General features: G+C 37.7%; 1 non-coding gene across 1 annotated transcript; it reads right to left on the reverse strand.

Moving 5' to 3' along the window:
* Positions 1-64,701: 64,701 nt before the first annotated feature.
* LOC129014961 (U6 spliceosomal RNA) lies at positions 64,702-64,808 on the reverse strand. Its single transcript, XR_008494473.1, has one exon. It is a non-coding gene; the product is annotated as a U6 spliceosomal RNA (small nuclear RNA).
* Positions 64,809-144,179: the final 79,371 nt, after the last annotated feature.

A 144,179-nucleotide genomic window follows, 5' to 3' on the forward strand; every position in this document is an offset into this window, starting at 1 on the left:
CACCCTGATTACCAGACATTGGCCTAATTATAAAAGTTGCTTCCATCTATATAGGGCTTAGTAGTCCTGCTGTGTTTTGGGCTTGTCTTTATCTTTAGCCAACGGAACACTGGGACTTTTGACCTTTAATGCTACACCTAGAAAGGTAGTTCCTTAGCACTTGCTGACTCTTGTACTCTCATTCAGGGCATACTAATGAGAATTCTCTTGGAGAAAAATCATAGTAATAACTCTGTCTTCAAGGATCCAACATTAAGATTTTGACATGACCACAATGATTGTGACTATGTTTCAAAATGTCCCCCAGGGCTACTTGGTTGGTCTCATCTAAATGACATCTCTTTGCCTTTCCTTCTTGTTTTCTCTTTGGAGGCGTGTGTGCGCACACACACACACACAAATATGACTGTTATGCAAACAGTATATTGCATTAAAACATCCTCTTCCTACAGATTTCATAAGCTTCTCTGATTGGCCTTTCCAACTCAAGGAACATCTACTCCTTCATTTGTTCAACATCTATTATTGATGCAGAAATAAATGAAGACCAACCAAATGGGAAAAGCAAAGTCTATTTATTCTGAGCTTACCAGGGCAAGGAAGTCAGCCACTGTCACTTGTGTTTTGGCAGAGACTCAAAGGCAGACAGAAAAATAGGAAGCTTTATGGTGGAAAAAAAGGAAAGGCTTCAGCTATGCCCCGATTGGAGGCTGTTGGCACAGGGAAGCTGTAGGCTAGCTAACTGGACACAGAATGCTATGTGATTGGTTAGGGGAATATATTTGGCTTTCTCTAGTGGATCCTAAGTTGGGGACAAAAATGAGGGAAGCTTTCAGGTATTAATCAAGTCCTGTTCATTTTAGGCAAATTGTTACAGCAGTTGTTCAGCTTCCTAGAATGTCACTGGAAATAGCAATCTAACTTCCAGAAAAGTCTGACTTACAGCAGGCTGGCTTCCTGGTTTGCTTATTGTAGATAAGGGGTTGATTTCCTGGACAGGTTGCTGCAGGTTGTGGGTCAAAGTTCTGTTTTTATATCTGGTGAGGCCATTGTCTGTGTGTACACTGAATCTCTCATTGAGTATCTACTATGTGCCAGACATTGTTATAGGTACTGGATGTACAGATGAAACCAACAAGTCTTTGCCTTCATGAAGCCTATGTTCCAACGGGGAAAATATTTCCAAAAAATAGACAAACTAATATATAATATCATGTCAAGTTCTGTGAGGAACTATGAAAGACAAATCAGGTTAGGTAATTGTGAAAGATAGGGTCATTTTTATTTTAGAGAGAGTGGCCAGAGAAGGCACTTCTGAGTAGCCGATATTTGAGAATCCCTTCTCATATCTGGCTTGTTCTTTTTTCTCAGCCTGTGCTTGTTCCCAAAATACACTGTTGGTGCTAGTAACTTACAGACAATGCCTCATTCCCAGGCTCAAAACCCTCCATATGTCAGAGAAGTCACATGGTATTATGGAAGACCATGGGAACACAATCTATTTTTCCATTTCAGATGGTTGGATGCCATTGCACACATAATACTTCTCTTTAGCTTCAGTTTGTTCATCTGCAAAATGGAAATAAAAATACCTACCTCATTGGTTTGTTGTAAAAATTAAAAAATCATCAATAATCCACTTGGCATACAGGATAGCATCTTATTAATCTTGAGATATTCTACCTGACATATCTAATATATTGCAATCCCTTCTGTGTTCCAGTAACATGGTAAAAAGACTTCATGATCCAAGGCAGACATTTAGTGCAGGACCCATCATGTATCCTTTTTATTAATTGCAACATAAACAACTGTCCACCTTCTGCTGAGGGGCAGGCCACTTGAGTAGAATTCATGCCTTTGGGGAGAAAAAAAAATAAGGTGGCTGGCCAGGGATCTATCCCTTCTAGATCTCCATTGTCTTGGGCATATGTCACAGGCAGTAAGAACTGCAAGAGTCATTAACCCCTCTGGGAAGACTGGTAACTAATCTTTACCCAGTGGGCACCTCCTGCCAGGGTCCAGGCATTCACAGAAGTGTATAGAGTCACAGTGATTTATGGGCTGCAAAGGCCATCTTGGGACTTCATAAATACCACTTTGCTGAAGAAGCAGCACTGTTGAGAAAGCCTGTAATTACCATCTAAATGACCTCATAAATTCTGAATTGCATTTTTGGAGTCATATTGGCTGCTGGGACTCCCATGCTATGTCCAATGGTTTTGTATGCTTGTCTACTGCCTCAAAAATTGGTAATTATGGAATCTACACCCTAGACAAGTACTTCTCATTCTACATCATGAAAAAGAATTACCCGGAGAGACCGTTAAAATAGAGTCCAGAGCTGGGGCTGGAGAATCAGCATTGTTAACATATTCCCCTATGATGTTGCTGCCAGCCTGTGGACCACACTTTGAGTAGCACTGCCTTACAGGCCAGTATGTAGAACACTCATTCTCAAACCAAAAAGCACCTAAAAAAACCCCCTTGTTTTGTAAAAAAAAAAAAAAAAAAGGCAACATGGAAGATGTAGTTGGGTCCCCTGAACATTAAATTTTCAGCACATGTCATAGATTTACAGAAATGTTAAGAACATATATTTGAAACTGGCACTGTCCTAGAAAATTCAGGATGTCTGTTTCCCTGAACTACATGTCACTTTCCCAAATGGGCTAATTAGTTCCAATTTGCAAAGACGTTACAGAGAAATGATTCCTTTTTTTTTTTTTTTTTAAATCAGCATAGCAAAGTCTCAAAGAGAAAGCAAAGACAATACAAAACATCAGTGCAGACCACATTAATCAACAGATAACATCTTCCCCCAAGCCCCGGCCCTGGTTCTGGCAGTGACTTTACAGGACTGTGGTGTATTGAAGAGGAAAGGAGGCTCCTGGCCCCATCCTGAAAAAGGTTGCAATCTAAATTTAGGAAATAAAGCCACTGGAAAGTAGGCAAGGGACTTTGTCTTTGGTGATACAGTGCCTGCCCCTGAGACAGGCTCATAGTACCTCGCATTAATATTTTTAAGGAAAGAGAAGGATATCAACTAATCCACACAGTTGGGCCAAATGGACACTTTTTTAAGGGTTACAAACAGCAGTTAATGAGCCTGGCGTGATCCTGTTAGCTGCAGTGTTTCCTTTGAGGACTCCGGATTATCCCTCCATTTATCTTAATTACTCAACAGTGTTAAATCAATGAAATTAACACCATTCAAATTAGGGAGACACTATTGAGATGAAATTAATAGATATATTTGTAACTCTTCTTTCTCCTGCATATATATAATAAATGTCCAAAAAAATCTTTTTGTTTTGTTGTGTTTCTCATGCCATTGCTGAATTTGTTGGTGTCCCTACCCTGCAGGCAGCATATTGGGGGCTGGAATGTCAAAGTCATCATTTCTTGCCTCTGTTTTTGCCTCAGCAAAAGCAGAGGTATAACGTTGATTTCCTCCTGTTCCCCATTTCTGCCTTGTTAGGATTTTTCTTAGTGATCATGTTTTGCTTGAAGTTATGAAAAAAAGAAAAAAAGAAAATGAAAGAAAGAGAGAGAGAGATAAAAGGAAAGAAAAAGAAACAGAAAAAAAAACCCTTACTTTTTTTGGTAGAAAGAATAGTAAATTGGAAGGCAGGACACCTGGGTTTTCATCCCAAGTCTTCAACTAACTGGGGGCATGACCTTATACAACATACTTGACTTCTGAGATTCTTTTCTAATCCATAAAAAGGGATACTTGGCCAGGCGTGGTGGCTTACACCTGTAATCCCAGCACTTTGAGAGGCTGAGGTGGGTGGATTATTTGAGGTCAGGTGTTCAAGACCAGCCTGGCCAACATGGTGAAAACTCCTCTCTACTAAAAATACAAAAATTAGCCAGGTGTGGTGGCGCAAGCCTGTAATCCCAGCTATTCAGATGGCTGAAGCAGGAGAATCACTTGAACCTGGGAGGAGGAGGTTGCAGTGAGCCCGGATCACGCCACTGCACTCCCGCCAGGGCGACAGAGCAAGACTCCATCTCAAAAAAAAAAAAAAAAAAGATACTTGGTACCCTTCAGCTCTGAAAATGTTTGTTGGACATTTTTATTGAACTGATAGGAAAGGAGACAACATTCATTAGGTTTTTAATCTTGTAGAAACTTTCTCTATTGATCTGTGTTGTCTCTAGGTGATATCCATCATCACTTTGTGATGAAGATAACTTTTCTTGTCTCTGAAAACATTATTCACATGGTCTCATAAACTGAGTGCTGTATACAGTCATGCATTCCTTCATTTACCTCACAAAATCCAAGATGTCCTTCTCCCCCAGTTAGTTGTATGCTCAGCTACATCCCATTTCTGATTTCCAAATTTCTCATGATACAGCTTCCTGACCTTCTGGTTGAGATGCAATTAACAGATTAAAAATATGGTAGGGTTTGACATTGCCCCACTAAGGCTTGGCCCATTTTGGTGAGCTCTGTGCTTTCTGCCCCTTGCTTGCTTTCATGTATCTGTGCTGCTGAGAAAGATATCACCCACCTGGAGATTCACCCACCTGTTCTGGACTTTCACCTTCTGGTATAAATGCAGTGGTGCTTCCATAAACTTCAAAGAAAGTGGTTTAGGCATGGCAATCTGGCTAGAAGTGATGAGTCAGAGATTTATGATGAGAATGTCATCAACATAAACCAGGTCAATAAAAACAGCTGTTTATTAAGGATACTTTAATTCCCATTTTATAACATTGTTAAACCCCATAGATCTTCTTAGGGGAGAGTGAGCAAAGTAGCAAGGTGGTACTGGGTGATCAAAAGTTATACATAGTGTGTTGAAGATGGGCAATGCATGCCTGCAATGTGTATCAAATAATACCAGTGATAGAATATTAATCTGTTGAAAAGACAGGCTCTTTTTGAGTCTCCTGGTTATGATTTCTGAGGGATGATTTAATAAAACCAAGGAGCTTAGCTTAAGAGTAGAAAGATTTGGAAAGAACAAAATAAACTTGATCAAATATGTAAATGGATCTCCTAGAGAAGGAAGATTTAAGGTGAAATAGGAGGAATGGATAAAAATCGGGCTTATTTTGTCTCAAAACAAACAAAGAAATTTCCAACAATTAGAACTGTCCTCCAAAGAAATAAGCTACCATGTGAAGTAATAAGTTTCTTGTCACTGGAGATGTTCAAGACAAGACCATGTGTCAATTTTAGGAAGAGAATCATGAATAATTACAAGAGTTTGGTCCTGGATTATTTCTTATTTCTCTGAATCGTATCTTTTTATTAAAGTTCAGTGACATTTCATTTTTTGAAAACTTTTTTATTTCAACTCACTTTGCTTTCTGTCTTTCACAGTCCTCAAACATCCTCTCAATACAGCTTTCCCATTTCTGTTCTCCTTTTTCCCCATGGACAGCAGTAATCTCCTTCTTATCACTGTATGTAAATTTCATTCAATTTAATTTATTTCCTGGAACACTGGCTGAGGTCCTATTGTACTTAAGTTCTGTGATAGGTATAATGGAGGACGCAAAGATGAATAACTTAAAGGCTGGGCTTCAGAGAATTTGCAAGATTCTAACAAAAGGAAGAAGACAAGCCCCAAAATAGCTTTTACATAATACTGAAGATAACCACTGCAACCGTAAAAAGTTTGTAGAGATTACATCTACTGGAATCGCTTTAGAGGGGAGACACTATTTGAGAAGGATCTTAAAGATTATGGAAGATGGATTTTAACATTGAAAGATAGAGAAAGAAGAGCATTTCTGACATAGAGACCTGGAAGCAGAAAAAAGACTGGAAGTATTCGAGACCAGCTAATAACACATTTGTCAGGGAAGATGTCATTGGCATGATGAAATGAACAAAGTAGGTTTTGAGTATCAAGTGAAAAACTTTGAAGTTCAAGGAAAGAAAATTTTATTTATTTTAATTCAATAAGCAATTGCAGAGTATTTATGGTTTAACAGAAATAGTATGGTAAGAGTTGTTCTTATAGGGAAATTGATGTGTTAATTTTATTTAGAAATGATTAGTGTGGAAACAGTCAAAAGTGGAAGAAGGAGCAAATACTGTGATAGTTTGAGAAATAGCAAGATTTTAAAGAAAGGTGTATCTGTGGCAGTGCAAAGTAGGTGTAGAATCCTGGTGTGTGATTTTTTTAAAAATATATATTTATAGTCATTGGTGACAAATTCAGAAATTACAAAGTACAAAGAAGAAAATTAAAATTGCCAATAATTCCACCAATCAATAGAGATTATCATTTTAATGTATATCTATTCTGACTTTTATTTATTTAGACTTTTTCTTACAACATGAATGATAGTAGCCATGCCACTTTGTAAACTGCTTTTCAAATGGTAACACATCGCAATTACTTTTTCATTTCAAGAAATTCAGTTATATACCATGTTTGTTTGGTTTGGGTTTGTTTTAGAGACAAGGTCTAGCTCTGTCACCCAGGCTGGAGTGCAGTAGCACAATCATGGCTCACTGCAGCCTTCATCTCCTGGGCTCAAATGATCCTCTTGCCTCAACCTCCCCAGTAGTTAGGACTATACACTTGGCTTTTTTTTTTTTTTTAAACTTTTGGTAGAGTCTGGGTCTCACTATGTTGCCCAGGCTGGTCCTGAACTCCTGTTAGCAAGTGATCCTGCTTTCGCCTCCCATAGCCCTGAGATTATAGGTGTAAGCCACAGCTCCTGGTCCTTTTATATACCACGTTAATGGCTATAGAGTATCCTATATATGCGTGTATTATAATTTGTATTATAAGTTATTGAACTACTTCTTTTTTGGGGTCTTAAGTGATTTCTATTTTTTTGTATTATGATAGTGCTGCAATAAATGTGTGTATACCCATTTTTGAATTGTTTTCTGAGTACTTCCTTAAATAAATAAAAGTGGAATAGGTCAGAGGCTGCTGCTACACTGTCTCAGTCATTGTTCCTTGCTTTTCTTTTATTATTTGATCACCAAAATTTTGCTGAGCACATGGATGCCTACATAAAGGCTACATTTTTTTCCAGCCACCTTTTCAACCAGAAGCTCTAGGCATTGAGCTAGAAGTAAAAGTGTAGTAAAGCACAACTTTTGAAAGTGTTATTTAAAGGTAAAGTCTTCTTTTGGTCTTCCTCAGGTAGAGTTCTAACAGGATGGTTGGAGCCAAAGCAGACACCGAGGATATGAGAAGTCTTTGCAGACACTGAGGATATGAGAAGTCTTTGCTGGGGCGATCGAAAAATAAGATACAGGTCTCTGGGTCCATGACACCTTCTATGGCGTGCCAACCCAGCCCTGGACTGCCCACCTCCAGAGAGAAAGAGAAACATACTTTTATCTTGTTTCGGTAAGTTCAGAAGTTGGTTTTCTATCACACGCAGCTGAACCAATCCTAACTAAAACAATGGCTTTGAAAGTACACATTATTTAAGGCTTTCTGCACACATTGACAAATTTGAGTCCAGAAAGTCTGTGCTGATGAATATTCCCACTAGTAACGTATAAATTAGAGTCCCATTCTCCATTTATCCTAGAAAATGCTGGATACTGCAATTCTTTTCAAGTCTTCACCAATTTGGTAGTTGATAAATGACATCTCTGTTTTAATTTTCATTTCCAGGCTCATTCTTCTGAATCTTTTCTCCATTCCTTTCCAATCCTCCTGATGTAACCCTCTCCTTGACTAGTAATTCATCTATGTTAAAAACGTAGCCCTTAGGATGAACCAGTTGGCTTTGCTATTCTTTCAATATCTGTCTGTCTTGCATTTCAGAAAGCAGAGGTTCTTATCTAACGACAATGCACCCGGGGTTCTTCCCTGGCCTTTCACTGATGATTTTCATTCCTTGCCTGCCTGATCTCCAGCACAGTGCACTCAGCTGTGCCTTTAAAGTGCTCAGGCGATTTTATAGCTGCAAGAAGAATATGAAGGTACAAGTATCAAGCAAATAGGGCAAATTAGAAGTATACAAAGGGTTTCAGCATTCATGGCCACGTTTATTTCTCCTTCCTGCATTCTCACCTCTCTCTTCTCTTTCTCTTGCCTGCTTAACTGACCAGCTCAAGGCTTCTTTTTCTATATATCCTTCATCTTTGGGGAAGCAAGTTATTTTCTAACTGGCTTAAGTATATCCTTCAGTGATCAGCCAAAATTGTTCTTTTTGCATCCAAAGGAAGAAACTTTATTCTATAGCCACCCTAGATTTTTCTCTTAGACTCTCAAATGTAGTAAACTCCTTTCTCCTCCTATAAGAATCAGGTCCCTTCAAAAACCCTGCTTAACAGACAACAACAAAACAACAATAACAGCTTCCAGAACAAATAATACTATATATTTTTTAATTATAATGAAAGTTTCAACTCCGGCTTTAAAATCTTCATGTTGTATGTCAATCATCTGGTCTCACTTATTTTTTCTCCAACCTAGTCTTTCCCCAGTATCTATTATTATCAATGCTGCTTTCCTCTACAGTGTCATGTTAAAGGTACCAACCCTCCAGACAAGACTCTACCTTATCCCCAACAGGCCACTTCTAAATGCATATCTGCACACTGATAGTCACTTCTTGTTATTTACATTACTATAACTATTTACATCCAGAAAATCCAATTGGAGTTTAAATACAATGTTCCTGACCAACATGAACTTCTCCCAAATCCAGTCATGAGTTTAAGAAAGCGGGTAGTACAAATGGTGTTATACTATTTTCTCCATTCTCATGCTCATTTCAGAATTAGGCCACTTAGAAATTCCTATTCCATCGTTTCTCCTGCTGACTTCGGGGATTATTCACGAGTCCATCTTGAAACTTACATTCTACTGCTCTGTACATTATCTGGGGTCCTTCTCTGACTGCATTACTTTGACACTTCTTAATATAGACCTTTATTAAGTATGTACTACATATCAAGAACTTTTCATGCATCTTCTGATTTAATTCTCAAGATAATCTTATGAGCCAAGTGTGATTATTGGCCCCATTTTAAAAATGAGGACACTAAGTCTCAAAGACCCAGTTAGTAAATGGTGGAAACAGAATTTCTAAAATTGATCCTGAAAGCCTAAAATTCATCCCATCAATGACACTCTGCTGTCTCTTCCTAAATCCTCTAGCTTTTTCTCTGTTAGCCCATTATTCTGCATTTTCATACAGCTTTTTGCACTCCGATAACTCTGCCTGGAGGTCTTTCTGCCATCTGCATATCAGCTTGGATTAGACTGAACTATTGACTTGCCGGGGCCTGTAAGTTTAATAATAACAAAGTGGCTATACCACAGACTCTTCATTTTGGCCATCTCATCCCTTACGGCTGGGAAGGCTAAATGGAATTATAAATAATATCAGCTGTGATGAAAGTCAAACTGTAGCTCTAGGTTCTCCACAGTCTGCTTTTTTGATGACAATAACTAACAATAAGTAAAGGTTAATAATGTATCAGACATTATGCTAAGCTTTTGCATTAGATCATTTGATCCTTACATCTACCCTAAGAGGACGACACCATTATTATTCCCATCGTATTATACAAACAAGAAAACAGATTAGAAGACTTCCAGTAAACAGTCCACGTCATACAGTGAACACATGGCAGACCCATATTTTGAATCCATGTCTGCCCAAATTCAGAACCTCCTTTCTTAACCACTGTATTAGTCCATTCTTGCATTGCTATAAAGAACTGAGGCTGGGTAATTGGTAAAGAAAAGAGGTTTAATTGATTCAAAGTTCCATAGGCTGTACAGGAAGCATGACTGGGGAGGCCTCAGGAGACTTACAATTATGGCGGAAAGCAAAGGGGAAGCAGGCATATCTTCACATGATGGAGCAGGAAAGAGAGAGGGCAAAAGGGAAAGTGCTACACATTTTTAAACAACCAGATCTCCTGAGAACTTAGTCACCATCACAAGAACAGCAAGGGGGAAGTGGTGTGCCCCCATGATTCAATCACCGTCAACCAGGGCCCTCCTCCAACATTGGGGATTACAACTGGACATGAGATTTGGGTGGGGACACAGAACCAAACTCTATCAACAACTAATGTACAATGCTTTGTTTTAAAAATAATATTGCTGATATCATATTATAATAGCAGAAACCCATGGGGAAAATAATATCCTCAAATTCAATATTTTCATTTATATTATCCAATACATGACCATGTACATATTCAATTTTACCTGTTTACATTAAGTAACATTACGGATAGAATTATACTTTTTCTATATTTTCTATTAACATTTCATCCAGCATGTAACTCTCTGGCAATAAATGTGAAAACCTGAACAAAATAGGTGATTTCCTAGCAACATATCAATTACCAAAATTGACCCAATAAGAAGGGAAAATTTGAATAGGCTAATTATCATAGAAGGGATAACAAAAGGCACTAGGATTAGGTGGATTTCCAGCTGAGTTTATCCAATCTTTAAATAATAGATAATTCCAATGTTATTTTAAACTAGCCATAGATAATAAGATGGGCATTTATCTAATTCATTTATGTGTACAGTTTAGTACCAAAACATAATAAAGATGCAACAGAAAACTACTATACAATCTCAGTTCAAATGCAATATTAGAAAATTGATCCTGCACAGTTATAAGAAGAAGAATACATTATGACCAAGTAGGCTTATTCCAGGAAAAGCTGGGTGGTTAATATCAGGAAATTTATTTACATAATACATTATGTTAAGAAAATAAAGAAGAATAAAACATGCAAATGCTAAAGTGATGTTAGATTAAATTTATTATTCTTTTAAATACATTTTAAGTAAAAAATGAAGGAGGTAAACAAATAAAATGACCAAAGATAACAGAAAATATTATCCTAAATGGGCAATATTTAACACTCAAAATAAAAAGTCAGATGAATATCCTCAATAACCCTTATAATTTAACATTAACTTGGAGGTTCTAAAAATGCAAAGACTCAAGTACGTAATACTGAAAAAGAAGAGCTTAAATTATTTTATAATAATAACATTTTTTGCCCAAAAATTCCAGGACTGAAAAAATTAGAATTTATAATAGGATTTATAAGTTAGGGATAACCACCTTTACATATAAATGAGAAGAAAATATTCAACATAGTAGAAAAAATAAATTATAAAGAACTTAAAAATAAATATATAGAAGTGGTATAGGATGTTGATGATAAAGATATAGAAAATGAAAAGGCATGCCATTTATTTATTTATTTATTTTTTTCTTTTTTGAGATGGAGTCTCGCTCTGTCGCCCAGCCTCCATTGCAATGGTGCGATCTGGGCTCACTGCAACCTCTGCCTCCCGGGTTCAAGTGATTCTCCTGCCTCAGCCTCCCAAGTAGCTGGGATTACAGGCACCCACCACCACACCCAGCTAATTTTTGTATTTTTAGAAGAGATGAGGTTTCACCAGGTTGGCCAGGCTGGTCTTGAACTCCTGACCTCAATTGATCCACCCACGTTGACCTCCCAAAGTGCTGGGATTACAGGTATGAGCCAAAGTGCTGGGATTACAGCATGAGCCACCACTCCCAGCCAAAGGCATGCCATTTTTTTGGATAGCAGACTTAAGATCACAAAATATAAAATCTTTCTAAATTAATAAATATAATAACATTTTGGTTAAAGCCCAAGACAGTGCTTTTTATGATTACATAAAGTGGCATTTAAAGTTTTCATAAAAAGAAATAACTTTTAGATAATAGCCAAACAGTATTTAGTAAATAGAAAGAAAGAATGGCAAGACATTGGTCATGCCAGGATTCAAACTATTCTAAAACTATTGTAACTAAACCAATATGTCATTAGCCAGAAGAGACAATGAGATTAAGAGAACTGAATAGAAAATCCACAAATATATACTGATACATATAAAAATTTGTTTGGTATTTCAGTTCAGCTACAAGAGAATACACTTTTTGTTGTTGTTGTTGATATGGAGTCTCGCTCTGTCACCCAGGCCGGAGTGCAGTGGTGCAATCTCCGCTCACTGCAACCTCCACCTCCCAGGGTCAAGCAATTCTCCTGCCTCAGCCTCCCAAGTATCTGAGATTACAGGTGCCCACCACCGAACCCAACTAATTTTTGTATTTTTTTTTAATAGAGATGGGGTTTCACCATGTTAGTCAGGCTGGTCTCAAATTCCTGACATCAAGGGATCCGCCTGCTTCGGCCTCCCAAAGTAAGAGAATACACTTTTCAATATATGATGTCGGGGCACTGGCTACCCATATGGAAAATAATTATATTGGACATGATTTTCTACAATATATGAAATTATTTCCCAAGTAGACTAAAGATTTACATGTAAAATAATGAAGCAATGAAACATTTAGAGACTATCCTGAAGACAATATGTATAAGCCAAGGGCAGAAAAATGTTCTAATCCAGAATAGAAAATCTAAAGCTACAAAATAAAACATAGATACATTTTACTATTGTCTTAGTCCATTTGGGCTGCTATACCAAAATTCCTCAGACTGGTAATTTATAAATAACAGAAATTTATTGCTCACAGTTCTGGAGACTGAGAAGTCCAAGATCAAGTTGCCATCAAATTGTCTGGTGAGGGCTCTTACCTCATAGACAACATCTTCTTGCTGCATCCTCACATAATAGAAAGGGGTGAGTTGAACTCCCTCAGGCTTCTTTCATAAGGGTACTGGTCCTGTTCACGACGGCTCCACCCTCACGATCTAGTCACCTTCCAAAGTTTCCATCTCTTAATACCTACATACTGGGGATTAGATTTCAAAATACGTATTTTTAAGGTACACAAACATTCAGACCACAGCAACTATGTAAAAATTGATTATTTTGAGTGACAATCATATCATAAAATAAACAGGTAACTATGAGATTTGGGGGAAAAGTCAAGACTCTTTTCTAACTGACACAAATGAGTAAAACAACTTGTGAATATTCATTAAAATTTTACCAAAGAGCAAAACCCCAAAAGCCAATAAACTTATGAAGATATGTGAAAACTCATTGGTAGCCAGGAAAACATAAATGTAAGCTACTAGCTTATTTTATAAGGATAAGACAAAAAATAAAGAAATAAACTGTTATAATTTGGTTTATTTACCCCTCCAAATCTTATGTTGAAATTTGATCCCCAATATTGGAGATGGGACTTAATGGGAGGTTTTTGGGTCATGGGGGGGGCAAATCCCTTATGAATAGATTAATGCCCTCCCTAGGATGGCGGACGGCGAGTGAGTTCTCACTCTATTAGCTCCCACCAGAGCTGGTTGTTAAAAAGCACCTGGCACCTCTCCTTTCCTGCTTCCTCTCTCACCACATGATCTCTGCACAGCCAGTTTTCCTTTGCCTTCCACCATGAGTGGAAGCAGCTGGAGGCCCTCACCCAAAGCAGACGCTGGTGCCATGCTTCCTGCACAACCTGCAGGACCATAAGCCAAATAAACCTTTTTCAAAACAAATTACTGGGCCTTCCTCAGGTATTCGTTTAAAGCAACAGATATAAACTAAGACATAACCATTTGGGGGCACGATCTAGGAAAAGGATAAAAATGGGAAATCCTGTAAACCAAAATGAATGTTTTTGTATACAGGAATAGTTGATTACTGTACAGTCACACCATGCAGCATTTTAAAAAATAATAATAAATTAATGTTAGTCCAGTTGACTAGGATTTTATTTCATTATCTGAGGAACCAAAGATTCAAAAAAGCAAATATAAAATAATTTTTTAAAAGAACAAAGGCCAAAAATCTCTATATATGTATAAAATCATGACATGATAATCATGGAGAAATATATAAAAACATTTCCAGAATGCTTTTAACAAGCACTGAGAGAGTATGTGAAGCAGGGAATCTTATTGGCTGAGGTGCAGAAAGAAGATATGTGAAAAAGAGAATAAAAGACTGTACTAAAAATGGTATGTATGCTAAGTTCAGGATTTATATTTTTGTAAAAACTATGCTTGTGGGCATATGTATAAAAAATTATTTTTAAATGCTAAAATGTAAAAAGAAGATTATTTTCTAAATAAATTTTGCTATCATTTCCATGCAGTATATGTGTCTTATCTCATTTCCTTTCTTCTTTTAGATTTCTCCTCCTAAAAATGTTTAAAATATTGACAGCCTTGTATGTGTCTTTACTCTTCTTTACCAGATTGTTATTACAGTAAAAGTAGAAGAAAATAAAAACTATAATTTTACAGGTTATCATCACTTACATTATGGAATTGCTCGTGTCCTTGGGCCATGTTGATTTAGGGCTATTACTCTTCCTAGCACTAGAAATCTTTCCTACTACAATCTCAGGGGTTCTCAGTTTTCAGAGATGGCACTACAACGTATGTGGATGAGTCATTAAGAATGAGTTACATATCAGTATCAAAACTCACAATTTGCCAATCCTCAGTCTTGGGCTGATTCCTGCCTAAGTAAAGAGGAGGGTTTTGTCTATTAAAAGCCAGTGGGCCAGTCCTGGAGTCACACCAAGAGAGATTCTTTACACACCATCCTCTTTGTGAGTGGAAGGGCATCAGGCCCCCAAAATAACTGTTGACCAATGAGATGACTTGTGACAGGCCAGTGGTGGTACTAACACCCTGTCTATCTTCTGAAAATGAAGTAAGAAGATAGTAAACACACTGTGCTTCCCCTGCACCAGCAACTGGATTAAGCCTTTTACTTACATTGATTCACTGGGTCCTCTTGTCAGGTAAGGATGATTTTAATCTGCATCTACAGATGAAGTAAGGAGAGGTTATTTCATCCTTCCCTGGATCATGGGAATCATACATTGCAGAGCTGAGCTTCAAACTGTCTTAAAACTTAGGTATTCGGGCACTTAACCACTAACCCATGCCACTGCTCAATCCAAAGAAACAATGAAATGAGGCAATTCAAGTTAAAAAGATATTTAATTTCAGATATGTGAACTTCTTAATGTCCAGCAGCAACATCACCTGAACAGCTAAACACTGTGATGCAGGTACACATTTACTTACCTGAGCAGATTCAGAAAGATGAGAAATTTGCTTTGTTTGAGGGAATGGAGGCTTTGTACAATTTTTATTTATTTTTGACACTCATGCGTTCAATGCCAATTTTTATTTATTTTTGACACTCATACATTCAATGCCACTTTCATTGTTTTCCCCTTAATCCTATATTTGATATGAAATTTATTTTATCAGTTGCAGTTTTGCCAGCCACGGTGTTTCTTAAGATTTGGCTAGAGATTCCTGCACTGAGGTTTCCCCAAAGTTAATGTGTAAGTACTGATAGGGAAGGAAGTAATTCACTTGGCTGATGACAGGCTGTGAGGGGCTCCAGGGGAGACTGCTGGAAATTGAAGGGAGAACTGAAGGTATACAACCCCCATCTGGTGATCACTACCTTGGGCCCAGCACAGAAATGCAACATAACTTTCTCCTGGGAAGTATCCCTTGCGGTCGTCACACCCAACCCTCAGAAAAGCCCTTAGCACACACACCAACATGGCACATGTATACATATGTAACAAACCTGCACGTTGTGCACATGTACCCTAAAACTTAAAGCATAATAATAATAATAATAAATGAAACTGAGTTTTCACTGAGGATTTCATAAGGGACATAGGATAGATTTTTTTTTTTTTTATAATACCTAACAGCATTTTACTTTTAAATAAATCACCCCTCCAATGTGTCTCTTCTTTACCAATTTTTTCTCTTACCTGTTGCTGGTTCTCTCATGTGTCTGGGAACCTTCTCCCACTAGCCAGCCTCCAGCCTCTTCCATCCTTCAGAAACTTATTTCCACTGTGCTTCTCATCACTTTCACAGACCCAACATTTCAGCTCTGAGGAAAAGAAGTCATTACACAAAGGTTGGCTTTGAGCTCAAAACAAAACAAAGGATTCCCACACTATCCAATTCCATTCTCCTTAAAAAATGGCAGGGCAAAATCTAATTTTTCTCTACTACAAATTTATTTATTGGCACATATTTTTATATCTAAGAAATATTCCTTTATATACGCTCAATTGATTGAAAAATGAATTCTGTGTACAAGTCTTCCGCTGTTAGTGAAATTTCTTTTAAAAAGCCCCAAGTTTTACAAAGTGGAATTGTCTCAAGGATGGGATTTAATTATGCCAGGGCCCTTGTGAGGTCTAGTCCTGATTACTATGCAAAAACTGTGTCTTAAATACGTCAATCACATTTGGCACCACCAAGCTAATCATAGTACAGGCTTTCACTTCCCTTTATCCCAGGAAACGTGACCTGATCTCAAAGAAAAGTTCTCGGTATGTTTTAAGTAATAACTACATTATTGCAATGAGTGTGGAGCATCAGGTAAAAGTCTTGGCACATACACGCAAATTTGGATATATAGCTTCTTTGTGTTTCGTAATAACACAATCAGTCCTTCTAAATTATGGTCAAGTTGCATACATTGCACATTCCCTATGAGCAGTGAAATTAAAGAAGAGGTGAAATACATGGTCATTTGCTGTTAGGAATTTATAACAGAGCAGAATAAAGAGTATAAAAGCATGCATAATTACTCCAAGGAACAGAAAAAAAAATCATAAAAAAATTCGCAACCAATTAGAGGTCTGCATACATGCTAATTGCCGTCTGCTAGAGGTGTCCCATCAAGAATGGCAGGCTTGTCCCTGTGAATGGGAGAAGTGTGAATGAGTAAGCATGTTGGTTCTGAAGGAAAAAAAATTCTTATCTCACAGGTTCAAATTCTCCAGGCTCATGAATATGACACATTAATATTCATTAAGTGGAACACATTATCATTTTAGAAGGAGATTACTGGGGACTCACTATTTTCATTCCATCACATTTTCCAATTAGGAGTCCCACTTTTGCAAATAATCAGCTTTCTGTTGCCAAGGGCTTTTCAGTCGCTTTCTGGCAAGGGGGTTTGGAGCTAAGTTAAACATTCATTTAAGAAACAGGAAAAACCTGAAGTACAATTATCTTTTTTAATGACAGGTTAATCTTGCTGTAGTGAACCTGATCAGAGAAGAGCCAAACTCTAAAGGGAGGAGGCACAGAGTCCTTCCGGGGGAGGGGAACTCAGACAATAAAGTTTGAGAAAGAGTTCACAGTTTTCTTGGTTGCCTGCAATTATTGAGAAATAAATGCACTCTGCAAAAGATCTTGAAACTGAGCAAGGAGAAGGGGCCACATAAGGGGAAACCCTAGTGAAGTGGAAGTCAGCACAAGGGCAAGGTAATAGCCATCCCTGAAGGCTACCAACAGGGCAGAGAAGGAAATAATCAAAACATATCTGCATTTCCTCTAGGTTAACAATTTAGTTCTAAAGTCAGACACCTTTGCTAATGTTTATAATATCATTAATGACTTAACCAGATAAAACAGTAGACAAAGACTGGTTTGATTTTGAAAACTATCAAATAAGTTTGATAAATTCAAGTTCACTCACCATTAATCTCTAATCAAAGCAGAATTTCTAAATAAAGTCATTTAATGTTTATTTAAATTATATATTCATGATTTATTAACAGATTGCTAAGATTCTTATTCTAATGAAAATAAAAAAAATCACTTGTTCTGCCCTTGTATATTTATGAAGAATCACATACCTGGCAAAACAAAACATATGGTAAAAAAAAAAGATATAAGGAAAGATGAGTTTCTCTTCATAATAGCCCACTAGTTCTTTATTCTCCTTCCCAGAAGTAGCTACTTCACTAGTTTCTTGGCTCTTTTTTCAGAAATCGTCTATGCTGAGATGTTCTTGTTTCTGCCTCCATAGTTAGAAGCATGCTCTATGCACGCCACTTTTGCAATTTTACTAAAAATCTATTCTGGATACAACTTTATATGAACATCTGTAATTTAACTCACTGCAGAGGAAACAAACTTCGCAAAAATAATACAGTCAGTCACTAAACAAATAAATAACTCAATAACAATAACAAGCCCCAAAGGGGATTGGGAGCAAGGACCTGAAGTTTCTATATTATCCAAAATGTCAATTTTTTTGTTTTTTGCAGATCATATTGGGGCAGAAAATAAAAATAAAGTATATAAAATGTCTAGTTTCTAACAAAAAATTATAAGCAGGCAAAGAAGCATGAAATTCTGACCCAATGACAGGAAAATATAAGCAGGTAACAAAAGCAGAGTAAGTAGATGTCAGACATAGCAGACAAAGACTTCAAAGTAGCCATTATAAATATGTTCAAAGAACTAAAGGAAACCATGATTAAAGAAGTTAAAGAAGGTATGATGACAACGTATCATGAAGAATATAAATAAAAAGAAATTATTTAAAAAAAATGGAAATTCTGGAATTAAAAATACAATAACTAAAAAGATAAATTCACTACAGATGCTCAAAAGCATACTTGAATTGCCAGAAGGAAAAAATTAGTGAACTTGAAGATAAATCTGTAGATATTAAACACCCTGAAGAACAGAGAGAAAAAAGAATGAAGAAAAATAAACACAGCCTCAGAGAAATGCTGAAAAATCTTATGTGCAGCAACATACACCTACTGGGAGGATATCTTTCGTAAATGAAGTAAAAATAAGACATTCTCAGACAAACAAAAACTGAGAGAATTTGTTGCTTAAAAGACTAAACTTACAAGGAAAACTAAAAAAGTTCTTTAAGATGAAATGACAGAAATAAATTGGGAAACTCACAAATATGTGGAAATTAAACAACACACTCCTAACATAACCACTGATTAAAAGAATAAGCCACAAAAGAAATGAGAAATATTTTTAGATGAATGAAACACAAAACAACATACCAAAAATTATGAGATGCAGCAAAAGTAGTGTTCAGAAGGAAATTTATAGCTATAAACACCTATATTAAAGAAGATCACAAATCAATAACCCAATCTTCTACCTTAAGATACTAGAAAAAGAAAAATGAACTATATCTCAAAGCCAAAATAAGAAAGAAAACAGTAAAAATAAGAGTGGATATAAATAAAATAGAGAATTAAAGAAGAGTGGATAAGATTAATGAAACTAAGTTTCTTCTCTGAAAAGATCAACTAAATTGGTAAATCTTTAAGGAGATTTACAGAGAGAGAGAGAGAAGGATTCAAATCACTAAAAGCAGAAATAATAGAGGGAGCGTTATTACCAACCTTATAGAAATAAAAAGTATTTAAGAGAATACTATGAACAACTATACATCAACAAATTAGATAACCTGGATGAAATAGACCAAATCCTAGAAAGACACAAGCTATTCAAATTATTTCAAGAATAATTAGAAAATATGAATACACCTATAAAAAGTAAAAAAGATTGAATGTGTAATCAAAAACTACGCTGAGGCTGGGTGTGGTGGCTCACACTTGTAATCCCAGCACTTTGGAAGGCTGAGGTAGGAGGATCGCTTGAAGCCAGGAGTTTGAGATCTGCCTAGGCAACATAGTAAAAACCCATATTACAAAAATAAAAATAAAAATTAGGCATGAATGGTGGTGTGGGCACCTGTAGTCTCAGCTACACAGGAGGCTAAGGCAGGAGAATTCCTTTAGCCCAGGAGATTGAGACTACAGTGAGCTATGATCATGTCCCTTCACTTTAGTCTGGGTAACAGAGAAAGACCCTGTAAAAAAAAAAAAAAAAAGAAAGAAAAGAAAAGAAAAGAAAGGAAAGAAAGAAAAGGAAAGAAAGAAAGGAAAGAATGAAAGGAAATAAAGAAAGGAAATAAAGGAAAGAAAGACAACTCACAAAGAGAGGCCCTGGTTCAGGTGGTTGCTCTGGTGAATTCTACCTAAATTTCTTAGAAGAATTAATATCAATTCTTCAAACTCTTTTTTTAAAAATATTAGAAGAGGAGAAACAGTTTCCAACTATTTCTAAGGTCAGTATTACAGTGATACTAAAATCAGGCAAAGACATTACAAGAAAACTACAGACTGATACATATTATTAATATAGAGATAAAAATTCTCAAGAAAATACTAACAAATAAAATCCAGCAAAATTAAAAAAAGATTATAGAGCATGCACAAGTGCAATGTGTCCCAAAAATGCAAGATTGGTTTAAAACCCAGAAATTAATATAATACACAATAGCAATATAATAAAATATTTTTTAAAACATATGATTATCTCTATAGATGCAGAAAAGAAATTTGACCAAATCCAACAGCCTTTCATAATAAAACACTCAATGAACTAGAAGGGAACTTCCTCAGCCTGAGAAAGTATATCTATGAAAATCCATAAATAATATCATGCATAATGGTAAAAGAATGAATGTTTTCACTCTAAGATTAGGAAGAAGAAAAAGATATGTACTCTCACCCTTCTATCTAACATTTCAGTAAAAATTCTAGCCAGGCAATGAAACAGGAAGATGAAATACTAGACATCTAAATTTGAAAGGAAAAAGTAACATTATCTCTACTTGCACATAACATTCATTATTTATCTATATATATACATTTTTCATAAACAAGTATGTGAAAACCCAATGAATCAACTAAAATCTATTAGAACTAATAGAAGAGTTTGGCAAGATGGTAGAATATAAAATCAGTGAATCAAAATCAATTGTTAATACACAATAAACAATCCTAAAATTAAAATTAATAATTCTATTTGTAATAGCATAAAAAACTAAACTGTAATAAATTTATTAAACTGTAAAAATTATACTCTGACAAAATCAAACATTAATCAGAAAAAGTAAAAAGATCTAAATAAATGGAAAGACATTCATGTTCATAAAGCACAAGACAATTATTGAAATAGTAATATTTCCAAATTAATTTGCATATTGTACACAACTTCTATCTGGATTCCAGTTCATTTCCATGTAGAAATTTACAAGATGACCCCCAAATTCATATAGAAACTCAAGACCTCAGATTAATCAAAACAATCTTAACGAAGAAAAAAAATGGAGGATTCACACTTTCTAATTTCAAAATACACTACAAAGTGACAGTAATCAACACAGTATGGTTCTAGCATAAGGATAAACATATGGATCAATGGAACAGAATTGAGAGTTCAGAAGTAAACCCATATTATCCAAGGTCAATTGATTTTCAACAATGGTGCCAAGACCATTCAATGAAAAATGAATAGCGTGTTTAATAAACAGCTCTGAGCCAACTGGATTGCATATGGAAAATAATAATTTTCATCCTTACTGCACTTTGTATACAAAAATGGACTCAAAATGGATCAAAGACCTAAACAGAAAAGCTAAAGTTATAAAACGTTAGAAGGAAGCATAGAAGTAAGTTCTCATGACCTTTAATTTGGCAATGGATTCTTAGACATGACACCAAAGCATAAGCAAAAAGAGAAAAAATAAATAAATAAATTGGATTTCTTCAAACTTAAAGAAAAAACTTTTTGCTTCAAAGGACACTATTAAGAAAGTGACTAACAACCCACAGAACAGGAAAATAGTATTTTCAAATCAAATCATATATCTGATAAGGAACTAGTGTTAGAATATGTAAAGAACTCCTGTAAATTAATTATTAAAAAGACAAACAACCCAAATAAATTGAGCAAAAGGTCTCCATAGACATTTCTCTAAAGAAAATATACAAATGATGAATAAATACATGAAAACGTGCTCAACATCATCAGTCATCAAGTAAATACAAATCAAAATCACAACGAGATTCCACTTCATACCCACTAGGATGGCTCTAATAAAAGAGATGGATAATAACCAGTGTTGGCTAGTATGCGGAGAAGTTAGATCCCTCATTAATTGCTGGTGGAATTGTAAAATTGTGTAGACATTCTGGAAGAGACTGACAGTGCCTCAAAAAGTTAAACATAAAGATTCCACTTGACTCAGCAATTCCACCCCCAGGTATACACCCAAGAGAAATTAAGACATACAACTACACAAAACCTTGTAAATAAATGTTTCTATCAGCATTATTTATAATAACCAAAAGATGGAAACAACCCACAGGTCCCTAAATCCATGAATGGATAAAATAAAATGGTATATCCATGAAATTAAATATTCTTCAGCCATAAAAAGGAAGAAAGTCCTGATAAATACTACAACATTCATGAACCTTTAAAAATGTATACTAAGTGAAAGAAGCCAATTATGCCAATAAATTAACACAAAGAAGCCAATGTGTGAAAAAAGACGACACATTGTTTGATTCCATTTATACAAAACGTCTTGAATAGGCAAATCTATAGAAACAAAGTATATTAATGGTTGCCTAGGACTGGCACAGTTGGGGGAGGAGGAAGAAGAGGATGGAAACTCACTACAAATGGGTGTGGGGTTTCTTTTTGGGGTGACAAAAATGTCCTAAAATTGATTAATGTGATGGTTTCAGAATTTTGCGAACATACTAAAAAAAAATGAATTATATATTTAAATCTCTGAATTGTATGGTATATAAATTATATCCCAGTAAATATTTTATTAAAATATACATGACAACTTTTCACCAAGACTTTTCTTCTTTGATCTATATTTGAATTTCTAGGAAAGACATAAAATTATCAATTTCTTAAAAGAGAAAAATTTTATTATTTTCACCTAGACATGGAACCAGTTGTAGTTCTCACCAAAAGATTTAAAATAAAATTTAAGAGATTTTTCTGTTGGTTTTTAAGTTCAATATTGTGAACAAAGTTCACATTTGTGAATAAAGTATTCCCCCCCACACTTTTTTGTCTCTCAATGAGACCTACACATAAATACTAAGCAGACTGAGGATACAATTTTAAATTAGATAGCTGACTATTTATTTTAGGCAGAGCCTAAATGAATACAACACAGAGAAAGAATTACAACTATTTACACAGAATCTATCAAAGTTTCATTGGATAATTAAGAGTTTGCCTACACCACTGTGGGGAAAGCTGATTAATAGAATCATGGAAAATTAGAGTATGGAGAAACTCTAGGGATCATCTAGTCCAAATGATTAACTGTAGAAAATGAGGATACTGAAACCTAGAAAGGGGAAATGTTCCGCTCAAGGTCATGTGAGCAAAGCAAGGCCACATTTTCAGACTTATTTTTTTCTGAGCTAGTTACATAGCTACAGACAAGAGGAGTTCAAAATTATGTTGATTGGCAGGGAACATCACACACTGGGGCCTGTCGTGTGTGAGGGGAGTGGGGAGGGATAGCATTAGGAGAAATACCTAATGTAAATGAGGAGTTAATGGGTGCAGCACACCAACAAGGCACATGTATACATATGTAACAAACCTGCATGTTGTGCACATGTACCCTAGAACTTAAAGTATAACCAAAAAAAAACAAACAAAAAAAACAAAAAAGCAGGCTTTTGTGAAGGGACTGTAGACGATTTCAAGATGCAGAAAATCTAACTTCAAATAAAAATCATTTGTACCTTTAAAGTATTGATCCAGTATTAACAGCGGTTAAGCAATTAAGATGTGATTATGCTCTACATAGAATATTTCCATTAATGTCCACGCAGAGGAAATAGAAAGGAAAAGAAACCTTGTATGAGTGACTTTGGCACAGGAGACAGTTGAAAAGGAACCTGGAATGTTCAAAAAAACTATGAATTCAGAAAGGAGGAAGAGGAGAAACTCAAGGAAGCTGACCAGAACTTGATTCTAAATGATTCTAATTATTAAAAAGGTCACCCTTATATTGATTAAAAGAGCTGGTTTCCTGAAATTTTAGACCATTAATCCTAGTCTTTTCTCTGGATCAGCTGAGAATAAGTTTGCTTCTTCTTCCACAGAGCAGCCTTTCATATCTAAATAAAATGTTCATATATTCCTTTAATGATCTTTTCTCCGAATCAATCATCCTCAGGTCTGTCAGTAAATTTTATATAACAATGCTCTCAGAACATCCAAGCCTCAGCCATGTTTCTGTGATGTTCTCATCTGATATCATGATTTATAGATGTTCAGAGTAAATTTTAGCCAAAATATTCCACCCTCTAATCTAGTTAAATTTTACCTTCAGGTTTTTCACCATCTCTGTAATATTAAGTAATTGTAATACCTGTATAAATACTTAATATTTTAAATTCATTTCACTTTTTCTACTAAGTAGTGATATACATAAATTCAATCATGATTTTGATGGGCTTATGATGGTTTTTCTCTAGTAAATAAAGTAAAATATGTAGGAAGACTAAATGTATTGTTGGTGCACAATCTAAAGTCAATTTATATATCACCAGTTTATTTCATTCTGTGCTTTTGGAAGCTCTAGTCAACTGAAAGTTCCTCTGAGATTATTCTCCATCCTCCCATCTTTATATAAGCTTATTAAAATGAATTAGAATAAATTGCTCATATTTATTAACTGGATTATTGGCAGTAACAATAACCCATTAAGTCTGAATTATCTTTGGATTAAAATAGTATGTATCTGGAGGTTGTGTGCTGGAGCCTACATGTCAGAAATGACACACAAAAAAAAAATGGGGAAAAAGAGCATCTAGAGACAGTGAGTTCATGAGGGCAGGACCTTACCTCTGTGATGTTATTCACAGTACCCTAAACGCTGACCATTGCTCTTGGCATAGAATCCATGCCCACTTTACATTTAGTTTAACCATTAACTCTCATTCCATTAAGTTAAATATCATTGTTTTTTTAGAGACTTTATTTATTTGTTCAAAGATACATAAGGAAGAGCTCCGGTCTACAGCTCCCAGCGAGAGCAAGGCAGAAGACGGGTGATTTCTGCATTTCCATCTGAGGTACCGTGTTCATCTCAATAGGGAGTGCCAGACAGTGGGCGCAGGTCAGTGGGTGAGCGCACCGTGCGCCAGCCGAAGCAGGGGCGAGGCATTGCCTCACTCGGGAAGCGCAAGAGGTCAGGAGTTCCCTTTCCAGGGGTGACAGACAGCACCTGGAAAATCGGGCCACTCCCACCGGAATACCATGCTTTTCCCACGGGCTTAGGAAACGGTGCCCCAGGAGATTATAGCCCACACCTGGCTCAGAGGGTCCTACGCCCACGGAGTCTCGCTGATTGCTAGCACAGCAGTCTGAGATCAAACAGCAAGTCGGCAGCGAGGCTGGGGGAGGGTCGCCCGCCATTGCCCAGGCTCGCTTAGGTAAACAAAGCAGCCTGGAAGCTTGAACTGGGTGGAGCCCAACACAGCTCAAGGAGGCCTGCCTGCCTCTGTAGGCTCCACCTCTGGGGGCAGGACACAGACAAACAAAAAGACAGCAGTAACCTCTGCAGACTTAAATGTCCGTGTCTGACAGCTTTGAGGAGAGCAGTGGTTCTCCCAGCACGCAGCTGGAGATCTCAGAACGGGCAGACTGCCTCTTCAAGTGGGTCCCTGACCCCTGACCCCCGAGCAGCCTAACTGGGAGGCACCCCCCAGCAGGGGCAGACTGACATCTCACACGGCCTGCCAGGTACTCCAACAGACCTGCAGCTGAAGGTCCTGTCTGTTAGAAGGAAAACTAACAGAAAGGACATCCACACCAAAAACCCATCTGTACATCACCATCATCAAAGACCAAAAGTAGATAAAACCACAAAGATGGGGAAAAAACAGAGCAGAAAAACTGGAAGCTCTAAAAAGCAGAATACCTCTCCTCCTCCAAAGGAAGGCAGTTCCTCACCAGCAACGGAACAAAGCTGGACGGAGAATGACTTTGACGAGCTGAGAGAAGAAGGCTTCAGACGATCAAATTACTCCGAGCTACGGGAGGATATTCAAACCAAAGGCAAAGAAGTTGAAAACTTTGAAAAAAATTTAGAAGAATGTATAACTAGAATAACCAATACAGAGAAGTGCTTAAAGGAGCTGATGGAGCTGAAAACCAAGGCTCGAGAACTTCGTGAAAAATGCAGAAGCCTCAGGAGCCGATGTGATCAAATGGAAGAAAGGGTGTCAGCCCTGGAAGATGAAATGAATGAAATGAAGCGAGAAGGGAAGTTTAGAGACAAAAGAATAAAAAGAAACAAGCAAAGCCTCCAAGAAATGTGGGACTATGTGAAAAGACCAAATCTACGTCTGATTGGTGTACCTGAAAGTGACGGGGAGAATGGAAACAAGTTGGAAAACACTCTGCAGGATATTATCCAGGAGAACTTCCCCGATCTAGGAAGGCAGGCCAACATTCAGATTCAGAAAATACAGAGAACACCACAAAGATACTCCTCGAGAAGAGCAACTCCAAGACACATAATTGTCAGATTCACCAAAGTTGAAATGAAGGAAAAAATGTTAAGGGCAGCCGGAGAGAAAGGTCGGGTTACCATCAAAGGGAAGCCCATCAGACTAACAGTGGATCTCTTGGCAGAAACCCTACAAGCCAGAAGAGAGTGGGGGCCAATATTCAACATTCTTAAAGAAAAGAATTTTCAACCCAGAATTTCATATCCAGCCAAACTAAGCTTCATAAGTGAAGGAGAAATAAAATACTTTACAGACAAGCAAATGCTGAGAGATTTTGTCACCACCAGGCCTGCCCTAAAAGAGCTCCTGAAGGAAGCGCTAAACATGGAAAGGCACAACCGGTACCAGCCACTGCAAAATCATGCCAAAATGTAAAGACCATCGAGACTAGGAAGAGACTGCATCAACTAACGAGCAAAATAACCAGCTAACATCATAATGACAGGATCAAATTCACACATAACAATATTAACTTTAAATGTAAATGGACTAAATGCTGCAATTAAAAGACACAGACTGGCAAATTGGATAAAGAGTCAAGACCCATCAGTGTGCTGTATTCAGGAAACCCATCTCACGTGCAGAGACACACACAGGCTCAAAATAAAAGGATGGAGGAAGATCTACCAAGCAAATGGAAAACAAAAAAAGGCAGGTGTTGCAATCCTAGTCTCTGATAAAACAGACTTGAAACCAACAAAGATCAAAAGAGACAAAGAAGGCCATTACATAATGGTAAAGGGATCAATTCAACGAGAAGAGCTAACTATCCTAAATATATATGCACCCAATACAGGAGCACCCAGATTCATAAAGCAAGTCCTGAGTGACCTACAAAGAGACTTAGACTCCCACACATTAATAATGGGAGACTTTAACACCCCACTGTCAACATTAGACAGATCAACGAGACAGAAAGTCAACAAGGATACCCAGGAATTGAACTCAGCTCTGCACCAAGCAGACCTAATAGACATCTACAGAACTCTCCACCCCAAATCAACAGAATATACATTTTTTTCAGCACCACACCACACCTATTCCAAAATTGACCATATACTTGGAAGTAAAGCTCTCCTCAATAAATGTAAAAGAACAGAAATTATAACAAACTATCTCTCAGATCCCAGTGCAATCAAGCTAGAACTCAGGATTAAGAATCTCACTCAAAATCGCTCAACTACATGGAAACTGAACAACCTGCTCCTGAATGACTACTGGGTACATTATGAAATGAAGGCAGAAATAAAGATGTTCTTTGAAACCAACGAGAACCAAGACACAACATACCAGAATCTCTGGGATGCATTCAAAGCAGTGTGTAGAGGGAAATTTATAGCACTAAATGCCCACAAGAGAAAGCAGGAAAGATCCAAAATTGACACCCTAACATCACAATTAAAAGAACTAGAAAAGCAAGAGCAAACACATTCAAAAGCTAGCAGAAGGCAAGAAATAACTAAAATCAGAGCAGAACTGAAGGAAATAGAGACACAAAAAACCCTTCAAAAAATTAATGAATCCAGGAGCTGGTTTTCTGAAAGGATCAACAAAATTGATAGACTGCTAGCAAGATTAATAAAGAAAAAAAGAGAGAAGAATCAAATAGATGCAATAAAAAATGATAATGGGGATATCACCACCGATCCCACAGAAATACAAACTACCATCAGAGAATACTACAAACACTTCTACGCAAATAAACTAGAAAATCTGGAAGAAATGGATAAATTCCTCAACACATACACCCTCCCAAGACTAAACCAGGAAGAAGTTGAATCTCTGAATAGACCAATAACAGGAGCTGAAATTGTGGCAATAATCAATAGCTTACCAACCAAAAAGAGTCCAGGACCAGATGGGTTCACAGCTGAATTCTACCAGAGGTACAAGGAGGAGCTGGTACCATTCCTTCTGAAACTATTCCAATCAATAGAAAAAGAGGGAATCCTCCCTAACTCATTTTATGAGGCCAGCATCATCATGATACCAAAGCCGGGCAGAGACACAACAAAAAAAGACAATTTTAGACCAATATCCTTGATGAACATTGATGCAAAAATCCTCAATAAAATACTGGCAAACCGAATCCAGCAGCACATCAAAAAGCTTATCCACCATGATCAAGTGGGCTTCATCCCTGGGATGCACGGCTGGTTCAATATACGCAAATCAATAAATGTAATCCAGCATATAAACAGAACCAAAGACAAAAACCACATGATTATCTCCACAGATGCAGAAAAGGCCTTTGACAAAATTCAACAACCCTTCATGCTAAAAACTCTCAATAAATTAGGTATTGATGGGACGTATCTCAAAATAATAAGAGCTATCTATGACAAACCCACAGCCAATATCATACTGAATGGGCAAAAACTGGAAGCATTCCCTTTGAAAACTGGCACAAGACAGGGATGCCCTCTCTCACCACTTCTATTCAACATAGTGTTGGAAGTTCTGGCCAGGGCAATTAGGCAGGAGAAGGAAATAAAGGGTATTCAATTAGGAAAAGAGGAAGTCAAATTGTCCCTGTTTGCAGATGACATGATTGTATATCTAGAAAACCCCATTGTCTCAGCCCAAAATCTCCTTAAGCTGATAAGCAACTTCAGCAAAGTCTCAGGATACAAAATCAATGTACAAAAATCACAAGCATTCTTATACATCAATAACAGACAAACAGAGAGCCAAATCATGAGTGAACTCCCATTCACAGTTGCTTCAAAGAGAATAAAATGCCTAGGAATCCAACTTACAAGGGATGTGAAGAACCTCTTCAAGGAGAACTACAAACCACTGCTCAAGGAAATAAAAGAGGATACAAACAAATGGAAGAACATTCCATGCTCATGGGTAGGAAAAATCAATATCATGAAAATGGCCATCCTTCCCAAGGTAATTTACAGATTCAATGCCATCCCCATCAAGTTACCAATGACTTTCTTCACAGAATTGGAAAAAACTACTTTAAAGTTCATATGGAACCAAAAAAGAGCCCGCATCACCAAGTCAATCCTAAGCCAAAAGAACAAAGCTGGAGGCATCACACTACCTGACTTCAAACTATACTACAAGGCTACAGTAACCAAAACAGCATGGTACTGGTACCAAAACAGAGATATAGATCAGTGGAACAGAACAGAGCCCTCAGAAATAATGCCACATATCTACAACTATCTGATCTTTGACAAACCTGAGAAAAACAAGAAATGGGGAAAGGATTCCCTATTTAATAAATGGTGCTGGGAAAACTGGCTAGCCATATGGAGAAAGCTGAAACTGGATCCCTTCCTTACACCTTATACAAAAATCAATTCAAGATGGATTAAAGACTTAAATGTTAGACCTAAAACCATAAAAACCCTAGAAGAAAACCTAGGCATTACCATTCAGGACATAGGCATGGGCAAGGACTTCATGTCTAAAACACCAAAAGCAATGGCAACAAAAGCCAAAATTGACAAATGGGATCTAATTAAACTAAAGAGCTTCTGCACAGCAAAGGAAACTACCATCAGAGTGAACAGGCAACCTACAAAATGGGAGAAAATTTTCGCAACCTACTCATCTGACAAAGGGCTAATATCCAGAATCTACAATGAACTCCAACAAATTTACAAGAAAAAAACAAACAACCCCATCAAAAAGTGGGCGAAGGACATGAACAGACACTTCTCAAAAGAAGACATTTATGCAGCCAAAAAACACATGAAAAAATGCTCACCATCACTGGCCATCAGAGAAATGCAAATCAAAACCACAATGAGATACCATCTCACACCAGTTAGAATGGCAATCATTAAAAAGTCAGGAAACAACAGGTGCTGGAGAGGATGTGGAGAAATAGGAACACTTTTACACTGTTGGTGGGACTGTAAACTAGTTCAACCCTTGTGGAAGTCAGTGTGGCGATTCCTCAGGGATCTAGAACTAGAAATTCCATTCGACCCAGCCATCCCATTACTGGGTATATACCCAAAGGATTATAAATCATGCTGCTATAAAGACACATGCACACGTATGTTTATTGCGGCATTATTCACAATAGCAAAGACTTGGAACCAACCCAAATGTCCAACAATGATAGACTGGATTAAGAAAATGTGGCACATATACAGTATGGAGTACTATGCAGCCATAAAAAATGATGAGTTCATGTCCTTTGTAGGGACATGGATGAAATTGGAAATCATCATTCTCAGTAAACTATCGCAAGAACAAAAAACCAAACACTGCATATTCTCACTCATAGGTCGGAATTGAACAATGAGAACACATGGACACAGGAAGGGGAACATCACACTTCGAGGACTGTTGTGGAGTGGGGGGAGGGGGGAGGGATAGCATTGGTAGATATACCTAATGCTAGATGACGAGTTAGTGGGTGCAGCGCACCAGCGTGGCACATGTATACATATGTAACTTACCTGCACATTGCGCACATGTACCATAAAACCTAAAGTATAATAATAAAAAAATAGGAAAAATTAAAAAAAAATAAAACAAAGATGCATAACTAACAAGTGCCAAACTTAACTCAACATCAGCTCTGTCTGACTCCAAAGCTCTGAGTCTTTCCCCAGCTACACAGAGTGTCCAAGTCCAACCTTTGTCTATGTGGATTAAGAACAGCCCTAATCCTTTTTCCTATTGGCAACAGAGAGACACCGGTAGATTCAAAGTTGTAGCCTGGAGAGGCTTTGAGTCCAGGCGTCAATATGCTCATCCACCATTTCTGTTGCATGAGAAAGACTATGATTCTACCTAAAATAGTGATTACTTGCAGTTACGCCAAACTCAAGTTTTGACTAGAAATAGACTGGTTCAGGCCAGGCACGGTGGCTCATGCCTGTAATCCCAGCACTTTGGGAGGCCGAGGCAGGAGGATCACGAGGTCAGGAGATCAAGACCATCCTGGCTAACACAGTGAAAACCTGTCTTTACTAAAAATGCAAAAAAAATTAGCTGGGCGTGGTGGCGGGTGCCTGCAGTCCCAGCTTGGGAGGCTGAGGCAGGAGAATGGCGTGAACCCGGGAGGCAGAGCTTGCAGTGAGCCAAGATCGTGCCACTGCACTCCAGCCTGGACGACAGAGTGAGACTCCATCTCAAAAAAAAAAAGAAAAAAAGAAAAAAAGAAAAAAGAAAAAGAAATAGACTGGTTCAGCACAGCGAAATAGAAAAGTGTTTTTCATCTTCATTGAATGAACTTAAAAAAAAATTCAACTCCTAACTCACCTTAACAGTATAAATTTGTAATTGGCATAAACTGCTAATTAATTTAATTTAAGCAGAGTGTTATGTTGTTGTTTGAACAAATTAAAGTATGCATACTAGTGAGAAGGGAAGAGGGAAAGGAAGAATGAAAAGATAGAGGGAAGGAGTTGGAGGGAGGCTAAAAGCAGGAGACTCGACAAGAAAACACTTCAGAAGGACCCCTCAGCCACCAAGGCCTCATTGTCTTCCTCCTGGCAGCTCTGCACATTTATGGTGCTACCCAGACACCACAAGTTATTTATTCCTGAGTTTATGATCACATTATAGTGTGACTATAATTGATGCTTGTATAGCATTTTAGGGTTCTCAAGATGTTTTCACAACATATGATCCTCATGGAAATCCTGTGACACAGGGTAGAACAAGAATTATGTCCTTGCTTTTAGACATGAAACCGGAGTCTTAGACCAAGTCACTTACACACACATTCACGCACGCACGCACATACACACACATGCACACACATAAAAGTGGTAAGCCCAGAAGAAAAATAACTCAAACAGGCTCAGACTCCAGATTCACTATTCTTACCACTTCACCACAAAAACTTCTCTGCTTTAAGGAATTATTTTGGTACTAGTAGTTCACTCAGACTTCAACAAATATGAATAAGGAAGTACAATGTTCCAAGGTTACTATAGCAAAAAGGACAAAATTATTGTTCTATTACATGCTAGTGTGAATAGAGAAACAATAAACAAAGATCAAATAAATAATAAGTCAGAAATTATTATTATGAAGGAAAAGGAAAGAAAAAGCCCAGGTAAGAGTGATAAGGAAAGCAGGGGGCTGGAGGAAGGTGCCATTTTACATATTTAGAATATATTTTATACATTGATGGAATTCCATCCATTTAATATCAGTTGAGGAAAGGATATAGAAATGTCATCTTTAAGTATTACTTGCTTAGTGAAACAAATTCACACCGACTGCGTAGAGTCAGGGATTGTTAAGATTCTTATGTCCTGGTATATGCAAAAAGGGTGTATATTCAGAGTGAATCATAGTTCAGATTCTGAACAAATCCTAACTCAGTCCTCCAGAAAAATCCATTTCCTAACTCAGTCCTCCAGAAAAATCCATTTCCTACCCTGTACTTTGTTCATCAAGCCTGGAAGAGTGCATTAAAGATATGGGATATCCCTGGAAACTAAGACTATGTCTAGACAGAGCTTTCCAGAGAAAAATAAATTATACATAAAAGACGTGCTTGTCATAAGAACAGTAGATATGGGATTCTAGAATACACTGAGGTTTACATTACCACCAGGGCTCAATGTATCATTTGTCACTTTTCAGGGGAAACCAGGTGTCAAGGGGGTGACAGATTAAGGGCCTGGTGAAAGCCCTCCAGCTGACCAACCTCATTACCTTCAGCCCACATGTAGCTATCCATCAGTGTTCTGAAGCAGGCACCTTGGAGCCTCTGAGATGGCTCATTCAGACCCCCTTCCTTTGGTCATCCTAGAGCAAGTCATGTTGAAGTCTTCATATTCTCAAAAAAGAAGTAGAGGGGCTATTTATAAGTCCTCCTGATGTATCACAAAAATTCAACAAATTAAATAATGTGGACAAAAGAAATGAAAGAAAAAGATCTCTCTTTAGTTGCATTCAGCATATATTTATCAAGAGCCTACTTAACTCACAAGTCCCTACGATGTACTAAATCTTCATCTAGCTATTTTTCATGGGCCTTCTCTATCTTACCTTGCTTTAATATTGTGTCTTCCTCCTAAATTTGTATTAACCAGGGTAGTTTACCTTTTAGAGCAGAGATGGCAAGCAAATGTGTTTATTGCTTGTGTTTATTTTCACTGTTGATGTTGATCAATTAATCATGCCTACCTGAGGTACCAAATGAAAGAGCACTGGGACCCATTCTGCTCATTTGAAACTAGTGCTGTGATTGATTAGCAATGTCTGCCATGGCCTCAGGAGATAAAAACTTCAGAGCTAGTGCTGTCATTTAGAAAAGCATTAGAGGAACAACAAAAAATTGCAGATACCTAGGTAGTTTTTAAAGGTCTCAGAAGTATATCAGCAATCATGTCATTTTGAATCTCAAGTCTGGTTAAAGATTTAGCATAAGACTAAAACTTAAGTATCATGCATTTGAGGCATTAAAATAACTCATGAGTCTTCTGGGTCAGAGAGTCAGGAGTTCACATTCCAATTTTGTGACTTATCTTTGGATAACTTATTTATCCTTTATACTACTTAATATATTCATACACTATAATAATAATGAAAATATTCACCTTGTACTGATGTTAAGATTAATGAGGTCATGGAAATAAAAGTGAAGTGTACAGACAGCACCAGGCAGAGGGTAGGAGGCTCAATAAATGGTAGCTATTATTATGCTTAATCATAATTTAAGGCAAAATAAACCATTCTATTTTCTTGATTTTAAGGCAATATTTACAACTTTACTGAGGAATTATTGCACTGTATTATAGTTTTACTTTTCTTTTCTTTTCTTTTTTTTTTTTTTTTTTACCATTTGTCTTTCTTTTAGTGTGAGCTCTATGGGAAAAGGAACCATGTGTATTCATCACTGACTCCCAGATATAATTCAATGCCTGGTATATAGTAGGTGGAAAAAGGTGTTGCTGAATGGATGACAGAAGGAAACAAAAACAACAAAAAACACTTGAGCACATCTATATTCAAGTGTTCCTCATTTGCTAGAAAGTTTAATTAAAAAAATCGTAACTCAGAAATCTAAAGAATTTTTTACTGGGTTTCTTGCTTTTCTTTGTGCCTATTCTAGCTTTGGCTAGGCAATCAAAGAATCATGCCTCAGAGGAGAAAACTGAAGCAGAGAGACAAATGTTTGGTAGACCCTGTTTCTACATCCCATTTTTTGTCACATTGAACGGTAAGCCATACCCTAATTATGGATACCATATGCTCCTCATTTTCTTTGCCAGGCCCACTTTCAATGTCCTGTCACAATGTTTTATAAGTACATCTATAATTGCCACATTATAAGTTTCAGTTTTTAATTTTGAAAACATGGTCATCATAGACATATGGCAAAGAGCAGGGCCCAGGCCATCCAGTACTCTCTAGAATCTGAAGCAGAGCATATTCTTCCTGAAGACTCTGGGTCACGAGTCCCAAACATTTGTAAGCATCTTCTATATATTTTATGTCTATAAAGGCATCTTTTTCCTCTTCTGATAAATTTTTATTTTTTATTTTTTTTTGCTTCTAGGTTCACGTTATTTGGCTGGGTCACCTTCATGCCTCCTCATCAGTATAATCCTCTTTATTTTTGTAAGACATTGACTCATCTTACTTTATTATTTCACCTTATACTCATGTAATTATCTTGGATTATTTAAATGTCCATTTGGGTGGCCCATTCAATTCCCTGATGTCTCAATTCCTTGACCTCTTCATCTCCCGTGTATTTCTTTTCCATATCCTGCCAGTTACCAATTCTCATGTGCACATCTTAGACATTGTCAATCCCTTAAAGTGCTGCCATTTCTTGATAATTAAATTCAGACACTTAAATTTGTTCAGTCATCTTTCATTTAGTTTCTTCCAATTATTTCTAAAACATTTTCTGTTTGTAATTTATTGGGTCTCCAGTTATTTGATTTTTTCTTATTATGTAAGCCTCTTTGTTTCTTCACTCTGCTTCTTATTTTGCTAATAGCTCAAGGTCTGATGCTTCCCCATTTTTACCAGTTCCCTAAGATTTTGTGTTAGTGACTTTCCATCACAGAAGTCTGGCCAAAGCCCATATCTGAATGAACATAGCTGGTTTATGTGTTCGCTTTTGCACATGGGTAGCTGCATACTGCTGGATAAAATTCCATAATTAAACAGATAGGCATTTATAAATGTATAGTCCCCAGTAATAGCTGGAATGTGTCAATTTGCTCTTCTATTTCCTATAAAATGATTTTAAAACATCCCATTTTCCTCAAGACTCCCATTTTCTTCTCCCTCTTACTCAACAGATAGCTTTGGGTTTTATTTCATGGAGAAAGAGAAAAAATATTCCATTGGAAGAGATAATTTAACTTCTCAACTCTAGTACCAACATTTACTTTTCCTCCTTTATTTCTCTGACAAAGAGAAGAGCTAAAGTCAATAAATTCAGCTGTATTCTGGATCCTGTCAACTCCAATAACCCACAGAATTTTATTCCTTTAGTTATCCTTTCTCCTGTCTTCAATTTATCAACCATTACTAGATTTTTCTCACCTGCTGCAATCTCTTCTATCTTATAACAAAAACAAAAACACCCAAAAACCTTTTGATATCCATCTCCTCCTCTCATGTTGCCATTTTACTTTTCTCCTCTCCTTTATATAACTGTATTAAAAGAATTGTCTATACTTTTTGCCCACCATTTCTTCGCCTTACACTCACTCCTTAAACAGTTATATTTTAGTCCTCACCCTCACATTTCCAATGATAATGCCTTCAACAAGTTCACTGATGACTCATGCTTAGAAAAGCCTGATGCTTGAAGTCTTAAGTGTGTTTATTTCACAACAGCAATGTATACTTTTCATAGCTACTTACCTATTGAAATATTCTTTTGTTCCTTCTCTCTAATGATGCAAGATTTTATTTCTTTTTACTGCTCTGAGCATGCCTATTCTATCTCTTTTGTGAGATTCACTTTCTCAATCAATATTGATATGTTAATGTTTGTTGATGTTTTAGTCCTGATCCTCCAAGAAGCAGAAGCCAAGACAATATTAAACATGCAAATAAAAAATGTATTATGGGATGGTCTATGAATGAAATTGAGGAGAGAGTCATGGGACACACATCCATGAATTCATCCCTGAGTAAAGAAAAGAGGAAGAGAAGAAAATAAGGAAGAAAGGTTGAGTAGAAGTGCCCTAGATTGTAGTACAATTCCAAGAAAAGTTTAAGGCCATTTGAGAGTCCTCAAATGAAAGTTCCCTATCAACAGAGCCCCATATTTCCCAAGAAAAGGCCTGCCTTACTATTCCTGCCATTATCAGTCATTGTCTGGAGCAGCCCAAGGGAAGTGTGGGCTTGGTATAAATGAAGCCATAGATATTAGAGCACACCAGCTGGATCCCCCACCCACCACTCCAACTCCCTGCAGTTAGAGATCTGAGAGATTTTTTCCCATGGCTGCCACACTCGAGGCTCATAGTCAGTCCATGTTCATTTTTGACTTTACAATGCTATGTAGACAATTCACATAGGGTGACAATTTATAGAATGTGACTGTGTGGCTACTTTACATTAACTAGTCATAAAATCTGAAGAAGCTGGTCACATAAAAGTTGGGGAGAACAGCATGCCAGGAAGAGTATAGAGTTGCAAAACCTGTGAAGCAAGCAGATCTTGATATAGCAACGAAAGAGAAAGAAGCTAACTTGGTTAGACCATTGTGAGCTAGCAAAAAAGGAGTATAGGATACAGTCAAGGGAGAAGGCAGACACCAGATAACAACAGCTTTGTGAGCTAGGGTGAAAAGTTTGTATTTTACTCTGAATATCATATGAGAAGCTACTTAGGACTTTTTTTTTTTTTTTGAGACAGAGTCTCGCTCTGTTGCCCAGGCTGGAGTGCAGTGGCACGATCTCAGCTCACTGCAAGCTCTGCCTCCTGGGTTCGCACCATTCTCCTGCCACAGCCTCCGGAGTAGCTGGGACTACAGGCGCCCGCCACCACGCTCGGCTAATTTTTTGTATTTTTAGTAGAGATGGGGTTTCACCATGTTGGCCATGATGGTCTCGATCTCTTGACCTCGTGATCCGCCCTCCTCAGCCTCCCAAAGTGCTGGGATTACAGGCGTGAGCCTTCACGCCCGGCCTACTTAGGACTTTTAATTAGGAAGATATATACCTGAGATTTACATTTTAAAAGTATCATTTAAGATGAGAAACAATATCTACAACTGTGGGACTAATTGATACACATAATAGAATAATACATAATTGTCCAAAAATAAAAACAGATAAGGAAGCTCCATATGGACTGATATAAAATTATCATCAGAATATAATGCTAAGTCAAAATGCAAGATGCAGAAAGGTTTGAATAATATGATATGATATGTGTGAAATATGAACATGGATATGCTACTCTCTAGAAAGATGCACTAGAAACTTGTAGCAATGGCTGTCTTTGGGAGGGTACTTGGATATTTGGGTGACAGAGGTTGAAGGAAGACTCACTTTTTATTGTGCAGACTTCAGTATATTTTGGATTTTTAAACATTATTCATGGATAGCATATAAACGGAAATAAAATTAAACATGATAGATGAATAAATTACCATTCAACTGGAGGACCAAATCAATATCTCCATTCCGGAATTGCCACCTAAGCTCCAGACATGTTTATTCAACTGACTACTGGGTATCCACACTTGAAAGGATTTCACTAAGCTTGACGTGACCAAAACTGAAATCATCATCTCCTTTTCATCTTTCACATTTTGGCTTAAAAATTATTTGTTCTGAGACTTCTTCTCTGGCCTGCTATGTATTCCCTGTCCCCTGAGATTTTCATGCTATTGACTCTCACTACACTGCATTTTTCACATGACATCAACCCTACCTAGCTGTTAACCACAGCATCCTCACTGCCCAACACAGAATATTGCTCAAAGTACATTTGTGATTTAATAAAGACAGTCCTTCATATGAATTACCTCCTAAGATGCCTAACACATCATTAACTGAACTAAAATACCACTTAGAGAAGCACTTTTGTAGGTTTGCTATCTGTTGTGGAAAGTAGTAATATTTCCTTTCATTTATTTTTAAACTGCTTCTTTCGATTTCATAATCTGCTTTCTAAATCCAGTCTTCTGAGATTTTATGAACAAGCTATAATTACTGTTTCCATAATATCAATTATTTTATGGATTGCAAAGTGAAAGATTAATATTGAGAAGTGATGTGATTTAAGACACAGGTGATAGATACCAATTTAATATGGCTAAGAAGAAACTTCCTTTCCTGGTTTAAACCGTAAACAATTGACTAACTTAATGAATAGATAGACAGATGGATGGATGGACGGACAGATAGATGATAGATAGATAGATAGATAGATAGATAGATAGATAGATAGATAGATAGACATAATCAATAAACAGAAACAGCTGAACCAGTAATCAAGAAAGGAAAATTCTCAAGTACATAGTGAAAGAAACCAAGAGGAAACAGAGAGGTGGGGCAATGAGCAATAGCTGAAGCTGAGGCTCCTGATGAACTTCCTGCTAATTTGGGGGATAAAAACCACAGATTCCTGCATAAAGGGAGCTGGAACTACTAGGTAGCAAGCACTAAGCTGGCCTTTACAAAAGATTATTCCATACCTGAAACATGACTTTAAAGAAAACCCCAGAAACAAAACTACTCAGTCAGGGGCATAGGTAAGAGGTAAAGAAATTTAACGTCTTACAGGAGTTATGTGTGTAAAAGGAATTACCTGCAAACAACAAAGAGTCGAGGGTTACATCATATGTGTTTTTGAAATCCAAATTTATACTTCCCAAATTTATACTTGCAATAAGAGACATTTGTTTAATTTCAACTCAGCATTTTGCAAACTAGTTGACTATTGATTCTTTTATTTGGCTTCTATAAAACACTCATTTAACATCTTCACAGGATCCTCTTATCATACCTAAGCAGATATCATCCATAAGCAGATAAAATAGTACAAAACTTAGCCTACGATTTGAAAATCCGTAAGTTCCTTTCTATTCTCCCTAACCTCCCACCCAAGAGATGAGAGAATGCCACAGAAACACATGAAGGTGGAATTGCATTTACATTACAAACTTTCATAGCCATGAGTTAAACAACTACCATGAGCGAGAGTCACAGAGAAAGAGATGAGAACGTGCATGCCAAAACTAAGAGGAAAGAACAACATGAAACGGCTTTTAAACAGGCATGATTAAAACATTCAAATTGATTTTATAAAACAGGGAAAGGAAGGGGAAAAACAAAGCAAAAACAAGCCATTAATTTTAAGAATTAAATCACATTTCAAGGTTAAAAAAAAAAGAGATGTTTAAAAAATAGAACAAAACTTCTGTGGTCAATTTGAATGGTAGACTGGATATAGCTGAAGGGTGAATTGACGAATTGTTAAATTGATCTGTGAAAGTCACCTAGAACGTAAAACATTTTCCTTACAAAATTTACCACAAGTAAAATCTATTTTCAATTTTAATGATCTCATTTGATAGAATTATAAACTTGAGCATATAATCTCTTATGGTTTCTTCTTTTTTAAAACAAAATCTCTAAAATTGGAACTAATAATAGATAAATCCCAGTGAATCATTGTGGTAATTAAATGAGATTAGGGTTATGAATGTAATATTCAAAGTGCACATATATAAAGCAATATTATTATCAATATTGTTGCTAATAAATATCAAAACCTTGACTTAGTTCCTTACGCTTCTCTAGGTCTCCTCTAGAACTAATATCTTTTTAGTGTTTAGTCTTTGGAGATAATGCCTAGAATTGATGTCTTTAGTTTTTGAAGAATACAGATACACTAGATTTTGTTTTTGAAAAATTATTTGTCTAATTCCAATATATATTTTGGACCTTTTAGGGAATATTTACAGAAAATTCTAAAATGGTTATCACAATTTCTGTTCCCAGAGTAGTTCACTGCTTTCAAATGACCCAAGTTTAGGAGGAGGAGAGAGAAAGTGCAATGTCAAATCAGCTTTAGAGAGACAGGGGAACATGCATTGAAGCAGGCAGAAAGAATACGAAAGCATTTTCCACTTTTCATTTTTTGAAAATGCAGTATTCATGTACAAAATGTTCAACCATTTTGTATATTAATATTGGCTATACAATATTGTACAAAATTGGTTGTACAAAACCAAATTTTCTGAATTTAAATATATTTAAATTAATGTTAATGCTCAATGTATATCAGCATATTAAATTTTCTGGGAAAACTTGCAATAAGAGACATTTGTTTAATTTCAACTCAGCATTTTGGAAACTAGTTGACCACTGATTCTTTTATTTGGCTTTCTATAAAACACTCATTTAACATCTTCACAGGATCCTCTTAGAAAACACTAAGTTAAAGCTTCTTTCTGCAAGTACTGACATTCTGTCTACATGTCTTGCTCTGTCTCACTTACACATTTTGTTGCTTCTGTCTTTTGGCTTTCAGACATGTGGAAATACTGTTCTTTATGCTCTGAAATGCAGCGCTCAGTGCCACACCCTGAGCTGCCCTGTTGGTTTTAGATAATATTCTAAGTAGACATAAGCCAAAAGGCTGCTTAGGCATGGGTTGGGGACCACCTGTCCTGTATGGCAAGCAACTTTAGTCTTGAGGGCTTGTAGCAGTTTTTCAGATAATCGAACCATGGACAATCCAGATATTTTGCCTGTTTGGACTGCCAATGGGATGAGTGAAAAGCACTTACATACACACACAAAACAAAGGGACTTTTGAGTTGGACATCCGGGGTTCTAACCTCCACTTGGCCAAATACCAGCTACCTGACCTCCTGTGAGGTAACTTCCAAGTCTCAGGTTCCTCTCTTGTGAGATGGAAGTGATATTATTTCACATAGGTTTTTCATTAGGCTTTGATAGAATATAAATGGAGTTTTTAGAGGGTTGTTGGTTTTCAATAAATAGTAGCTGTGCTTAATTTTTCTAACACATATATGATTTTATATAAATGGCTAAATGATATACTAGCTATCTAGTACAGCATATACATATACCACAAATTTAGCAGCTTAGAACAATATTTATGTCTTATCTTATATTTTCTGTGAGTCAAGAGTACACACAGGCACAGCTTAGCTAAGCTACATCCTCTGTAAGCCTGCAATCAAGGTGTTAGCCAGGCTGGGGTCTCATTTGAAGGTTCAACTGAGGACGGATTGACTTCCAAGCTCCTGTGGTTGTTGGCAGGAGTCAGTTCCTTGCTCTCTGTCTGCTGGAAGCTGCCCTCAGTTCTTGCCACGTGGACCTTTTTACGTGGCAGCTTATGTCATTAAAGTCAACAAAGGAAAAAGTCAATAAAGAGTCTTTTAGCAAAATGGAAGCTATAAGTTAGAAGTAACATAATTGTGAAAGTGACATCCCATGAACTCTGCTACATTCTGTTGGTTAGAAACACATCACAGGCCTACCCATATTCAAGAGGAAGAGATTATGCAAGGTATGTATACTAGAAAAAAGCAGTAATGTGGGGCCATGTTAGAATCTGTCTGTCACAGATGAGGTCAAATCATGCATGCTGGATTTTAGTTTATTTTCCCCATGTTTTGCTGTGATTCCCTCATTCCCCTTTGCATACCCCTTTACCTGGATCATCCTCCATTGCTATTCACAGGAGATACATTTTAACATGCCAGCATGTATAATCTCATATTTTTCTTCAGTCAGATACAGATATATGAAAACATATATATGTACATATATATGCATGTATGTGTGTGTGTGTATTTCATTTAACAAATGAGATATTACATGCTTGTTTGTGATTTTTTTTTACTTTAATTTCTGGAATACACATGCAGAACATGCAGGTTTGTTACAAAGGTATATGTGTGCCAGAGTGGATTGCTGCACCTATTAACCCATCATCCAGGTTCCCTCCCCTTGCTTCCCATGCTGCAAACAGGCCCCAGTGTGTGTTGTTCCCCCCCTGTGTCCATGTGTTCTCATTGTTCAACTCCCACTTATGAGGTAGAACATGCGGTGTTTGGTTTTCTGTTCCTGTGTTAATTTGCTGAGGATGATAGCTTCCAGCCTCACCCATGTCCCTGCAAAGCACATGATCTCATTGCTTTTTATGGCTGCATAGTATTCCACGGTGTATATGTACCACATTTTCTTTATCCAGTCTACTATTGATTAGCATTTGGGTTGTTTCCATGTCTTTGCTATTGTAAACAGTGCTACAATAACATACAGGTGCATGTGTCTTTACAGAAGAATGCTTCACATTCCTTTGGGTATATACCCAGTAATAGGATTGCTGGGTCAAATGGTATTTCTGGTTCTAGATCCTTGAGGAATCTCCACACTGTCTTTCACAGTAGTTGAACTAATTTACATTCCCACCAACAGTGTAAAGCCCTTCCTATTTCTCCACAGCCTCACCAGCATCTATTGTTTCTTGACTTTTTAATAATTGCCCTTCTGACTGGCATGAGATGGTATCTCATTGTGGTTTTGATTTGCATTTCTCTAATGATCAGTAATGTTGAGCTTTTTTTCATGTTTGTCGGCTGTGTAAATGTCTTCTTTTGAGAAGTATCTGTTCATATCCTTTGTCCACTTTTTGATGGGGTTGTTTTTTCTTGTAAATTTGTTTAAGTTCCTTGTAGATTCTGGATATATTAGGCCTTTGTCAGATGGGTAAATTGCAAAATTTTTCTCCCATTCTGTAGGTTGCCTGTTCACTCTGATGATAGTTTTTTTTGCTTTGCAGAAGTTCTTTAATTAGATCCCATTTGTCAATTTTGGCTTTTGCTGCAATTGCTTTTGACATTTTTGTGATGAAATCTTTGCCCATGCCTATGTGTTGAATGGTATTGCCTAGGTTTTCTTCTAGGGTTTTTATGGTTTTGGATTTTATACTTAAATCTTTAATCCATCTTAAGTTAATTTTTATATAAGGTGTAAGGAAGAGGTCTAGTTTCAGTTTTCTGCATATGGCCAGCCAGTTTTCCCAGCACCCATTTATTAAATAGGGAATCTTTCCCCCAATGCTTGTTTTTGTCACATTTGTTGAAGATCAGATAGTTGTAGATGTGTGGTGTTATTTCTGAGGTCTCTGTTCTGTCCCATTGGTCTGTATGTCTGTTTTGGTACCAACGTCATGCTGTTTTGATTACTACAGCCTTGTAGTATAGTTTGAAGTTAGGTAGCATGATGCCTCGAGCTTTGTTCTTTTTGTTTATGATTGTCTTGGCTATACGGGCTCTTTTTTGGTTCCAAATGAAATTTAAAGTAGTTTTTTTTCCTAAGTCTGTGAAGAATGTCAATGGTAGTTTGATGGGAATAGCATTGAATCTATTAATTGCTTTGGTCAGTATGGCCATTTTCATAATATTGATTCTTCCTATCCATGAGGATGGAATGTTTTTCCATTGGTTTATGTCGTCTCTTATTTAACAGTGGTTCGTAGTTCTCCTTGAAGAGGTGCTTCACACCCCTTGTTAGCTGTATCACTAGATATTTTATTCTCTTTGTAGTAGTTGTGAATGGGAGTTTATTCATGATTTGGCTTTCTGCTTGTCTATTGTTTACACCCTTTTTTTTTTTTCTGCATTCTGCTTTTCTTGAATACATCATGGAAATGTTTCCAACTCAAGCAATATAGTACTACACTGTATAATGTTCTCTAACATTCACAATATACCGTCATTCTACTACCAATAGGAACTCACCAAGCTACCAGTCTTTTGGCACAAGAAATAATGATGCAATAAATATTCTTGTTCATGTATCTTTACCTCCTGCTGCATATTTTCCTCTGGGTTAGGTTCCTATAATTAACTTTCTGGGTCAAAGAATATTTTTAATAGATATTGCTAGATTGTTTTCAAAAAGAGCTATAATAATGCACTTTTTTTGCCAGCAGTATATTCAAGTATCCCTTTTTCCCGCCAGCAATAGGCGTTATTGCTCTGTTCAATGCCTGCTAGTATCATGGGCATAAAGGGATATCTCATTATTTTATTTTGCATTCACTAACAATTGGTGAGGTAGAGTATCTTAATGTTTGTTGGCCATTTGGAATTGCTTTTTTGTGCATTGCTTCTTTGCTAATCTTTCTATTGGAATGTTTGAAAGGGTTCTTTACATAAAATAAATATTAACTCATATCATTTATATTAAAAATTTTCCCAGATACATTATTGTTTTCTATTCTCCTTTTTTTTCTGGAATCTTTCTACATACAAAGGTTCTTAAATTTCGTATGGTCGTTTTTGCTATGTGCAAATGCTAAACAATATTGGAGTTGTCTTAAATATTACATTTATAATTTTTATTGTCTTATTAATTTTTAGCTCAATCTTTAATCTTTATAGCATTATTTTATGCTTTGGGTAAAACAAGGATTAACTGTGTTTTCTTCTGGAGGGATAGCCAGTTATGCCTGTACCATTTTTTTTTTTAATTATTATAGTTTAGGTTTTAGGGTACATGTGCACAATGTGCAGGTTAGTTACATATGTATACATGTGCCATGCCGGTGCAGTGCACCCACTAACTCGTCATCTAGCACTAGGTATATCTCCCAATGCTATCCCTCCCCGCTACCCCCACCCCACAACAGTCCCCAGAGTGTCATGTTCCCCTTCCTGTGTCCATGTGTTCTCACTGTTCAATTCCCACCTATGAGTGAGAATATGCGGTGTTTGGTTTTTTGTTCTTGCGATAGTTTACCGAGAATGATGATTTCCAATTTCATCCATGTCCCTACAAAGGACATGAACTCATCATTTTTTATGGTTGCATAGTATTCCATGGTGTATATGTGTCACATTTTCTTAATCCAGTCTATCATTGTTGGACATTTGGGTTGGTTCCAAGTCTTTGCTATTGTGAATAATGCCACAATAAACATATGTGTGCATGTGTCTTTATAGCAGCATGATTTATAGTCCTTTGGGTATATACCCAGTAATGGGATGGCTGGGTCGAATGGAATTTCTAGTTCTAGATCCCTGAGGAATCGCCACACTGACTTCCACAAGGGTTGAACTAGTTTACAGTCCCACCAACAGTGTAAAAGTGTTCCTATTTCTCCACATCCTCTCCAGCACATGTTGTTTCCTGACTTTTTAATGATTGCCATTCTAACTGGTGTGAGATGGTATCTCATTGTGGTTTTGATTTGCATTTCTCTGATGGCCAGTGATGATGAGCATTTTTTCATGTGTTTTTTGGCTGCATAAATGTCTTCTTTTGAGAAGTGTCTGTTCATGTCCTTCGCCCACTTTTTGATGCGGTTGTTTGTTTTTTTCTTGTAAATTTGTTGCAGTTCATTGTAGATTCTGGATATTAGCCCTTTGTCAGATAAGTAGGTTGCAAAAATTTTCTCCCATTTTGTAGATTGCCTGTTCACTCTGATGGTAGTCTCTTTTGCTGTGCAGAAGCTCTTTAGTTTAATTAGATCCCATTTGTCAATTTTGGCTTTTGTTGCCATTGCTTTTGGTGTTTTAGACATGAAGTTCTTGCCCATGCCTATGTCCTGAATGGTAATGCCTAGGTTTTTTCTAGGGTTTTTATGGTTTTAGGTCTAACGTTTAAGTCTTTAATCCATCTTGAATTGATTTTTGTATAAGGTGTAAGGAAGGGATCCAGTTTCAGCTTTCTACATATGGCTAGCCAGTTTTCCCAGCACCATTTATTGAATAGCGAATCTTTCCCCATTGCTTGTTTTTCTCAGGTTTGTCAAAGATCAGATAGTTGTAGATATGTGACGTTATTTCTGATGGCTCTGTTCTGTTCCATTGATCTATATCTCTGTTTTGGTACCAGTACCATGCTGTTTTGGTTACTGTAGCCTTGTAGTATAGTTTGAAGTCAGGTAGTGTGATGCCTCCAGCTTTGTTCTTTTGGCTTAGGATTGACTTGGCCATGCGGGCTCTTTTTTGGTTCCATATGAACTTTAAAGTAGTTTTTTCCAATTCTGTGAAGAAAGTCATTGGTAGCTTGATGGGGATGGCATTGAATCTGTAAATTACCTTGGGAAGGATGGCCATTTTCACAATATTGATTTTTCCTACCCATGAGCCTGGAATGTTCTTTCATTTGTTTGTATCCTCTTTTATTTCCTTGAGCAGTGGTTTGTAGTTCTCCTTGAAGAGGTCCTTCACATCCCTTGTAAGTTGGATTCCTAGGTATTTTATTCTCTTTGAAACAATTGTGAATGGGAGTTCACTCATGATTTGACTCTCTGTTGGTCTGTTATTGGTGAATAAGAATGCTTGTGATTTTTGTACATTGATTTTGTATCCTGAGACTTTGCTGAAGTTGCTTATCAGCTTAAGGAGATTTTGGGCTGAGACAATGGGGTTTTCTAGATATACAATCATGTCGTCTGCAAACAGGGACAATTTGACTTCCTCTTTTCCTAATTGAATACCCTTTATTTCCTTCTCCTGCCTAACTGCCCTGGCCAGAACTTCCAACACTATGTTGAATAGCAGTGGTGAGAGAGGGCATTCCTGTCTTGTGCCAGTTTTCAAAGGGAATGCTTCCAGTTTTTGCCCATTCAGTATGATATTGGCTGTGGGTTTGTCATAGATAGCTCTTATTATTTTGAGATACGTCCCATCAATACCTAATTTATTGAGAGTTTTTAGCATGAAGGGTTGTTGAATTTTGTCAAAGGCCTTTTCTGCATCTATGGAGATAATCATATGGTTTTTGTCTTTGGTTGTGTTTATATGCTGGATTACATTTATTGATTTGCGTATATTGAACCAGCCTTGCATCCCAGGGATGAAGCCCACTTGATCATGGTGGATAAGCTTTTTGATGTGCTGCTGGATTCGGTTTGCCAGTATTTTATTGAAGATTTTTGCATCAATGTTCATCAAGGATACTGGTCTAAAATTCTCTTTTTTGGTTGTGTCTCTGCCCGGCTTTGGTATCAGGATGATGCTGGCCTCATAAAATGAGTTAGGGAGGATTCCCTCTTTTTCTATTGATTGGAATAGTTTCAGAAGGAATGGTACCAGTTCCTCCTTGTACCTCTGGTAGAATTCGGCTGTGAACCCATCTGGTCCTGGACTCTTTTTGGTTGGTAAGCTATTAATTATTGCCACAATTTCAGCTCCTGTTATTGGTCTATTCAGAGATTCAACTTCTTCCTGGTTTAGTCTTGGAAGAGTGTATGTGTCAAGGAATTTTTGCATTTCTTCTAGATTTTCTAGTTTATTTGCGTAGAGGTGTTTGTAGTATTCTCTGATGGTAGTTTGTATTTCTGTGGGATAGGTGGTGATATCCCCTTTATCATTTTTTATTGCATCTATTTGATTCTTCTTTTTTTATTAGTCTTGCTAGCGGTCTATCAATTTTGTTGATCCTTTCAAAAAACCAGCTCCTGGATTCATTAATTTTTTGAAGGGTTTTTTGTGTCTCTATTTCCTTCAATTCTGCTCTGATCTTAGTTATTTCTTGCCTTCTGCTAGCTGTTGAATGTGTTTGCTCTTGCTTTTCTAGATCTTTTAATTGTGATGTTAGGGTGTCAATTTTGGATCTTTCCTGCTTTCTCTCGTGGGCATTTAGTGCTATAAATTTCCCTCTACACACTGCTTTGAATGCATCCCAGAGATTCTGGTACGTTGTGTCTTGGTTCTCGTTGGTTTCAAAGAACATCTTTATTTCTGCCTTCATTTCATAATGTACCCAGTAGTCATTCAGGAGCAGGTTGTTCAGTTTCCATGTAGTTGAGCGGTTTTGAGTGAGATTCTTAATCCTGAGTTCTAGCTTCATTGCACTGGGATCTGAGAGATAGTTTGTTATAATTTCTGTTCTTTTAGATTTGCTGAGGAGAGCTTTACTTCCAAGTATGTGGTCAATTTTGGAATAGGTGTGGTGTGGTGCTGAAAAAAATGTATACTTTGTTGATTTGGGGTGGAGAGTTCTGTAGATGTCTATTAGGTCTGCTTGGTGCAGAGCTGAGTTCAATTCCTGGGTATCCTTGTTGACTTTCTCGTTGATCTGTCTAATGTTGACAGTGGGGTGTTAAAGTCTCCCATTATTAATGTGTGGGAGTCTAAGTCTCTTTGTAGGTCACTCAGGACTTGCTTTATGAATCTGGGTGCTCCTGTATTGGGTGCATATATATTTAGGACAGTTAGCTCTTCTCATTGAATTGATCCCTTTACCATTATGTAATGGCCTTCTTTGTCTCTTTTGATCTTTGTTGGTTTCAAGTCTGTTTTATCAGAGACTAGGATTGCAACCCCTGCCTTTTTTTGTTTTCCATTTGCTTGGTAGATCTTCCTCCATCCTTTTATTTTGAGCCTATGTGTGTCTCTGCATGTGAGATGGGTTTCCTGAATACAGCACACTGATGGGTCTTGAGTCTTTATCCAATTTGCCAGTCTGTGTCTTTTAATTGGAGCATTTAGTCTATTTACATTTAAAGTTAATATTGTTATGTGTGAATTTGATCCTGTCATTATGATGTTAGTTGGTTATTTTGCTCGTTAGTTGATGCAGTCTCTTCCTAGTCTCGATGGTCTTTACATTTTGGCATGATTTTGCAGTGGCTGGTACCGGTTGTTCCTTTCCATTTTTAGCGCTTCCTTCAGGAGCTCTTGTAGGGCAGGCCTGGTGGTGACAAAATCTCTCAGCATTTGCTTGTCTGTAAAGTATTTTATTTCTCCTTCACTGATGAAGCTTAGTTTGGCTGGATATGAAATTCTGGGTTGAAAATTCTTTTCTTTAAGAATGTTGAATATTGGCCCCCACTCTCTTCTGGCTTGTAGAGTTTCTGCCGAGAGATCTGCTGTTAGTCTGATGGGCTTCCCTTTGTGGGTAACCCGAACTTTCTCTCTGGCTGCCCTTAATATTTTTGCCTTCATTTCAACTTTGGTGAATCTGACAATTATGTGTCTTGGAGTTGCTCTTCTCGAGGAGTGTGTTTGTGGCGTTCTCTCTATTTCCTGAATGTGAATATTGGCCTGCCTTCCTAGATTGCGGAAGTTCTCCTGGATAATATCCTGCAGAGTGTTTTCCAACTTGGTTCCATTCTCCCTGTCACTTTTTGGTTCACCAATCATACATAGATTTGGTCTTTTCACATAGTCCCATATTTCTTGGAGGCTTTGTTCATTGCTTTTTATTCTTTTTTCTCTAAACTTCCCTTCTCGCTTCATTTCATTCATTTCATCTTCCATCGCTGATACCCTTTCTTCCAGTTGATCGCATCGGCTCCTGAGGCTTCTGCATTCTTCACGTAGTTCTCGAGCCTTGGTTTTCAGCTCCATCAGCTCCTTTAAGCACTTCTCTGTATTGATTATTCTAGTTATACATTCTTCTAAATTTTTTTCAAGTTTTCAACTTCTTTGCCTTTGGTTTGAATGTCCTCCTGTAGCTCAGAGTAATTTGATCGTCTGAAGCCTTCTTCTCTCAGCTCGTCAAAGTCATTCTCCGTGCAGCTTTGTTCCATTGCTGGTGAGGAACTGCGTTCCTTTGGAGGAGGAGAGGCGCTCTGCTTTTTAGAGTTTCTAGTTTTTCTGCTCTGTTTTTTCCCCATCTTTGTGGTTTTATCTACTTTTGGTCTTTGATGATGGTGATGTACAGATGGTTTTTGGTGTGGATGTCTTTTCTGTTTGTTAGTTTCCTTCTAACAGACAGGACCCTCAGCTGCAGGTCTGTTGGAGTACCCGGCCATGTGAGGTGTCAGTCTACCCCTGCTGGGGGGTGCCTCCCAGTTAGGCTGCTCGGGGGTCAGGGATCAGGGACCCACTTGAAGAGACAGTCTGCCAGTTCTCAGATCTCCAGCTGTGTGCTGGGAGAACCACTGCTCTCTTCAAAGCTGTCAGACAGGGACATTTAAGTCTGCAGAGGTTACTGCTGTCTTTTTGTTTGTCTGTGCCCTGCCCCCAGAGGTGGAGCCTACAGAGGTAGGCAGGCCTCCTTGAGCTGTGTTGGGCTCCACCCAGTTCGGGCTTCTGGCCTGCTTTGTTTACCTAAGCAAGCCTGGGCAATGGCGGGCTCCCCTCCCCCAGCCTCGCTGCTGCCTTGCAGTTTGATCTCAGACTGCTGTGCTAGCAATCAGTGAGACTCCGTGGACGTAGGACCCTCTGAGCCAGGTGCGGGCTATAATCTCCTGGTGTGCCCTTTTTTAAGCCCGTTGGAAAAGCGCAGTATTCAGGTGGGAGTGACCGGATTTTCCAGGTGCCGTCTGTCACCCCTTTCTTTGACTAGGAAAGGGAACTCCCTGACCCCTTGGGGTTCCGGAGTGAGGCAATGCCTCGCCCTTCTTTGGCTTGCGCACAGTGCGTGCACCCACTGACCTGCGCCCACTGTCTGGCACTCCCTAGTGAGATGAACCCGGTACTTCAGATGGAAATGCAGAAATCACCCGTCTTCTGTGTCGCTCACGCTGGGAGCTGTAGACCAGAGCTGTTCCTATTCAGCCATCTTGGCTCCTCCCCCCACTATTTGTAAATAATCTATGTTTTCTTACTGGTTCAAATATTGTCACTGTGTATTACATTTTCATGTATTTTTAGATATAGTTCTGGATTTTCCAATCTGTTACACTAATCTATGTGTCTGTTTATATGCCAATACGATGAGAAACTGATTTGAATGGATATTTTGAATCATCTTTTATATAAGTCATATTGTTCATTTCTAGTTTTCTTTTGCACGCTTTTCTTGGCAATTCTCTGGCTTTGTTTTCATTTATATAAGTGCTTAGAATAATTTTATCCAGTTATTAAAAAATATATACTGGAATTACAATTGGCATTGTATTAAACTATGCATGATTTCAGAAGAATTGGCATTTTTATAAAATTTATCAATCACTGGGTGTCTATTTGTTCAGATCTTGATTTATATCATTTAATATAAACTTGTAAAAATTTAATTCATAAAATTTTGTTACTTTATGTTTATTCCCAAGATTTTATATTTTTTGCCATTATGAATGTAATTTTTGTTCTGCTTTAATTTCTGGATGCTTATTGATATATCAAAGATATTCTTTTTGTAATTTTATCATATCACAAACCACCTTACCAAATTCTTTTTAATCAAAGGAGAACTTTTTCTTTTAACTATAGCGAGTTTTCTAGGTATCAAATAATTTTATCTAAAAGAGATAGGTTTATCACTTATCCCTTATATTTGTACTTTTTTATTTTTCTACTTCATTTTTAGAACCTCCAAGAAAATATTGACTAACAATGGACATCTTTATCTAGTCCTTGATTTAAGAGTAAAATAATTTTACTGATTTGTGATTGAAATAATATTTGCTATTGACTGTTGGCAAATTTAATTAGTATATTTGTAGTCCCATTTTGCTTTCTAAAGAATGCTAATGACTTTTTTCATTTCCTTTCCTGAAAGAAACGCTATTTCTTCATAGTATGACAATACCTTTATATATCTTCATAAAATCTACTAGTTTATATTTTAGACATTTTTCATGTTTATGTATACATTTTTGCATGTGTATTTTAAAATAATCTTGATTTACTTTAGAATTTTTTCATGTGTATTTTAGACTTTTTGCATGTGTATTTATAAATAATATTCCTGATTTACTTCATCTAATATTCATTTACTTTAAGAAGGAGCTTTAGGCCAAATGCAGTGGCTCATGCCTGTAATCCCAGTACTTTGGGAGGCTAAGGTGGGCAGATCCCTTGAGCCCAGGAGTTCAAGACCAGCCTGGGTAACATGGTGAACCACCATCTCCACAAGAAATTCAAAAGTTAGCTGGGTGTGCTGGTACGCATGTATAGTCCCAACAACCTGGGAGGCTGAGGTGGGAGGATCACCTAAGCCCACGAGGTCAAGGCTGCAGTAAGCTATGTTCATGCCATTGCACTCCAGCCTGGGTGAGAGTGAAACTCTGTCTCAAAAAACAAACAAACAAAAGCTTTACTGAAATGCAATTTACATACTATAAAATTCACCCATTTTATGTATACAATTCAGTGACTTTTAGTAAATTAATAATTGTACAACCATCACCACAATCCAGTTTCCATCACCTTGAAAAGATGTGCCCATGTGCAGCCAATTTCTGTTCCTCCAGTTCCAGGCCACCACTAACCTGTTTTCTGTGTCTACAGAAACAGAACATTTTATGTAAATAAATCTTACAATACGTGGTCTCCATGTCTTGCTTCTTTTGCTTGACATAATGTTTCTGAGGTCATGCATGTTTCAGCATGTATTACTATTTCATTCCTTTTTATTGTTGAATCAACTTTCTTTTAAAAAAATGTATCTATTTGAATTTTGGAATTAAAGCTAAGAAGCCTTCTTAAAATTATCTGAGAAAATTTTTCATCTTTTTGGTGGTTTGTAATAGTTTTTCCCTAAAGATGAGCTAGAATTTTGCTGTGAACCCATTTGATGACTTTTTCAGTGTGAGATATGTAATTGTTTATTCATTTTTTATAGTAATTAATCAATTTAAGTTGTCACTTTTTTGGGGATAAATTTTAATAACATATTTTTCTAAAAAATAATCCATTCTCCTAAGATTTCAAATGTTCGTCATGTATTCTGTTATCCTGTTAATTTTTTCTCTACCATTGTGTTTGTGATAATACATTTTTTTCAATCTTAATCTTGTATTTTGTTTTTTCCCTTTATTGCTCCTTTTCCTCCTCCTCCTCAAATTCCTCCTATTTCTTCTTTTAGGTATCTCATCAGGCTCATGAGGTATTTTACAATTTTTCAAGCAATATCTGTTTTAATGTCTATAACCTTTTTGCTATTTTTAGCATTAATTTTAATTAATTTCAACTTTTTAAAATAAATTCTTTCTTAGTCTTTTTTTGGTTGTGTTGTTTTGTTGATGTTCTTTTTCTAAAATCATGAAATGAGTAATTTAGATTCAATTTAGATTTTATTATATTTTTATTTACAAATTCATCAAAATGCTGTTTTATATTTTTGTCAAATACTCTTTTCACTGCTTTCTGGAGTCTGTATTGTTGGTTTGATCTTCTTAATGATTTAAGGAATATCTATTCCAATATCTATTGGAATTGTTTCTCAATTTCCAAGTGGATGACATTATTCTGGTAATCTTTGAATTTTATATTCGGCCTATCAAATCTTCTTTGTAATCAGGTTCAGCTCAATTTATGTAAATGTTCCATGAACCTACAGAAAATGAATATTATTTCTTTTAGGCATATATGGGCCTATATTATTGAATATAATTACTATATTATTAATTTCCTTCATGTCCTTAATTTTCTCTGATTTGAAAATAAGTATAGTGAAATATTCTCCTAAATTGAAGGCTTATCAAATTCTCCTTGATTTTCTAAGATTTATACATATAGCTGTTATTTAGTATGTAGAAGTTTATGATGGAAGTATCTTCAACATTAGCTATCTCTGTTATCATTATATTATGCCCCTCTGTTTGGTGTTTTTAATAGTTCATTTCACCTAGATTGTATTAGGTAAAATATAATTGCCACTTCTGCTGTTAGTTTGTTCTCATTTGCCTAATATCTCTCTTTATCTCTTTTTTTAATTTTAAAAATGCATCAAGTATATATTTTTAAATAACTAGCACATTTTCATCCAATTTTTAACCCTATCAATCTCTTGCTTCTAATGGAAGAATTTAATTCATTCCTAAATTCATACATTAATTGTATTCCTGCCATCTTTATATTTACTAATGTCTTTAGTGATTTCCTTTTTTATTTTCCCTGGTTTTGGTTTGTTTGTTTTTTTCACCAATTTGCTAAAGTTGGTATTTATTTCATTTCTTGACTTTTAAATTTAGAAACTGTAGTACATGCTTTATATTCTAACTGATCACTTTCCCTTTTCAAGGACTCATAATCAGACCCTATTTATCTACTAATATTATTCCTACTGTTTCTTATACCTAATATTCTATTAACCGCATCTTCTTACCCTTCTATGAGATGAAATCTTACACTATTTTTATCTTTCCTCTTTCTTTCTTGCCACTGTTCAAGTCTCACACGAACGACATTTTTAGAATACTTCTTCCCTTTTCCTCCCAACTACCATCCAACTCTGGTTTCACAGAACTAATGAGGTATGCTCAGATGTAAGTTATTATAATTTCCTTGCAGATATGCCTTCTATTTTAATAAACCATATTATTGTTCTATTTCACATTACTAGAAAGTCTGTCACCATCCATTTAGATTTATATGTGTAAACCAGGGTTCTTTGCTCACCACATTTCTCTCTTCCTCCCTTTTCCTTACCTTGAGATTTCTATTATGATGGATCTGTTTGTTGGAGTTGGTCATTGAGTGTTTTCTTCTGATGGACTGAGTGATCTATTCTTTGAATCCTAATGTCTTTGTAAGTATATTTCTTTTACTCCCAAGAGACAAATAATAACTTGACTAGGCACAGGATAGTTTAGTTGTAGTCCTTCCTCTCAGTAGTCTTCAAATATTATCCCAAACTCATCTAGCTTCCAGCCTTTTAGACAGTCAGAGCAATGGCGGTCTCATTTTTCCATTATAAATGTTGTTACGTACTAAATTGTGTCCCACGAAATTTTGTATGTTGAAGCCCAATTCCAATGCAATACACTTGGAGATAGGGCCTTTTGGGAGGTAACAGAGGTTAAACGACATCATTAGGGTGTGGTCATAATCAAACAGGACTGATAGAAAAAGATGCCAGATCTCTCTGTCTCTTCCTCTCTTTCTTTGCTTGCGCACCCAGAGGAAAGACAATGTGAGGACAGAGCTGTCTGCAAGCCAGAAAGAGGCATCACTAGAAACCATCCCTCCTGATGCTTTGATCTTGAACTTCTGGCCACCAGAACTGTGAGGAAATAAACTCATGTTGTTTAAGCCAACAAGTCTGTCATTCTGTCATGGTAGTCCAGGCCAAGTAATACAGGTACTTTTTGCTTTTTATCTGAAAGTTATAAGATTTTCTCTTTAGCACTGGAACTCTATAATTTTATTAGAATGAACTTAAGTGTGTGTATCTTTTTCTCACCAAATCTGACTGGAACTTCTGTCATTTTAATTTGCCCTACACATATCCCTCAGGGAAATCTTCCTATAGGCACTTACTGCTTCTCTTTTATTTTATTATTTTTATCCTCCTGAAATCCTATTATTTGTACTTTTGGTCTCTGAGGTTTATTCTCCAAATCTCTTATCTGTTATCTCATGTTTTTCATCTCTGTGTCATTTGAGATGTTTCTTCTAAATAGTGTTCCAGGTTATGAATTTAGGTCTCGGCAGTGATTGACTATCCTCTCAACCAATTTATTTGTTACTTTTTATTTCAGAAATCATGGTTTAGAAGACCTAGACAAGTTTTCTGAATACTGCACTACAATCTCTTATTTGTTTTATTCAAGAAATTCAAACACATCTGCCATTTTTCTGCTTCCATAAAAAGTCTAGTGCCACCCAACTGACATCATAATATATTCCTACATTCTTCATTCGAAAAAAATAACATAAGTAATATTGTCCAGGATATCTGTAGACAGGTATAGGGTACTTAGTTAAGAAAATTAACATAATTATTACTCTCATTGAGTCCAGTGGTATAAACAGGCATCATACAAACCCATAAATGAGTATCTGCAAACAAATTTTAAGATATGCCATAAAAGAAGAGTACAAGATAAAATAACAGGGCAGGGTAGTGGTGTAGTAATAATTACTGTAAATAACATGGCTGTGAAATCTTCTCTGAGAAGTGAAATTTAATCCAAGAATAAAGAATGAGTTGGGAGACTAAGATTTAAGTGGAAAAAGATTAAAGAAAAAGTTTATAAAGATAGTGAACAAGGAGTTGAAAGGAGGCCACCACAACTGAAACAATCTGGGCTTTGAAGGTTGCTGTGGTGTGAATGTGTCCTTCAAATTTCATGTGTTGGAAAGTTAATCCCCAAATTCTTATATTAATTGGTGGTGGGGGTCTCTGGGACATAATTAGGATTAGGTGAGGTCATAAGAATATGGCCCTGATGATGGGACTGGCAGCTTTATAAGAAGAGGAAGAGAGACCTGAGCAGGACTGCTCTTGTCCCCTCACCATGTGATATCCAGTGCTGTCTCAGGACTTTGCTGAGAGTTCTCATCAGCAAGAAGGGCCTCACCAGATACAGTCTCTTAAACTTGGACTTCTCAGCCTCTGGAACTGTAAGAAGTAAATTTATTTTTTTATTTTTTTATTTATTTATTTTTTGTTTCTTTTTTGTTTTTTATTATTATTATTATTATTATACTTTAGGCTCTATGGTACATGTGTGCAACGTGCAGGTAAGTTACATATGTATACATGTGCCATGCTGGTGCGCTGCACCCACCAACTCGTCATCTAGCATTAGGTATATCTCCCAATGCTATCCCTCCCCCTCCCCCCACCCCACAACAGTCCTCGAAGTGTGATGTTCCCCTTCCTGTGTCCATGTGTTCTCATTGTTCAATTCCCACCTATGAGTGAGAATATGCGGTGTTTGGTTTTTTGTTCTTGCGATAGTTTACTGAGAATGATTATTTCCAATTTCATCCATGTCCCTACAAAGGACATGAACTCATCATTTTTTATGGCTGCATAGTATTCCACGGTGTATATGTGCCACATTTTCTTAATCCAGTCTATCATTGTTGGACATTTGGGTTGGTTCCAAGTCTTTGCTATTGTGAATAATGCTGCAATAAACATATGTGTGCATGTGTCTTTATAGCAGCATGATTTATAATCCTTTGGGTATATACCCAGTAATGGGATGGCTGGGTCGAATGGAATTTCTAGTTCTAGATCCCTGAGGAATCGCCACACTGACTTCCACAAGGGTTGAACTAGTTTACAGTCCCACCAACAGTGTAAAAGTGTTGCTATTTCTCCACATCCTCTCCAGCACCTGTTGTTTCCTGACTTTTTAATGATTGCCATTCTAACTGGTGTGAGATGGTATCTCATTGTGGTTTTGATTTGCATTTCTCTGATGGCCAGTGATGGTGAGCATTTTTTCATGTGTTTTTTGGCTGCATAAATGTCTTCTTTTGAGAAGTGTCTGTTCATGTCCTTTGCCCACTTTTTGATGGGGTTGTTTGTTTTTTTCTTGTAAATTTGTTGCAGTTCATTGTAGATTCTGGATATTAGCCCTTTGTCAGATGAGTAGGTTGCGAAAATTTTCTCCCATTTTGTAGGTTGCCTGTTCACTCTGATGGTAGTTTCCTTTGCTGTGCAGAAGCTCTTTAGTTTAATTAGATCCCATTTGTCAATTTTGGCTTTTGTTGCCATTGATTTTGGTGTTTTAGACATGAAGTCCTTGCCCATGCCTATGTCCTGAATGGTAATGCCTAGGTTTTCTTCTAGGGTTTTTATGGTTTTAGGTCTAACATTTAAGTCTTTAATTCATCTTGAATTGATTTTTGTATAAGGTGTAAGGAAGGGATCCAGTTTCAGCTTTCTGCATATGGCAAAATCAATGTACAAAAATCACAAGCATTCTTATACATCAATAACAGACAAACAGAGAGCCAAATCATGAGTGAACTCCCATTCACAATTGCTTCAAAGAGAATAAAATACCTAGGAATCCAACTTACTAGGGATGTGAAGGACCTCTTCAAGGAGAACTACAAACCACTGCTCAAGGAAATAAAAGAGGATACAAACAAATGGAAGAACATTCCATGCTCATGGGTAGGAAGAATCAGTATCATGAAAATGGCCATCCTTCCCAAGGTAATTTACAGATTCAATGCCATCCCCATCAAGTTACCAATGACTTTCTTCACAGAATTGGAAAAAACTACTTTAAAGTTCATATGGAACCAAAAAAGAGCCCGCATCACCAAGTCAATCCTAAGCCAAAAGAACAAAGCTGGAGGCATCACACTACCTGACTTCAAACTATACTACAAGGCTACAGTAACCAAAACAGCATGGTACTGGTACCAAAACAGAGATATAGATCAATGGAACAGAACAGAGCCGTCAGAAATAATGCCACATATCTACAACTATCTGATCTTTGACAAACCTGAGAAAAACAAGAAATGGGGAAAGGATTCCCTATTTAATAAATGGTGCTGGGAAAATTTATTTTTTTTAATAAATTACTTCTTGGGTATTCAGTTACAGCAACCAAAAAAAAAAAGACAGGCATTGTGTAAGAATGTAGTATTCATTGTAAGAGCATAAAAAGTCATTGTCATTTTTAAGAGCAGAGTAATATCATCCCACTTTCATATAAAAAGGATGACTCTGGAGGTTGTTTGAAGAATAGACTGGGGTGAATGAATCACGGGAATTTATAAGGAAACCTGAGATTTTAGTGTTATCTAAACCAAAGGTCAGCAAACCTTTTCTATAAATGACAAAACAGTAAATATTTTAGGCTTTGCATTACATATGGTCTCTGTTGTAACTAAACCACTACTGTAGCATGTAAACAACCATAGACAATATATAAATGAATGACTATAGCTGTGTTTTGTTAAATTTTATCAACAGGAACAGGTAGTAAAGCTAAATCTGGCCTGCAAATTGTGGTTTGCTGATTCCTGATGTAAACATTTAGAAATTCCTTTCACTCATGCCAAAAGATTATCACTAAGATGTTAATTCTGAAGTTCTGTGATGTATCCCACAGACTAATCACAGTGACTGGCATGTGGTAGTTGTTCAGCAAATACTTGTTGAAAAAATAATCAGTGTAGAGAATCATGATAGTTAAACTCGTCTAATCAGAAAACAAATTTATTTAGTCATTCCCTTGGCTTGGTGTCACTAAACCAGCTTTCTGCCCATATCAGAGCATATTGCAGAGTGACTAAAAGTAAGCAATGCTGGACAATTAGCTTAACGGGTAAGATATTTCAAATTTTCCTTGGCTTGTAATCCTTCCTAATATTCTATATTTTCTTATCAATAGAGTCTACATATGATAGAAATGCATCCCCATTTATCTTAGAATATTTTACAGTCTACTTTTGATGTTAGGATACAGTGAAATAGATTCAAGTTCTTCACTTATTCCCTATTTGATATAGAAGATTTATGTAGTAATGTTATTAATCTTATGAAATTTGAATGCTGGATAATTGGAGGGTATATGGGTCTAAGCAACATTCCCAACACCAAGATGTTGGAAGAGTATGGGAAAATCTGATGCATACATTACCAATGAGTAGGAGACATGTTCTAAATGCCAAGACCCCATAAACAGAATACACGATTACTAGATAGGACCTTGAAGTTTGAACAACTCTGAACTGGGGATGATTTTGAAATCAACAAGTCCATTACCCCCAATTTCTTGAAAGTAGTCCTCTCTGTTCTTATTATGAGATGTCACTTGTGAAGGTGATAGGTGTTTGCTAGGCTGAGATGATGACTGGGAAAGATGTTGCAATGTTTAGAAAAGCTTACTCTGTGTAAACCTTTCTCAGAATTTATTCCTTTTTAGGTCACCTTAAGATGTCATATAGGAGGGACACCACGATCTATAAAAACTCATAAGAACCTGCCAGCCAGATTGGACTTTTTCCTCATTATAGTCCTTGAGAGATGCCAGGAATCATAGCTATGAGCACTATTTATTATTTATTTATTTATTTATTTTACTTGCAAGAAAAACATCACTACCAACTCACGGTAAGCTAGTATAATTATAATAACTTATTTTTCAAACCTTGAGAAGCTTTTTAAAAATTTTTCAAATTACAAAATAAATGTGTTTTCACAGAAGAAAATTTTTAAAATGCACATGTAAAAAGAAAAAAAATGCCACCATGTATTTATTCAAAATAAATATCATGATGAAAGCATTATTTGTGACCTGCTTTTAAAAACTTTGTAATATAGCATACGCATGTCATTAATAATTCTTCTATATATCAAAATACATTTGACAAATCATATATCTTTGGATATACTGGATACATTGGTTGACACTAGGTTTTTACTATTACAAATAATAGTATAAAGAATATTTTTGTATAATATATTAATTTCCTAAGCATTTTCTTAGCGTAAATTTAGACTTGACCCACGCCTCTAAATTACCCTGGCAGAGAGTTAATGATGTATTTGTCCCAGCAGTGTTAAGAGATTAGCAGTTTTAATATAATTTCACCAATACTGAATCTTGTCTTCAGTTTTTTTTCAAAGAGACAATGAGTATCTAATTTTAGTTTCCTTTGCTTTGATTTTAATTAGTTGAATATTTTTTCAAGTCTTGTCATTGATATTTATCTTATAAATTAATGATCTTTTATTATTTCTCCTTTGAATATTTATTTTATGTAGTTATAATTTTATTACTCTTTCATCTATTACAGACATTTACATGTTGTATTTTCTCAGTCTGTCATTTGTATTTATTGTTATAAAGTTCTTAATATGTAAAATTTCAAATTGCATTCAGTAATAGCCCAGATTTATGTAGTTGGGCTATAGATTTCAGATTGTACTAAATTTTTAACACATTCAATTTTATTCAATCTTTAAACCACCTTTAAAATGCATACAATTATCCTTATTTCACTGGGGAAACTGAGGCACAGAGAGGTTCAGTGTCTTTCCCAAGTTGCATACCAATTATTATGTGTTAGAGCTTGGTATTTAAAATTAGAGAATCTGATTCTAGAGTTCATTTTATTGAATACTTTCTTTTTTCTTTTTTCTTGAGGTATTTACCTAGAAAATCTTGACCCACTCCAACACTGGATTTTTTTTTTTTATTTCTTACACTCTTCTCTTTATCTAACCCTTCATTTTCTTTTTTTCCATTATCTTTTTCTTCTCCTTTACCATCTTTCCATTCCTCCTTCTCCAACTTCTACATTCTCTTGATTTTATCTGGAATTGATGTTGCTATGGTAGAATGAAAGTTAGTTCTTCAAATAGTTAACCAATTATGTCTGAACTACTTATTAAACAATCTAGCACTTTGTCAATAATTTGAATGCTAAATGTATCATATGAATAACAGATATACTTGGATGTGTATTTTATTTTATTGTTCTATTATTATTGTACTAATGCCACATGGTTTAAATATTCTATAATATTTTATTATCCGAGAGTGTAAATATTTTATCACAATATTTTTTCAAAATTGTTTTACTATTAATGATCATGTTTTGCCATATAAACCTTTTCTTGCTTATCAGTTTTCAAATAATGAGTTGATTTTGTACTTCTCCAAAGGTAAGCAATAAGGATATTTTTGTGTTTTGCTTTTTGATATTATAAACTGATGAATTTTAAAATAATGCTGTGTTTTAATATCCTTATTAACACTCAAATTTTCCATTTTTGGGCAGTGGAAGCCCCTTAAAATTTTATCTGAATCATTTTGAATCAAACTCCAACTGTCTTTTGTAACTTTCATACTTTCAATGATCTAGACTCATTTTCTACCTCAAATCAGGAATCAGTCATATCTTCAAAGATCCCTGGATTAATGTTGTGATTAAGTTCATGAGCTGAGCATTAGGGGTGCTCATTGCTATTGCTTTAGTCATGATTTCAAGTATTTTTTTTTCCTGCCAAAGAAAATACAGTATAAGTTCATTACTGATATTTTCACTGAAATGTGGGATTAAACTTCTTGGCATATCTTATTTGATTTTAGATATGATCTCTTCTTTAACATTGAAAATCTTTGTTTATTCACAAATTATTTTCTGTACACACACACACAAAGACTAACAATAAGCTTTGGTGTGTTTATGTTTTGTTTTAATTATTGTTATCTTCTGCATTTAATCCATTAAGGGCATGCAATAAAATTACTGCATTTTAAAGTTATTTGAAACAGTTTCTCTCTGCATCATTTTTCCAACAACTCAATTCAAAGATTTTTTTTAATTATTAGCAATTCCTTTTTTAAGTCTTATGTAATTTTGTTTCAAAAGTATATGCATTTACATGGTGTTAAAGTCAAACCTAAAAAACAAAATGTATTAGAAAAGTCTAACTTCAATCCTGTCTCTATTCTCTGTTAAAAAAAAAAATAAGTGTTTTCTTCCATTTTTAAGTAAAGGATTTATATGTATATATGCCCTTTTATATTCCATATCTATCCACTTTAAAAATAAAGGATTTATGTACATATATCCTTTAATATATATTTATATGTACACTAAATATACATATGAATATATGGATATATGTAGATATAAAATATATATTAGTCCCTTCTTTCTCAATTAAATGTTGTGCCATATTATACAAAAATGTTTCCAATAGTTTTATTGTTTTTTACTTAATACATCCCCAAAGATCATATAAGAGCAGCAGAATACAAATATATGTTTAATTACACACTAGTATAATACTTCATTGTGTATTCATAGTTTATTTAGTTTTGTTTTGTTTTTATTTTTATTATACCTTGGTGTTTTCTTTTATTGAATCATACAAAATTGTTTGTATGATTAGCTAAATAAATCTTTTAGCTAATTTACCTTTTAAAAAAACAACAGATTTCAAAACATTCAGCAGCTTCTCATTTTTATGTAGCATTTTTTTAATCTGTAGCATATTTTTTCAAAACGATACTATTAAATAGATGTGCTTTGAAAGTTAACTGGTAATGACTTGATTTGTATCATAGCTTAAGAGAACAATTAGTTTAAAAGGACAGACTAGACATGTGTTTCTTTAAAAAAAAAAAACACAACTTTTGATCAGGTGAATTCAAATACAGATTTAAAAATAGCATCCTAAAGTGCCTCCTTTTATTTATAATGCCACTTCTTGAAATTATAGTGATCTACAATGTGAACAGTAAAGCAAATAATTTCAAACTGTATTTTTATGTACATTTAAAACTCTTTAGGATTATGTACCACTATTAAGTACGTGGACTGAAACCAGGGCACTTCCAACATATAGCTCATGCTTCTATGTGATTATTTTTAACATCAAACTTAGAGGCATTCTTTTTCCTCCACCCCCAACTGAAACAATTTTCAGCTACAGAGGAGAGCTGCTACCTCACTCCAGCAATGAAAAATATTACTGTAAATCCAATTTGACCAGCCAGTTTCTCAAGACCCTTTCTTATTTTATTTATTTATTTGTTGTAGAGATGGGTGGTCACTATGTTGCCCAGGCTGGACTTGAACTCCTAGGCTCAAGATACTCCCGACTAAGCTTAGAGTAGCTGGGGCTACAGCCACCTACCACCACACCACCCTGATCTCATATGTTGTCACTCCCAGCTAATTTTTTTTTTAACTGTTTGTAGAAACAACCTCTCGCTATGTTACCCAGGCTGGTCTCAAACCCCTGTCTTGGTCTCCCAAGATGCTGGGATTGCATGTGTGAGCCACCACACCTGGCCATCAAGACCCTTTTTTATTTATTTTTTAAAATTATACTTTAAGTTCTAGAGTACATGTGCACAACGTGCAGGTTTGTTACATATGTATACATGTGCCATGTTGGTGTGCTGCACCCATTAACTTGTTATTTACATTAGGTATATCTCCTAATGCTATCTATCCCTCCCCCTACTCACAACTTATCAGTACAGTTTTACGTTCTCTGTCTTTCCTTCTTCTTACAAAAACAAAACATCAGAACATATAGGAGGGCATCCCTGCTGGCCTGTTCATCCTGCAAGGTTTCTCGAAAAGGCAGAGCCTGTTGCAACACCTTCTCTGGTCAGCCATGCAGGGTGAGCAGACACCTGTGCTTGACCTCACAAAGCAAAAAGGTGGACCTAGAACCCACTCTTCCCAGAGCAGACACAGAAGGTTAAAAAGTAACAACAAATCACAAAGTGACTTCAAGCATATTAAAGAAATCAATGATTTAGTGTCTTAAACACATGTTCTCACTTGTAAGTGGGAACTAAATAATGTGTACATGTGGACACAGAGATTGGAATAATAGACCTTGAAGACTAGGAAAGGTGGGAGGGGCAGGGGGTGCTAGGGATGAGAAATTACTTAATGGGCACAATGAACACTATTTGGGTGATGGTTACACTGGAAGTCCAGACTTCACCACTATGCAATATATCCATGTGGCAAAACAGCACTTGTATCCCCAAATCAATAAAAATAAAAAGAATTAAAAAAATTCGCTGGTCTCCTTAAACTAATATAGACAACTTTGTGAGCCACAGTTTTTGAAAAAATTACAATCATAATTGGCCACACTCCATTATTTCATATATATATACGTATATATATACACACACACACATATATACGTGTATATATATATATACACACACACACACACACACACACACAATCTTGAAATGGTGTGATTTAGATTCTGCCTTGGGCTGAGCTCTGGGGGCTACACTTACCCATCTGGGAATTGTAGCACAGGTTTACCTTACTTTTCTTTTTTTAATATATTTAAATTATGTTAAGTATTCAGGAGGCTGAGATCTTTTTTTAATATATTTAAATTATGTTAAGTATTCAGGAGGCTGAGAACACAGACTCCCTCTCCCCTATCATCCCCTATACTTAGGCTGAGAATTAAACAAGAACCTTTGTGTTCAGCTAGTGCCAAAACAAAACTGAGCCCTAAACAGGTTGCCATAAGCATGCTGGCTTTGCTTAGTGTTAAATGTTTTTTTTAAAAAAGCATGGAACACTTCACGAATTTGAGTGCCATCCTAGTGCAGGAACCATGCTGATCTTCTCTGTATTGTTCCAGTTTTAGTATATATGCTACAGAAGTGAACACTCATAGCTTATTTAACTAGTCCCCTATAGATGGACACTTGGGGACACAGTCTTTTACTATGACAAACAGTGCTGTAATGAATGTCTTTGGTAATATGTCTTTTTGTACTTTTGGAATGTATCATTGTGACAAATTATTAGAAGCAAGATTGCTGGGTCAACGGGTCAATATATATGCATCTGTTACATGGATATATAATTTTGCTAGATGTTACCATATTGCTTGTGTAATTTAATATATCCATTGCTAATCTACAAGAGTGTGTATATCTTTGAAGTTTCACAAATAGTGTGCTTGACAACCTTTTGGATTTTGGCAATCTGGGAGGAAAGTAATGGCATATCAGTGTCGTTTTTAAATTTCATTTTTCTTACTACAAGTGAGGTTGAACATCTTTTCATAAGTTAAGGACCATTTGTTTTTTACTTTCTGTAAATCAATGTCTTTATATATCTCACGCATTTGTCTTGTTGTTTCTTATGTTTTTAGAAGTTCTTTTTATGTTAAGATTACTGACTCTTCTGGTGTGTTTTGCAAGTAAGTTACAAACTATTTTGGTACTTACAAAAATTATACATATAAATTATACATATAAAAATACATAATATACATTAAAATTATACATATATTATAAATATTTACATATTATAATATATATGATATATATTTATTATATAGATTATATCATATATAATTATATACATTTATATATGTTCATATATCTCAAGATTTCCCCTACTGAATGTGGATTTGAGTCATTAATTATTCCCATTTCTAGATCATAAAATAATTACTTCATACTTTATTCCATTATATGTTAGTTTTTAACATTTAAATCTTTGATTCATTTTGGATTCTTTTTTGGTATACGGGATAAGGAAAAGACCAATTTTCATTTTTTATTTTGTTATTCATATATTCCATTACCATTCATCAAGAAGTTCATCTTTCCCCCAGTAGTATGAAATGTTATGGTATTATAAATTCTATTTTTGTATATAAGTCTATTATTGGTTCTGTTCACAATGTTTTAATCAGAGAGATTTCAGCTATTTTTCCTTTTTGTTCTTGCAAATGTACTTTATAATAAACTTGTCTGGCTCCAGAAAAAAAAAAACATATAAAAATTTTTCCTTTTAATTTGGTCCTATGATATTTATATATTAACTTTAATATATTTTAATGATGTTGAATGTTCCTTCCAGGAAGATGATACGTCTTTCTATTTGTCCAACTCTACTTCAGGAGTGTTTTATAATTTTTCTCATATAAATTTTGCCTGTTTTAAACTTTTTTTATGTTATTGATGGAGTCTTCTCTTTTTAATATATTGTTCAGGTCTATTTTTGAGTTAATTATTGTCTATGTTGTAAGGCAGTAGTCCAACTTCATTCTTTTGCATTTCATATCCAGTTATCCTAGTATCTTTAGTTGGAAAGACTATTATTTCCCCCACTCAATTGCCCTAGCATCCTTGACAACAGTTGAGTCTAAATATGAGTTTACTTCTAAACTCTTCATTTTATTATTTTGATCTGTGTGACTATTCTTATGCCAGTACACATTTACTAACAGTATGTAAATTTTTAAGTCAGGAAGTTTGACTCCTCTAACTTTGTTCTTCTTTTTCAAAATTGTTTTGGCTATTCTGGGTCCCTTGTATTTTCATAGCTGTTGCTTTTGAACATATAATTTGAAACCAATCAGTGTTTTAAATTCTAATATTTGCTTTATTAGAATTTTTAATTGTTCCATTTGATTTCATCAAAGAATTAATTATGAACTTTCCCTCCTCTCTATTTCTTGTAACTCTACCTAATTTTCCCATCTCTCATTTCCATTACTAAAGTTTTGGATCAATGTTAAATAATAGTTGTGATTGCATGAATCCTTGTAGCATTCCTGACTTCAATGAGAATTAAAGGCTTACTGTTAATTTTGATGTTGGTTATTAATTTTAGCAAAAATAACAATTTAGCAAATTGTTTCTCGTTAATTAAAACCTTGTTAACAGGAATGACTATGAGGGTGTCTCAAATTTCTGAGTCTTAATTTCCCTATGAAACTAGGGAATTGAAGCTAGATTGGATCAGTGTCCAGTCAAACAAATGCTGGCTTTAGAGTTCAACACAAACTAGCTTTCCTAACTAACTCTGGAATATTAGATCTGTTAATTAATATTTCCAAGCCTAAATTCCTCATTGATGAAAAATTTTGACTGGTCATGCTTACCCTGCAGTGTTTTAGGGATTAAAGCTAATATAAGAGAAGCACCTGGCATATAATAACCAAGAGACAGTAGCTTTTATTTGTTTTATAACCTATAATGTTTCTCTAGCTCTAAAATGCTATGGAGTGCTCTAAACGTCTCTTTTCATACTCAAATATATAAGAAAACTAATTGCCAAACAATTATTCCCTAACTTGGAGTGGAAGTTTAAACCTCAGTAAAGGACAGACTGAATTATCCCAGTCAGATTCTTGACAGTTTCGTTACGGCAGATAGATACGCCACACAGCAATAAATATAAGAAAACTCAATAATGGAACTGAGATAAGATTTTGTGTGCTATTCAAATAACCCAACATCAAAATGAGTTGACTACTTGACATAGATTCAGAGAGATCTTACGAGTTGGAAGGAACATCAGTGGGTGATGAACTTCATCTCAGACACAAAGTGTCACTATTCATTCTACAACTTTATTGTGACAAGTTTATCTTTTCATTTGTTATTCCCTTCCACCTATCCATCTCCTAAGATAATTAATAATCATTTACCATGAATTTAGTGACCTATGTACATGTCTCATGTCTCTTACTAGACTGAGCCATCCATGGGTCAAGCACCATGTGATATTCCAATCAGTGATTCCTGGTAAGTACAGAAGAATGAATAAATAGCTCTGTAGTTGAATGGATGAATGAACCAATAAATTAACTAACTGGTTAATCAACCACCTTCCTCCTTTTTCCATTCCATTTGCATTCACTAGGTTTAAGTGTAAAGGAAAAAATTCATGTGCAATCATGTAAATAGGTATCTCAGGAATCACTTATGTTTCCCAGAAAGACCTTGCTCTAATACAACTGATGTCATTTCTAAGCACCTCATTTATTAATTAGTTTACCTACATCACTTTGATTATGTTATCTTGGGGAGGTATGCAAAGACTGAAGATACATATATATATACATATACACACACACACATATTTATATATGTATATTTATAAATACACATATATTTCTATTTTTTAGTGTAAATTATTTTTTCCTGGAATTTGTAGGTCACTAATCCAACTTGAATAACTAGTTCATGGAAGGAACAGTACAAGGGACTCTTTCAGTGTCACAGAAGAAAGAACTATTGGAGACCCACTGCTCACTTTCGCTTTTTCTCCCCCAAACACCTGAGTACCCTCAAATCCCACCACAGTTTCTCCTAAGGCATGTTTGTCAGTGCGTTTACAGAGGTTCTAATTAATTCTTTGTAATTGCGTAGTGTTTTCTGCCTCCATTTCTCACCGCTGTCCCAGCTTTGGAAACAAGATGTTCCACCTCTGGAGGCTGCCCTGGTAAAAACCCATTAATAAATAATTAAGTTTGGAGACTCCTGCAGTGGTGAGTCATGGCTGGAGATCATGTGGAAGCTGTCTCCATGGTAACTCACCAACAGGAACTGCACTGCTCTATTTCTCTTTTTGTATGTGTGGAGAGAGTGGAGGCAAAGGCGTAGATTAAAAAGAGATTTGTTTTATATTTCTTTCTTTTTGTTTTGAAAAAAAAATCTGCCACTGAATTTAGAATTCGAGAAAGGCTATGTTTATGGCAAATGAAATGTGACCTTCAGCTGGGTGCAAAACCTTCTCACACCTCTCTTCCTTATCCCAAGCTCATCTGCTCCTTCTTCCTGATCTGTTACTGGCTCCACCCTACCTTACTGGGTGTACTATTGCTTTCCAGGAAGCTATTGCCATGTAGTCATTACTGTGTCACTGGCCCCTGCCAAATGCTTCTTCACTCACTTCTCTCCCCGTCTCTGTTAACCTGCTCTTCAGTGTAAGCTAAAATTATATCGAATGCAAAGAACATGGATTTTGGAGTAGGGTGGCTCCCCAGCCTCTTCTCCTAACTAGCTATGCGACTTAGGAAAGTTATTGGACCTCTCTCCGTCTGTTTCCCTGCCCATAAAATGCAAATAGTAATCCCCCTGCAGGACTGTAGTGAAGTTACAGGAGGCAGCATAAAGTAGGCAATAAAAACATAGATTTTTACATCAGATTGGATTTGAATCTTCTTTTTGCCTTTTACTCACTTTCTCTTTTAAGGAAAGTTAATTTCTCTAAGTCTCAGTTCCTTATCTAAAAAGCTGATCAAACAATCACAGATTCATTTGAAACATTAATTTACAGGAAGGTATGTGAAAGATTTTGCAAAGTGTGAACACTTAGTATATGCCCACTACAATTTATTAAAGGTTGTAGCATTATAGTTGGTGTGTAAGAAATACAGCTATTTTTATGATGATGAGTTTATTGTGAGACAATGGTAACTTCATATAAAGGTCTGACGGGTGGGTGTCAGCAGCTTGGGCACAACAGAGCGAAAGTCATTGAACCCTTGCATCCTTGCCTAGATTGGCACTCGATTCTGCTTCAAATAGAACCTTTGACTTTCTAACCAGATCTAAGCTCAGACTCCTTTGCAGAATCGTGACCCAGGCCAAGCTTATCCCAGCACCGAGGTCATTTGTTCTGGATATTCTGCATTTTCCTCCCTCCTGTGCTCTGTTCTGTGATCCAAGAGGTTGACACTTGCAGACTGTATCTCTTAAGCTTGCTTTCAGGTGGCTTCCAGGTGTATAAAACCAATAAAAGAAGCCCAATGAGAGCTAGACAATTATTTAATAGGAGCAAAGAGAACGAGGTCTGGAACCCAGGAGATTCACTGGGCTCTCTGTTGGTACATCAAAGTTTAATAATAAATAGAAAACTAAGGCAACCTAATCAATCCTGAGCAACTGAGAACTTAGATCCTTCCATTGTGAAGTCATGGATCATTCTCCCAAGCAAAGAATCTTGAACTGATGGCAGAGGGTGAAGGTAAAGAATGGCTGGTGTCAGAGGAAAGCTACGATAATTAACATAGGTCTTGGGACTAGCCATAGAAGTGATAACTATAGAAACCATGCACATTTCATGTTACTTGATTTTTCTGTTCTTCCTACCTTAAATAAAAAATTCCAGAAGTGTCCATTAAATTTCAGGGAGATATGTGAGGGAATTGACATCTTCCTATGAAAATATGGTAGCTGGTGAGACTTTTTCTCTCCTCTGTTTTGGGGGAAACTGTTTCTTAATAAAAAGCAAGAAAAGATGCTGAATGGCAAAACGGGGAGACTGAAGAGGTTCTCCTATACTTATTCTACCTCTCACATCCCAAGTCTCTTCTTTCTCTGACCCACTCTGGGGCCAAGGAAGCTGTTGCCTGCATACACCTTGCTGATGGTTTCAAGTTGGGTTTGGCCAATGGGATGCATCAGCAAGAGACTGAAGGGTGAAAGAAGACATAAGCAGAGGGGAAAGTGCTTCGGCTATGCCTGCCCTGCTCCTTCTGTAGCTGAGCATCTGTGGCAGATGCTGTGTCCTTCCCTGACCACAGCTTTTGTGAGGCCACCTGCTATGCTATGTTTTTAGATGCCACCCTATCTGTATTTGCTCTCTTACCCTGCCAATTCCTCTGCATGTGATCCCTTCATTGAAATCTTTCAGTTGAACCAAATTCTGCTTCCTACTGAGGCTGTTACTCACATTGAACCTATTCCTGGACACCATTCATGTGTCAGTGCCTTCCATCTCTGCATTGCCTACACGTAGCTGGTTCTCAATAAAGATTTGTTAAAATAAAATATTTTGTAATTAGAGTGACTTAGGGTTATCTAAAAGGAGGTCAGCCAGAGGTCAGCTAGAACACGGACATAATTTGGCATGACCATAACTCCCATTTGCTAATCATATCTGTAGGTAAGTACTAAAATCTTGGTCTTCTTCGTCTATCAATGTCACTGATCATTTAAAATCACTGATTTTAAGAAAAATCAAACACAGTCAGAATGGTTCATCACTGTTGAGAACTATTCAAATTTTCTTCAAATTGACTTGACATCTGTGGTTACTACCATAGGCAACAGTTAGCGGTGCCTTAGGAAGCAGACTGCAAGATAAGTCTAAAATAAGAAATAATTGCCTATTTATTTTGAAAAGTTTCTAAGCCAAGAAGAGTGGAAATAATGTCTCAAGATCCCCTGGAATCACTGGCCCCCTAAGCAATGAGAATTGCTAACACAGAACTCTGCTCAATCCTAGAATCAACTCAGCAGGCTCCTCACAGGCAAGTTCTCTGCAGGCTGTTTCTGCAGGCTGTTCTCTCTTATTCCTTCCATGAGATATGATTTTTGTAGCCACAGTTAATGTTCTATCTGCCCTCTAGACATCACTTCCATCTTATCTGTGTCATATTAGTGCTTGTGAATCCTACAGGAGAGGACAACTTAAAAACAAAATATAAAAAACTAACTGCCATGAGATCCCTAGTTTTTTTTCTTTTAATCTCCAAGAATATTTCATTTCCTGCGTTGGGAAGCAACCTCATGTCTCTTTCTACTGTCTGGAGTTTTTAGTTTATCACTTCAGTCTTGGAAAGTTATCAAGTCCTTGTGTTCTCTGCTGGGCAGAGTTTTAACCCAATTGATCTATTTCTTTATTCCACACATGTGCAGTCCTGTCTAATTCATTCTCCCATCTTGGCATTATCTGTGATTTCTGAGCTCTTCCATTGGTTTTCCATCCCTGTTAGCCACTGTGTAGTTTATAAACAGCTTGACTGAGGGGTTTCACTTAGAGTAATGTGGGTTCACCCCGAATGAATGCTTAGAAGCAGCAGACGAAATTTTAGTTCTCTGAAATGCAATGGATGTAAATCAGATTAATTGTCTCACTGACTCTGGGAACATCCAGGAATCTCATTTCCTGCCTAAGTGGTTGGAGCTTTCACGTTAACTTTTGGCAGGTAATGCGGTTGGGACCAGTCATTCATCACCAATAACTGTTCTGAAAACACATCAGGTTAAAAACTGTGACAGGTAGATTGGGCTTTGCTTTCCAGCAAATCAAATTCCAGTAACCCAGCCCCTTTGTCCTTTTACTCTCTCCCCCTATCCCAGAAAGGTTTCCACATGTGAGCATGGGGTATGCAAGAGGTTCTTTCTCTTCTGCCATTACTCCAGAAAAGAAACAAGACCATGTACCTACAGGGTTCTCTCTTAAATAATGTACGATTTCAAGAAAACAATGTCATGCTAGGCCATCATTTTTTACTTATCCTAGGGTTTATGGAACCCACTTCAAACAGAGACAGGCATTATAGTAGTTTTGTTATTAAAAACATGGAAAACAAAGGTCTGTATAAATACGTGTATATTCATGTTTATGGCAGCCTTAATTAAAATAGCCAAAAGCTGGAAACATCCATGTGCCCATCAACAGGTGAATGGATAAACCAATTGTGGTTGTATCTGTATGATGAAATACTACTAAACAATAAAAAAGAATATACTACAGATACACTGTGAATGTACCCTAAAGGAATTATGCTAAATGAAAGAAATCAGATACAAAGGTACATACTATATGATTCCATCTATATAAAATTCTAGAAAATGTCAATGAGTCTATAGAGTCAGAAAGTAGATTAGTGGTTTTCTGGGATAGGCAAGTAGAAGAGATGACAAAGGAGCATGGGGGTTGTTGGTATGTATTCCTCATCTCATTTGTGGTGATGGTCTCACAAGTATGTATGTATGTCAAATGAATGGATAAGGAAAACGTGGTACATATATACAATGGAGTACTATTCAGCCATAAAAAAGAATGATATCCTATCATCTGCAACAACATGGATGGAACTGGAGGTCATTAAGTGAAATAAGCCAGGCATAGAAAGACAAACATCACATGTTCTCACCTATTTGTGGGATCTATCAATCAAGACAGCTGAACTCATGGACATAGAGAGTAGAAGGATGGTTACCAGAGCCTGGGAAGGGTAGTGAGGGGCTGGGATGGTGGCGGCAGGGATGGCTAATGAGTACAAAAATAACAGAAAGAATGAATAAGACCTACTATTTGATAGCACAATAAGGTGACTTTAGTCCACAGTAACTTAATTGTACATTTAAAAATAACTAAAATTGGATTGTTTGTAACACAAAGGATAAATGCTTGAGGTGATGGATAACTCATTCCGGAAGGCAGGGTTATTTCACATTGCATGCCTGTACCAAAACAGCTCATGTACTCCAGAAATATATATACCTACTATGTACCCACAAAAATCAAAAATTTTTAAAAAACAGAAAACTCATCAAACTGTACACTTTTAAGAGTCAGTTTACTGAATGTCAATTATGTCTCAGTAAAAAATAAAAATCATAGAAAACCCCAGGGATCTGGAGTCAGACTGCCTGGGATCAAATCTTGGTTCCAACACTCCTAACTGTGTGATGCTGTCAACTTACCCAACTTCTTTATGTGTCTGTTTCCTCCATCGTGAAAGGGGAATGATATTAACCTAATTCTAGTGTTTTATTTGTGTTTAATTTGTTGATCATGTGAAGCACTTAAAATAATGTCTAGCACATAACAAGTCCTCAATAGTGTTATTTTCATGTTTACGATGTGTCTGGCACAGTGTCTTGCAATTTACAGATGTTATCTCATTTAACCCCCAAATAATCCAGTGAAGTGCTCACGCTCATTACACAGAGCCGGAACCTGAAGTCTCATGTCAGGTGGCAATGACAAAGCTGTAATTATTTTTCTGGCCTGTATGACTCCAAATCCCTCATGATGTCTTTCCAATAAGCCACAAGTCCAATCCAAGGCCCAGAATGATGTTTGTAATGTACTCTCTGCATCTTTGACATGTCCTTAGGGAAATGGAGAAAGAAAATGGAGATGCTGATGGCTCTGCTCAGCATTCCCTCTTGTGGGAGCTGTACATTTCTAGGTGGTGCTGGCCAAAGAGTTACCTGGCCTTAGTGGTAGGTACCTCCAACTAAACTCTGCAGATTTATTGAGAGAACTGAGTCCTAATATGTAAGATTAATCTTCAAATAGGTCTTTCTTTCTCTCCTTCCTTCTCCTTTCTTGCTTCCTTTCCTTTCCTTTCACTCTTTCTCTTTTCTTCCTTTAGACAAATGAGTACATAGATGAACAGATACAGTGTGAGGCAAGAGTCTACATGAACCAGGGAACACAGAGCCCAGATCAGGGGTATTTCACACCCAGCAGCCTGCAGTTCATCAACCTTGCCCTCTACATTTATGTCTCAGACCTGCTCGCAGGAGGAGGTAACATGATTAGAGTGGAAAGAGCACTGGACAAAGAAGGAGGGCAGCTAGAGACAGGTTCACATGACATCACTTTTATCCTCCCAACTCTGGACAAGTTCACTACATTTCTCTGAGTCTCAGAATTTTCTGTAAAACAGAAATAATAATCCTGCTTTGAACAGCACTTTCTAGTTTCATACAGTATGTTTGCATGCCTTGTTGCTTCTGTTTCTTGTAACAGGATAAGTATTACTGTGTTCAGTAATGGAAATGGAAGTTCTGAGAGGTTAAATTTTGCCTTTTAAAGCTAGTTAGTGGTAAAACATTGATTAAAACTCAGCACGCAAGGCCACCTACCTTACAGAACTGAGGTGAGAATCAAGAAGAACACCAAATAGTGAGAATACTCTGTAAGTTGCAAATCATTCATTAATATAAAGATTTGGGGAGTTGCTGAGTCACATCACAGGGGCCACTGGCTTTGGAATTGGGCTTCTCAATTTCTGAATCCAGTTCTGTCACCAGATAACTGGGTGCTTCTGAAAAGTTGTAAAACTTGTATGGGACTCAGTTTCCTCATTTGTAGAATAAAATGATTTTTTTTCTGGGTGATTACTAATATCTAATGATTTTTCTAAAGAATAAAAATGTTTTCTTATGGTCACTTAAACAGCCTCTGTCCCATTAAATTCAGTAGAACCCTTCTAAAAGTGGTTTGGGAAAGGAAAAAAAAAGAAAAAGAAGAATGTGAGGGTTAGGAGGTGACACTCAGAGAAGGGGTCTTGGAAGACATTAGGCCTATATAATAACTTATCATGTTTTAAGACTTCATTTTCTCTTTTTCATGCTGAATAACCATAATTACTATGAGTACTCTTCACAATTTTTTTCAGAGCTTTATTGATTCCCATTGCTTTGTTCTAGATGTTCTCAAACTTTCTAAAGTGGGCTTTTTCCATAAAAAAAGAAAAAGCTGAAGATGATGATTTGTCCTTCAAGGATAATTTATCCACTCAGGATTTTATCTAAAAAGCTCTGGGAAGTTGGTCTGAGATGACAATCCAGTTAATACGATTACTGTAAATGGACAAACCAAAAATTCAACCGGATGGTTTGTAGTCTAAGTAATTTAATTTGCCCATTCATTTATACTACTGAAATAATATACATAGCTTTCCAACTAGGTCCTTGCTACAGTTCTTCATCCCTGGGGTCAGGGGGTGGGGAGAACCCATCACTCTTTAGATTTACTCAAAAGCGTTTTAATATTTTTTAGAACATCATCATGTCAGTATTATTGTACAACTGGTATCCAGAGACTATGGCCTACATGACAAACCAGCTCACCACCTGATTTTGTAAGTAAAATTGTATTGGAAAACACTCTTGCTTGTGTGTTTTCTATAGCAGTGTTTGCACTATAATGGCAGAGTGGAAAAGTTGCAACTAAGACCATGTGACCTACAGGCCTATGGTATTTTCTAACTGTATTTTCATAGGAAACGATTGCCAACCCCATCCTAGGTGATAGGGGAACTATTCTGGTTCTCAACTTTAAATGTAAACAATAAAGGTTTAAAGGAATGGAAAAATACAATTTGGTTCATTCTTACTTTTTACTTAGTTTATGACTTTTTTTTTTAAGTCAATCTGGACCAAGTGAATTCCAGGTACATAACAAAATCACCTTGAACCCAGCAAAAATAACTGATCACCTGAGACTTCTACAGTATGGCTCTATATTTGCCAATTGCTTTTGCCTCCATGATCATTGAATTCTCACCAAAATGCTAACAGACATCAAATAACAAGAAGCTATTTCAAATCTAATTTGCTTTTTTGCAAATGAGATTAAATGAGGATCAGAGAAAGTGAATGACAACTGATAGCATTCTGATAGCAGGGACCTTTGTGCACCAAGGGGCTTTAACTTACTGTTTCATTCAATCCTCACAATAATATTACATAGCAAGAATTATTGTGTTTAATAGGCCAATAAATTAAGGACTTGAAAAAATCAGGAAAGTTGCTGAAAGTCCAATACTTATAAAATTAGCATATTTGTAGTAAGTCAATGAGTCAAGTGCTGTTTTTTTGTTTTTTCTTTGTTTTTTTTTTTTTGAGATGGAGTCTCGCGCTTGCTCTGTCACCCAGGCTGGAGTGCAGTGGCTTGATCTTGGCTCACTGCAACCTCTGCCTTCTGGGTTCAAGCAATTCTTGTGCCTCAGCCTCCCAAGTACCTGGGATTACAGGTGCATGGCACCATGCCGAGCTAATTTTTGTATTTTTAATAGAAATAGGGTTTCATCATGTTGGCCAGGCTGCTCACGAACTCTTGACCTCAAATGATCTACCTGCCTTGGCCTCCCAAAGTGCTGGGATTACAGGCATGAGCCACCGCGCCCAGCCAAGTGCTGAGTTTTAAAAAATTTTCTTTGGAGTTAGGGGTCTCACTATAGTGTCCAGGCTAGAGTTTAGTAGCTACTCCTAGGCATGATCATAGCACACTATAGTCTCAAATTTCTGGCCTCAAGCAATCCTTCAATCTTAGCCTCCCAAGTAGCTGCAACTACAGGTTCAAGCCACTGTGCCAGATCAACCACTAATTTTGTGGTTTGGTTGAATTTGTTTTTAGATCAAAAGACCTGAGATACTTATTTTTTCCCACACATGCAGAATTTAAAGGAGACCTAGAATGCAAATGGCATATGGGGCCATACCTGACACACACCTCTAAGTACCTCTTAGGAGGCCACCTGGAGGACTGAGGGAAGATGCTGGGCTAAATGACAAAAAACTGCCATTTGGTAGTGCTCCAAGGCACATTCCAGGGGCTTGAAGTCTCCCTCTTACCTGTTTCCAAACTCCTTCATGCAGCTGAGGGAAATGACTCTCTACATTTAGAATTATAGGGTGGGAAGAACACTCTTATCAGTAAGCAACTGAAAATGGCCTACAGGACCCTATAGAAGAGAACCTTATAACACCAAGCAATGTATTTATTGTGGGTGACCGACCATCTTCATGGCCAGGAAGCATGAACAGTAGAAATGGTTGTTTTCTCAGTAGAGACCACTTACTCTACCCTATGGGTCACTCTCTCATACTCACTTGAGGATAAACCAGTCAGCAGGATAGAGAATCCTTCATTCCTTAAGGTCATGGTCATGTAACTGACAAAACATAAAACCTACTATTAGAACCAAACCATTTTAACATCGTTACACATGTGATCTAGCCAACAGACTAAGTAAGGGCTGATAAAGCCTGGGTCAAAAATAGATCTATGGAATCTATGGAGTTGCAGGAAAGAACAGACTGAGAAAGCAATTACATGTTTTCTAAATGGTGTGCAAAGGAAAGGAATAAATCAAAGTTAATTATGACATACATTTTCAGGATAAACAGGCTTTGAAAGGTCACTGCGAGCAGCCAGGAAACTGAATACCATTAGGAAAAACAAATGCAAAGTTTTGATTATTTTAACAAGTTATTTTAATATAGTTGACAAAGTAGAAATTAATCCCTATCTGCAGGCAGCCCCAAACCCTAATGAAAAACCCTGGCTGAATAGAGATGAAAAGGGTATCTGACCCCAAAGAGATGTCATCTGTCCATAAGAGGAAGCCATTATACAGAAGGTTGACAAGTGATTAAAAACTACAATGGTAGTGAGATATAGCTGAGATAAAGAACCATTTAAGTAAAATGTATAGAAACCATCAACTCCCAATATCTTAATCTCAGTAAAAAAAAATTAACTTGCTGAAGCCTTATCAGTGGTACAGATTTTATTTAGCCTTAGGGGACGTAAAAGAAATGATGCGGCATGCCCCACTTGGGGAAGGAAAACAAGTGTGGCCTTTCCAACTCTATTTCCTTAAATGTGCCCCAGTTATTGTATCAGGATCCCTGAATATTTTTCTAATGGCTTAATTCTCCCAAAATGCACTATTTGCATTTTTCCAAACTGTATTTTCTTCTTCCTATTTTCTTACCATGTTGTAAACCTTCTAGGTTCACTCTGCTAACCAAATCAGCATCTTTGTCAAATTTAATTAATACACTGTGTGCTTCCCCTTCCACATCATTACGAAAGATGCTGAATAAGACAGGGTCCATGTCATTGTCTTCCCAAAAGCCTGTCATTTCTAGTACCTTCCCTTTGCATGCAGCCAGCCAGTTCTCCGCTGCTGCAAATGTTCACTTCTAAGACAATTTAAATGCCCTGATGGGCTGTCATTTTGTGAAGTGCTCTGTGCAATGTGTTAATCAAGTCAAGACCAGGGACATTCACTGTATTCTATTTGTCCACTCATTTGCTAATTAAAGCCAATAATGAAGTTAAAATTTGTCTGGCAAGATTTCCTTCATTATTAGTGCTACAATTAGGTTTGCATTTCTTGTTCTTCTCATTTAGATGTTTACACACACACACAGACACACATTGTTAAAATCTTAAAACCTGGGCATTTTCTGCTTTACTGTTAAGAAAATCAAGTTCAATTTTGAGCCTACTAATTATAGATTATCATCCTGAAAGAATTGCCTAGCAGTCCAATGATTAATGTCTTACTTTTTTAATTCCAAGGGCAGTCAAAGCAGATCCTGGAGTTCTGGCCAGAGATTGGCTCTGGGTTGGGTTTTACAGGACTGGGTTAGGAATAGAGGATTCCTGCTGAATACAACTCCAGTTGCCAAGGACAATCTAGCAACCCAAAGTCCACTGTGAAAAGCTGAAGTTTAAGCAAAAGGGTAACAAAAATCTATCAAATCCAGAAGTGAGAAGCAAGAATAAAAGAAGGCTTTACAGAGGCCAACTGGTGATTAGAAATGGAATCCAAACAAGAGATCAAGAAGGTACTGAGTGAGAATTTTAAAATAATTTCCTTGAGCACTGGAACAGAACATTAAATTATTTTGAGAGATTCTGACTTAGCAGCTGGAGCTTGCTGACGAAATTAAAGGGTGGATAGAAACCACCAATCATTATCATCATCATCACCAATGCAGGAGGCAAGTATTTTTATTATAGAATGTGAGAATTTAGAACAGGAGGGGCTCTTGAAATAATCAACATCTCCTTTAGGTTCCAATCCTCCCGCATCTCATATGCTTCATTCTGCATTCACAGTGAAAGTGCTCCAGATGGAGACAATGACACTGGGGGATGTTCAGAGAAGTTTGGCACAGCTACAGCACAGAACGGAGGTCCAAACTGATGCAGCATATTGTGCAAGGAGGGTGTCAAAGAGCTGAGACTTGAAGAGGTTAACAAGGGCCAAAGCAGCAAGACCTTGTTCAATGTATGAGGAAGTTTTGACAGTATCCTAAGAACAACTGGAAGTCACCAAGGGTTTCAAGCAAGGCAATGACATAATTTTCTCTGCAGTTTGGAAAGCTGAGTCTGGAGGCAAGCTGCACACTGAGTGTGCAGTTGTAAGACTAGAGTCGGGAGATCCAAGAGGGATCTGTTGTAGGAGTCCTGGTCAAAGTCAAACATGGCCTGAACTGAGTGATGGTAAGAAAAAACATTGTCATTTCCGACAGTGTTAGAAAGTGCACTAGACATAGAGGATACATTAGCGGGAGATGTCAAAGGCTGCCCCCAGGTGTTCCACTTGAGCAGTCAGGGCTGGTTCTACCATTCACTACATAGGGTATAACTAAGGAAAGTGGGTATAGGGGAAAGATTAATAAATTGGATAACAAATATAATAACCACATTTATTGAGGTTTATCTTTTTGTTGGTCACTTATGTGTTTCCAAATATTAATCTCATGGGATTTTCACACTGCAACTATGAGATGGGGGAAAAATAACTGAAGACACACAGTTGGTCAGGCATAGAACCAGATTCTAAACCAAGCAGTCTGGTTGCAGAGCCTGGAGTTGGGCTGAGTCTACAATATGTCTACATGGAAGGGCCTCACAGGTCTCAATCTTAGGAGAGAGGTCTAGACCAGTAGTTCTCAGTGTTTATAATCTGAAGGGATTCATCAAAAAAAAAAAAAAAAAAAAAAACTGATGTTTTATTTCTGAACTTTAAGCATTATTTATTTAAACCTTCCATATGACAAATATTATGCTATAGGCACAGGAAAGAGCATGGAAAGAGCATTTGCTCCAATCCCTACCTCCTTAGCCATGTATTTCTCACTACAGCTCACTGCTCCTGCCCCAGTGAATAGCATCAGACAATTGGGAAAACACATGATGATCTTCTTTTTACCTCTGAGCCTTGAAACGGTACTCCTCTTTCCTTAATCTTGGATACATATGAGAATCACTCACATAGGATTTGAAAATGTAGATGCTTAGACCCCACTCCAGACCTACTACATATGAATCACTGGGTTTTTATTGCTGCTGTTGCTGCTGTTGTTTACAGTTTAAGAAATATTTCAAGTGTGTAGCTGTGCAGTCAAGACTCACTGTCCCATAGACTAAAAACTCCTCTACAAGTGAAAGTACTAAAGGCTAAAGTACTAAAGAATTAAAAAAAAACAAGGGATTTGACAGAGTCTTCGATGAAATAGAACCCTCACTATTTTACTTTTTATTTTAGGTTTAGGGGCACATGTGCATGTTTATTATATAGGTAAATTGCATGTCACAGGGGTTTGGTGTACTGGTGATTTTGTTACGTAGATAATAAGCATAATACCCAATAGGTAGCTTTTTGATCCCCACCCTCCTCCCACTCTCCACCTGCAAGTAGGTCCCAATGTCTGGTGTTCCCTTCTTTGTGTCCATGTGTACTCAATCTTTAGTTCCCACTTATATGTGTTTAGCTGTGATCCCACCCAAATACTCATCTTGAATTGTAGTTCCCATTATCCCCACATGCCATGGGAGGGAGTCGGTGGGAGGTAATTGAATCATGGGGACTATTACCTCCATGTTGTTCTCATGATAGTGAGTTCTCCTAAGATCTGATGGTTTTATAAGGGGTTTTCTTCCCCTTCACTCTGCACTTCTCCTTGCTTGCCATGATTGTAAGTTGCCTGAGGCCTCCCCAGCCCTGCAGAACTGTGAGTCAATAAAACCTCTTTCCTTTATAAATTACCCAGTCTCAGGTATTTTTTCATAGCAGCATGAGAACAGACTAACACAGGAATGATATGGTTTGGCTGTGTCCCCACCTAAATCTCATCTTGAATTGTGGTTCCTATAATCCCCACATGTCGTGGGGGGGGGGACCCAGTGAAAGGTAAATGAATCATGGAAGCAGTTACCTCCATGCTGTTCTCATGACAGTGAGTGAGTTCTCATGATATCTGATGGTTTTATAAGGGGCATTTCCCCTACTTCGCTCTACAGTTCTCCTTGCTGCCACCACGTGAAGAAAGACGTGTTTGCTTTCCCTTCCACCATGATTGTAAGTTTCCTGAGGCCTCCCCAGTTATGCTGAACTGTGAGTCAATTAAACCTCTTTCCTTTATAAATTACCCGGTCTTGGGTATGTCTGTATTAGCAGCATGAGAACAGACTAATACATCCACTTATAAGTGAGAACGTGTAGTATTTGGTTTTCTGCCCTATGTTAGATCACTTAATAGCCTCTAGCTCCATCCATGTTACTGCAAAAGACGTGATCTCATTCTTCTTTATGGCTGTGTAGTATTCCATGGTATATACATACCACATTTTCTTTATCTAGTCTACCACTGATGGGCATTTAGGTTGATTCCATGTCTTCACTACTGTGAATAGTGCTACAATAAACATAAACATGCATGTGTCTTTATGGTAGAATGATTTCTGTCACTTTGGATATATACCCAGTAATGGGGTTGCTGGGTCAATTGGTAGTTCTGTTTTAAGTTCTTTGAGAAATCGTCAAACTGCTTTGCACAATGGCTGAACTCATTTACCTTCTCACTAGCAGTATATAAGTGTTCCCTTTTTTTCCACAACCTTACCAGTATCTGTTATTTTTAAACTTTTGCTGCTGTTGTTCCTAGTTTATGAAGTATTTCAAGTATGCAGCTGCAGTCAAGACTCACTGTCTCAGAAACTGAAAATACCTCTGAAAGTGTAAATACTAGAGAGAGAGAGAGCCAAATCACCAGGATTTGTTAGATTCCTAGAAGAAGTACAACCTTCATTATTTAACATAGTTTATATTCCAGGCACTAAATGACATGCTTTGCATATCTTAATTAATTTCACCTTGAACAAGAAAGTAGCTTCAATAATTAGCATTTTATTAATGGGGAAACAGAGTCACAATGAGATTAGAATTAGTTCCCATGGTGATATAATGGTAGACCCAGTCTAACTGCACTTTTTTACTCCAGTAATTTTACAAAGATGCAAGATGCTCTATCTCTCCTGCACCAATACCAGCTCAGATGCTTTTTTATTCTTATCAAAATGCTCTATGGTCCAAGATAAATTGGTAGTACACTGGGAGTGAGAAGAATGAAGAAACTAAGGCAGATCAGATGGAAAGGCCAGTCTTATAGAAGTCCATTGAGAAAAGTACCAACTGAAAATTCTGTCACCCACAAGTGCATCAGCATGCAGCTCTCAGGGATAGCTATGCCTAATCCACCCTTATCTGTAACAAAAAGCCAAATTATTGTTTCAAGAGAAAGCTGTGTGTATAGGGTGCAGTCTTGGGGAGCAAAGCAGAGAGCTGAGTCCATATAGATTGGGGAAAGTATGGAGTTTCTGGACTGGAGGACTTTAACAAGCAATTAGTGTGTAGGGATTGCTTGAACTTTAGCTGCAGAAGTTTAGGCACTCAAGTGAGGCTGGTTCTGACTGGCTGACTTTCAGAAAGGCAGCCACTAGAATGAGGATGTTGCCAATTGACTTGATTTCAGAAACATGGTGTTGTCACTGATGGGCTTAGCCTTCAGAAGTTGGATTACTTGAGCTAGTTGTCACTGATCAATGAAGCATATTTAAGACCAGCTCTTATAGATATTTTTGCCTTGGTGACAGAGCAAATTTTCCTAGGAGGATAGAAACTTTTATTTTCAAGAGCTGGTCAGAACATGCTGCTCCAAAATCCTCTGGTTAGGAGTCATGGCAAGGCAAGTGGACCCTTAATTGACATTTATCGGGATTGAGCTACAACTAAGAAGGTATTGGTAGACTTAAAGTTCACCCTGAATGATCATCTCTAATCAGTATTTCCCTTAAGAGAATGATTAGCTTATGGATTTCAGTCTAGTATTTATAAAATACTCATTCCAGTTGAGTATTTATAAAAACTAAAGCAAACTTAAAAAAAAAATCCAATTGAATCTGCCTGAATCTTTAAAGTCTTACTTTCTGTATTTATATTCTTTAAACACTTAGGGCTCTTTGCTGTTGCTGTGCTTAACTCTTTTAATAAAGTGATCAGTTTGGGTTTTAAAAAAAGATTATCAAGTGAGAAAGGCTGCTAATGTCAGCCAGTTTATATACCTAGGGCAAAAGCCTAGCTGTGTGGATTACGAAGTCATAGCCAAACCTCCATTAGTCACGTGACGGCTGTCTTCAGTAAACTACCTATGTGGAATTAAAACTCTCATCATGAGTGTGCTACTGTCATAATTAAGCTTAACCTCCATTATGACCATACCATCACAGAATCCTTCTCCATCCAATAAACTTCTCCCATACCCTCACACTCCATTTCTCCAACAAAAGAGAATAACCATTTCTGAGTGATATTGATTTTTTACATTGTGGGTAGTGAAGACAAATAGCCCTGGTGTACATTTGGTTTTGGCTGTTTCTACACAGTACTTAAACAACTGGCTTGTTCTTTTAATTCAGTGAAAACCAAATATCAAACCTACTTTCATAGAATTGTATGTATCACATAAACAGTTCAATTTTTTACATTTTATTTTATTTTAAACTTTTCAGCTGGCTGCTTCTGTGTTAATGCAAAGATGCAAACTTTATTAGTCTTCATTTGTTCCAATTGAGTTACAGTCTGAGACTATCTGAATGACTCCAACAATATGAATATTTTTTCAGTCAATTCAGTTATTTCTGTCATGAGGCCAGCCAGGCAATAAGCTGTCTGATAACCATTCAGCTCCTTTCAGTCACTAGGCTGATGCCATTAAGATTGCCTTGGCTGTTTGAATGAAATATCACCATGCATTCTGAAGCATCCATTTGCAATATGATGATAAGGTGTTGGATATCATGGTTCTCTCCCTCAGTTTCTCCTTTTACACAATTATGGCATGAATCTCAGGGCTGTAGGGGCTTTTACAAACAAAATTACACAAAGCACTTGTCTTAGTGTATTTGGGCTACTGTAACAAAAATACCATAGACTGGGTAATTTACAAACAACATAAATTTATTGCTCACAGTTCTGGTAGCTGGGAAGTCCAAGAACAAGGCACCAGCAGATTCATTATGTGGTGAGGACTCACTCTCTGCTGTGAACATGGTGCCTTCTAGCTGTAACCTTACATGGCAGAAAGAGCAAACAAGCTCACTGAAACCCGTTTTTATAAGAGCATTAATTCCTTTCATGAGGGCAGCACTCTTATGACCTAATCATCTCCCAAAGCCTCCACCTCTTAATACCATCACACTGTGGATTAGGTTTCAACATATGAATTGTGGAAGTGGGGTGAGGGGAGGGACACAAACATTCAACCCACAGAAGCACTTTATAAAATTTAAAACGAAAAAAACACACTGTAAAAATTTCAAAGAGCCTTCCAATGTGTCTTTATCTATTTTGATCTTCTTGAAGGGGTGTCCCTTCTCTGTGGTGAGCACCTCCCCTGGTGTTCATAATCCCAGTCATTCTAACTTCTTTTGAGTCACTTGTCTATCTATTAGGCCCTCTCTTTCTTTGACTTTTGTTATCTCTTATCCCTTGGCTTCTTCCTCTTTGCCTATAATTGTCCTCAAACTCCCATTTTGCCATCCTCCCCTCTCCTTTGCTTCCTCTGTTTGTCATTTCCTAGTTACACTCCAATACCTGGTTTCTGCAGCCATTGCCTTCTTAGATCTTATCAACATTCTAAGTGCCAAATACAAAGACACTTGCCAGGCTACAACTTGCATGATTTCATGTTAATATTTGACAAAGCTCCCCACTCCAACTTTCTCTTCTCTTAGCTTCTATAATTTACCCTTTGGTTTCTCTTATTGCCTCTCTTCCCCCTCCCTCTCAGGCCCCTCTGCTTCTTTCTTGGCATTCAATGTGCATGTTTCCCATTTCTCATGCTTAAAAGTCCTCTCTTCTCATTCCTAATCTTTCTCACTCCATGCCTTGAAGTGACCCTTTATCATGAATGATTCCCATATCAGTAGCTCCAATCTAAACTCTCTCTTGAGCAACAGGTTCACATGTACACCTAGCTGCTACCCATTTTTAGATGCAGATTCAGAAAGCACAATGATTTCAAAATATACAGGGTCAAACCTACATCCCCACCTACCCTCCAAAATCAAGCTCTCCTACCATACTCCCTCCTTTCAGTAGTGGCACCAAGATTCACCTTGTCACAAGGTTAGAAATATTGTAGATACAGGATGTCTTCCTCTTGCTTAAATCCTAAAGCCATATTGGACACCCAGTCCAGTGACTTCTCCTCTCCGTTCCAACAGCTATCCCCTTGATTCAGGCTCTCACCATCTTGCTAGGCCCCAGTGTGAATTCCCTAACTGGATACCCTAACCCCAGGGCCTCTCCTCTCAGTCCCACCACAGTGAGTTAAATCTTGTCACTGCCCTGCTCAAAATTCTTCAGTGGCATCTCATTTCTTTTTTCAGGAGGTTATAAGCCATTTTTAGCAGTGTGACCTTTCTCTTCAAATATATTCTTACATAGAACTCTATTGTGTGAAGCAGAGACACTCTGTGAGGCTCTGGATTTGGTGGATCTTAAGGGACCAGGATCCTCCCCTGCTCAGTCACTCTCTCTCTGCCAGATAGAGGCCCATGAGGCAGCTCCATAATGAAGGACTGATTGAAAATCACTGATGGCATAAAGTCCAAATGATGGGAATTGATGTATCAGGGTATTGAGAGAGAATGACCATGACTACTATTATCACTCTCACGGCTACCTTGGCAGCTGGAACTAGAATTCTACTTACAGAGGACACAGGCTTCGAGAAAATACCTATTAAATCCTGGTGAGAAGTTGTGTTTGCCAAGGCTTAAGCCCTGGCTATTGCCAACTTTTCTGAGAGAGGAAAGCATCTCATCTGCCTTAAAAATGAAGAAGGATTTCTATGTTTCTTTGAGGAGGAAAAGGCCAGACGACAAAAGACAGGTTATATGAGAGAGAAACAGGAGAGAGAACGCAGAGAAGAATATCAAGGTGGAAGTAGTATGGGAAAAAATATTTTAAAAGGTACAATCCTGGTGGCAGTGTCTGAAAAGGGAGCTCAGAGAATAGTGATATCCAAAATGTTTTTAGAGATTTGGGAGTTGTTGTGTTATGTTTTGCTGCACATTATATAACAGAAACCCTCCCTATGACCCACAGTGTTGAGTAATATGCTTTTGAAGGACTTTGTGAGTGTATTATTTTTGGAAAGTGTAAAAGGCTGACTTTTGCATCTAGACCAATGGAGGGTAAAAGAAATAATATTTACAGATACAGAAAGTATGAGTACAATGAGCCTGGGAGAATACCAGCCTCAGATATTTGCAGAAACTGTGGGAAAGAATAAGGTGAACCCTAAGCCATGGTTTGAGGGAATCCTGAAATGGACAAATGTCTAGGGCTTAGGAGACCCTAGCTGAAAATAATTGATGGTGCAATCTTTGAGTTTATTAATCATATTCAAAATAGGTCACTGATGAAACTAAGCAGTTGTACTGAAGGCTATTTCACAAAGAACGGGATGCTGGGGGCTCCTGAAGTTGCGAAAGAGACCAAACCCATTCAGAACTAGCTCCAGAAAAAGTTCATATAAATATATGCATATTAAAATAAAAGTGAGGAAGTAGAATCAGGATCTTACAACTACTGAAAACTTTTCAAGCAGGAACTCTCCTAGCCACATGGATTCCAGATGCTGCATCTTTTTGAGCATCTCTTCTTTCTGTAACTTTTAGCTTTCTCTGTTTTATTATCACTGTTCATATAATTGACGGTATTCTCCAGCCCAAAGGTTGCATGACCCTTTGATTCCAGCACCCACAACCACTAGACTGACTTCCTGTCTATGTCATTTAATTCCAATTTGATGGACGGAGAATGCAATAGGTTGACTGGAGTGGGGTTCACCTCTAGGCTAGTTTGCTGTGGCCAAGAGGTGGGGTCATATTATAAACAAGGTCACTTTGGGTAAAGTGAGCAAGAAAACATTGGTTTACATATAAAATATAATTATTCCCCTGCTTCTTCTCTCTTAGCTTTACTGACTTGGCTAGGCATATGCTTGTGGATGAATGCTGAGATGTTTCCAGAAGATGGCAGTTCAGCTTTTCTCAGTTTGGTGGTACATAGAGAAACGGGAGACAATCTCCAGAGATAAGTGAAAGGTTTGTTTCACTTATAACAAGAACTTTGGAGGACTCAGGGATTTTATAACAGAATCTCAAATCTTATGACAGTTTTCCCACTGAGAATTTGTGTCACTGACATCATTCTCTGCATGCAAGCATATCATCTTTTACATAATAGATACATTCCTAAAAGGTTGTGTGTGAATCAAATTTTTATATTTGGGAGACAGTTCTAATCTCAGTTTCTTCACCTATACAATGGGAAAAATCAAATTCTATTTCAAACTCACCAGTGAAGCATGATTTTATTTAAGGAGCCATGCTGTGAATTTTCTCTGTGGTTGAAATACTGGTCCACTAATTGATCTGTTTTGCAAATTTGGATTTTTATCTATCAGGCTTTCTTGAATGCAACTTAGAAAGGTAAACAGTAGCTTTAGAGAGAGTCTAAGTGCTACAAAAATAAAAGTAGTTACAAGCTGAATGCGAAACCCAGAACTCTGAGTTCCACTCAGCAATTTAAGCAAATTACATCAATGCAAGGATGATGATCAGTGATCCAAAGTAACTGGGTTCTTCTTTTTTTCAAGTTCTTTGTATTTTAATAGTCTCTGACTCTATAAGTACAAGCAAGGTTCTGTTAAGAACCCATTTCAAATTTCTGTTTAAAAGCTCTGCTCTTCACCTTTGAAGAACTGGAGCTCATGAAGTTAAGTAAACAGATTGCAGACGGTGCACCACATTCACTCGGAAAACATGCTGATTACTCAGCAAAATGGCATTTAGCACCACAAAGAAGGCCAAGAGCTGAGTTACTACATCAAATCCTCAATGGAATCCAATATCCCCACCTGTGGGATGCCTAGAGATAACCAGCAATTGTGTCCAAATATGCAATTACCAGAAGGGAAGAAAAACAGATTTACTCTCTCTTTCATGAGGAACGGAATCATGAAAAGGGTCTTTCCTCATGGAGTAAGTACACTGGAAGCATAGTTTATTCTGTCTTGATGCCCACTAATGGTCTGACCCTCCCCCATTATATCGTTGCTAGGTGAAGTATGGCTTTATTATTTGCATCCAGAATTATATCACACTCCTCTCTCCTAGGCAATCACCGAGCCTGTTGTACCAGCACCAAGATAGAGCCACTATAAAAATTAATAAGTAGGGCCATTGTTTATTTTTCCAGAAAGGTGAGCTTTTCAGAATCCTTTTCTTCTCACAATACATTAAGGTGTCGTAAGCATAAAACTAAACTGAGTGAATGAGAAATGGTAATTGAACACCATCAAAACACTCTACATTTGGAGAGAGGGAGTATACAGTCCCCCATTGGTTCCCCAATATTCAGGAACCAAAGGTGCTGAAACTACTCTTCGGGAAGTAAGCAGGGGTAATTTCCACGATGACAGGGAGAATAATAAACTTTGAAGAAAGATTGGATTGTACTTCCTTTAGCTCTAAAGTAGAGGTACTTGAGGTCATCATAAGCCAATAGGTATGTAGACAGATGCCTCCTGCATTCCCTTCCAAAAACTCTCAGATAGAAGACAATGGGGATTCGGTCAATAATAGCGTAGAAAGATGTCAGAAAAGATGGTGCTTCAGAAGCTGAGGAAATACTTTGTAGAACAAACAACTGAAAGATATTCATTTTATATATATATATATATATATATATATATATAGGCAGCCAGTGTAAGTTAGGATGAAAAGGGACACACACAAGAGCAGCACAATCCTATTTCTCTTTCCCTAAATCTGAATGATGTAAGGCAAATCACCTCACTGCTCTGGGACCTCATCTCTCCGACATGTAAAACATTTTAAGAGTAACTGCAGATTTACCTCTTCAATACTTCTTTCAGGTTCTGGAATCAGGAGGTAAAAATCCTGAGTAGCTGATGAGGTTGGGAAGACTGGGGGAAATATCTTACCACCAACTGTCAACCGGTAGATTCCATGGAGGATATAAAAACATTTACCACTTCCAAATATGGAAGCACCCTCTACCTACTAAATGGAGACTGCTTGCAAGCATGTATGCATTATTTAGGTATTATGCATTGATTTGTATGTGTATGTGAATTTAATAAGTAATTTAGTGGCAGATAGATACATAATTATATTCCTTTAATCACTAGCAGACCTCCAGCCAGGACTCAAAATCTGTATTTCTCCACTCCTTGCCTGGCAGGTCTCAGAAGGTCAAGGTTTTGCGTTGCCCTGACAACAGCTGACAGCATCACTACCACCTGAAGCCGCCCAGGGGGCTGCAGGCTCTGCAGCATTGTAAGCCGTTATGTTATCCCAGTTGCTGGGGAAACGCACAACCTTGCACCAGGCAGGTGGGTAACCGTGGAGTCGATTTCCAAGCATTCTGCCTTTAACAGTCTACACTGGCAAATGTATTCATCGCTGCATAAATTCTGTGAACAATTTGGGATCTTAAAGAGTTTTAGTCATGCGTTCTCTTTTTAAAAAGCTATTAAATGGTTCACCTTTGCTGCTTGAAATGTAGTGCTTCTATGAAAAAAATAAAAACAGGTTTATTACTGTTCTATTTTAAATGAAATTGCCACCCACACTAAAATATGCCAGAGTAACTCCTCCCCAGTGTCTCTGCCCCTCTAATCAAGTCTGCATATTTTTTTTTAGGTTGCTCTCTATCTACAGGGGAAAAAAATTTAAAAAGTATCTTAAGATAATGTTGGATCTTTAAAAGTAGACTCATAAAAGCAGAGAAGTTCTGTTCATCATTTGAGTCACCCTTGATTGGCTTTCTTTTAAAATGCATCTTCTGTCTTTCTTATAACCAAGGGCTTTAAAATTCAAATGTTTATGAACACCAGCTTTATTAAAATTAAGGCTTGGGGAAATGGCTTGGAAAAGGGAGAAAAGAATATTACCCAACCATTTAAAAGATGCTAATTAATGAAGTTCTAAAGCCCAGAGAGAGCATTTGATACAGCAAGGGTTTCTCTACCAAGGGAAAATAAAACTCATCTAAAAACACAAAATTTAAAAAAACCCTCAGAATAAAATAAAATTGAAGTAGATTAACTCAAATCTTCCCCCAGGTTCTGGAGAGGCCTCGGGAGTTTTGCTATATTCTAAGAACTTGAGTTTTCCTGCCTATGAACTGAACGCATTTACATTTTCTGGTCCAGCTCCATGCCAGCCTTTTAGCCACTGAGGACCTGCCTTGAATGTGCAATGCAAGGCATTTCACCCACTTGGTTTTTATCCACTGCTTGTCCTCAGCGGCAATCACATACTCAGCCCTGGTTAAAAGGGAATGCGGGGAGAGAGGCTACCCAAATGGATGGCTCCATTCTGCCCCATCTTTCTTAGCCACAAGCTCCTTTCACTTGTAATTATGGAGAGGAGAACACATTCTCTTTTCTCCATTCTCCACCTCGCTTACCTCATTCATCCACTGCAGCTTAGAATTGGAGCTTGCAGCAATATTTTCCCTTTACGTGTTAAACATCAGTGGATGCTTTCAAAGCGTCTATAGTTAAGCTTGTATCAACCTCGCCAATGTTTCCCCACACTCAACAGAGGAAGATATGTTTGATTTTATCTTTTTATTACTCACCATTGTGATAGTCTTGTCTTGTATTCTATAGGAACCTCTCTCTCTCTCTCTCTCCGGATATTGCTGTGGGCCAAAAATGGAAAATCTCCAATGAGTGAAAAATAGATTCGTTGGTACCGAAATAAATAAATAATACCAGTTCTGTAACAGAAAATCATTTTCTGGGGCCTGATAATGATTTCCTAATACTGAGATATCAATCAGATGATCCATTTGTTGTCTACTGGGGCTGGAGAAGGGATTAGTCTGTGGAAGAAAATGGGATGATCCACTGGATGAAGGCTGATAAAGGGAGGAGAAGGGTGCATAGCCAGGCAGTCACTGTCAGGACTCTGAAAACAGGGTTTGGAAGAGCCTGTGCAACACATCTCCTCTGTAAATATCCAAGTACCCTCCCTCTCACCCTCCACCTCCTCCAGGCCAGGGTCAGATCTTGTATGTTGTAGCTCTGCATGTCTAAGGGTAACACGAAAGAAAGAGGTGGCCCCATGCCTTTGCACAGGCTGTGCTGTCTTCTAGAATGTTTTCCTCTTCTTTCCCACTCATCTGTCCCTTGGTGATAATCATAATATACAGCCATTAAAATTAGTAACAGCTAAGGTCACCTTGTGTCAGGCACCTTGCTAAGTGCTTTATATAGCTCATGCATGTTCACCACAATCCTATGAAGTAAGTATTCTATTTCCTGCTTTTCTGATGAGGAGTGTGGGTCTTGGAGAGCTTAGGTTACTGGCACAAGGGCATATAGGTTAGGAGCAGCAGCAAAATAATTTATCCATCCAAAGCCTGTGTTCTTAACTACCATAAAAGATGCAGCTCAAAGGTTACTTATTTTAGGGAGGCTCTTGCTTCACCAGAAAAGAAAAAAATTTACCCTCTTTCCCCTCACTCAGTATTCAGATATTTTGTATAAACTTCTCTTAGAGGACTTATCATACTGGATTGCAATTAGTGGAATTATTTTAATTACTTTTTATGTCTGATACAGTTTTGCAGTCTTGGCACCAAAATTACCTGACACACAGCAATTGCTCAACAAATGTTTGCAGAAAAGGAGGAATAATGGATAGAATGAATAAACAGTGAGGCAAAACAGCACAGCCCCTAGGCCCTTTGGACACAGAGACCCAGATGTCTCCTTTTTAGCCAACTGAGATGAGGATATAGCTCTTTTCCTTTCATTGAACACTTCAAATACGTCAGCCAGAAAGGCTGAGTCAGGGACAGGCCAGGTGAGCTGACTGCAGGCTGATGCCCACACCCAATCTAATACCTATCTGCACCTTCATCCTTAAAAGGGGTGAAGTAGGCTGGATTGACTCTATACTCCTAGGGTTGGGACTAGGTTAGAAGAAAAATAATGTCTCACAATCCCCATCTTAAAGGCCCAGCCTGTCAGGACCCAAGCCTTCATAGGAGGGGCAAGAGCCAAAATAGCACAGAGCAGAAGAAAGACCATCACTCCGCAGAGGGGTGACCCACCTGCACTGTGCTGCAGAGGCCTTCTCTAACCAAGAGAGAAAGAAAGACGTCTAAATCTGGAATATTGTCCTCTTTTGTCCTCAAAACTAGGCATGAGAGGCAGCAGCAGAGGGACCCTGGGTAGGTGGGGAGCAGGGCAGTCTGTAGTCTCTTGTAGGAACAAGGTGGATGTGGAGTGGTGGCCACCCCTTGGGCAATTTTCCAGCTGCTAAAGATCATACAGTCAAGCTTCTGTGATTAAAGTGACATTTATTTATAGTTTTCTCTTAGGTATGTATTGCCTCTGTGTCTCATTTTTCCTCAACATACAATTCAATGTAAATAAATAAATAAAAAGATTATGTGCTACAGGAGCTGCCATACAGAAGCTTGGGAAAGTGTTGGTAAGTAGGCCCAGAAATCCCAAAATGGTTCTGCTGCAGACACTCACTCTTCTGTGACCAAAAGCTTCTTGCACATGAAAAGCGAAGCCCTGAGCATGTTGGATTACTACATCTGAAAGTCCATACTGGTGACTAAAGGGTGACCTGACACTAAACCTCTAGGAGTCAGTTGATTGTAAAGGTCTTCAGGACAGAAAGAAGGTTTTGTATCCTTTGTGCTGGGAATTCCAGATCCTAGAACCCTTGGCAAAGCTTAAATCCTGTCCTCCTATAGCATCATACCAAAGCCAACTTCACAGCTATGTCCTGCAAAGGCTGAGGAGGGTCGCAGCAAAGTCAAAGAAGGTAAGAGCTTGGAAGGCAACTGGAAGAGATCTAGTCCAACTCTGTTATTTCATGAGGCCCAGAGAGAATGTCAATGCTGCATTTCCAGTAACTCAACAAGCGTGTACTTAGAGGACCAGCAAAGAGGGCACCACACAAATAAATTAATGGTAAAAGCAAGATAGATTAGACAACTTCAGCTTCAGTGATCTTATCCAGAACCTGATAGTAAGAGAAAATTTAGAAATAGTCTATTTTAACTTTAACATTCACGCAAGTTTTGTGTTTAGATACTTTCAGTTGCACTTAGCAGATTTCCAGACACACAATATTTTGACACTTTGGATGTCTAAAGGTCTTATTTGTTCTGTGGAGTGTGTTGTCATCTTCCAAGAGAATTAGGCTCAAGCTGGAGAACCCAGAGAGAGGGCAGGTAATTTATGAAAGGAGGTGACACTTCAGAGAAGTAATGTTTTTCAAGATTATACAGGATAAAAACAACCTGAGAATAAATATGTCTCAAACTAACAGACTGTGAATTCCTGGGCTAAGGTGTCCACTTGTCACTCACCACCTGAGAAGCCTTGAGCAAGTTATTTAACCTCTCTGATCTCTGTTTCAATATCTGCATACTACAAAAACAAATGTGCCTATGCGTTTGTTGTAAAATGAAATAAATTAGAAATTTTTTTAAAAATCTACAAAATTATCTACATGGCATAAGCATATTACACAATATGAAAACAAAGGAGCAAGAAGAAGGAAGAAAAGGGAAGTTAGAAGGAATTGGTGTTCATTGGAGAGTGCATATGGTAGGTTCCCACCGCCACCCCCGCTCCCCGGCAAGGGACTAAAGGAAAACGAATTGCAGAAGTCAGGTGGAATACGTTTACTATAGTCAATGATGGATTTAATTATAAAGCCTTCATTATATTTGTGCATAAGTACAATATAATATAACTACATTGTAATTATCCTATTGGGCAATGTCAAAGCCAATCCAAAGGCTGCCATTGCCTTTGATATTTAGAACAGTGTCGGATTTCACCCTTTTAAAAATGTTTTGGGGAAAAACGGTGATACTGAGGTCCACACTAAAATGTGATTTAGTCACCTAGATGACTTTACCCCTTACTATGAGGCTTCATAGGTGAAGACGGATGGATAAATGGATGGATGGATGGAGGAATGCATGGATAGATGGGTGAGTGGGTGGGTGGATGGGTTGATGGATGGATGGATAGAAGGAAGGACAGATAATGAATGTCTTCCAGTACTCTGGCAGCTTTATTTGCTTTAGTTCTTTTAGTAGAAGGAGTTCACATTTTTTAAAGTGCAAGATCTTTGTGCATCATGCCCTTTATCCTCACTACAAACCTGAGAAGCAGGTGTTATTATTTTTATTACACAAAGACCAAAAGTGACACCTGAGGATGGTTAAACAGCTTGCCTAGAGTCACATAAGCTGTTGGCAAAGTTGAGATTTGCATACAGGTCTGTAAGACTCCAAAGTCTAAAATCTTCCACTAAAAAACACTTCCTCATAATTACCTAAAAATGAGTGAAGAGGCAGAACTTTGAAAGTTTAGTTAACATTTTTTTTTTTTGAGTTCTTGTTTTTGAGTTTGTGTTCTAGTTTTCCTGTTTGGCAAGAAAAGTCGGTATTTGGAGAAGAAAAGGAAAAACAGAAATGGGATGACCGTATTTCCTGGTTGTCTGGGACAGTCCCCATTTGTACTCATCAGCCTGGCAAAATTATTAATAATGTCCATTTACAGTCTCAAAATATCCCAGTTTCCACCTGAAGTAGAAACCTGAAGTAGAAACCAGTTTCCACTTGAAGTAGAAATGAGCTAGCTAATTTATAATCCAACTAAGGGTTAGAGTCCAGGTAACTATATGTGCGTGTGTCTGTATTATACTTTATTTTTCAGTTGAGTCCTTCTCCTAAGTTATTGAATAGGTAGAGCCCTAAGTTTTAACGGGCATCTCCTGCCAAAAAGGTGGCTTCCTAAGAATTTGTCAGTTCACACATCCTTCCCAAGCTCACCATACCTGCTCACACTTTCTCACATAGTAGTGACAAGGGAAGAAATGAATGTGACTTGAAATAGCATCATGACAAGGACGGCAATGAGCTAGATTTTACATTTTAGCATAGGATCCCTGTTTCCCTGTAGCTGGATTTCACTCTTAGCTACAGGCCAGGTTGATGAGGAGAATGGCTGCGCAATTGCAGGATTTTTCTCATGTCTCCTGGCCACTACCAACGCCGCCAACCTGGCCTGCATGGGTCTCCTCCTCTTCATGACCATGAGAGGTAATTTTGCACAAAGCACGCCTTACACTATTCCTAATTTTTCTGTTCAAAAGCCTTGTGTATTTTCTCATTGCTATAGTTAAAACTGTAACTTCTCAGCATGAGCTATACAATATTCATGATATAATAGGAGGATAAGCATAAGGAGAAAAGAGTTACAGTCATGGTTCGGATACTAAGTAATGGTGTGTGTTTGGCAAAGGTGTTTAATGCCTCATGGTCTCAGTTTCCCCATGTCTAAATATGAGGTTGGAATAAATAAATTCTAAAAAGCTTTCCAACACTAAGAGATTATGCGGGACTTGCCCTATTTCTCCTTGGCTTCTCTAACTTGTTTACTCTCTGTTCCACAGAATACACTTTTTAAATTCCTACTATATGGTTTGCACAGGCTGTATTTCCCACTGGGAATGCCCTCTTCTCTCATTATTGCTTCTTTTATCATTGTTTTCAGCCCCACTGACCCAAAAAGCATTAATCACCTACAACCACAGTACTACTCTTATCTGATAAGGGGAGCCATAAATACCCATCTCCACTGACTAATGCTCTTGCATATCCATGTTGGCCTCAACAGATGCTGAGTTCCTTCTGCCTCTAATTCAGACTGATGATAGCTAATCCAAGAGCTAATTCTACTCCATTCATCTCTTACTAGCTATTTCTTGGCTGATCCTTTCCCAATAGTCTTCCAGTGAGTATGTCTCCAGAGCCCTATACCTCCCATGAATGAATGCCACTCATAAATCTAACAACCTATTCTATGTTTCTTACTGAGTACCAAAAAGATATCTCAAACCGCACCCCTCTTCCAACAGCCCAAAACCTGCTTAAGACTTTTGCAAACATGTAAGTGATATTGTTACCTATCCAATGGTGCAGATGCCCACATTCCTTTTTTCTTCACCCTTGGAATCTGTATTAGTCTGTTCTCACGCTGCTAATAAAGACTGGGTAATTTACAAAGGAAACAGGTTTAATTGACTCACAGTTTCACATGGCTGGGGAGGCCTCACAGTAGTGGTGGAAGGTGAAGGGGAAGCAAGACATGTTTTACACATGGCAGCCGGCAAAAGAGCCTGTGCAGAGGAACTCCCCTTTATAAAACCATCAAATCTCGTGAGACTTATTCACTATCACGAGAACAACATGGGAAAGACTCGCCCCAGTGATTCAATTACCTCCTACCTGTTCCCTCCCACCACACTTGGGAATTATAGGAGCTACAATTCAAGATGAGATTTGGGTGGGGACACAGCCAAACCATATCAGAATCTAATCCAAAAGCAAATTCTTTTGGCAATACCTCAAACGTATCTTGCAGACGGTCACTTCTCACCATCTCTATTGCTACCACCTGAAACCGGAACACCAAAATCTCTTGCCCAGATTGTTGGTTACCCTGCACCTGTGTGCCTCACTACTGTCCAATGTCCACATAGCAGAAAGATGATCTTTTTAAATCATTATCAGGGTCTACAATGGTTCTATCAGCCCCACAAGGCCTGTGCCCTGCTGTTTCTCCCACCTCATGCCTGGCCACTCTTTGACAAACCCCTGTTCTTCTTTCTGCTCCTGGGACACAGAAAGCACATTGGTGCCTCATGGCCTTGCACTTGTGGTTTCTGCTGCTCAGATTGCTTCCCTACACCAGTTATTTGCATCTTTAATTTGCCTCACATTCAAGTCTCCACTCAAATATCACCTTAAGACCACCTTCCCTGATGGCCTAATCTGAAGTGGCCCCAATCCCTTCCTGTATCTTTTGATCACATTACCCAGTCTTATTTCCTTCCTTCATGAACTTATTAATATCTTAAGTTTTGGTTGTTGTTTTTTATTTATTTTCCTCTTTCCTCTAATATAAGTTATATGAACATCTGTCATGTTCATCCTTATATTTCCAGTGTTTAACAGGCCACTTGCCACCTAATAGGCATTTAAATATTTATTGAATGAATGAATGACCCACAGTGGAATCTGCCTGAGCTATAACAAAATGATCAGATCACTTACTGTCCACAGAGCCTTCCCGGACCATTGAGCTCAGAGTAGTTTTATCATACCTAAAATCCCCTATGCAGTGTCTCCTTGTGCCTCTTCTAAGGTATTCTTTTGGTTATTGAGCTATTGTCTCTTAACTGACCTTCTTTCACTCTGTGTTGGAATGCTAGGGCTGGAACTTTGAAACCCATATTTCTGATTTGCCAGGTATTTTTTGCTGCTTTCTGCCCATCGGAGCCCTAGAGGAGACTAGGAAATCAGGAGTGGAAGGGACCCTCTTCTGATTACCTTCCTGTCCTAGCAACTTGACTCCAGTAATGGTTCCTTATTCTTGCAGAAGCAACTGATTCCATTTTCATTGTCCCCTCTCCTCCAACACTCATACCCATCTGCACACTGCCAGGATTAGCTTCTTTGTGTCTTCCTCTCAGAGACCAGGGTCTGAACTCCTTGCAAGTACTACTCTGAATTCTGGAGCACCTATACTAGCTGGGCACCCTCCCTGTTCAGAGTTCTGTGTCCAACCCTGGAAGCCTCTTGCCCCAAGCTCCTATGCTTTAATAGCGCTTTCTTCTTCCTTGTGCTTCTCCAGCCTGAGAGGGTGGTATTTGCTTTCTGAAGTTAGTACCTCTGTCATCTCGATGACCACTTTTGCCTTTTCAGTCATTCAATACCTGTCTCCCTAAGTGTTTATATTAAATTCTGAATTTTAAAAGAACTAGTGAGGGTCGGGCACGGTGGCTCATGCCTGTAATCCCAGCATTTTGGGAAGCCGAGGTGGGCAGATCACTTGAGGTCAAGAGTTTGAGACCAGCCTGACCAACATGGTGAAACCCTGTCTCTACTAAAAATACAAAAAATAGCCAGGCGTGCTGGCAGGTGCCTGTAATCCCAGCTACTTGGAAGGCTGAGGCAGGAGAACCGCGTGAACCAGGGAGGCACTCCAGCCTAGGTGATAGAGTAAGACTCTGTCTTTAAAAAAAAAAAAAAAAAAAAAGACTAGGTTTTGTTTTCCTGAATGGTCCCCAGCTGATAGAGGAATGTACAATTTATTGCCTTGTACCATTTCCATTTTTTCTCAGGGCATCTTTTATTGGCTCAACTGACTTGCAAGTTTGTTTAAAGTAGGAATTACCCTCTCATTTAGCCCTGTACCTACTAGCTGGGGTGCCTTACACATTGTAACTGATCAGTATGTGTGTGATGATGATTGACCATTTGTAGTTCTGGAAGTAAATTAGTTCATCTTCCTGTTTTCAGAGGTAGCATTTCAAAACATTTCTGGAAAGAAACTGTCTTAATCTTCAAGCCCTCCAGGACAGGAAATTCTTCAAATGTTTAATTGTTAAATGTCTGCTTGTAAGCCCATGCCAAAATCTCTTTGCTGTCAAGAAGTGCTTTCCACATAGACCTGATGGCAGGGACTTGCACAGAGGGGAAATGCTTGGATCTAAGAAGAATGATGATTTTGACAATATATAATGGAACCTGATCCCCAAATAAATTCTTGCTGTTTTCAAAATAACGGAATTATTTGACTGATCTCAAGTTTAATTCATTCTTTCTCTTCCCCACCCTGGTTTTCTTTGTGTACAGAAAGAAAACCTATTTGTTCGAGTCACATGAAAACTTGCTTATAAATATACTTGACTGAAATGAGCTCTCCCACAAAAATTAAAGGTGTATTAAAGTTTGTTTTCAAAGATACAATATTTTGAAACGGTATGGCCTTTCATTTCTGCCTTCCTTAGCCATTAACGGCTAGAGTCCTTCAGGCCTGGTGCTCATGCTTAAGGCTCTATGTCTACACTGATGGGGGCAAAAAGTGCCTTAGAAGCACCAGCAGGTGGAAGTGGGATTTACTACGCTGCCATCTATCTGGTATCCAAAGTGTCAGGAGTGCCCTCTGCCACAGCTCTTTCCTGATGTGCAGGTGATCCAGCCTCAATAACCGGGTTGTTTTCTTCTAGTTCCTGATTTTTTTTTTTTTTTTTTTTTTTTGAGATGGAGTCTTGCTCTTTCACCCAGGCTAGAGAGCAGTGGTGCAATCTCAGCTCACTGCAACCTCTGCCTCCCGGGTTCAAGCGATTCTCCTGCCTCAGCCTCCTGAGGAGCTGAGATTACAGGCGCCCGCCACTGTGCCTGGCTAATTTTTGTATTTTTAGCAGAGACGGGGTTTCACCATCTTGGCCAGGCTGGTCTCGAACTCCTGACTTCATGATCAGCCTCCCAAAGTGCTAGGATTACAGGTATGAGCCACCACGCCTGGCCTAGTTCCTGCTTTTTATGCTTGATCTAGTGGAGTCCCATCCAGAAATGCAGCCTGCTTGAACCCTTACTAGTTATTATAAACCCTATACTTCGAGGCTGGATAGCATTCAGTTTAGCCCCTGGCCACTCCTCTCTGCCACCACCCCTAGATTGGCCTCTACTTTCCCACACACACTCCTGTCTTCTTGGACACTGCAGTTTTCTATGTCACTTTCCATACTGGTATGTGAGCTATCAGCTACTTCCCTTCTAGCTGGTGGGTTCCTGGGGCTCTTGTTCTCTCTGGTTCTGATCTCCTTGCCTTTCTCTTCTGCTGAGGTATCCATACATCCATTTGCCAAGCCCATCTCAGGTGCAATACTATGGATCATCACATGAATTAGAAGCCAAACAGTAAGGAACTCCCCATAACCACCACTGTTTCTAACATGTCATGGGGAATGTTGGGTTCTTCTAGGGGCCAAGATCATCTGCCCTGTCTGGGGAAATGCACTAGCCCTTTCTCTAAGGAATATAGGTTTCTCAGTCTTATTTAGTGATGATTAGCTATTTCAACCTCCAAGATCTTACTTTCAACCACACAGTTGCTCCATTCTGACTTTAACATGATAGCACTGATTTCCATATGTAATGTATGCAATTGGTCTTCTTACTTTGACATTACCCCTTAGTAAATAAAAATACAACAAAAAAATCTTCTTTTTCAGGTTACATCACGTTGTCATAAGCCAATCATTTGTAGGTGTTATCCAGCAACACTAATAATATGTTAACCTATTATAATATTTATAACCAATATAATAGTTGTTATTATGTGTCAACACTATTTTTCGTGCTATTCAGATATTAACTCACGTAAGTCTCACAGAAATCCCATAAAATAGGTTTTATTATTTCTCTATTTTATGCATAAGAAACTGAGAAACAAAGCTCCATCCAGCAACTTTCACCAAGTTTGGTAGTAAAGCCGATTATAGGATCCATGTAGTTGAAGTCTAGAGCTCAAACTCAATCATTATTCTCTGCTATTTTTTGCAGTGAGAGCAATTTCTCTCCATTTCTTATTCTATCTTGATTCCCAACAGGTCTCACAGAACAGAGGGGTGAACCACTTCCTAGTAGGGTTCTCACATGGTTAAGGGCTCTGGAATCTTATAGTCCTGGACTCTAGTCCCAACTTCCCATATGTAAGCTGCATGACCCAGATAAATTACTAACCTGAGTCTTCATTTTCTCAACTGCTGCTTTTTCTTTTTCCTGACACCACTTCGGACATCAAATAGTTGTCCAACAATTCAATTTAATTCTGACACAAACTATTTGAATTTAGTGCAGACCTCACAAGGCAAGGGCTCAGAATCACAACACTGTCCCCAGCTGCAAATCCCAGGACCTGCCTGTACCTCTGACCAACAGGCTATAAATTGGAGGTTCCCTCTACCCTCTCCTCCATTTCAACAATTCACTAGAGCTACTCACCAAACTCAGAAAACACCTTACTAATTTTTATTGGTTTATTATAAAGGATATAACTCCAGGATAGTCAAATGGAAGAGATGCATAGGGTAAGGTATGGGGTGCAGAAGAGCATTTCCATGCCCTCTCCAGGAATACAACCTCCCCAGCAGCAAAGGTCAGGGTTAGGACTGAAAGTTCCAACCCTCTAATTAGCAATTAGATTTTATCACTCAGGAGATTCCAAGAGTTTTAGGAGTGCAGAGCCAGGAACCAAGAACAAAAATCAAACATGTATTTTTATTATACCATAACAACAAAAGAGGCAAAAGACTATTTATCTCATGGACTTAAATTAGACAGACTGTGAAATAAGACTGATGCAAGTGGTACATTCAGAAACCTAAAACAAATGGGTTTTTTTCAAGTAGCCCCATGGGCTGCTCTGCTTCCTCACTGCCATTTTCATTTCTGCATTGCCCCATTGTAAGTCACATCAAGCACAGGACATGCATCAGCAAGTTATTTGAGAATTCCTGGTACATTTAACATCAAGTGATCAAATGCACTATTGTTCCGGGTCATGGGTGATCAAATGCACTACTCTTCCAGGTCATGGGTGATATGTCTCCCAAGCATGAAAGGCAACAAAATCAATTATGAGGTTTTACTGAGCACCTATTGCATGCAGCCTGCTGTATCAGTCATTGGAGATATCAAGATGTTCAAAATCAAAGTTGCCTTGTTGGGTCCTCTTTCTCCAACCCCCGGTTAGTTGATCTCCAGTTTGTCCTAATATTCCCTTTAGAACTTTCCCCAGTGTCCACACACTTACTGGTGTCTGTAATATCATCTGCACCCCATCATTTGTCTGTTAAAATGTCCACCACTATTTTTAAGTGCCTATCTCAACGCCGTTTCCTTCAGGGTGTCCATTTCTCCAGGACAATCCTCTTAGCAGAATTACTTTTTGCTTTCTGCATGATCATGCAGCACCTTGATCGCTTCTGGCTTTAATTATCGAGGGTTTTGTGTGCAAGCTTTATTGGGCTTTCAGATTGAAAGTTCTTGGAAGGCAAATGTATCATCCCACTCATCTTCTAAATAACCCAGTGTTCTGTACAGAATGGACTGGGAATGGATGTTCATTGAATTAAATAGATTCAAATCTAATCAAGCATCACCAGCAGAGATCAACTACAGTTATGAACTCCTTCTTCCGGCTTAAGCCTGCCCTATTTGAGAGCTAGTGTTGACTCTGGCATTTTAGGAGAGTTTAATTCCACAGATGATTAATCTGGTTTTTTTTTGTGTTGATTTTTCCTAGTTTTCCTCGCAGAGGGTAATTCACTTCTAAGTTTCAGGAGCACTTTATTGTAGCCTCTCATCTATGGACTATAATAATAATACCCATCATTTGTTGGATGCTTATTATGCATCAGTCACTGTGTTAAGTGCTTTATGTAAGTTCATCGATTTAATTTCCACAATAGCCCTGTGAGATGTGGAGTTTTGTGTTTATTTTTAACATTGTTTGGCCTCATTTTACAGATAAGAGAACTAAGATTCAGAGAGATAAATGAAATTTCCATCTGCCCAGGGGCAAACTTAACCCTTAACAATTTTTCTCTCTGTCATTATTCTCTTGAGCATATTGGGTTGGGTAGCACTTGCCTCAAAGACCAGTCATGCAAGAAGGCCAGGTTCCATAACCCTATTCCCACCAAAAGTTCTACCCATTCCCAGTAATTTCTCCTTCCCCATTGTCCCAGTTCAGGTAGGTGTCAACACACTTCCAGATACAGCCTGCTGAAGCTATAACGAGAATTTGTACATAAAGAGAGACATATTTTTTTGTGTTGCAGCTTAAATTCCCAATGAATGATACAGACCATGCATCCAAAAGAATTATAGAGAATGCTAAGACGATGAAAGCTTGAAGCATTCAATGCCATTGTCATGTAGAAAATGGAATCCAAGCCTTGAGGAAAATATAACCCAGGCAGATTGAGAACAGTTAGAAGAGCCCCTCAGATGGGAAATATCCTGAGCCAAGTTTCAGAGACAGCAATGCACCTATTGGCTTTAGGGCCACAAGAGCAGTGTTTTTATAGGGAAATAAGAGGAAAATGTTATTTGAAGAGTGGGCCAAGATTATGAAAGTGCACAGAATGGCAAGATAAAAAAATCTGGTGTGCAGTGTCTGTATTCAGAAGTTTATTTTCCACCAATAGGATTTTCACATGTAAGGAGCCCATAGGTTAAAATATGCTTGTTTGACTATCAGGAATTAAGGAACTTCAGGTATGATTTGTAGTTCCTCTAAAGTCAACTAGAGGCCATTTCTACTAGGCTAAAAGGAAGAGTTCTTTATCCTAAAAGTTTTCTGAGCTGTACAAATTAAAGGTCTATTATTTTATTTAAAAATACACATTAGTAGATATTCAATTTTCTAAGCCTGAGGCTGAATTCACCAGCATATGGTTACTGTTTGAACTCATTGTCATTACCATGCACACGCTAACCGATCATTTATTATTGTGTCAGCCATAATACATTAGTAGTAAATACCTGTAGGATCAGCAAAGTTATCTTTAAATTACACTGCAAGCTACATGAAAATGAAGACCATATCTCCAATTTCGGTACTTAGACTCAGCCCCTATTGCCAAAGTTGCCATTCTAACATGCAAGGAATTAAACACGTCCCTCTTCAATAAATCCTCCAGAGAAAGAGAAAGACATCTTTGTTATGAGGAATTGGCTCACGCAATCATGGAGCCTGAGAAGTCCCATGATCTGCCATCTGCCATCTGCAAGCTATAGACTGAGGGAAGCTGGTGATGTAATTCTATCTGGGTTTAAAGGTCCAAACCAGGAGAGCTAATGGTGTAAACTCCAGTCTGAAGGCAAGAGAAGTTGAGAAGATGTCCTTACTCAAGCAGGCAGGCCAGAAAAAAGGGTCTCTTTTCTCTACCTTTTGTTCTACTGAAGCCCTCAACAGAGTGGAGGATGTCTACTTGTCCTGGAGAGGGCAATCTACTTTATTGAATCCACTGATTCAAAGGTCAGTTTCATGCAGAAACATCATCACAGACACATCCAGAAACAATGTTCAATCTAGGCACCCCATGGCCTGCTCAAGGTGACACAAACAATTAGCCATCACATACTGCTTTCCATATCTGGCTGCAACTGACTTTGAACCCAAAAGCCCAGCTATATCCACTCTTTGCAATTTCCCCATCTCTATAGATTTGCATATGCCATCTCTTCAGCCTGGAAATACCTTTTCCTAAAAATGTAACATGTTTCAAAAGGATTTTGTAATTTATTCAACATTTATTTTATTTCTTGTAATTAGTTATGAGTTGATTAAACATTTTTTTATGCCTATTGCTGAGTTTGCATAAGACTCACAAGAGTTTGCTAAGGAAGATATTATTAGCACTCTCATTTCATAGATGAGAAAATCAAGGCTCAAAGATCTGAAGATATCTGCCTAAGGTCACAGTCCACAAAGTGCCAGAGCCAGGATTTGAACCCAGAAACGTGTGTGTTCTAAACTTTTAAACCACATCACTTGTTGTGCAAGAATGGGAGGCCCCTTGGAGGGGCAAAATATAATCTTACTGCAGAACTCAGATTTCACCACTGCCTGAGGACTTGCAATAATGAACAACACGTCTGGGGAAATTAATCCAGAAAATCTCTCCCCCTAGGGAATAAGCGGTTGCATTTTCTCACCTGAAAATTCTTTCCTCTGAGGTGCCAGTAGCAAATGCCTTTTATTTGGTGGATTCAGCTGTAAGCATGGCTCTCAGGGCCCAATAGGTCTAGCTGAATATTTGGCACATTACCTGAGATGAAGCAAGCTCATAGATTTCCTTTCTTCCCTCCTGTCTCTTGGGAACAGCTCTATTCACACAGTAGTATCTCTCATCTCTTCCAGCCTCAGTGTTTTAAATGGGAATGTCAATATGACTGCATAAAGGCTCACACGTCACCAGGGGATTGGCAATCTCATCTGCAATGAGCCCTTTACACTAAGGCTGAATAGCCAGGGTATGATGTCCCAGAAGAAAAAGAAATGAAACCTAGAGTAAAATCATTGTTTAAAGCAGCATGTCCCAAGTGTGTTCCTCAGACCAATCTTGTGACATGCTCTGTGAAAAAACGTTTCAATTGATGCATCATAAATTTTATGTTTTATAAATATTGCTTACTAAATTCCTATCTTAAAGATTCACACTTTACACTAGAATACTAAAGGCTCTGGGAAGTCCTGTAATATGGACATCAATCCAAATTTCTGAATTCATTTGGATGTAGAACATCTCTTTCCTATCTTTGATTTTCATCATATCTATTAACAACTCACAGAATTAACATTCTGTGAATCACAGTTTGGGGAACACTGATTTAAAGCAGCTATTGAATTGCCTATTTTTAGACTATCTGGTTATATCTAGAATCATACCACTGGGAAGAAGCAAAAGTCCAACTTATAAGTCCTTTGTATTCCTAAAATGTTTATAAGAACAGCTGGCTCTTTCTTTTCAAATGCTTTCTTAAACTGCCCGCAATCCAAGCAGCTACCAGCACTGACAGTCCTGGAACAGACAGCACTAAGAATATGTCCCAAGCACAGCCCTAGATATCATCTTTCTTCCTATAAGAAAGTTTCTTCATTGATGCCTCTTGCCTATGTCACTTCTTTTCAGTAGTCGAGTTCAAGTTGTTTGAATAGAACTATTAGAATATTCACCTAACTGGTCTGTCTGCCCTCAGTGTCAGCTTGCTCTAGTCCAAATGGAATATGTATTGAAGACCAGTTTGTTTTTCTAAAAGAATATGATGATCAAAGATGTAAACAAAAATCAGGTTCTCTTGCCATTCTACCACTTTCTGTAGAGTGGCTTGGTAACGACATCGTCTCCTCATGGTTACAATGTGGCTGCTATAGCTCCAGGCATCAGTAATATTGAAAGAGAAACTTGTCTTCTCATTATTAGCATATGAATTGTGTTCCCTTAAAATTTATATTATAAATTCTTAACCACGAGTAGCTCAAAATATGACCTTATTCGAACACAGGGTCGTTAAAAAAGTAATCAAGTTAAAATGAAGTCATTAGAGTGGACCCTAATAAAATATTACTGGTGTCATCATAAAAAAGGAGGCTGTTGGACACAGAAACAGGCATATAGAGAAAACACCATGTGAACATTAAGATTGCCATCTAAAAGCTAAGAGAAACTTTGAAGAGCTCCTTCCTTTACAGCCCTCAGAAGTAGCCAACCCTACTGACACATTGATTATGGACCTCTGGTCCCCAGAACTGTAATACATTTTTGTTGCTTAAGCCACTCAGTTTGTGGTACTTTATTACAACCAGGCCTAGAAAACTAATACACTTCCTCTTCTTATTAGTTTGGAAAATCCAACCCAGGAATAACCTAGAAGCTTTCTTCATGCTTATTAAGTCAATTAGTGAAAAGGAAAACGCAATGACTGGCTTAAATCATTACCCAACCCTGGAACTGGGAAAAAAAAAAAAAAAAAGTCCCTTTCCCTTAGCATATGGGAAGATGAATTCTGAAAACAAAACAAAACAAAACAAAACAAAAAAACACAAAACAGACCTTGGTCAACATGATACAGGACAGAGAAATGGCTTTGGAAGCAATTACATCTATCAGGTATTAGGCACCATGCAAGACACAGGACTTCAAAGACACATGAGGAAAGAATTCCTGTTCTGAGTCCTCAGGAAATGATATTGAAAAAGCAGCACCTGAGGAAGCAGAAGAAAAACTAGGAGTGAAATGCGGCATGGAAGCCAATGAAGAGAGTTCCTAGAAGAAGGGAAGCTATCCAGTGCCACAAAGCAGACAGGTGAGATGAGTACTGAGAAGAAAATATTAGATTTGGCATTTAAGGAGTCAATGTGATTTCACTAAGAATAATTTCAGCCAGCTGGGATGTCTTATACCTGTAATTCAGCACTCTGGGGGGCCAAGGCACGAAGATTGCTTGAACCTACCTCAAAATCAGCCCTTGAGCAACATAGTGAGACCCCCCATCTCTACAAAAAATAAAAATAAAAATAAAAATAGGAGCCGGGCACGGTGGCTCATGCCTGTAATCCCAGCACTTTGGGAGGCTGAGGTGGGTGGATCCTGAGGTCAGGAGATCGAGACCATCCTGGCTAACATGTGAAACTCCGTCTCTACTAAAAATACAAAAAATTAGCCGGGCGTGGTGGCAGGCGCCTGTGGTCCCAGCTACTTGGGAGGCTGAGGCAGGAGAATGGCATGAACCCAGGAGGCGGAGCTTGCAGTGAGCCGAGATTGCGCCACTGCACTCCAGCCTGGATGACAGAGTGAGACTCCGTCTCAAATAAATAAAATAGCCTGATGTGGTGGCACACACCTGTAATCCCAGCTACTCAGAAGGGAGGCTGAAGGGGGAGGATCACTTAAGCCCAGGAGTTAGAGGCTACAGTAAACCATGATTGCACCACTTGCACTCCAGCCTGGGCAACAGCAAACCATATATTTCATGTGACAAGATTTATGGGGTAAAGAAAATAATTCAGTGGAAGAGAATTGTGGAAAAGATATTTCAAGTCCCATGCCTAAAAAACAAATATTTGCTGTTAATTTTCACCATTCAGGGTAAGCACTTCTCTGCCATTCATTTGTTTCGTTCTTTATGGAGGGAGTTAATTTAGTGCCATAGCCTTGGCCTCTTTCCACATCTTTCCTTGTTCCACTTCGGTGAGCTAGAGTGCGTTATCTGAACAGCCATGCTTTCTTTATCAGCTCTTCCTTTACCTCTTGGGAACAAGACAGCACATGCAAATCAAGTTTCCCGGTTCCATATAAGTCTGTCTTACATAGAGGGCCTGCCCTGGCTTAGAATTGCACATGACTCAGTGGTACATCTTTCTGCTGATGTAAACTTCATAGGTTAGCATTATTGATAATGAAGTGATGATTGGCCTCCATCTATCTTATGCTTTGTCTTATTTCTTAGTGGTTTCAAATATAAAGCAGGGACAAGAGGTCCTATTTAATGGTCTCTTTCATCCCCATGGCCATATACACAGCTACAGAGATTGGATGTGCCTCTGGAAAGCTTCTTCTGCAAACAATAGCTCAAAAATCAATCCAGGTAGCAGAGTAACATAGCTATCATTGCTTTCCCCATACCATAAAATAGCAAAAGTGTTCAAGAGATTTCATAGTTTGTGAAAAACACTTAATTGGACAATTTTACTACCCCTCTACCTCCCCTTGTTATTAAGCATAAATTACAGATTTACAGTGCAGATAGTTACTACTATGCCTCTAATTAATGGCAGTTAAATCAGTAATTCCTATAAAGTTTAATAAAGTCAATTTATTGATTCATAGGTAATACCACTTATTTTAATTTTTACCCAATATTTCAAATCTGAGTAGAGGTTGTCATAAACAGAGTAATAAGCAGTAAATATGGTTGGCTAGATGGACAAGCAGTAAATATGGTTGGCTAGATGGACTGGTGACAGGATGGAAATGAGAAATACATGAATGGTTTAAGATTTCCTGAAGAAAAGCAGTTGGACTTGAGTGTCTTCAGCTTCTTACTCGTGAAATCATGAGTGCATGTTCTTGCCAAGAACCCATCTCACTCAAGTTGAATTCTGCTGTTTAGGTACTTACAGAATTCATACATATTTCTGCATGAGGCTTTCCAAACTTCCAATTTCACCTCCAGCTTTCCCATTCTGATTTCAGGCATTTACAGTACTGGAGCAGCTGGAGGCTACACAGATTTCTAAGACAAATGATCTTTCTAGGAAAATGTAACCAAGATTAAATCAAGACTGCTCATTATAAGCCCAACACATTAAGCACATCAATGCCCCCATGAGTGCCTCTGCATCAATCAGGATTTATCACAGAAGCGGAACCACTGTGAGTGATATAGAGTAAGAAGGTATTACGAGGATTATACTTTAATCTATACAGAAGCTGGTGGAAGAGGCTGTGTATCTGGAACTGATTCTAAGTAGGTATAGATCAGCCAAACCAGCAATTGGGAAGAAAAGATGAGTGTGGACAGCAGCAAAGACAAACTATAATTCACAAAGATGAACTAAAACCTGCAAAGAAAATAGAAACCTCTGAGGAAAACTGGAACACACATCTTTCAGCACTTGTCACCTGGATTCTGTGGATGACATGCAGGATAAGCTGGTATCCTTTGCCTTGGGATTGCAGGCACATTGGTTGAGGACTTAGAAAAGCTGAAAGAGGAGTCAGTGAGAACTGGAGTCACTGGAGCTCCAGGTGCTGCTCCATTCCTGCAAGGTGAGTCATCAGGTCAGCAACGGTATGCATGAGCTGCCCCCATGCCAAATGCCATCCATCAACCTTCTGAGAATAAAAAATACCCTGCCTCGCATTTACCTCCAAATCTCTCTGGTGACAAATATTAACGGGACTGTTAAGGGAAGAGGATTACGGAAAACAGATTCTGTCTATTAATATTGCTACATAACAAATCACCACAAAATCTAGCTGCATAACTATATCTCAGTTTTTATGGGCCAAGGATCCAGGAAGTGCTTGGCTGTATGTCTGTGGTTTGAGATCTCTCCTGCACTTACTGTAAAACAGGGTCTGGCTTTGGAAGAGCAGGAAGGTAGAGCAGGAAGGTGGAGCAGGTGGGGACTGCAGTTGCAGGACCTCTTTGTGTGGTCTCTCCATGTAGGCTAGTTTTGGTTTCTCCAGGGCAGCCGGGCTGCTAACATGGCTGCAGGCTTCAAGAGCAAGTATTCAGTGAGGACAGCAGAAATAGCATGACCTTTTACAATTTAGCCTCAGAAGTCATATGGCATCACTTCCAGGATGTTGCATTGTTTCAAACAGTCATAAAAGTGCACTCAGGTTCAATGCAGGAGGAATTAGAGTCTACCTCTTGATGGAGGAATCGTAAGGGTCTAGAAGAGCACACGGAATGATATTGTTGGCATACTTCTTTCCTTCAGTACGTCTAGCCAGAAGATCTATGCAGAAATCAGCATCTGAATTTTTTCACTTTACTTATTTTCCAGTACCTCCTAAGTCAAACAATAACAATAAATACCAGATAAATGTAAATTCTGTTTGTAGTTCTTGACATAATTGGGATGTATTCCTAAGTATGATTATGATAATACCTGCTATAAATATTATTCCTAACATTGAGACAACAATATCTAGGGGATGAGACAGAAAGAAAAATGAAGCCCACATTAAAATTACTACGTAAAATTTTAAAGTAGTTATTGTTTTAACCTCTCTGGGCTTCGGTTTTGTCAACTGTGAAATGAAGACACCCTCCATAAATGACTTACTTCATCTTCCATCAGTTTCTTCAATCTACAATAAAGAAGACCATATTTAAACACCCTCTACAAGATGAAGACCTTTTTTTAACAAAATGAACAAGAAAACCAGTATTTAGGAATGATATATTTGATTGCTTTTTCCTAGATTTGAAATTTACATGTGAGACGTTAAGAGCAATATTAAGAAATAAAATTCTGAATCTCCTTCCAATGCTTCTGATTTTCAGACATGTACAGTGCTTTTTATCTGCAGAAAAGTACAACATGATTCAAAGATAAACCAATTTTGAGAAACAGAGATGGATTAATAAAATATTTACTGTTCAAAAAAGAAAAGAAAGCTTATATAATTCTCCTACATTTCTCTTCATTATAACCCTACAGAATGTTTGCTCATGTGAGTCACAAATGAATCTTGGGAAGAATCTAGCAGAGGGTTTTCATTAAATAGTATGTTGAATAAACAATGCTGAGACATTTTAATGAGGTCACATAAAAAGGCTGTGTGGAAAAGAAATATTTTAAAAATCACTTTGAGGCTCTATCCTTAAACCATTTCCTGGAGAACTGGGCTCTATTTTTTCTCATTGTACCATTAACCAAAGACTTTAAATCCTCTCACTGATTTTGCTACCATGAATGATCCATGGCTCCTTAGCACATAGATTTCCATTTTTGTGTTTCTGAAAATTACTGAGGCTTATTCTAATGAAATCAGATAAATAAACACCCTGTTTAAAGCTAATGGAATTTAGTTACTTCTTCACATAAGTCAAAAACAAAGTTAAATAATAGGCCTATAGCTCTTTATGAAACAATGCCAAAATATTGTTGCTCGCCTATAATGCTTGCTGATGGCCAGAGAGCCAGAGGTTTTACAAAAGTCAATCTGAAGGCTGGGTATGGTAGGTCACTCCTGTAATCCCAGCACTTTGGAAGGCCGAGGTGGGCTGACCACTTGAGGCCAGGAGTATGAGACCAGCCTGGCCAACATGGCAATTCCCTGTCTCTACTAAAATTACAAAAATTAACTGGTGTGGTGGCACAGGTCTGTAACCCCAGCTACTTGGGAGGCTGAGGCACACAAATCACTTGAACCCTGGAGGCAGAGTGGTTGCAGTGATCCAAGATCACACCACTGGACTCCAGCCTGGGTGACAGAGTGAGACTCTGTCAAAAACAAAAAAAACAAAAAAAAAAAAAAAAGAAAGAAAAGAGAGGAGAGGGGAGTCAGTCTGACATTTTTGAGACCAAGAAACAAAGACTTGGGAAGTTAAATATATGGACCAAACTCATATAACCAATTGGCAACTGAATCTGACCTTAATATGATTGGCTTGGAAATGGGATAGGGCTAACAAGAAGAAGGATGTTAGTCCCTATGAGGCATAGAAAGAAGGGAAAAAGGAATCAAACATGACCAGAACCAGTCTGTATGGTCAAAAAGTAGTTAAATGGTGGCACTGTGGATTTAAGAGGTAGGACAGTCAGAGGTGATATAAAGGTTCAGGGTCGACCCATGGAAATTGGTGACATAAGTAGAATAAAGTCAAGGAACTGAGAAAGGCAAGGGTGTGAATTGAGTCACTGACACACATACTAAAATCCCTGGATGACATCCCACAGTGGAGAGAAAGGTTGTGGGTGAATTTTAAAGGTATTTAGTGATTTGGGGACCAAAATAGAGAGTTATTAGATGACTGGGCCAATGTGAGGATAAGCATAGAATAGCCAGAAACAACAGGCCTCAGAAGCCCAAGGCTTTCCCAGCGGTTGGAGACATAATGGTTTGCAACACACATGTTAAGGCTAGAAGTCAACCACTTTCTTCCCCAGAGATCTCCTGGTTTGGGAAAAATTAGCTGCTATGCTTATGTGGGCCACAGAGAAACAGGATTCAGTGAAGACAACAAGGTAGAGTGAATGTGTTTGGAAGAGATGAGGATGCAAAGGAGTCTGTTTATCATAGAAGATAAATCTTCAAAAGGCAAGAGAGAAAGGTTTGAGAGGGAGGGTTGCAGTAGAAATTTGGGTCTCAGAACAGAAACAGGAAGCTGTGTGGGATGTCACTACCTTTCAGGCAGAAACACAAAAAGATGAAAATACATGGGCACCATCCACAAAAAGAATACAGTCTATGTGAGAAAATTGTCCTAGCAAAACATGGATTACATCCATTATATACACACATGTGCCCATATAGCAGTAACATACATATATACCTTTTAAATCTGTCTGCTACTTACCCAAAGATAAATCTTGTCTTCTCATCTAGATTGTAAGCTACTAAAAAAAAAAAGGCTTATGTTGTGTATCAGTGTTATTAGCATAAATTTAAGTCAAATTTAGGTAGGTCAAACCAAATTAAGATCATCTGAGAATGTTCAACCCCTTCATTTTCTGTTTCCATTTGTTACCATTAAAAATTAATATCTTTTCTTATCTGAGATGTTTACAAATCTGTCAGTGTAACCCAGTACGTTGATGAATAAAGCTAAGGACAGCCTAGACATCATTTAGAAATGATCCATGTATCTTCTTATTTAACTCACTGAATCCTCATTCCTGATTTCAGACTGGGGTCCGCTCTTGCAGCTACTATTTCTACACTACAGCTCCTGTTAGCCCGTGAGAGTCCAAAGGTTGTTGCTTGCCAGCTCCATCTCCAACTCACCATGCTAAAGTTCTGCAACCTGAAAATGCCAGAGAGTGAAACTTTTGGATCAATTCAGGAAAGGCTTGTCTTGTATTTCCAGTAGAGCTCAGAAACCAGAGAAATAGGACTGTCACTAGTGATTCTTGGGGAAGCTTCCTTACAAGTAGTAAATCTAGAATTACTTTGACTCAGGTCCAAATGTGTTATTAATTGTGATAGGAATTCCAATATCACAGAAGTGACTTCATGATTGTCATTGGTTATTAGTCAACCTTTTGAAAGGCAATTGTGAACATGTATTTTAGAAAAGTTGAATATAGTCAAGCAAGTGGATTTATTTACGATGGGTCATTGTTCTACCTTTGTTCCACCTTTGTTCCATAAGACCATTATGTTAGACTAAACAGTGTTTCCCTTGAAATGTGTTGGTCTGTTCCCAGCTTCTGGCTGAATGATGCTTCTAAGCCTTTGTATTAGTCCATTTTCATACTGCTGATAAAGACATATCCGAGACTGGGAAATTTACGAAAGAAAGAGGTTTATTGGACTTACAGTTCCACATGGCTGGGGAGGCCTCATAATTATGGCATAAGGCAAGGAGAAGCAAGTCATATCTTATGTGGATGGCAGCAGGCAAAGAGAGAGCTTGAGCAGGGAAACTCCCCCTTATAAAACTATCAGATCTTGTGAGACTCATTCATTATCACAGAACAGCACATGAAGAATCCACTTCCATAATTCAATCACTTCCCATAGGGTTTCTCCCACATGTGGGAATTGTGGGAGTTAAAACTCAAGATGAGATTTGGGTGGGGACACAGCCAAACCATACCATTCTGCCCTGGCCCCTCCCAAATCTCATGTCCTTACATTTCAAAATGAATCATGCCTTCCCAACAGTCCCCTAAAGACTTAACTCATCTCAGCACTAACTCAAAAGTGCACAGTCCAACATCTCATCTGAGACAAGGCAAGTCCCTTCTGCCTATGAGCCTGTAAAATCAAAAGCAAGTTAGTTACTTCCTAGTTACAATGGGGGTATAGGCACTGGGGAAATACAGCCATTCCAAATGGGAGAAACTGGCCAAAATACAGGGGCTGCAGGCCCCATGCAAGTCTGAAATCCAGCAGGGCAGTCACATCTTAAAGCTCCAGAATGGCCTCTTTTGACTCCATGTCTTGTATCCAGGTCACACTGATGCAAGAGGTGGGTTCCCATAGTCTTGAGAAGCTCTGCCTCTGTGGCTTTGCAGGGTACAGCCTCCCTCCCAGCTGCTTTCATGAGCTGGTGTTGTCTGCAGCTTTTCCAGGCACATGATGGAAGCTGTTGGTGAATCTATCATTCTGGGGTCTGGAGGATGGTGGTCTTCTTCTCACAGCTCCACTAGGCAGTGCCCCAGTAGGGACTCTGTGTGGGAGATCCAACCCCACATTTCCCTTCCACACTGCCCTAGCAGAGATTCTCCATGAGGGCCCTGCCCTTGCAGCAAACTTCTGCTTGGACGTTCAGGCATTTCCATACATCCACTGAAACATAGGCAGAGGTTCCCAAACCTCAATTCTTTGTCTTCTGTGCACCCGCAGGCACACCACCATGTGGAAGCTGCCAAGGCTTGGGGCTTGCATCCTCTGAAGCCACAGCCTGAGCTGTACCTTGGCCCCTTTTAGTCATGGCTGGAACAGCTGGGACAGAGGGCACAAGTCCCTAGACTGCACACAGCATGGGGAACCTGGGCCCAGCCATGAAATCACGTTTTCCTCCTAGGCCTCTGGGCCTGTGATGGAAGGGACTGCCATGAAAACCTTTGACATGCCCTGGAGACACTTTCCCCATGTCTTGGGGATTAACATTTGGCTCCTCAGCTTCTCATTACTTGTGGAAATTTCTGCAGCTGGCTTGAATTTTCTTTTCTATTGCATTGTCAGTCTGCAAATTTTCCAAACTTTTATGCTGTTTCCCTTTTAACACTGAATGCCTTTAACAGCACCGAAGTCACCTCTTGAATGTTTTGCTGCTTAGAAATTTCTTCCGCCAGATATCTAAATCATCTCTCTCAAATTAAAAGTTTCACAAATCTCTGGGGCAGGGGAAAATGCCACCAGTCTCTTTGCTAAAATAAAAAAAGAGTCACCATTGCTCCAGTTCCCAAAAAGTTTCTCATCTCCATCTGAGACCACCTCAGCCTGGACTTTGTTGTTCATATCACTATCAGCATTTTTGATAAAGCCATTCAATAAGTCTCTACGAAGTTCCAAACTTTCCCACATCTTCCTATCTTCTTCTGAGCCCTCTAAATTCTTCCAACCTCTGCCTGTTACCCAGTTCCAAAGTCAGTCACTTCCACATTTTTGGGTATATTTTCAGCAACGCCCCACTCTACTGGTACCAATTTATAGTATTAGTCTGTTTTCACGCTGTGATAAAGACATACCCAAGACTGGGCAATTTACAAAAGGAGGTTTATTTGCCTTATAGTTTCACATGGCTGGAGGCTTCACAATCATGGCAGAAGGCAAGGAGGAGCAAGTCACATCTTACGTGGATGACAGCAGGCAAAGAGAGAGCTTGTGCAGAGAAACTCCCATCTCAAAAACCATCAGATCTTGTGAGACTCATTCACTACCATGAGAACAGCATAGGAAAGACCCACCCCAATAATTCAATCACCTCTCACTGGCTTCCTCCCATGACATTTGGGAATTGTGGGAGTTACAATTCAAGATGAGATTTGGGTGGGGACACAGCCAAACCATATCAGCCTTCGAAGAGAAGAGAGTGACCTGAGGAAAAGCCTTTATTTGTCCAACCCAAATCTCTAAATTTGTAAGTTGAATCTGTTCCTATCATTTTATCTTTAGTGCATGTCTCTAGCAAGGGTAGTCTAAGGTTTATGTATATCCCTGGACCCCTAGAGATTATATTCTTTTCCATCCACCAGACAGCCATATCTAAAAATTAGTTGTTTTGTTTTTTGTTTTCCATCAAAGCACATGAAACAGGACAATGGAGTCTTTTGCTCCTATGACTACTGTCTCATATGGAATTCTCACTTCCTGGTCATGCTTAGCTGATAAGCCATATGGCACCGATGTATTGGGAAGAGTCTGAGCAAGCTTTTCCAAAAACAAAATATTATTCATATTTCCTTAATTTATGAAAATAAGACCATTCATTTTCCTACCTAATCCTCTCTGGAGGTACTCCAAAGTTTGAAATGAAATAAATTCTTCTTTCAAATATATGTAATCCACATTAATTGCTTTTGACAGCAAAGGGCAGAATAGTTAGATACCACAGTAGTTAATACTTTAATCATATCACCTCTGCAACACACTTAGCTGGGTGCAGCTCTCCGAAGAACACCTGTGCCAATGTGTCCTCCTCATGGAACAAAAATGCAGGCATCTCATAGTTCTCAACTGCATTTTAATGTAAATGAACTTATGGCAGGTGAAGGAGAAAAGAGGATCAGAAGTGAGAAAGTGGGTTGGGGAAAAATCTGTTTAAAGTCTCTGGGATAGAAACGCTGATATTACCATGTAGTAGTTTCCTATAGAATAAAGGTCAAGTTCTCTAGGATGACAATGAAAGCTTTAATAAACTAGCCCTCCTTTCCTCTATACCTGATCGTATTTCCTACAGCCTGATCTTACTCTCCCCATTCTCCAAAGCCTGGTGTCTTCCTCCTACTCCTACCTTTGTTTTTAATATTATTTTCTATTCGTGGGTTAAAGACTTAACTCAAATGCCACCAAGTTCCTGGATTTTTTTTCTTCCTTCCCAAGTTTGAAATCATATTTCTCTTCTCTGTAATGTTATAATTCATTCAGCCAGTTCCAAAGCATTTATGTAGTCAGACCCTGTACTTTAGTAATTGGTATCCATATCTTATTTTCCTGAGGCTTATGTCCAGGGAGAAAGAAAAATTATGCTTGACAAAAGCAAAAACAAACTTAGCACAGACACATGGCTGATACACAATTTTTAAAAAATTAATGAATGCATTTAATGAATAATTGAATGTCTGGTCTGATAGACTGTAAACTTCTTGAAGGAAGGACTTTATCTTTCAGGTTTAGATGGTATTTTCCATATTGTACCCCTATAAAATAATCTAGCAAGGCAACTTCTTTATGACAGATCTCAGTGAGTATGTGGGAACTGCACTGAACTGGGATGAACATACGTGTGGTTGTAATGGGTCAGATATAAGAAGCTGCAATCAATGGTGGACCTTAGACTGTATAGCTCTGAGTTCAAAAACAATTCAAAGTTCTCTGGCTCTCCAGAAGAAAAAAATATATATATTTGACTGTGGTGGTCCTGAGATAAAAATCCTCCCTGTTAAGTATTAAGACATCTGATTTTTTTTTTTTTTTTTGAGACAGAGTCTTGCTCTGTTGCCCAGACTGGAGTGCAGTCACATGATCTCAGTTCACTACAACCTCCACCACCCGGGTTCAAGTGATTTTCCTGCCTCAGCCTCCTTAGTAGCTGGGACTACAGGCATGTGCCACCATGCTCAGCTAATTTTTGTATTTTTAGTAGAGATAGGGTTTCAATGTTGGTCAGGCTAGTCTCGAACTCCTGACTTCAAGTGACTGACTCACCTTGGCCTCCCAAAGTGCTGGGATTACAGGCATGAGCTACCACACCTGGCCAAGACATCTAAATTTTAATTTAACAGTTATTTTATATCATGAAGTATGGAATTAATCTCCCAAGAAAGTGAGTGCCAAAGATTAAAAGAAAGTAAGGAGTTACGAATTGTATTTAAACTATTCACAAATAAAAGTAGTGATTACAATGCAGTTAAAGAAATGGAAAATTTTAGTTCATGAGCTAAATTCAGGCTGTTCGCCTGAAATTTCTTTAAATTTCTACCAATGAATGTGAGGCAACATGATCTTTAGGTAAACACTTAACTAGAGTAGTAAGTGAATCTCCTAAACAAGGTACCAAACTGACTGCCAGTAGAATGTATTCCATACTCAGTATTTATTCCAGAACAGTGTCTTGATAAAAGCCACAATAAAAGCAGCATGGTTGATCATAAAGCAAAAGAATGTTCTCAATAAATATTCCTGAAAGGATGACCTCATTGCTATGAAATATTAACTACCTTAGAGTTCTATACACCCCCTTTACCATCTATACATATTTGTGACAGCTTGGAAATCAAATTAAAAAAAAAAACTTTCAATCATAGTGACTACCAAAACTCCCTCCCATCTCAATGCTTAAGAATCTATGGCCGGCCATGGTGGGTCATGCCTGTAATCCCAGCACTTTGGGAGACCAAGGCGGGCAGAGCACGAGGTCAGGAGATCGAGACCATCCTGGCTAACATGATGAAACCTTGTCTCTACTAAAAATACAAAAAAATTAGCCAGGCATGGTGGCAGGTGCCTGTAGTCCCAGCTACTCAGGAGGCTGAGGCAGGAGAATGGTGCGAACCCAGGAGGTAGAGCGCTGAGAACGCGCCACTGCACTCCAGCCTCGGCGACAGAGTGAGACGTCATCTCAAAAAAAAAAAAAAAAAAAAAAAGAATCTATTTTATGTTTACTTAGTAATGTCAACACCTACGGCACTCTTAATTCTAGAAGTCACCATATAATTATCATTAGGATTTTTTAGTCATTAGGGCCAGAGTATACCCCTGAAGGACTCTAAAGTTTTCCCTTGTATCCATGAGAATGTGAACTATCAGAATCTCAGGATATGTGGCTGTTTCTTTGACACATCGCCTTAACTGATCCCTCTACCCGGACTTCTGTGTGAATTCAGCATCAACAGACATTGATCTGAACATGTGGGTTCAATTACAAGATTGCCTTTCTCATCTATACTCATGAATCCCTTGAAAGACAGCTCATGAGTCCTTCCAGGTCTCTTTGCAGAATACCAGTGCCACATACATACATCTACTTTTGGAAGAGTTCTGGGAAGATTAATGAGATAACAATTTTAAAACAGAGATGTTTGAGAGTAAAGTAACAAGAACGAGAATACTATTACATTGTAGTTCCTTTGCATATTTTAATTGCACACATAGAATGTCCAGAACACAAACCAAAAAACAAAGTGTCATTTCTAATGAGTAAATTAGGAAAAAATTTAGCTCTGTTGCTATGTCAAGTCCCATCAACACAATATGATGGACATTTTGGCTTTGTCCACCTCCTCAATGGTTGAGGACTGAGTCAGGGTTTATATTTCTTTAGCCATTAAGATGACCAACGCTTCAAAGACTATTTAATGAATGTGTTGCTTCATGCTGGCCTAGAATTAAATTCTAAACCTGCAAGCAGATATTTTCCAAAATATTTCTCTACCCTCTGCAAATTATTATTCCTGCAGTGCAGGAACTTCTTAAATTATTGTTTCCAAAACTGAAGTCATTCTCATATCACTTTCCAATTTTCATCATGTCTACTTGTAATGTAAATGATTTAAAATATTACTTTATATCCTAGGCAACACTACCCATGAAATAAGGCTCAATATGCTAGTTATAATGTCATACATAATAAAGTAAATATATTACTATAAAAATTAAAAAGTGCTACCTGAAATTATCTTACACAACACCAGGGTTATATATGCCAAATTCTGAGGAATATTGTTTGAATATATTACTGAAAACAAAAACATTTACACAGAAGTCAGGATTAGTGCCAGCATTATGTTCACATTAATCCTGTATTGTCTAAGAAACATTTATTCAGCACATGGCACTCAAAAATACAGGCTCAATAAATAAACAATAAAGGCATAATCATTAACTCTTAATCTTTGTTCACTATTTTTGTGCATATTTCAAAAGATACAGGTTGATCATTGTCAAATATTTGTTAATCTCTCTTCCAAAACATGCTCTTGTATGGAACATTAGCAACTATTGGCTCAGGTATCTACTGCAGCAGATACTAATTTGGGTAGGGGAAATGTTAAAAGAAATGCAATCAATTTTATTTATTTTTTTCTCCATAAGAATAAAAAATAACCAAATTAAAAAGCATACATCTGGGAGATCAGAAATTCAGCTTCTAGGTGTAGCTATGTCTTTCTGTTCCGGTGTTTGTGTGCATCATTCATTTATCTAACTTTTCGATTTCTCAATCTGCAAAATAATATTGTTAAACTAAATATAATCTTGGAAGTCCTAGCCAGAGCAACCAGGCAAGAGAAAGAAATAAAGGGCATCCAATTTGGAAAAGAGGAAGTCAAACTATCTATGTATGCTGATGATATGATTGTATACCTAGAAAACCCTAAGCCTACAAAAGACTCCTAGATCTGATAAACGAATTCAGTAAAGTCTCAGGTTACAAAATCAATGTACACAAATGAGTAGCACTTACATACACCAACAATGACAAAGCTGAGAATCAAATCAAGAACTTAATTCCTTTTAGAATAGCTAAAAAATAAAATAAAATAAAATACCTGGGGATATACCTAACCAAGGAGGTGAAAGATCTCTACAAGTTAAACTACAAAACGCTACTATTAAGGAAATTATAGATGACACAAACAAATGGAAACACATCCCATGTTCATGAATTGGAAGAATCAATATTGGGAAAATGACCATACTGCCCAAAGCGATCTACAGATACAATGCAATTCCCATCAAAATGCCAACTTAAGTATTCACAGAATTAGAAAAAAAAAATCCGAATATTTATATGAAACCAAAAGAAAGCCTGAATAGCCAAAGAAATGCTAAGCAAAAAGAATAAATCTGGAGGCATCACATTACTTGACTTCGAATTATACTGTGATGCTATAGTAACCAAAACATCATGGTACTGGTATAGAAGTAAATATATAGACAAATGAAGCAGAATAGAGAACCCAGAAATAAAGCTAAATATAACCAACTGATCTTTGACAAAGCATACAAAAACATAAATTGGGGAAAGGACACCCCATTCAATAAACGGTGCTGAGAAAATTGAATAGCCACATATAGAAGAATGAAACTGGATCCCTACACCTCTCACCGTATATAAAAATTAACTCAAGATAGGTTAAAGACTTAAATCTGAGACCTAAAACCATAAAAATCCAAGAAGAAAACCTAGGAAAAACTCTTCTGGTCATTGGCCTAGGCAAAGAATTTATGACTAAGACCCCACAAGCAAATACAACAAAAACTAACATAAATAAATGGTACCTAAACTAAAAAGCTTCTGCACAGAAGAGGAACTAATCATCAGAGTAAACAGACAACCTACAGAATGGGAGAAAATATTTGCAAAATTGTGCATTCAATTCAACAAAAAACTAATATCCAGGTCTACAAGGAACTCAAATCAGCAAGAAATAAAATAATGTGAATAGGTATTTCTCAAAAGAAGATACACAAATGACCAAAAAACATTTGAAAAAATGTTCAACATTACTAATCATCAGAGAAATGCAAATAAAACTATAATGAGATACCACCTTACCCCAGCCGGAATGGCCATTATTAAAAAGTCAAAAAACAATAGATGTTGGCATGGATGTGGTGAAAAAGCAATACTTATACTCTGCTGGTGGAAATGTAAACTAGTACAGTCTTTATGGAAAACAGTATGGAGATTTCTCAAAGAACTAAAAGTAGCATAAAAGTAACTAAAAGTATTGTTTGATCCAGCAGTCCCACTACTGGGTATCTACACAAAAGAAAATAAGTCACTATATCAAAAAGACACCTGCACATGTTTATCACAGCACATTTCACAATTGCAAAGATGTGGAATCCACATAAATGCCCATTAGATAATGAGTGTATAAAGGAAATGTGGTGCATGTATATCACGGAATACAACTCAGCCATAAAAAAGAATCAAATAATGTCTTTGCAGCAACTTGGATGGAACAGGAGGCCACTATCCTAAGCAAAGTAACCCTGGAATTGTGGTGGCTCACACCTGTAATCCTAGCACTTTGGGAAGCCGAGGTGGGAAGATTCCCTGAGGTCAAGAGTTCGAGACCAGCCTGGCCAACGTGGCAAAACCCCGTTTCTACTAAAAATACAAAAATTAACCAGGCATGGTGGTGAGCACCTGTACTCCCAGCTACTTGGGAGGCTGAGGCAAGAGAATTGCTTAAACTGAGGAGGCAGAGGTTGCAGTGAGCTGAGATCACACCACTGCACTCCAGCATGGGCAACAGAGTGAGACTCTGTCTCAAAATAATAATTAATAATAATCAAAAAACCCAAATACCGCATGTTCTCATTTATAAGTGTGAGCTAAGTCATGGGTACACGAAGGCATAGAGTGGTATGATGGACCCTGGAGACTTGGAAGGTAGGAGGTTGGAAGTGGGGTGAAAGATGAAAAACTATCTATTGGATACAATGTACACTATTTGGGTGATGGGTGTACTAAAATCCCAGACATCCCCACTATACAATTCATCCATGTAACCAAACACCACTTGTATCACTAAAGCTATTGAAATAAAAAAGTTTTAAAATAAATAAATTTAACCTCTATGTTTTTCAGTTCTTTTGTTGGTCCATAATCATACTGTCCTAAAAATCTAAGGCAAAAGAATATTGCAGGCTTGCCACCATAAAGACCATTCTCAAAGGTGTTTTCCAAGTCCTACATAAACTGAATCCCATTTTTATATATGTAACATTAATATTATATTAATATAATAGTAATGTATATTATCATAATTATACAATGTTCTATCCAGGAGCAATCTGGAGGCTTTGCTTTGAGAAAAAACAGCTAACTTCATTCAAAACCTGGGCAGACATATTGAGAACTTACATAAAAGGGCAATAGGTACATTGTCTGAAGGTTCACTGAGGAGGTGAACTATACTCAGGCTCCATCCCAATCCCTGCCAGAGGAATGCTACACAAAAGCAAGTAAGCGAAATAATATTAGGAATAACCAACTGTAGGGAGACTCACATTCAGTCTGTAATATTTTCTATTTGTTATCTTTTAATTTTGGTTATATCTGCCTACCTACAGGTTTTCAAATATTTTAAGCCAATTCTTTTAAAAATTTCTGTTGCTTGAAAACCCAGAGAATTTATTCCAGAGAACTAAATATTAATTTCTATATTCTCCTATATTTTCTAGCCAATGTCACTATAATCATTTGTTCTCAACCCAATAATGTACCTTTTTATTTTTCAATGAAGATGAGCTGGAAGTTCTTCTAAGGATCTTTGCATTTCTATAGTACTTTCCATGAAAAGACTAAGTGTCCATCTGGTATCTCTCAAACCTATGAAAGTAGAAGGATGGATTCTGACTACAGGGATAGCAAGGGCTAGTGGGCAGTCCTTCGAGAAAGTTATTTTTCCATTATACATGGTAATTAGATTCAATGCAAATAATACATCAAAGGAGATATTAGAAAAAATCTGGCAAAAAGATCACTCAACTGCAAACCAACTCATGAGATACCATATTTGTGTAACTCTTCTATACAAAGATTTTTGCCTTTCTTTTGCATTTTTTGGGGGTAGGCAAATTTAATCATAAGCATAATCATTCTGTATACAAGTTTGTGTTGTGTTTCCTGTAACAGTGTAATGGTTTATGTTATTAGAAGTTACTGCATTTTTAACAGCCACATGATATTTCATTGGATCAATGAATCAAAATTAACCTAACATTCCCCATTTTTGGACTTTTAACTTGTTTTCAAATATTCATACAATAAGTTGTATTGCAATTAATATATATTCTCTTAAATCTATGAGTTTGATTTCTTGTTTTTGTCTTTATTTTTCTTTCTCCCTCCTTCTCCTCCTTCTTCTTTCACTATGATCACTTTCACAAGTGGGACTATTAGGTCAGTAGGTCTGATCTTTTTACATTTCTTGATAAACATTGACAAACTTTTTTCTATGTAACACTTGTATAAATTAATCCTCTCACAAGCACTATATATGTCCATTTCCCTCCTTCAGAGCGTCTTACCATTTTTTTAATTTTATGTTTCGTTAATTTAAGGAAATTGAACCTCATATTTAATTTGTATTTTTATTTTTTGATATAATACATATTAATCTGTCGAATTTTCTTCTTTTATGAATTGATACTATCATTTGCTTGTTTAATTATAGAAGGTCTCATAGCAATTTGTATAATCTTTATAAATCTAAAATATTCACCCTTTTTGCAATATATTCTGTGAATATTTTCCCCAGTTTGCTTTTTGGCTTTTAATTTAGATTTATTTGCTTATATTTTATAGTCAAATCTGTGTGAGTTCTTTCATTGCTTGAAAGCTAAAAATTCTCCTCTGGAGAGCACATAAATATTAATTTTTACTTTCTTTTATTTTTCTACTCTTTTTAACACTTGATTATTCTTAAATTTCTCACTCCCCAACAAGGACAGAATTTTGGCTGAAATATCTAAAATTTCCATAGAGGATAAAATCAGCTACTAGATAGAGGATTTAAACATCAGTGCTGCAGTTCTCAGTTACTCTGGAAACCCTTGAATTGTTAAGCCCAGCCATTTTGAACATCAGTTTACGAATGCTTTAGAGTATTGCTACTACAAGTTACTATTCATTATTCAAAGCTTGCACACCATGCAATGTGGGAAGAAGAAATGGAAGGGGGAGATAAGGACATTACCTCATGTCATCAACCCCAGGTTTTACATGAAATGCTTTCTGCACCGGAATAGCAAAAAGGTCATAACAATCCTTGCCCTGCACAAATGTAAATGACAATCATGAAACACCTCGTAATAGGTCTGTTTTAAGTATCTAACAAAAGACATACTCTAAATTGTGGCTTTTATAAGAACAGAAGTTTACTCTGTGTCATGCTATATAGTATTGCCAAATCAATTTTAGTTTAAACTGCTTTAAAATGTTGCTTTTCTCTAATGGACCAGCCATAATTACTGCAATAATCCATCTTCTGAATGGTCAGTTTGAATAACACCAGAATCAACGCCACTGCTCATTAGGTAATACAGGAGTTTTGTTTAAAATTTATTTAACACACTTTCACTGAGCACTTTCTTTATCCCAGACCCTTTTCTAGGGATTAAGGTTCCCAAATATAGGCAGCACATTGGCCCTACCAGCAAGGACAGTGAATCTAGAACATGATGAATGGCTTTTTCAAAACACATACTCCTGAGCACTACCTCAGATCCTCTGTATGAGGAGGGGGCCTACTGGCATTTGTGTTTCCAACTTCACATGATAATTTTAATGATTCACCAGAATTGAGAACCACTCTTAGAACTCAAGGAGCAGTGAGTCTCTATTCCTCCCAATTTCAAAAGCTTCCATTTCTTGGGTTACTAATCTAAAGCTAGGTTCTTCACATATAGAACTTACAATCCATATAATATATGTGAAAATCAATGTCTTTGTCTTACAGATGGAGAAATGGCGGATTTTTTTTTTTTTTTTTTTTGAGATGGAGTCTTGCTGTGTTGCTGAGGCTGGAGTGCAGTGGCATGATCTTGGCTCACTGCAACCTTCACCTCCCGGGTTCAAGCGATTCTCCTGCTTCAGCCTCCCAAGCAGCTGGGACTACCAGCATGTGCCAGCACACCCAGCTAATTTTTTTTATTTTTAGTACAAAAGAGACTGGGCTTCACCACGTTAGCCAGCGTGGTCTCGATCTCTTGACCTCGTGATCCACCCACCTTGGCCTCCCAAAGTGTTGGGATTACAGGCATGAGCCACCACGCCCATTAGAAACTGATCTTAAGAAAGGTTTAGGAATTTGCCCAAGGTAACACACTTATAGTTCACCGATCTGTGATTCTAACTCAGAGCTCTCTGATATTAAAGTCCAAATGATGAGGAATAAAAGACTACAAATTGGATTCAGCGTACACTGCTCGGGTGATGGGTGCACCAAAGTCTCACAAACCACCACGAAAGAATTTACTCATGTAACCAAATACCGCCTTTTTCCCAAAAACCTATGGAAATAAAAAATTAAAAGAAAAAGAATTAAGTCCAAATGAAAGAAAAACCACCATCTGGATTAACTGGGTTGGGCATTTTTGATAATTAAATCAGGAATTTTGAGTAATTTGGTCAAGAATATAAATATTTCAAAAACAGCCCATATGTCAGAGTATGGTAACTGCCGAGATGTTGGTGAGTCTGTATCTCCCAAGTCTTTTGCTGAAGTTTCTGGTTTTGTGTCTAAGTTTTACATAATTATATTGTTCTTGGCTGAGATTAATTTTATCTTCCTAACTACACTTACAAGTTATAGAGTATATTTGCTTTCTCTATTGATCTGACAATTGGCTGTTTTGGGAAACTTACAAGGAGAAAAGAAAATACAACCACTTTCCATTTTTGCGGGTCTCCAAGAAAAAAAGAATGCCTCATTCCCTTTAACAAAGAAAAAGACACAAGAGAAACTATAGTTATGTAGCCATATCTCATCGTCAGTAGCATGGAGCCTCATAACTTAACGCTCCCTTTAAAACACAGAACATGTGGACCCATGCTTCCTTCCAACAAGGTACAATCACTAGATAGGTCTTTAACTTTGCATAAAATAGTTCTCAAAATCAGATTTATCCTTAGCATGTATGTAATCTGCTTTTCCTAAAAACTGTTTAGAATGAAGTAGACAGAAAACCTAAAACCCAGATATTAATGGATCAGTCTCATGTTGTTACATATAAAAAACAGGGGTTCTGAGAGTTTAAGCTTTCAGAAAGAGTACATCAGAACAATCGGAATCATTCACACATTTTATTAAGCCATGGTATGTGTAAGACACTCAGTTAGCTGCTTTGAGAGATATGGAACATAGATATAATCTCTGATCTCTAAGAACTGACACCAATGTTGAAAAAAGGATGTGTTTCTATGAACAAATGACCAACATTCAAGGCTGAGCCACAGTTTTTCAAAACTAAATAGCATTGCACATCCCTTTTTAAAATAATTGTCAAATTCCTCAGCACTGATATTCAATCCTATGTTACAGCATAATACAAAGGGTACTTAAATATGTGCAAATCCAAAATTATGTACACATACCTGAAGTTTATTGCACTTATAAAACTATAAAACCAAATCAAATTTGCCAATTAAATCCAAACAAAACTACCAAAACCAATAACATTTCATCAACAATACTAATTTAGTGAGATGGATGGTGTTACTTTATTAAAACTCAATTTATGTTTTTAATATGAATGTCATGCTGAAGGCCACTGTGTAAAATCTTTTGAATCATTCCTGCCATATCATTGAGCCATAAAACCACTCATGTTCTCATTATTTTTTCTATATAAAAACCACCCTTTCCAAAGCATCCATTAAATCATTTGTCTTTCACTTAGAACAAACCCGTTATTTATACATTAAGTTAATTTTTATTTTGACATTCTTGGAGGACTCCTGGTTCCAATGTGATTACAAATTCACATGTATACTTGCTAGGACAATGAAACAGTGGGTGTTCAGTCTGTTATCTGTTGGTCATTCAGATCATCCAGCACATGCTTTTGTTAATTTTTTATACAATCCTCGAGGTGAGAACTTTTGAACTCCTCCCTCCTCTGCCAAACAAACAACAATAAGAATAAATATGGTCACTTTACAGAATACATCATCAGATACCCAGTGAGATACACAGACATTCTAGAAAAACACTCAGTAACAAGTCAAGGCAATATATTTTCCAGAGAGGAATGCGGAATAAAGAATTTCCCCCAGCAGGATACAGAAGGTTGGTTTTGATCTGGCTTTCCAGCAATAGGTGGGATTTTGTGAGCTAATGAAGGGACAGCTTCTTGGGTAGGGGTAGCATGAGAAAAACTAGAGAAGCAGGAAATTGCCAACATGCTTAAGGCTGGTGAATGGACCAGTTAGCTGGGGTATTCCAAAGGGGACTCAGTGAATTAAATCTGCCTAGAAAGAGAGTTTGCCCCAAAGTATGGTAATTCTAAACAACACTCAGAGCTATAAACAGGGTTAGCGAACAGATATTTGAAGTTTCTTAATCCCTAGAAGTGAAGGATTTTAGCTTAACTTTTACAACTGATGCCAAAGCCTGTTGATATTATGCAACCTGGAGATCAGAGCCCTTCTGTTACAGGGGTCCTTGCTCTTAGAGCTCCCAAGATGGTGGCGGGCTGCTTCCAAGATGGCGGCGGGCTGCTTCCAAGATGGCGGCAAGCCTCTTGTTCTCTGACCTGGGGTTCTTGGCCTCACAGATTCCAAGGAATGGAATCTTGGGCCATGCAGTGAGTGTTATAGCTCTATTAGAAGCTGTGGGTCAGAGAAGAGAACCGTGGAACCCAGCGACTGGTGTTCAGCTCAATTAGGACGAACCCAGGCACTTAGCCATGCAGGAACAATGGCAAGCCTTTAGCCCGATCGGGAGCGGCAATGGACACCTTGCTGGATTAGGAGCACAGCGGACACCCTGCCGGATCCAGAGGGATAGAAGTCAGCAGCGGGTCTGCGACGGTGGCAAACAGCAGTGGTGGACAGCAAGAAAAAGCTCAGCTCGAGCCGTAACAAACACGGACCAGAAGAGTGTGCAGTTGCAAGATCTAATAGAGTGAAAACAGAGCTCCCATACAACAAGAGGGGACCCAAAGTGGGTAGCCACTCCCTGCTCGAATGCCTGGGTTTATGAGCCAATCACTGTCCCTCCTCCTGTGCTCTCAGGCGATAGATGATTGGCTATTTCTTTACCTCCTGTTTTTGCCTAATTAGCGTTTTAGTGAGCTCTCTTTACTACCTGATTGGTCGGGTGTGAGCTAAGTTGCAAGCCCCGTGTTTAAAGGTGGATGCGGTCACCTTCCCGCCTAGGCTTAGGGATTCACAGTTGGCCTAGGAAATCCAGCTAGTCCTGTCTCTCACTTCCTGCTAATTTGGGTACAAAAGCAAAGACAGTATTTATTTTTCTGTATTCATACTCTCACTTAACTTCTTAAACTATAGCAAATTTTATGTTTCTCTTAGTTTTCCCCCTTTGATTTCAGATATATAATTTTCAATGTTATATTACTTTGATTTACAATTTTCTCTTTTTCTTAATATGTTTTAGGCATCAGGGAATGGCAAGAAACCCTCCAAAGTGCTAATGTACTGTATAACTGGACCCGTGCCATCTTTTCTAAGCATTACTTTGCACTTTGGTGACCTAACAAGTGTAATTGGATACTGAGGGGGCTCTATTATCTTGGACCAGGATACAAAGCTAAGACATACAAGAGTAAAGTATTCTACACTCAAAAATGAGATCTGAATTTTTAGAGGAAAGAAATCTCCTCCAGGATTTATAGTGAGTGATGGTGAGGTAGTGGGGGTAGGGGGCGTTGTTCCACAATGTCAGTATAACTGAGCTACCACCACCACTCAAGTCTGACTATGAGTTAAGACTAGGGAGGCAGGAGGTAGCCGGGAAGAAGTGGGGAAAGGTCAGAGACGTGACTCATTAGCCTGGGAGAGTTGGTGTGTCCATTTCCCTCCCTGCCATAAGGAGAGCGGATGCTTCTTTCAACCATGCCAAGAAAAGCGAGAGGATGTCCAAGAGAACAATTCATAGAGATTAGATTAGTGCTGCAGAAAAGGGAGAATGACTTCTTAGTTTTTACTGGAATAAGTGCTTATGTAGTGGATCTGCTAATTTTTCTCTCAACCTATTTGAACAGAAACACAAAAGGAATATGAGAGAAGCAGCAGAATAAGGAAGTGTGGCTCCAGGGATGCCTGGGCTCATAGTGTTTGCCATGGCAAGCAGGCCTGAGTTTCCAATGAGCAGACCAAATGAACGCCTATTAAGCAGCCTGACTTCAGCTAGCTTGCTGGTATACCAGAAGGCTGGCACACATGGCAAAGAATACAGCTAATGGAGCCAATTAGATGGACTCTTGGGGAAGAAGCTGAGGAGACAGGGGGAGAAGATGGGTGAGCTTCAGAAAATGAAGCTGGGGCAGATCTCCTAATTAGAACACCTTACATCTTAACAGTAGGGATGTCTCTATGGTCCCATGGATAACCCACACATGCACTCCATGACAGAACCAACATTTGGATATCTGCATTATTTGAAAAAGAAGCTGAAAGAGTCAAATAGGACCACCAATAAGATGCTGGTTACAGAAGATTATTTCTCTCCTCCCTCATACTCCCTCCTCCCAAGCTTACATCACAGGAACTGGAACCAGAAGACAGAAGAATGGAGAAAACATCCTACATGCCCGTCACGAACTCTCCCTTGGGCTGCAAATTCTGTGGGCTGAAGTTTGGTAGATATAAGAGAAAGGAGAAATAATAAATATTTAAGAAGGGCATCAAGCCAGGGTTTAAAATGAGATGAAATTAGGTTAGACTGGAATTTTTTTTTTTTTTTTTTTTTTTTGAGACGGAGTCTCTGTTGCCCAGGCTGGAGTGCAGTGGCTCAATCTCAGTTCACTGCAACCTCTGCCTCCCGGGTTCAAGAGATTCTCCTGCCTCAGCCTCATAAGTAGCTGGGACTACAGGCACGTGCTACCATGCCTGGCTAATTTTTTTGTATTTTTAGTAGAGATGCGGTTTCACCACGTTAGCCAGGACGGTCTTGATTTCCTGAACTCGTGATCCCCCCGCTTTGGCCTTCCAAAGTGCTGGGATTATAGGCGTGAGCCGCGGCTCCCGGCCAGACTGGGCTTTTTAATGATAGCAAATGACAAACACCTAACGGAACTGCCATCATTAAGAGATGGAAAAGAGAGATTTAACATGAGGGCAGTAGGTAGAAAAAAACAGAAACATTTCCTATTGATATCTCACCACATTCAGACTTCAGTAAATTGTTAACCCAAGAAAAAATAGCAATATTATTAAATTATATTTCACTGGGTTATGGCTCAATAAACTCAAGAATCAAAGGGCCTTTGTTTGAATCTTGTCTCCACCTTTTATCCGTTGAATGTCCCTGAACAAGTTACATTAAAATGTTCTTTATATTAATTTTTTGTCCATAAAATTGGGATATTACCACCTTCACAGAGTCTTCCAAGGACTAAACAAAAATAACTGACAGAGGATCTGGCATGTATGTTTGTCCCTTCTTTCCAAATCCTCTTTGTTTTCTTAACACACATACATATAGTATTTTTAAATATTTACAGTGTAATTAGTTGACATATAATTTTCTGTTTTGTTAATTCATTTCAAGGTTTAAAGCTTTACATATATTGAAATTGAAACCTATTACCATTTTAATATGTTTAAAGGAGGCAGCATTTGTGAGACAGTGGCTTAGCTGGTTTCCTTTTGTGGAGAACTTGGATGATTTCCAAGCTTTTTTTCTCCCCTCAATATAAACTGTGATGTTGCTAAAATTAAAAAGAAAGCAATTATCCCATTTCTAAGTAGAAAAGGCTTCACCAGTTACTGTTACCTTGGGATATCCTTTCCCAAATGGAATTTTGAGCCTATCAATAGTTATTTTCATTGGAATCTCTTGGAAGTGTCAACATCCCTAGAATACCTGAACTTTTAATTGAAAAATAAAACGATAAAATAAATAAAATAAAAGCTTCCTCTTGACTTAAGAATCTTCTCTAGAGACCCCTGACTTATTTGATTTGGCCTGGCTAAGGAAAAACTCCCAATGAGTCCTCACTGGGATTTTCCAACACCCTTCCCAATTTACATTCAGGATTATATAGCCTGTAATAATTTTATGCCAGAGTATAACAGAACGCACTGATTTAGTTCCATTAGCTTCTTTTTACCTACATTTCAGCTTTCTACTCTCTAGCAAGCTAGAATGTAGTTTCTTTATCTTTCCCAAGGCTGTACTGCAGAAATCTCTTCTTCCTATCTGCCATCTTCTTTAATGCCGTCTTTAGTCCCAAACCCCAGTTGATTCTGGTTCTAATTATTGTCAACTCTGCCCATTCAGGTAGCTGAAAATACTTTGAATAAATTACATACTACCGTGTTCGCTACAGAAGCATATAGAAAATCCACTATTTTCAGTCATGTGAAGGGAATTTGTCGGCTCTGTTTGTCTCCATTTCTTTTGCTGCTGAAATAAACGCAGGTTTGCCGCAATCATTTATTTTTAATTGAGATATAATTCACATAGCATAAAATTTGCAGCTTTAAAGAGTACAATACAGTAGTTCTTGTATATGAGCAATGTTGCAAAATCATCAATATTTAATTCCAAAACATTTTCATCACTCTGAAAAGAAACTCCATGCCCATTAACAGTCAATCTCCTGTGTCCCTCCCTTTTTGTCTCTATGTATTTTTATATTCTGGACTTTTCATATTAATCCATCATAAAAGATGTAGACTTCTGTGTCTGGCTTCTTTCACTTAGCAGAATGTTTTCAAGTTTCATTCATACTGTTGCTTTATAAACCACTATAAAGAGGAATCAGTATTCTATTCCTCTTTATGGCTGAATAATACACCATTCCACAGATACACCACATTTAGTTTATCCATTCATCAGATGATGGAAATTTTTTTTCCACCTTTTGGCTTTTATGAATAATGCTTCTGTGAACCTTCTCGTATAAGTTCTTATGTAGACACGTGTTTTCATTTCCCTTGAGCATATACATAGGCATGGAATTGCTGGGTCATATGATATAGTATATTTAACTTTCGAGAAACTGGCAGACTGGTTTCCAAAGCAGCTATACCAGTTTGTATTTCCACCAATAATGCATAAAGGTTCTCATTTCTCCACATTCCACAACCCTTATTACTCTCTTTTTTATTATAATCATCCCAATGGGTGTGAAGTAGTATCTAATGAGGTTTTAATTTCACTTTACCTAATGTCTAATGATGTTGAGCAATTTTTCATGTGATGATTAACCACTTGAAAAACTTTGAAGAAATTTCTGTTAAAATGATTTGCCCATTTTTAATTATTTATCTTTTTATTGTAGAACTATAAGGCAGGGTGTGGTGGCTTACACCTGTAATACCAGCATTTTGGGAGGCCAAGGTGGGCGGATCATGAGGTCAGGAGTTCAAGACCAGCCTGACCAAGAGACGGGTGAAACCCCGTCTCTACTAAAAATACAAAAATTAGCAGGGCATGGTGACGCGCACCTGTAATCCCAGCTACTCAGGAGGCTGAGGCAGGAGAATAGCTTGAACCTGGGAGGTGGAGGTTGCAGTGAGCCGAGACAGAGCCACTACACTCCAGCCTGGGCGACAGACCAAGACTCCATCTCAAAAAAAGAAAAAAGAAGTACAAATGTTTGTATATTTCAGACACTAGACCCTTATCAAATACATACAATTTTCAAATATTGCTTCTCATTAGATGGGGTGTGTTTTCATGCTCCTTATAATGTCTGTCCATCAACAAACAAATATTTTAACTTTGATTGTGATCTATTTCCTTGTTTCCTTGTGTTTTTGGTGTTGTATTTAAGAAAACACTGCCTAATCCAGTTATAAAGATATACACCTAGTTTATCTTCTAAGAGCTTTATATTTTTAGTTTTTGTTCTTTGGACCATTTGGAGTTAATTATTATAGACAGAAGTATGGTTCCAAATTCATTGTTTTGCATCTGAATATCCAGCTGTCCCAATACCATTTGCGAAAAGACTATTCTCCCTACTGAAATTGATTTTCAATAAGAGTGTCAAGAATAGTGTATAGTTTCATTTCTCAACTTTCAATTATGTCCTATATGTGTGTGTGTGTGCGTGTGTGTGTGTGTGTCTATCTTTATGCCAGGATTACAGCATCTTGTCTTCTGTAGTTTTGTAGTAGTGATTTTGTTTGTTTGTTTGAGACAAAGTTTCTTTTTTGTTGCCCAGGCTGGAGTGCAGTGACACAATCTCGGCTCACTGCAACCTCTGCCTCCCGGGTTCAAGCAATTCTCATGCCTCAACCTCCAGCGTAGCTGGGATTACAGGCATCCACCACCACACCTGGCTAATTTTTTTGTATTTTTAGTAAGATGAGATTTCACCATGTTGGCCAGGCTGGTCTCAAACTCCTAACCTCAGGTGATCCACCTGCCTCGGCCTCCCAAAGTGTTGAAATTACAGGCGTGAGCCACCGCTAGGCTGTAGTGAGTTTTGAAATAGGAAAATGTGATTCCTCCAGCTTTGTTCTTCATTTTCAAAATTGCTCCAGATAGAACACCTAACTTGCATTTCTGTATGATTTTAATACATTTCTGTATGATTTCATGTTAATTCCTCTTTTAAATTTTGGTAGTATTCAACAGTAAAGCCACCTGGGCTTTTTAATTGATACAGATCTACTTAGATTTTCTATTTCTTCCTGAGTCAGTTTTGGTAGTTTACGTGCTTCAAGAAACTTGCTCATTTCGTGTAGGTTTCCAACTTGTTGGCACACATTTGTCTACATTTCTCTTTTCTGAATACTTTTATTCTAATAAATTTCTTTTCTGAATACTTTTATTCTAATAAATTCTGTAACAATGTCCACACTTTTATTTTTAATATTTTGAGCCTTTCTTTCCTCTTTTCTTGGTCACTTAGATAAAAGTTTCCAAATTTTGTTGACATTTTGAACCAACTTTTTTTTTTTATTGATTCCCTCTATTGTTTTTCCATTCTCTGTTTATCTCCACTTTTATCTTTATTATGTCAATCTTTCTGCATATTTTGGGGTTAGTTTATTCTTCCTTCCTTAGTTCTAAAGATTAAAAGTTTGGTTTGACATTTTTCTTCTCAAGTGTAGTTATTTGCAAATACCAGTTTTTCTGTAAGCACTGCTTTTACTGCATCACATACTGTTTTTGTTTTTATTCAGCTCAAAGTGTTTTAGAATTTCCCTGTGATTTCTCTTTGACCCTCATGTCATTTAGAAGTGTGTTGTTTCATTTCTACAAATTTATGGGTTTCATGAATTTTTTCTGTTATTGTTTCTAATTTTATTACACTGTGGTCTAAGAACACATGTAACAACCCTTTTACATTACTGAGACTTGTTTGATGACTTAACATATGGTGTATCCTAGAGAAACCTTTGTACGCATGTACAAAGAAGAATGTGTTTACTGTTGTTGTCAAGTGGCATGTTCTACAGATGCCTGTCAGATCTAGTTTATTTATAGCCTTTTTCAAGTCTTCTATTTTCTTGCTCTGTGTCTACTTTTTCCTCCAGTATTGAAAATGGAGTGTTAAAGTCTCAAACTATACCAGTTGAATTATCTATTTCTCCTTATAATTGTGTGAGTTTTCCCTTCTTCTATTTTGGGGTCTGTTTATAGGAGTGTATTTGTTTATAATTGTTTTGTATTGTTATGGATTGACCCTTTTATCATCATAAACTAACTTTCTTGGCCTCTGGTAACAGTTTATCTCTTAAAGTCTATTTTGTCTCAAATTACTATAATCACTCACGATCACTTTGGATTATTGCATTATATTTCCATAATTTTATTTCATAATTTCATTTTTCCATAATCTTATTTTTAACCTATTTGTGTTTTTAAATCTAAAATGAATCTCTTTAGGCAGCTCAGCATTGAATAATGATGTATGTGAGTGTGTGTGTGTGTGTGTGTGTGTGTGTATTTAATTTTTAATCCATTATTTCTTTGTCTTTTAACTGGATTGTTTAATCTATTTACATTTAATATAATTACTAAATAGGAAAAAATTTTGTCTGCCATGATGTTATTTGTTTTCTAATTGTCCTTTGTCTTTATTATTTCTCTATTCTACCAATGCTGTCTTCTTTTATGTTAAATAAACATTTTCTAGTATATCATTTTAATTCCTTTGTCATTTTCTTTACTATATTTTTGAGTTATCTTCTCAGTAGTTCCCTGGAGATTAAAACTAATATCTTAATTTATACCAATCTAATTTGGATTAGTACCAACTTAATTTCAATAACATAGCAAAAGTTTGCTCCTAAATAGTGCCATTCCTTCCCTCTCCTTTGTGCACTGTTGTAATAGAATATTCATCTTTATACATTGAATGACCAGCAACAAATATCTATAATTATTGTTTTATACTACTGTATTTAAAATCAGATAGGAGGTTAAAAAAAGGTCAAATTTTAAATATATATTAAAATCTGTCACTTATATTTACCTATGTAGTTACCTTTACCAGTATTATTCATTTCTTTATACTGATTAATATTTCTTGTAGTGCAGGTCTGCTAATGACAAATTCTCTCAGTTTTGATTTTATTTTCCCTGAAAATTTCTGAATTACTTTATTTTTTATGAGTAGATTTGCTTGCTCTAAAATTCTTGGTTGATAGCTTTTTTTCCAACATTTAGACTACGTTGTTTGGACTTCATAGTTTCTCACTATAAATAATCTCTTAATGTTTCTAAGCATCTCTTAGTATGGGATGAATTGTTTGCTTCTCTCTTGATGTTTTCAAGATTTTCTGTCTCAGACAGTTTTATTATAATGTGCCTAGGTGTAGATCTTTTAAAATGTATTCTAGTCTGTTAAACTTCTTGGATATATATTTATGTTTTTCATCAAATTTGTAATATTTCACTCATTATTTCTTCAACTATACTGTCGACCCCTTTCCTTCTTTTTCCTCTCCTTTGAGAACATTTGTTATATTATATCTGTTGGAATACTTGATGATGTTTTGCAGTCTTTGAGCCTCTGTTCACTTTCTTTATTCTTTTTTATTTCTTCTCTCAGACTGCATAACCTCATATGAACAATCTTCAAGTTTGCTGATTCTTTCTTCTGCTAGGTTAAATCTTCTGTTGAGCTCCTCTGATAATACTTAATTCAGTTATTGTGCTTCTCAACTTCAGAATTTCTATTTTATAATTTTTAAGTACTTTCAGTTTTTTATTGATAGTCTGTACTTTCTAAGACATTGTATTCATAGTTTCCTTCAGGACTTTAGATAGTTTCTTTTAGTTCTCTGGACATATTTAAAATAGCTTTGTTTAGTAAGCCCAGTGTCTGGGATTAGGATTCCTCAAGGACAGTTTCTGCTGATTCCTTTTCCTCCCCTGTGCACAGGTGATACTTTCTTGATTTTTGTTGTTTCTTTAATGACTTTTCTGAGGTAATTCTATAAGGTCTGAAACCTTTACTATGTTTGGTCACTGACATCTCTCCTTAGCTTAGAGATAAGCTAATGATTGAGCAAATATTTTCTTAAACATCTGAAATGAATCAGCCTTCAAACTTTGCCAGGGTGTGTGTGTGTGTGTGTGTGTGTGTGTGTGTGTGTGTGTGTGTGTGTGTGTGTGTGTGTGTGTGTGTGTGTGTGTGTGTGTGTGTGTATTGCAGCATGCCTTCAGTACTCTGCTACAACTCTGCTCTTGACTTCATTTCCTTGTTGCTGAAAGTCTCACAGTTAGCAAGGGGCAAGAACTTAACAGCTTTTTAGGGCTCTTCTGAGCAACTATACAGTAGCAGGCATAAACACATCCCCTACACATATGTATTGCCTTCTAGATTTCCAGGAATATTCCAAAGCTTTTCAAAACCCCTATGAATATCTCACCCCCAGCCTTTCCTTTTCAGCTTTTTGGTTAGCCTATTGTTGGTCCCAATTGTGATACCTCAGGTAACCATAAGGTTGAATATTTGCTGCTGACTATTTTTGATAAATGCCTTAGGGGAAAGTTGTTTCCAACAAGCGAATTCTGAGTCAGGTCAAATAAATGCAGCCTTGTGAGTGTGACCTTCCAGGGACCTATCAAATGGGTCCAATAATGATAGTTTAGGGGAATAGGGCTTTGAAGAAGCTGCAGGTCTTTTCTTCTCCCTGACTGTTGGGCTTTCTGGTGTAGTTTTTGTAGGTTCTTGGTTTTCAAGGCTACCTTGAAGCTGGGCAGAGGAATATGGGAAGCTGCCCAGAGGATCTGGGCAGAGGAGGATGGGGCAAATGAAGCCACAGAATTTGCTTATTTTTATCTTTTTCACAAAACTTGTTCTTATAGACATTCAGCCACTTTTTCTTGACTAAAGCCTCCAAGACTGCTGTAAGCCTTTGGTTAATTTTCAGAGTTTGGAAAAAGCGGATTCTGTCCATTTTTGCCAGCGTTCTCCTTGCTTTGGTGGAGAAGAGGATTATTGAAGATCCTTATTCTTCCATTTTTGCTAATGTCACCCCTTCTAGTCGCTTTTTAAATGTGTCCTGGCCTGCCAGTTTTGTCTGTCTCCAACCCATCCTTCACATGGATGGCAGATTAATCCCTCTGAAGCCCAGCTGTGACCACATCATCACTTTAGAAACTTTTGATGGATTATACAGCTTCCTTCCTTGATCTGGTATGCATGACTTTCTGCAGCATAGCTGCAGCTCACCTCTCCCTAACTTTGACTTCTACAGTTTCCCTCACACCCTTACCAATTCCTAACTCAATTGAACTAGCCATTCTGGTGCCTACTTTCATGTTGTTGTTGTTGTTTTCATAATTTTTCTCCTGTTGTGAGAATGCAGGCTACTGGACGAGGCTTGTTCTAATGGACCAGCAGCTCACATGTTTTGTGTGTGAAAAGGATGATTAGCTAATGGATCAAAGTTTGAGAGGTGAGTTAGGGAAAGCTCATCTGAGCTGTTTGTGAGCCAGCTGCCTTTTCTGATTTATCCTTGCTGAGTCTATGAAGTTGAGCTCTGCTGATTCATCATTTGAGGGATCCTGTATGATTAACATCAGCAAGAAACTTTCCACTTGAATTTTATGAAATTCTAGTGTCTCTAGGAAAGGTCTAGTATAAAATTGCAGCATTGTTCCAGGAAAATAAGAATTGGATGTAGTCAACCTCCATCTACTTTATAATAGGCACTGTGCTTGGCCTTTGGGTAGTCTGAAAGTAGTATGCAATTTGGTATTTGACCTTGAGGAGTTTACAACCATACCAGACTAATAGACCTAAAAATGTAACTAAATGCCAGAAAAGAAATTAGCAGCATGTAATATGTTAGTATTTTACTACAGCCAGAGGAGAGAGATGCCAGAAAAGTCTCATTTGGATGAGAGATTTGAATACGGCTTTATAGGGTTTAGGAAGACAGAAAACTGGAAGGACTTTCAGAATAGGACATGGTCAAGGGACCTTCACACTTCAATATTTAACACAAAAGTCTTCTCAAAAGTGCAGATTCTGGGCTGTACCTCTAGTGAGTCTGAGTTAATAAACAGTTGCCAGCACCCAGGAATCTGCATTTTAACAAGCATCTTATTTACTTCCAATGAGATTGAGCTAGGCTGTGACAAAGAAACTGAGGCAGAAGTGTTCATGAGGTATTCAAAATCTGATAAGTGGATTTTTACATTTAATTATAGTATAAGTTTCAAACAAAGTAGTTGTGATTATTAATTATAAGGTTTCTCAACCTTGGCACTATTAACATTCAGGGCCCAATAACTCTGTGTCTTGAGGGGCTGTTCTGTGCATTATATTAGTAGGCTACTTAGCTGTATTAGTATGCTACTTAGCTGTATATATACAATTATATATATGATATATACTATTGTATTATATACAATTATATATTATATATATAATGATTTTTATTGATATATATTTTTTGAGACCGAGTTTCACTCTTGTTGCCCAGCTGGAGTGCAATGGCACAATCTCGTCTCACTGCAACCTCCACCTCCTGGGTTCAAGTGATTCTCTTTCCTCAGCCTACCGAGTAGCTGGGGTTACAGGCATGTGCCACCACGCCTGGCTAATTTTTATTTTTAGTAGAGACGGGGTTTCTCCATGTTGGTCAGGCTGGTCTCGAACTTCCGACCACGAGTGTTCCGTCCGCCTCGGCCTCCCAAAGTGCTGGGATTACAGGTGTGAGCTACTGTGCCCAGTCAATTTTTTTAATGGTTTTATCTGCAGTTTTCATTCAGCTGCTTTTTCTTTAAAGTTGTTGCATTTATGCCTTTTTAAAATACATATTTATAACAAAAATGTTTTAATTTTTCTCTTTGGGTTTTCTCAAGTTGGACTCTCTTTATTCTCCACCATTTAGCCTGAATTACTAGGTCCATATAAATGTAACACACTATTTATGTTGATATAACAGAGATTTTTTGTGTTTTTTAACTTTTTTCTTAGAGACAGGGCCTCACTCTGTTGCCCAGACTGGAGTGCAGCAGTGCAATTATAACTCACTGTAACCTCAAACTGCTGGGCTCAAGTGAAGCTCCTGCCTCAGCCTCCCAAGTGGCTAGGTCTACAGGCGTGCACCACCATGCCTGGCTACGTTTTTAAAACATTGTTATAGGGATGGAGTCTCACTATGCTGCCCAGGCTGGTTACAACAGAGTCTTATTTTCAGGAAGTATCACACACTGTTTCTCAATCTCCACAAAAATTCTTTGAAGTATGCATAGTATTCTCCCCAATGAGAATGTGTATTCATGGGTGTCTTCTTCATTTTTTTGTAAACCCAATGTAAAACTTGTTCAATCAGTTCTCATTGTCTTGGATACCCATGTAATAAATTAGAATATGAGGCTCTGGCCGGGTGTGGTGGCTTATGCCTGTAATCCCAGCACTTTGGGAGGCCAAGGCGGGTGGATCATCTGAAGTCATGAGTTCGAGACCAGCCTAGCTAACATGGTGAAAACCCCGTCTCTACTAAAAATCCAAAAATTAGCCAGGTGTGTAATCCCAGCTACTAGGGAGGCTGAGGCAGGAGAATCTCTTGAACCCAGGAGGCAGAGGTTACAGTGAGCTGAGATCGCACCATTGCACTCCAGCTTGGGCAACACGAGCAAAACTCTGTCTCAAAAAATAAAAAAGAAAAGCAAAGAGAGAATATGAGGCTCTGAGTTCAGTGGTTGGATGGAAAACTGAAAAGAACAATGGGAAGACAGTAGAGAGGCAATGGATTTTCATCTAGCTCTGGCTGGACAAAGTTCAAGACTTCAAGCAAGATACTCTACTGTCTGAAGCACATTTTTCTTGTTTACTAAAAAAAGGATACTTTTATGTATTAAGGGCACAGGTTCTACTTCAATCATGCTTGCATAAAAGATATCCAAAAACTGGCTAGCCATATGTAGAAAGCTGAAACTGGATCCCTTCCTTACACCTTATACAAAAATTAATTCAAGATGGATTAAAGACTTAAATGTTAGACCTAACACCATAAAACCCTAGAAGAAAACCTAGGCAATACCATTCAGGACACAGGCATGGGCAAGGACTTCATGTCTAAAACACCAAAAGCAACGGCAACAAAAGCCAAAATTGACAAATGGGATCTAATTAAACTAAAGAGCTTCTGCACAGCAAAAGAAACTACCATCAGAGTGAACAGGCAACCTACAGAATGGGAGAAAATTTTTGCAATCTACTCATCTGACCAAGGGCTAATATCCAGAATCTACAATGAACTCAAACAAATTTACAAGAAAAAAGCAAACAGCCCCATCAAAAAGTGGGCAAAGGATATGAAGAGACACTTCTCAAAAGAAGACATTTATGCAGCCAAAAGACACATGAAAAAATGCTCATCATCACTGGCCATCAGAGAAATGTAAATCAAAACCATAATGAGATACCATCTCACACCAGTGAGAATGGCAATCATTAAAAAGTCAGGAAACAACAGGTGCTGGAGAGGATGTGGAGAAATAGGAACACTTTTACACTGTTGGTGGGACTGTAAACTAGTTCAACCATTGTGGAAGTCAGTGTGGTGATTCCTCAGGGATCTAGAACTAGAAATACCATTTGACCCAGCCATCCCATTACTGGGTATATACCCAAAGGATTATAAATCATGCTGCTATGAAGACACATGCACACGTATGTTTATTGCGGCACTATTCACAATAGCAAAGACTTGGAACCAACCCAAATGTCCAACAATGATAGACTGGTTTAAGAAAATGTGGCATATATACACCATGGAATACTATGCAGCCATAAAAAAGGATAAGTTCATGTCCTTTGTAGGGACATGGATGAAGCTGGAAACCACCATTCTCAGCAAACTATCACAAGGACAAAAAACCAAACACGGCATGTTCTCACTCATAGGTGGGAATTGAATAACGAGAACACATGGACACAGGAAGGGGAACATCACACACCGGGGCCTGTTGTGGGGTGGGGGGAGGGGCGAGGGATAGCATTTGGGGATATACCTAATGTTAAATGACGAGTTATTGGGTGCAGCACACCAGCATGGCACATGTATACATATGTAACTAACCTGCATGTTGTGCACATGTACCCTAAAACAAAGTATAATTAAAAAAATTAAATTAAAAAAAGATATCCAAAAGCTATTACTTGAAGGAATGAATCAGCAAATGATTGATTTCACCAGATGCCTGCTAATGCCCTCTTAGCACAAACATTCTAGGATCCTGTGAATTAAAGATTTTCACTACCAGCTAGTGTCCTGAATTCTCCACCTGTGATGGCAACTGTACATTCTTTCTCAAGGAATTTGCAATTAGATACTGTCTTCAGCAGCATTAATTTCTTCTTTTTTCCCTGGAGGATCGCATAAGCAGACAAATGTGCTCTACTCTCTCCTACCTTAAAGCAAACCAATACAATAGAAAATAAACAAAATTGTGACTTCAGATCCTTCATACCTGCAGCCCATGTTTCTTCTCTCTACTCACAGAAGAGTTTCTCTGGCCAATATCCTCCTTCTTTGAAACCCATGCCAATAAAACTTTTCTCACAATCACTTTGCTGAAACCAAGTATCTTTATATTATAAAATTTAAAAGTCACTTCTCAGTCCTTTTTCTGGATGATTTTGTAGCATTTGCAAGTAGACTGCTTTGTTATTTTGAAATACCACTTCTCTGGGATTATGGAACAGCACACACTATTCTAGTTTTCCTCCTTCCTCACCAGCTGCTTTCCTTACCTCTTGTCCTTGGCTTAACCTCTGAATACTGCAGTGCCCCCTAGCTTGGTCCATAGCCATCTGTTCTTCCCTATATGTAGTCTCTTCCAAGGTGAGTTAATAAGTTGATCATGTCTCATTATCTTTTATTTTTTTAGAGACAGGGCCTTCTAATGGCTGAGCTTCCCAAACTTGTATTTCTAGATGTACATTCTCTGACTGGAGTCCTAGATCTATATGCCCATTGCATATCTGACATCTGAATAGATGCTGAATAAGTACTCCAAGATTAACATGAACACACCGAAGCCCCCGATTTTTTCACCCAGATACAGTTTTCTTCAAGTCTTTCCCATGCAATTGCTTAACTCGGAAATCAAAGATATGTTCATGGCCAGGTGCGGTGGCTCACGCCTGTAATCCCAGCACTTTGGGAGGCTGAGGCGGGTGGATCACCTGAGATTGGGAGTTTGAGACCACCCTGACCAACATGGAGAAACCCTGTCTCTACTAAAAATACAAAATTAGCCAGGCGTGGTGGCGCATGCCTGTAATCCCAGTTACTCAGGAGGCTGAGGCAGGAGAATCACTTGAACCCAAGAGGCAGAGATTGCGGTGAGCCAAGATCGCGCCATTGCACTCCAGCGTGGGCAACAAGAGTGAAACTCCATCTCAAAAGAAAAAAAAAAAAAAGATATGTTCATGAGTCCTCCATTTGGCTCTCTCTACTGCTAATCATCTAGAAAGACTGTTTTTTCCCCTATCCATTTCTATAGAAATTAAGCAAAAAAAAAAAAAAAAAATGAACATATGAAACAGTATTCTCTTTAAAAAAATTTTTCACTCTAATGTCAAAGACGTTTACAGCATTAAAATCTGCGCT

The sequence above is a fragment of the Pongo pygmaeus genome, chromosome 16 (genome assembly GCF_028885625.2).
Source record: "Pongo pygmaeus isolate AG05252 chromosome 16, NHGRI_mPonPyg2-v2.0_pri, whole genome shotgun sequence".
In the NCBI taxonomy this organism is placed as follows: domain Eukaryota; kingdom Metazoa; phylum Chordata; class Mammalia; order Primates; family Hominidae; genus Pongo; species Pongo pygmaeus.